The sequence below is a fragment of the Rattus rattus genome, chromosome 8, assembly GCF_011064425.1.
Source record: "Rattus rattus isolate New Zealand chromosome 8, Rrattus_CSIRO_v1, whole genome shotgun sequence".
NCBI classification, from domain to species: Eukaryota; Metazoa; Chordata; class Mammalia; order Rodentia; family Muridae; genus Rattus; species Rattus rattus.
This window is the reverse complement of record NC_046161.1, coordinates 111108494-111240778: the sequence shown is the minus strand read 5'-3', so window position 1 is coordinate 111240778 and position 132285 is coordinate 111108494. Positions and strand designations below refer to the sequence as shown.

General features: G+C 49.7%; 7 protein-coding genes across 7 annotated transcripts; 4 read left to right on the top strand and 3 right to left on the bottom strand.

The window, feature by feature from the left end:
- Window positions 1-13578: 13578 nt before the first annotated feature.
- Csrnp1 (cysteine and serine rich nuclear protein 1) lies at window positions 13579-25274 on the top strand. The gene is made up of 5 exons (XM_032911141.1): window positions 13579-13718; window positions 20148-20383; window positions 22946-23205; window positions 23624-23938; window positions 24131-25274. The coding sequence occupies exons 2-5, from the start codon at window positions 20188-20190 to the stop codon at window positions 25103-25105; spliced, it is 1746 nt and encodes a 581-aa protein (XP_032767032.1). The 5' UTR covers window positions 13579-13718; window positions 20148-20187; the 3' UTR covers window positions 25106-25274.
- Window positions 25275-28884: 3610 nt separating this feature from the next.
- Window positions 28885-63753, bottom strand: Ttc21a (tetratricopeptide repeat domain 21A). The gene is given in 30 exon segments (XM_032911140.1): window positions 28885-30077; window positions 30159-30226; window positions 30354-30474; window positions 31114-31338; window positions 31431-31623; window positions 31760-31921; window positions 32128-32278; window positions 33417-33498; window positions 33995-34105; window positions 35183-35371; window positions 38126-38176; window positions 38178-38233; window positions 38329-38467; window positions 38795-38905; window positions 39007-39079; window positions 39952-40190; window positions 42403-42618; window positions 42833-42990; window positions 45450-45579; window positions 46177-46377; window positions 46549-46646; window positions 50783-50975; window positions 51713-51811; window positions 54674-54758; window positions 56224-56381; window positions 57583-57705; window positions 59774-59940; window positions 60693-60803; window positions 62013-62142; window positions 63632-63753. Coding segments are annotated over 30 exon segments (3945 nt in total). The 5' UTR covers window positions 63659-63753; the 3' UTR covers window positions 28885-29999.
- A 43-nt stretch (window positions 63754-63796) lies between these two features.
- Window positions 63797-75321, top strand: Gorasp1 (golgi reassembly stacking protein 1). The gene is made up of 8 exons (XM_032911137.1): window positions 63797-63926; window positions 68691-68771; window positions 69236-69439; window positions 71779-71865; window positions 71980-72110; window positions 72324-72534; window positions 73081-73231; window positions 73588-75321. The coding sequence occupies exons 1-8, from the start codon at window positions 63867-63869 to the stop codon at window positions 73746-73748; spliced, it is 1086 nt and encodes a 361-aa protein (XP_032767028.1). The 5' UTR covers window positions 63797-63866; the 3' UTR covers window positions 73749-75321.
- Window positions 75322-75323: 2 nt separating this feature from the next.
- Window positions 75324-107933, bottom strand: Wdr48 (WD repeat domain 48). Its single transcript, XM_032911136.1, has 19 exons — window positions 107861-107933; window positions 99325-99465; window positions 97436-97514; window positions 96547-96629; window positions 96335-96464; window positions 94674-94762; window positions 94019-94120; window positions 91862-92086; window positions 90460-90534; window positions 89058-89160; window positions 87908-88005; window positions 85336-85443; window positions 84968-85064; window positions 83368-83463; window positions 82145-82250; window positions 81305-81392; window positions 79203-79279; window positions 77696-77885; window positions 75324-77176 (listed from the first exon to the last, which is right to left on the bottom strand). Exons 1-19 carry the CDS (start codon window positions 107906-107908, stop codon window positions 77081-77083), a joined length of 2031 nt encoding a protein of 676 aa, XP_032767027.1. The 5' UTR covers window positions 107909-107933; the 3' UTR covers window positions 75324-77080.
- On the top strand, window positions 107511-112149 carry LOC116907926 (atherin-like). Its single transcript, XM_032911138.1, has 2 exons — window positions 107511-107992; window positions 112055-112149. Exons 1-2 carry the CDS (start codon window positions 107596-107598, stop codon window positions 112102-112104), a joined length of 447 nt encoding a protein of 148 aa, XP_032767029.1. The 5' UTR covers window positions 107511-107595; the 3' UTR covers window positions 112105-112149.
- Window positions 112150-118909: 6760 nt separating this feature from the next.
- On the bottom strand, window positions 118910-119865 carry LOC116906936 (high mobility group nucleosome-binding domain-containing protein 5-like). The gene is given in 2 exon segments (XM_032909860.1): window positions 118910-119149; window positions 119187-119865. Coding segments are annotated over 2 exon segments (843 nt in total). The 5' UTR covers window positions 119790-119865.
- Window positions 119866-124469: 4604 nt separating this feature from the next.
- On the top strand, window positions 124470-126063 carry LOC116908270 (prohibitin-like). Its single transcript, XM_032911519.1, is given in 3 exon segments — window positions 124470-124575; window positions 125326-125381; window positions 125383-126063. Coding segments are annotated over 3 exon segments (843 nt in total).
- The last annotated feature ends 6222 nt before the right edge of the window (window positions 126064-132285 follow it).

The window sequence follows — 132285 nt, the reverse complement described above, 5'->3', positions numbered from 1 at the left end:
CAAACGCAAGGCCCTGGGTTCGGTCCCCAGCTCCGAAAAAAAAAGAAAAGGAAAAAAAAAAGAACACCAGCTCCAGCCCCAACTTCAGGGCCAATTGACTTCCCTAGCCTGCTTGGATATGTGTTCGCTCACACATGTATGTATATACACCATAGATACACTGAAAATAAAGAAGTATATCTTAAAAAATAAAAACAGAATGGGACCAGATTATAAATTAGGGAAAGAGTACGTGCCTAGCACACAGGCCCTAAGAATTGAGGAGTTGTGATGGTTTTGTTTTTGCTTGACCCAGGGAGTGGCACTGTTCGGAGGTATGGCCTTGTTGGAGTAGGTGTGTCACTGTGGGTGTGGACTTTAAGACCCTCATCCTAGCTGCCTGGAAGCCAGTCTTCTCCTAGCAGCCTTCAGATGAAGATGTAGAACTCTCAGCTCCTCCTGCACCATGCCTGCCTGGATGCCGCCATGCTCCTGCTTGGATAATGGACTGAACCTATGAACCTGTGAGCCAGCCCCAATTAAATGTTGTCCTTAGAAGAGTTGCCTTGGTCATGGTGTCTGTTCACAGCAGTAAAGCCCTAAGACAGGAATGTACCCTGATCTTCTGTTTCTATTGTGGGTCCTGAGAATGAAGACTCTAGGGAGGTTTCCACTGCAACCACCGTCTCAGGAGCCACAGGACAACTTCGGGAGGCTCCTTTTACCCACAGGCAGAATGGGCAGTGAGAAAGGGGATTGTGGTGGATTGGGTGACTTTCCTAGGCTGCCTCCTTGGGTTGGGAAGGGGATTTCCTGTCTAACAGACTCCATGCTTTCCCTACAAAGGGTTTCCCAAGAGAGCAGGGTCAGAAGGGGAGAGGGAGCCACTGGACTACCCTTTCTCTTAGACTCGATGTGCTAAGATTAGTGTGGACCCACTTCCTTCTCCCTCAGTCACCTGAGAATGATTCAAGCAGCTCCATGTACCGAGGCCCAGCATCTTTCTACCAAAAGAATACTTTAAGATGGGAGGTGTCGCATGCCTTTAATCCCAGCATTTGGGAAGCAGAGGCAGGCAGATCTCTAAATTCAAGGCCAGCCTGGTTTACATAGTGAGTTCCAGGATAGCCAGGGCTACATAAAGAAACCCTGTCACAAGAAACAGAAAAGAAACAACAAAACACTTACAAGAGCAGTCAGCCTAGCAGTTATGGACCACTGATATACCAAATGAATGTAAGCCTGGAACAGTTCAGTAAGAAGGATGGATGGAGGGGTTGGGGAGTTAGCTCAGTGGTAGAGCGCTTGCCTAGCAAGCTCAAGGCCCCGGGTTCAGTCCCCAGCCCCGGGGGGGAAAAAAAAAAAAAGGATGGATGGATGGATGATGGGTGGAGGATGGGTAGATGGGTGAATGAGTGGATGGATGGGTGGATGATAGATGGATGGATGGATGATGGATGAAGGGATGGATGATGGATGGATAGATGGGTGGATGGATGAGTGGATGGATGAGTGAATGGGTGGATGATGGGTGGAGGGATGGGTGGATGGGTGGATGGTGGGTGGACGGGTGGATGGATGTGTAGGAAAGTGTGTGGGCCAGACAAGCTCTGCCTCTGAGCTACACCTTCAGCTATTTTTTTTTTTAAAGATTTATTTTTATTTATTCCATGTATGTAAGTACACTGTTGCTGTCTTCAGACACACCTGAAGGGGACATCGGATCCCATTATGGATGGTTGTGAGCCACCATGTGGTTGCTGGGATTTGAACTCAGAACCTCCGGAAGAGCAGTCGGTGCTCTTAACCACTGAGCCATCTCTCCAGCCCCACTGAGCCATCTCTCCAGCCCCAGCTATTTTTTAAAAAAGTATTTTATCAATCAATTAATTATTTTGAGTGAAGTTCCCTTGTAGCTAGGATGACCTTTAATTCTTCCACCCAAGCACCGAGGTTTTAGCCATTGGCCACCTCAAACCAGTCAGGCTTTTTATTTTGAGCCAATATCTTACTAAATTGACCAAGCAGAATTTGAACCTTTCTTTTTTTAACCTTGAGCTACTATGCCTGTTTTAGGACTTGAACTGTTGTTTTTTTGTTTGTTTGTTTTTTAAACAGAGTTTCTCTGTATAGCTCTGGCTGTCCTAGAACTTGCTCTGTAGATCTGCCTGCCTGGGCCTCCTAAGTCCTGGGAACAAAATTCTTTATCACCATGCCCAGAAGGCCTTGAATTTGTAATGCTCCTGTGTCAGCCTCTGCAGTAGCTAGGATTGTAACCCCGTGCTACCCGTGTAGCTTCAAAACATATTTCTTCTTCAAAGATTTAGTGTGTGTGTGTGTGTGTGTGTGTGTGTGTGTGTGTGTGTGTGTGTGTGTGTGTGTGTGTGTGCAGGTTTCTCAGAGAATGCCACCCTACCCGCTGGGGGAGAAGAGGTGCATTCAAGGACGCTTCCAGCCTGCCCTGTGGGTAAATTGAACTGAGTTCAGAGGACTGAAAGATTGCCCCAGGCTGAGTCAGCCATTTGCGATGATAAGTTAGGCACGCGTGAGGCCCGTGACCCTGCAGGGCTGGGGCAGGGATTGCTACTCGGACAGAGATCAATGATACTGTCGCAGACATCCCTGTCCTGTGCCTGGGTGCCGCCAGATGGGAGTTGGCCAGTGTGAGATGGAGCTCAACTCATTAAAAACACGGCCATCCACGGTAATGCAACTGGTTAAAGTAGGCTCACACCAACCTCACATTCCTGCTACGATGGTGAGGTTTATCGTTGTCCGGTTGCCGTAACGTGGCAGCGTGGCTTTGAACCTTGAAGACGCGAGGGATAAAGAGTGGTGTGAGCATGTTTAATCTCAGCGCTCAGGGAGACAGGCAGGTGAACCCCTGTGAGTCTGAAGCCAGCCTGACCCATGTAGTGCGTACCCTGTGTCAAGCGGGGTGGGGGGGGGTGGGGTGAGGGGGGTGGGGGTGGGGGGGGGTGGGTAGGGGGTTGGGGATTTAGCTCAGTGGAAGAGCGCTTGCCTAGCAAGCGCAAGGCCCTGGGTTCGGTCCCCAGCTCCGAAAAAAAAAGAACAAAAAAAAAAAAAAAAAAAAAAGCGGGGCAGGGGCAGAGAAACGACAGACTTAGACAGGAGCGCCTGATCACGTGTTTGTTGTTGAGAAGGGTCTCCAGCAGCCCAGGTTGATCTTGAACTCACTCTATAGTGACTCAAGTTCCCAATCCTCTGGCCTTTCTTTACCCCCAAGTGCTGGAATTCTAGGTATGTATTCCCTAGCATAGTTTTATGTAGTGCTTGAGGGTGGGACGAGGGAATGTGTGCACACGGAGCAAGCGTTGTCCCAACTGAACTCCATTCCCAGCCCAGTATTGTGAAATCTTGGGAAATGGTATGGATCCCACTGGGGCCCTGTTAGCAGTTAGAAAACCAAGTTAGTTTGTTCCCAGGATGTGGGTAAAATTAAGACGCGTGTGTGTTCATGAGGTTTTCTTCAAAGTGAAAGGGAATAAAGCCCTCGCAGCCTCAGTGAAACTGTCCAACGTGCATCGGAAACCACACAGTTCACTCGGGTGGGGCTTATATAAACCGAGCTATGGGGCTGCCGAGAGACGTTATGACCAGAGAAAAAACCAACAAGCTCTCAGAAAATTAGTTGGTCAAACAACCCGTTTGAATGGCACACAGAATCAGTGGCACACGCTGAAATCGAGCCCCCAGTGTATGCCAGCAGATAAGAGGCCACACTTACAAAACACTGGAAGCAAGCGAGCCTCCCACCATGTCAGGGGGAATCCATTCGTCCCTTCTTTCTTGAAAACAGACCTTTCGTTTAGACCCATGCACACACGCTCTCCAGGCTCAGGTGGAAGAGAATAAAAGTGTTTTAAGTCCATCGTGACCGTTCCACTTCCCCTTGGTTAATTTCCCTTGCTGCTAGAGATGGAGTCTTAGCCAATTAAACAGGATGAGATCCCTGCTGAGGGGCCTCTTGTGGCAATTTTTATTTTCATTTATTTTTTTCAAGACAACCCGTAAACTGGGCTGTGGTGGTGCACAGCCTCAATCCCAGTGCTTGGGATGCAGGGGCAGGCAGATCTATGAGTTGGAGTCCAGACTTCTCTATAAAGTGAGTTCCAGAATACCCAAGGCTGTACAGAGAAACTCTATCTCAGGAAAAGAAGAGGAGGAGGAAGAGGAGAAAGGGGGAGGAGGAGGGGAGTGGGAAGGGATGGGAAAGGGAGGGGAGGAAGAGGAGAAAAGACTAGAAAGAAAGAAAAAAGAAAAAAGAAGATATTGGCTCAAGTAACCCTGGCTGGGCTTCACTTTACTATGTAGGTAAGGGTGACCTTTACTATGGACTATATACCTTACCTCCAAAATGGCAGAGCTGGGATTACAGATGTGTGCTTAGTATCAAACCCAGGGCTTTCTGCATGCACCATATAGGTATTATATTGCTTAATAGTGTATGGGTTCCTGAACATTGTGCTTTCACCCACCACACCACACACACACACACACACACACACACACACACACACACACACACACACAGAGGCACATACGCACACACACACACAGACACACACACACATACACACACACACACACACACACACACACACACAAAAACACACACACTCACACACACACACACACAAATACACACATACACACACACACACACACACCCCAAACTGGAGGGAAATGTACTTGATGACATTTTGTTCTATTCATCCCTGGATTCCTTTTCGAGGTCAGCGATGGGCCTCAGTGGGTAAATGCTTGTCACCCAAGCAATGAGGATCTGAGTTCAGACCTCAATGCCGGAATAAAAACTGAACTTGGAGGGATGTATCTGTAATTTCAGCCCTGGGAGCTATGGGGTGGAGCTTGTGGGGATTGAGACAGATCTCCAGCCAGTAAGCCTAGCCAAAACGTGAGTCCCGTTCAGTCAGAGACCCTGTCTCAAAAAATAAGGTGGACAACAATACTCCTCTATTGACTAGAGGATGTACCTGACATAGGTCTGAAATGTGCGTGCACACAAGAGTGCTCACACCCGCATATACAGCACACACACAACAATTAGAGTCACTCTGGGGGTCTTGACACATACTTTTAGTCCTAACACCTAGGGTGCAGGGGCAGAGTGATCACTGAGTTCAAGACCAGCTTGGTCTACGTAGTGAATTCCAGGGCAGTCAGAGCTACGTTATCAAATCCTGTCCAAAAATCAAACCCAAACAAACCGAAACCAAACCCAGGAAAATATCAGAGTCATACTCTACTTTTCTGCTTCTGCCATAAGTACACCCAGAAGGAAATAGAGACTGGAGATCCCTTCCTGTCAGTCACTACAAATTATATAGCACCCCTGCCAAGAGAACTCTATAGGGTCTCTCCCTTCTGGTAAAGTCCCTGGTCCCCTCTTCTTTCTCCCAGACCTATCTTTATAACCATGCTATCTTAAGGGGTTTATTATTTTTTGGCACACTAACTAGTCTCACAGATTTAGAACAAAACAAACCCTGCATCTGAGTGTAAGTGCACACTCTGCTATCTTAACATCCATCGGCTGTCAGGTGACAGTCTGGTGTCTCATTTCCAGCAAGAAAAGCCAATGGTCTCCATTCATGGCCTCTGGGTATTTTCAGAGCTCTGTGTGCAGAAGTGGATGGTGTCTGCTGAGGGAAAGAGACTCCCAGGAGGGTGGGTTGTTAACTCTTGTTTTTGGTCATCCTGAGAACCTCTTACTTACTAGGCAAGTGTTCCACTAAATACCCCATCATTTTTATACTTAATATTTTTATTAAAATATACATACACATACATTGTGTGTGTGTGTGTGTAAAATTGTACAACACCCTGGAGGAGGCTCTATGTACGCTTGACTGACTGGAGCTCAGTCTACCTGCTTCTGCTTCTGCCTTCCCAGTGCTAAAGCTGTACACCTTCATGCCCAATCTGTGCTTTTAATTTTTGAGACAAGATCTCACTAAGTTCCCCAGACTGGCATTGAACTTTTGATCCTCCTGCCTCAGCAGCTAAGAACACCTGTTTTGTGGTGGATTTTGTTTTGCATTTTGATGTTGTTGTTGAACCCAGGCTGTGCCAGACAAGTGGCCTACAACCAAGTCACACCCCTGCCCACAGTCAGTATCATTTTTATATTTTTAGATTTATTTTCATTGTATCTGTATGAATATTTGCCTGAATGTTTGTAACTGCGCCATGCATGTGCCTGGTGCCTTGGATGTTAGAAGGCATCCTCAGATCTCCTGGAATGGGAGGAACAAGACAGCGTGAGCCACTCGGGAGCTGTCTTGCCTGCCCACATTTTTGTCTGGTGCCTATGTGGAAGCTTCAGCTCAATGCTTCCTTATGCCCTTCAGGTTGCTCTTTTCACCTGAGATACTGAGGTAACAGTATATCCTCAGGAGGTAACAATGTGTTCTCATGTGCCAAACAGAGCCGGGCATCCTCTCCCATATCAGCCAGTGTGAACAACTTTTGGTCGTGAGGGTTTACATTTGCCGTATAACCACACGTTAACCTCAGTTGTCATCCTCCGCTCTGCCTCCTGTTACAGTGCTGCCACTTTTAGTCCCTCCCACCCCCCGGTTTGTTTACTGTGATAAGCATGAATGTGCACGTGCTGGTATTTTCGTTCAGTGATTTGGAAGCTTAGAATTGTTCCCTTCCCCCACCCTGTGGTTGTTTTTACCTAGCTATTTCTGCTAAGACATGAACAAAGAGCTCGACTCTCCAAGGCTAAAGTTTGGTGTCACGGTTTTGTCTTCGAAAACTCAGTGTCTCTTCCTCAACAGGAAAAATCGTAGTAACCTCTCCTTAAGGCCAAGGAACCAGAGTGATCCAGATACTGAGCCCAAAGGCAGGAAAGAGGACCAGTAGTCCCCAACACTTGCTGCTCAGTCACCACGACCTGGATCCCAGGACCCATGGGATAAACCAGGGGTCTCATTCACCCTGACACCCTAACCCCAAGATGGACAGAGACAGGAGTACTGATAACTCCCTTGCTTCCAGTCTAGCCTAGAAAGTGTGAGCCCCAGCTTCAAGGAGACATCCTGCCTCAAAGACATAAATGGAGACAGACAAAGAGGACCCAACACTTTACTAGTGTGGTGTGCACAGGGGCATTCCTTCATACGGGTTTTCACATACTCACAGACACATGCGTGCACATAAATAGGTAAACACATAAACAATGCACATGAGAACTCAGTTTGTTTAAAGTACATCTTAAACTAGTAGTAAACCAAAGACCCTAAATGGAACATCCATATCAATCCCCTCCCCCACCTGTCCCCAGATCTCAGGGAAAGGTGGAGAAGTGGTCGTGGAAAGGACACAGACGGCAGAGGATGCATGTTTAATGCTCTCTGGGCCGTGAACCGTTACACTGAACTCTTGCACTAGATCAAGCCAGTCAAAAACCCCAGGGAGGGGCTTAGACAGCTCTGCTCCTATCTGAGCTTTTGGCTGTTGACCACTGCTGGAGAGGAAGAGTCAGTTTTCTTAGAGGTGTGGCCACTGGTAGATTGCTGGCGCTGCAGGGGAGGCCTCACACCTATTTGCATATTGGCAGAACTAACCGGACTCAACCGGTTTTTTTGTTTTGTTTTGTTTTGTTTTTTAAGAATATCTTGAAGTTGTGAAGGGGAACTTGTGCTATCAGGAGTGGGACTAGGGAGAGTTGGAAAGGGGAGTAGTGGGTGGATAAAATAAAAATAAATTGTATGGGGTCAGGGATTTAACTCAGTGGTAGAGCGCTCCCTGGGTTCGGTCCTCAGTTCCAAATAAATAAATAAATAAATAAATAAATAGTGTATCTGTGTCAATTTTTCAAATAATAAATGAAAATATCACACACATACACACTAAAAACAAAGTCGTGGTGAGATGGTTTCATGTGTAAAGACACTTGCTGCAAAGAACCTGCTTTCAAGCCGCAGGTACCATGAGCTAGGAGAGAACCAGCTTCCAAATGCTGTCCTCCCACCTCCTCAGGGGTGTCCTATGGCACGTGCATACTCCCCCAACACACATAAATAATTAATGAAAATAAAAACAAAAAATGCAAAGGAAAAGGTAAATGAAAAAGATGACAGTAAAATTAACGATTAGGAAGAAAAAAATGCAGTAGGAATTCTATTCCATTTCTCTACCTAAATTGCTGAATTCAAGATGGCTAGAAAAGCCAACTTTCTGTGGAGGCTTCTGCCTTTAATCCCAACTTTCAGTGGCAAACAGAACTCTGAGTTCCAAGCCTGCCTGGTTATATGGACTGGTTATGGACCAGCTATGGCTACAGTGAGACCCTGTCTTAAAACAAAACATAGCTACAGAAGTAACATCTTTTTTCATTTTTCATTGTTACTTTGTTTTGTTTTCAGAGACAGGGTTTCTCTGTGTAGCCCTGGCTGTCCTGTGTAGACCAGGCTGGCTTTGATCTCAGAGATCCACCTGCCTCTGACTCCCAGATGCTGGGATTAAAAGTGTGTGCCACCATCATCCGGCTATCCATCTTTCACATATATGCATCAACATAATAAAGCCTTAAAGAAAATGATGACTTTATACTATAATGGAGAACAGAGCCTTTGCCACTCAGGCTCTCTAAGGTAAACATGGCAGCAGTACATGGTATTACATCCCTGTAGTCCCAGCATTTGAGAGGTGGAGGTAGGAAGTCAGTTGTTCACGCTCATCCCCAAGTATCTATCCAGTTCGATGTCATTTTAAGCCACCAGAGTTAAAACAAAAAGGGAGATAAATAAGATTGTCAAACTCCTTGTCTTTCCAGCAGATGAGCAGAGCCAGTAAGTGTGATGACCCCAGATCCAGGGAGGATCTTGGGAAATAACCACCCCAAGACATTGCTTGGGAGTGAAATTGGTGGATTTGGGGGGAAGGCAATTTGGTAGTATCTACAGAAAACCTTCCATCCAGAAAATCCAGAAACCAATTGGTAAGGTTGTTTTGTTTTGTGAGGCAGGATTTCCCTGAAGACTAGGGTGGCCTTGAACTCACAGAGATCTGAATGCCACCTGACTGGGGGCTTTTTTGTTTTTTTAACTTTTGAAGACTGGGTTTCTCTGTGTACCCATTGCTGTCCTAGAACTCAGTTTGCAAACCAGACTGGCCTTGAACTCACAGTTCTGTCTGCTTCTGCCTCCCCAGTGTTGGGATTAAAGGCATGCACCACTGCCCAGGGGGTTTTAATTGACAAGATGTATACAGAAAGTCTTCCCAGTTTTAAAGCTGAGCTACAGCTGGACAGTGGTGGGTCACATCTTTAATCCCAGCACTTCGAGGCAGAGGCAGGTAGCTTGCCAAGTTCAAGACCAGCCTGGTCTACAGATTGAATTCCAGGACAGCCAGGGCTACATAGAGAAACCTTGTCTCAAAAAGCTAATGTGGGGTTGGGGATTTAGCTCAGTGGTAGAGTACTTGCCTAGCAAGTGCAAGGCCCTGGGTTCGGTCCCCAGCTCTGAAAAAAAAGAAAAAAAAAGAAAAGCTAATGAATGCATAAGAGAGAAAGAAAGAAAGAAAGGAAGGAAGGAAGAAAGAAGGAAAGAAAGAAAGAAGGAAAGAAAGAAAGAAAGAAAGAAAGAAAGAAAGAAAGAAGCAAGCAGGGCTATGCCCAGAAAAGTGAGACATGACTAGGTTGCACAGTAGACTCTGTCTTAAAATAAAACAGCCTTTTCCTTTTTCAACCTCAAACTTGCTATGTAGCTGAGGTTGACCCTGATGGTCCTGGTTCCACCTCCCCAGTACTGAGATCCAGGCCTGTAGATAGGATATTCACCTAAACCTTCCTCTTATTCTGAAAGGAGCCTCCCTAATAATTTTTCTTTCTCTGCCTTAGCACAGTGGGTCTTAAAGTTGATGGGCAATGGATCATGTAGAGTCCTTGATGTGCCCAGCGTTACCGACTCAGCCAGTCTAGAGAGTCTAAGAATCAATCAGCTCCACCAAGCTTTCAAAGGACACTGAGGGGCTGAGTGTTCAGGCCCAGTCTCCAGCTGTTCAGCCTTAGGCTGCAGAGAGTCCCAAGGGGGTGGAGGGATTGAGGAGTGGGGGATCCCCTTTAATTAAAGGAGGCAAAGAGGCAGCATGGAGCTGGTCAGAATTTGTTCCAGGGATGATGAGGTCACTGGGCTGAGCTCTCCTGAAGAGAATGTCTGAGGCTCCTAAGACATCCCACTGTGGCTCAGGGGTACTAGGGTCCCCCAGGTACTTCTCTCAGCAAAGTGTGCCCGTGGAGGTACAAGATGGCATCTTTGCCATGAACAGAGCTTGGGCTGTGCTCCTGCAGAGACCACATATTACATTGTATCTAGACCTTCGCTAACTTGTTACAGTCAGGGAACCCACTAAGCCCAGAGACCTCCACCTTAACTCAGACGTCTTACCTGTAAAGTCTCTAACAGTAAGAATTGTATCTCCTTAACCAGCGTCCCCAGCTCATAGTGGCTGCTGTTCTTGGGGTTATTTCACCCTAAATGCCACTCAGTGCATTCAAAAGAATATTACTTTAAGTCAGGCAGTGGTGGTGCACACCTTTAATAGCAGCATTTGGAGACTGAGGCAGGCAGATCCCAGAGTTTGAAGACAACCTGGTCTACAGGTTGAATTCCAGGATAGCTAGGGTTACAATGAACCCCCTTCCCCCCCCAAAAAAACCCCTCAAAACTTGTAATTTTAATTCGCCTAAGTAAGGGGATGGGTCGGTGGTCCTTAGTACTTACAGGTCTCTAAGTATTCAGAAATTTCCTGAGGATTGAAGATATGTGGGTGCTTTTGCCTGAGAGTGTGTGTGCGCATGCACACACACATTGTATAGTGTGTGTGTGTGTGTGTGTGCGCACACACACACACGTGCGTGCACGCTCGCACTCCATATTTTCAGATGAACGCTCCAAACCCGGCTCTGCCTGCCTTGGAATAGATACTTCATTCCCCACCAACAGGAAGAGTTCAGATGAGATCCCTGAGGGAGATGTTTCCCATCACCAGCAACATCTGGGCAACATCTGGTGAGCCATCCCAGGACGGGGAGACGCTTTTCTGCAGAAATACATCACTTATTTGATTATATTTTTCCCTTTAATCTCCTCCTCCTCCCGCTCGCCAGACTCCCTCACCCACCAGGTTCCCCGCTCTAAGCCCCCAGTACAGTCCTTGCCAACTCCCTGCCCTGGTTTTCAGCCTTGTCTGGTTTCCTGGATACAGAGCCTAGCAGGATGCAAACCTAGGTAGCTCCAGAGAACCTCATTAACTCTAGAGTCCAGCCCTGCCCAGCTCCCTCATCAGCATCTTGCAGAATCGGAGGCAAAGAATGTTGCAGCTGGCTGGGCTCACTGGTCCAACGCTCCCATTTTATGCACTGGAAGCAGGAGCTAGAAAAACAGCACTTGTAGGCCTCATCAAAACCCTCTTTCTGGGCTAGAGAGGTTGCTCATTCTGTAGAGTGCTTGTCTAACATACACAAAGTGCTATATAAAATCTTGAGTGGCAGTACCTGCCTGCAGTTCCAGCCCTCAGGAGTTGGAGGCCAGAGAACCAGGAACCCAAAGCCATTCTCAACTGCACAAGGAGCTGAAGGCCAGTCTGGGGTACAGAAGACCTATCTCCAAAACAATGAACCCCTCTGCTGGTGACAAAGAGGAGGACTGGTGGGGCCAAGATTGTTGGGTCACCAAAAACTGCAAACCTGCAGGCACAGGGAGAGACCAGCTGAATCTGGTGATGAGGAAATGTGGGGCCTCGAGGGACAGCCCTGAAACCTGTGTTACCTCTGCAGACTGACATGCAGTTCTCTCTGGTGTGTGTGGTGTCTTATTGTTGTCGTTTTTTTTTTTTTTTTTTTTTTTTTTTTTTTTTTTTTTTTTGACTCATAGCTCTGGCTTTCCTGCAAGTCACTGTGTAGACCTGGCTGGCCTTGAACTCATAGAGATCCCCCTGTCTCTGCTTCTTGAGTGCTGGGATGAAAAGGGTGCACCATCACACCAGGACATGTTTTGTTTTAGAGCTTCTCTGTGTAGCCCTGGCCCTCCTGGAACTTGCTCTGTAGACCAGGCTGGCCCTGAACTCAGATTCCCCAGCGTCTGCCTCCTGAATGCCTCCTGATTAAAGGCCTGCGCCACCACTCATCTGCCATGTTTTGTTCTCAAAATGGGGGTTGAACCTAGGGCTTTCGACATGCGGGGAAAGTGCCCTACCATTGGGCTACATACATCTTCGGCTAGCCCTGTAGAATATTTCCTGAGCAGACTCAGCAACTTCAGTGTACCAAAGCTGTGTGCTGGGGATCTCATCTGGCCCCCAGAACCCAGATTACCACAGATAAAGGGCAGGCTGACCTCTCCCACCCCCACTCGGCTTGTCCTCTGTACGTGTACATCCAGGACTGAAGACCGAAGAAAGGACCCGCCACCCTCCCCACCCTCGGTGCCATTTAGGCAGGACAGAAGGTCACCTCCCTACTGCACCCGGGGGAGGGGAGAATGGAATCCTGAGGGTTGGACTAACCACTGACAGCATTCATCTAGGACAGTCAGAAGAACCCAGAATGCAGCGGGAGCAGGGCTGAGAGGGGGAGGGTCGAGCTTCCACGAAGGCTTCCCGGAGGAGGCAGTACATTCTGAGTTATCCTAGGCGTCGTCGGGATTCCCTCAGGTGAGCAGAGAGAGGGTGAAACATTCCAGGCGGTGCAGTGAGAACGGGAGAGAACAGCGCTCTAGGTACTGGGTCGGACTGGCCCTGCTGTGGGCAGACGAGCACTCGGGTGGGCTCCCAAGAGAGGAGTTGACTGCTAGAACACACTTTCCTCTGCCTAGTAGTACAGGGAGTTGGCTGCGAGCCTAGGGAAGGTCTTGGCGGGAGCAGAGAAGGCAGCAGGCCGCTGTAAGTAGCCAGGGTTTGGCCTAGGAGAAAGCAGATTCTTCTTCGTCTTTTTTTTTTTTTTTTTTTTTAAAGGGGGGATGGGGGGGGGGGTGCTGGTTCCAGCAATCTCTACTTTAGGTATTGTTCGGGAGTAAGTGCTCTGGCCGGAGGGCAGAGGTGAAGGCTAGGCCCTGGGATGACCTTTTCTTCTCTCCTCATCCCTGGCTGGTCTCCAGTCTGAGCTAACTTTCTGCGGGATCTGGGAATGAGACCTAGGGTGAGGGCCCTGGAAGGGTCCTCAGATTGGATTGATAATAACTGCCCTGAAGTAGTGGAGGCAGAGGGAGGAGCTCCCATCACTCGCAGCCTCAGTCTACCCAGTCTGCAGCTCGGGACTGCTGGGCATGAAAAGGCGGGCATCTCTAGGACCCGGCTATGCACGAAGCTCAGCTCGGCGATCGCAGTAGCCGAGCGCGGAGCAGCGGCGCCACGGCCCGGTCAGAGTCCGCGGGGAGGCTAGAGGCTGGGGGAGGGGGCGGAGCCTCCGGGGCGGGGCCGGGAGCTGCGGGCTGCGGGGCGGCCTGGCGGGAGGCCCGGCGTGCGTCAGCGCCGTGAGCCCCGGAGTTTTCCACTGACGAGGAGGGCGGAGCTGCGGGCGGGGCCGGGGCTGAGCCACTCTCTCCCGCCGCCGCCGGACGCGCAGACCTGGGCAGGCTGCACCGACGGCCGCCTGGCCCAGCGCACTGCAGGTCGCTGCGCGCGCTGCGACCCCGGGGCCCGGACGCGAGTGGCTGCGGTGTCCTGGGCGAGCACTGCTAGTTTAGGTGAGTGCGGGGGACCCTGAACGCGGCCGGATGGGAATTGGGGCAGGGGGCGTCTCGGGTGAGTGGCGCTGTCACTCCAGCTCCCCGCTGATCTCCCTTGGGTCCTCCGGAAGGGACGCCGGGATCCGGCCTCCCAGCCCGACTGGAGATTGCGCGCCCGGGGAAGCCCACGGCTGCGAGGTGGGGGGAGACGAGGCTTCCCCTCCCCCGCTTCGCTGTGGTTACCCCGAGATGTCCAGGCGTCCCAAAGCTGGGCGCAGGTGGCAGAGGGACGGGGCGCGCGTGCCCGCGGGTGAGTTTCCTTTTGACCTAGTTGCCTGAGAACTTTTCAGAAGTTACTCGCGTGGCCCGGGCAGGTGACATTGGTCGCCTTCCTCCTCCGGCTTCCCAAGGGGAGGGTGCCGGAGCTGCGGCGTGTGCCGGGAGCCCCCGGCAGGCGGGGGGTCAGGGAGGGTGTGGAGGGATGAGTGAGGAATGAGTGAGGCTTGGTGAGTCACGGACCCTTGGAGGGAGGGAGGGAGGGGGGAGGAGGATTGTGTCGTATGTTCACCTGTCACCGTCACACGCAGAGGCCACTACCGTGAGTCACCGGGCGCAGCTACCCCGGCCACCCGCGGGCACACGTAGGCTCTCTCCCACGCACCTCTACTCCTTCTGCACACATTTCCTCTCCTTCCTCAGTTTACCCTTCCCGGAGGTCCTTTCGCCTTCACGTAGAAATGCCTACACCACAGCAACGGCCACACACTAGTCACTCGTGTTGCCGGTACAGTCACTCGTAGACATAGCCCACCCCCTGACAACAGAGAACCCCTCCCTGCTCTCTAGCTGCCCACCCAACACCGAAGTCTCAGGCTTTTGCCCAGAGTAAGTCAAAACTCCCTGCCCCCAAATCTTTGACAGCCCCGCCCACATCTCGCCGGCTGTCACCAAATCCACCCCCTTTTCTCCTCTGCGCTTGTCCTGTCGGTTCACCTGGCCCTGCCCTGCCCGGTGTGTCCTACGGGTCACACCCTCTCTCGCCCAGGCGCTGAGCCATCTTTCAACCATGCAAATCTAGAATTGTCAGTCTCTACTTACACCCTTTGGCTTCCTGTGCCCTCGGGCTAACACAGGCCCTCTTAACCGTATCGCCACCAGAAGGCGCACTGGCTGTCCTTGCTCCAGGCCCTGAACCGTGCTGTGACCCCCTCTGGAACTCTGCCAAGTCCTTCAGAGGAACCTGCCTCGTCCCCAGTTGTACCCTTCTTGCCTATCTCCTGTTAACTCCAACTTGAGAGATGTTGGTTGTAGGTCCTTTTCCTGTGTGCCCAGTGTCTGCCATAGTGCTTAGGATCTTTTGGAAGCTTAGCCAGAATTTGATTGATGAATGAATGAATGAATGAATGAATGAACGAACGATTGTGAAAAAACTGACTTAAGGCAGAGGAAGGGGTAACTGTCAAATGCAGTTTTCCCTGGGTAGAACCAAGCATTTCATATAGTCGGCAAACATTTGGCACTTACCCAGGGCAGGGCCCTGGAGGCTGAATCGAAGGAACTGTCCCCTCCCCCCCATCACTTTCTGAAGCATGGATGGGGGAGGGGTACGTCGGTGCTTCCTGTCTGCTGTCTCTTGAGCTGCCCAGCACTTGGTTTCCGTGAGGTCCAGAACTGCTTGGAGGTGATTTTCCGCACCCCAGGAAGCCCTTCAGGAGGGTCCGGGGTCCTGTGACCCTAGGTGTTGGGGGTGGGGGCATGACTGATCAAGACCTGGGGTTCTGAGGTCAAAGGACACATTCTTCAGATTCCTGGAAGGGGGGTCGAGGCAGCTAGGGGGCTGGGGACTGGAGCACACTGGCGGGTTGAGGCTTCCTGTAGGTGCCCCTTATTGCTTGGGTGGACCAACCTTTGCTGGTTCAGTGTACTAGATATCTGTGGTCACTAGACTGGGGTGACATTCCGTTCTCTGGGCTGTCAGTGTCTGTGTGTGGTGGCAGGAAGGGGGCGGCCCCAGATTCTCAAGCTGCTACCATCCCGGAAGGAGCCTGGTTCTCTTTGATTCCGGGGCCTGCCTCTGGGGCTCCTGGGGAGGGGGGGTGTTTCTGTCAGAGCCAGCTCCTGGGAATGGCTTTTCCTTCCTCCAGGACCCCAGGACAGGACTGTGTTCACCCTGGGAACAGGAATCTTGATTCCTGAGTAGCTGTTGCAGCCCTTCCCCCACCCCCTGACTCACTGTCTGGCACTGTTCAGCTATCTTTCATTCCGTTTTCTGACTTGGCCTCCTCTCCTCTGCTGCACAGCCTTTCTGTCTCTGCCTTCTTTCAGCCTCTGGATCCCAGGTGGCACCCTCCCTCCTTCCCCTCCCTCCCTCCCTCCCTCCCTCTCCTCAGACCCAGCCAGGGGTCCAGCACTCATGCCTGAAACAGCCTGGTCTTTCCAGAAGTCTGCCTGCAACTTTGAATGCTAACCCTCTTCGGCCTTAGCTCTTATCTTGGGTACACTTGGCTGGATCTCTATCCAATCCACGCCTACCTCCCTGACATCTGTTTACTCTTGGGGAACCCGGAGCCTCTGAGATGCCACCTCACACTTGCAACCGAGCGGGCAAGCAGGCGAGCGAGTGTGCAAGAGTCCCTTCCCTGTCCTCAAAGCCACCTTTGAACACTGTTCTTGCTCAGCCAGCATTGACCCCGGCTGGGGATGGGCATGTGTTTCCTCCTTAGATTAGCTTTCAGGGGCATCAAAAAGTCACACTAAGACCCCTGGGCCAAAGCACTGTCTGTGTGGCTGTCTCTCCCCCCCTCCTCCCACCCTCCACTCTTCTGGGCCCCTCTCTTCCAGGCTTATTATGGTCATGCAGAGATAGCCTATAGCCTAACCTTGTGTGAGGAGAGGTCGTCGTTACACTGTGGTCACTTACAGCTCTTAAAGAGTTGAGCCCAGGGTTTCATGCGAGCCAGACAACTGAGCTATGCCCCTGGCACATATGGAGGCATATGTCTGTCATCCCAGCACATGGGAGGCGGACACTGGAGGATCAGGATTGAGGCCATCGTGGGCTACACAGACCCTCTCTCAACCAAGATCTAGTATTTCCTGAAGCACTTGCTTCCAAGGTCATGGCGTTGGAGATTAATCTTTGATTCGGGACTGTTTTTGTTGGAAAGTGTTCTGTCAATAGCAGTACCCCAAAAGGGCAGACGTGGGGCGGGACTTTTGGGGTCCTTTTGGAAATGCCTTTTGAGTGGAGAAGGTTTTTCTCTGTAAATCAGGTTGGCTTAAAACTCCAGGCAATTGGGGTTGGGGATTTAGCTCAGTGGTAGAGCACTTGCCTAGCAAGCGCAAGGCCCTGGGTTCAGTCCCCAGCTCCGGGGGGAAAAAAAAAAAAAGAAAGAAAGAAAAAAGAGAAAACTCCAGGCAATTCTCCTGCCTTGTTTGAGATTGGATAAATGTGAGCTGTGATACTCGGTTCAGAAATGACTTCAGTGAGGGTGTAAGACTAGGTGGGCTGCTCCAGACTGTGAAGAAGCCAGGGAGGGTTGCAGGGACATGACCTTGTGGGAAACTGCAAACAGTGGTGCTCATCATGGGGACTGCAAACAGTGGGACTGCAAACAGTGGTGCTCAGCATGGGGACTGCAAACAGTGGTGCTCAGCATGGGGACTGCAAACAGTGGTGCTCAGCATGGGGACTGCAAACAGTGGTGCTCAGCATGGGGGACTGTGAGGTGGTGTTTTCTTTCTGTCATTTGGCTGTGGAGTACAGGGTGGCTCAGAAGGGTGGTAGCAGGTGGGGGCAGAGACACAAAACAGGTGATAAGCTCTTGTGTGTGCTGAGAAGCCACCTCAGGGCTTTGCTGGAGCACTACAGGGAGCTACACCATCAGGTGACCTACATAGAATATGCACAGTATAGGAATGTCACCTGTGCGGTAGAGGAATTGTTAAGGCATTTAACACCCCAGCAAGCTACCATCCAGGCTAACCTCTAACCACCATCTTCCCCCAACCCCCAGGAAATCCCCTCACAACTGTCCCCGGGTCACACACACCCCCTCCTGGAAGCCTGTCCCGTCCTCTAGCTTGGCTGTGGAGAGGGCGGGTACAGTACCCCTCTGATTGGTTTTCCCCTTTGTCAATCTCCGTTTGCATTTTCTGGCGGTTCACTCCTGTGTTTCCGCTCATTTGTTCTAGGGCTTACTATTTTTTGCACACTCAACTGCACACACGGTTCACTGACAGAGAACTTGACATGTGTTGATTCCTGTATTCTTTCCAGCCCTGTGAGGTTCTAACGTGCATTTATTTCCTTCAAGATCCAGTCTGCCTTAGCCGAGGCTGATTTTGAACTCTTGATTCTCCTGCACCTTCCAAGTGCTGGGATAGATATCAAGTGTGCACCACCCTGTCTGGCCTTCTGGGGCCTTCAGACAACTGGAGACCATGATGTTAAAAAACCAGCCAAGCCAAAGTCTAAATTCAAGCAGCTGATTTGGGCCTCTAGGACACCTCCCAAGTCTGTGCCTAGCCTGTAGGTGAACTTCCAGGACTAAAGCTGCCCGGGTGTGGGTGCCGAAGAGGGGAAGGAGGAGCTGAGGGTGGCTGTAGGCTGCAGGTTTCTGGCTTGAGCAACTGGGTGGGCGGCAGCAGTTACTAAGACAGGGAACACAGGAAGAGGAACAGATGGCAGGAGGGGGGGGGCAGAGAGGTTCAATTTGGGGCCTGTGGAATTGTGTATTTCCAGCAGTGGGTCCTTGGTTTGGGGGTCTCAGACTTGTGCCTTCCTTTTGTCTCATGGGAAGCAACCGGAATTAGAGAGGGAGGTGTCTTTTTTTTTTTCCTCCATCTCTCCCACCCCCCATGCATTAGGCTGCAGTGGTGACAGGATGTTTAGGGGCTACCTGTCAACTTGTGTGTAAGAGTGTGTCTGTGGTAAGAGTGCTTGTGCACGTGTGTGTGGTGCCTGGTTCACGACCAAACACCCTCATCCTGGGAGAGTCTACAGGTTAACTGGGCTGTTTGTGTTTGTGGTTTGACGCTGGGAAGCCTGGTAACCTAGCCTGAGAAACTGCCCCGGAAACACCTGCTTGGCCTCCTTCCCCCCCCGGGGGGCTGGCCTGGTAGTAAGATTTTTCTTAAGCCTCTCCCAAGTCTGCCTGGAGGAGATGGCTGTCACTCTCCCATGAGTGCTTTTATCCAGGGAGTTGTAGCTGGTGCCTTCGGATTTAGGACCTGCCAGAGGCTTGGACTAGGAGAGGGGACCACAGGCTACCTCAGTGGAGGAGACCCAGACAGCTTTCTGCTTGGTTTCCCTGCCTCTTTCACTTCCTGTGATGATGGTGGGGGAAGGGTCCCAGCTGTGGGCATTCAGCCCTGAATGAGTGAGTACCACAGACTCAAGCCAGCCTCGCGGCAGGTAGCTGCACTCAGCCACCATCCCTGAACCCTCTGAGGGTCCCCAAGTCCTGGAAAGACTGTTACTTGTCCAAGCACTGGAAGGTTAGGGAAGGAGCTTTAGTCCCTCCAGCCTGACTGGTGAGTGATTGCATCCTGGGGGGGTGTCCAGAGAAGCTACAAACGAGCAAGGGAAACAGGAGAGTGGAGAGCCACCTTCCTAGTCAGTTTCACTCTGAGGTTCTGCTTTGTTCTAAGGAGAATTAACCGTAGAGGTTAGATATTGGAGGTGAGTTTAAGATCAAAGTCAAGTCTTCCCACAGTCCAGCCTAGAGCAGGGGACTTTTCTCCTGTGGCATGGGGGTTTCTGAGGGAAAATCTAAGCTCCATCTAGGGGGGAGGAGCTTGGGAAAGTCCTTCTGCTGGGAATGGAGCCAACATCAAAACTAGCGCCCATTCTCAGAGCTCCTGCCCAGCCTGGCCCAGGAGTGTGGACCCGAAGCTGTCAGTCAGCAAGGCGGTGGACTTGTGTGGTCAGAGAGGAGCGCTGCCCTTAGAGGGGGCCTCTGGAGATTGCAGAAGGCCCTGCACAGGCAAGTGCACAAAGATCTGAGCGCCTGTGAGTCAGCCTCCAGGGTTCCTGTGAAGATGAGCCAGGCCAGAGTTCTGTCAGTCCATCTGTTGGTCTGTCTGCCTGCTGGCGTGTGTGTGCGTGTGCGTGTGCGTGTGCGTGTGCGTGTGCGTGTGTGTGTGTGTGTGTGTGTGTGTGTGTGTGTGTGTGTGTGTGTGTGTGTGTAGGTGGCAATGGGGAAGGTACCTGGCAGGTCTTGGGAGGCCAAAGTCTCTGGGATTTGGATTTGCATGTTAGACTCATTTGAGGGAGGAAGGAGGTACTGTGTCGTTTGGGACTGGAGACTGTACTGGAGTCACTACCATGAACCCGGGCTGGAGGGTTCAGAGTCTGGGAGATACCCTGGAAGGTAAGTTGCGGGTGGAGAAAACATGGCTAGGCTGGGAGCCTACCACTGAACAGTTCCATCTTCTTTATTCCAGGCCGTCTGTCCTCAGCTGCTTGGAACCCCTACATCCCACCATGGCTGGGCTACAGAAGAGGAAGTTTGACCAGCTGGAAGAGGACGACTGCAGCTCCTCCTCCTTGTCCTCTGGCGATCTCTCTCTCTCTCCTCCCAGCTCTTCTGCCTCCCCTGCCTGGACCTCTGAGGAGGAGGGACTGGGTGATCAGGCACCCCAGCCTGATCAGGACTCCTGTGGCATCCAGAGTTTAATGCGTGAGTCTCCTGTCCTGGGCACCCCCTACCACGCACCCCCCACCCCCTGCTTCTTCCTTCCCTAACTGTAGTTGGCCTTTTTGGCCTCCATAGCCCCCTCAGGGTACCTCCTTCTGTGAAGTCTTATGACTGTCCCACTCTGCAGAGGCACCTTGACTTCCTGTTGACTGTGGGGTTGTGCTATCGGAGATGTTGTTCCCTGAGTGGCTCTGGGGCCTTTCCAGGGGTGTTGCATCTTTGTTTCCCAACACACCTGCCCCTTCCAGGAAGCCCGCCGGGGCTCATCCTTCTCCTCACACACCCCAGGAACACTGTACACTGGCCTGCTCGGCCACTTCCCTCTTCCTTGCTTTTTAGCTTTTTTTCCCCCCGAATGTCTCCAAAAGGGTTTTTCCTGAATAGTTTTCTTTTTCCCCCTTTAGCTTATCTTATTTTAAATTTAAAAAAAAAAAAAAAAAAGACTCTCTCTTCCAACCGCATGGCATCTGCCTCCGGAGTACAGGGGTTATGGATGCGCTCCGCTCCATCATGGCAGCCTTCCTGGTTATCTTTCAAGCTTGTATAATTTTGATTTCAACTGAAAGTGATTCTCTTAAAAAAAAAAAAGGGTTTTTTTTATTTTTGAAATTATAATTACACCATTTCCCCTATCCTTCCCTCTAAACCTTCCCATATATCTGTCCTTACCCTCTTTCCAACTCACGGTCTTTTTTTTATTATTGTTACATAAATATATAGAAATATACCTCTAAATATTGTACAAACCTGCCTTGTCTTTATAATGTAAAAACAGCCTTTGGGGCTGGAGAGATGGCTCAATGGTTAAGAGCACTGGCTGCTCTTCCAGAGGTCCTGAGTTCAAATCCCAGCAACCACATGGTGGCTCACAACCATCTGTAATGGGATCCGATGCCCTCTTCTGGTGTTTCTGAAGACAGCAACAGAGTACTCAACATACATAAAATAATAAATCTTAAAAAAAAAAAAAAGACAGCCTTTGATTTTCAACAAGCTCTTTCTACTTCAAGAACCATTTTAGACAGTTTTCCCCTACAAGGAGAATGTTTTTAAGCACATCTCCCTGTGAAGTTTTGAAACCATAACTGTTCTGTTCATGTCTTGTATGCATACCTGTGTGTTACACATTTTTTTTTTGAAACAAGTGTGATTTTGTTAATGCCTGGAACCTAATATTACAAACAGAAAACCTTGTAGAAGGAATTTTCTCAGGTAGTTGAGTACAAAGTTAATATGTTAACTTGAAGTCACTCAGCATAGTGGCAAACACCTATATTCCCAGTATTGGGGAAGGGCTAGGGACTCAATGTCTCCTGCTATAGAACCAGTCCTAGCCATCTTGAGATAAATGATGATGTATGCCTTTAATTCCAGTTCTTGAGAGACAAAGCCTGGTGGATCAAGGCCAACCTGGTCTACGTATCAAGTTCTAGGAAAGTCTGTGTTATACAGTGAGACCCTGTCTCAAGAGAACATAAACACGGGCCAAGATGGCACCGGAGTTAAGAGAATCCTGCTCTTGCAGAGGACCTGAGTTTGGTCCTTCTCACCCACATCAAATCACTGACAACCACCTGTAGCTCCTAGTACTTGGGATCTGGCACTTTCTGAACTTCAAGAGCACCCACACCCAGGTGACATACACTCGAACATGCACTTAGTAAATTTGAGCTGGGCAGTGGTGGCACAGGCCTTTAATCCCAGCACTCGGGAGGCAGAGGTGGGCAGATCTCTGAGTTCAAGGCCAGCCTGGTCTACAGAGTTAGTTCCAGAACAGCAGAGGCTACACAGAGAAACCCTGTCTTGGGGGGAAAAATCATGTACAAAAATAAATAAGTTTGGAAACAACAACAACAATTAATGCCAGTGGGGTGGCTCAACATGTAAAGGTGCTCTCGGCCAAGCCTGATGTTGGGTTCCTGAGTTCAAACCCACATGGTGGGAGAACCAGCTCCTACAACTTGTTATCCATATGTAATCAATAATTTCAGAGAGGGAGACAGACAGACAGATAGACAGACACATTCTGGGTCTGTTGCGGAACATTTAAAGTATAAAGGAAAAGGTCTATAATATACATACTTATTTTTTATGTGTATGAGTATTTTGTCTGTATATCCATGTACCACATGCATGTTATACCTGAGCAGGCCAGAAGAGGGCGTTAGATCTCCTGAAACTGAGTTCCTTGGCTGCGACCTCTCCTATGGGCACCAGGGCTCTTAACTGCCAGTCATTTCTCCAGTTCTTTGTTATACATTTAAACAAGGGATTATATTGTCTTTGCTACATGTAAAGAATTAAAATGAAAGAAAACTGTACAAAGGATTTATAAATTCATGGTCATGATAGCAAGATGCTTCCTCTTTGAATGCAGTTCTCTGGTCTGGTAGATGATAAGCCCGGGTTGGCTTGGGCTTGTTCTCCAGATCCAAGACTTTTACGCTCAGATCCAAGGTGGGTGGAGAAAGTGAACGGGTCCGAATCTTCCTAGAGATCACACCGGGTCGGGGAGGACTCAGTGCCCTTTCTTGTCCCTTTCAGCCCCGTCCATCCTGAAGCGGGCTCCTCGGGAGCGTCCGGGTCACGTGGCCTTCGATGGCATCACTGTCTACTATTTCCCGCGGTGCCAGGGATTCACCAGTGTGCCCAGCCATGGTGGCTGTACCCTGGGCATGGCTTCTCGTCATAGCACCTGCCGCCTCTTCTCCTTAGCCGAGTTTAAACAGGAGCAGTTCCGGGCTCGGCGTGAGAAGCTCCGTCGGCGTTTAAAGGAGGAGAAACTGGAGATGCTGAAATGGAAGGTACGAGGCCCTGGTGCCGTTTGTGCATTACAAGTGCAGAGAAAGGGGCCTGTGTTGGTGCTGGGAGGTTCAATGGCTGGAGCTATAGCTCAGGCAGGAAGAGTGTCTGCCTAGTGGAAAGGAGGTCCTAGTGCTCAGCAAGCAGCACTGGGTAAACCAGGCATCCTGGAACTTGGGTGGTGAAGGAATCAGGGGTTCAAGGTCATCCTCAGCAAGCTTGAGGCCACGGACCATTCTCAAAAGAAAAGTAGCCGGCTTCAGACAAAAGGGCAAGGGCCCAGGCATCTAGTTAGAGTAGGGGTTTTGTATCTGAGCTAAGGTGACGTAAGAAATCCTTGTAGATGCTGAAGACATTGTACCTCACACTCGGGGAGAGCTAAATCTCTGTGTCTCTCACACCCCTTTCCTACCCTTGCAGCTTTCAATGTCCGGAGTTCCCGAGGCAGGGGCAGACGTGCCGCTCACAGTGGACGCCATCGATGACGCTTCTGTAGAGGAGGACTTGGCAGTGGCCGTGGCAGGTGGCCGCCTGGAGGAAGCGAATTTCCTACAGCCCTATCCACCTCGGCAGCGACGGGCCCTACTTCGCGCTTCCGGTGTTCGAAGGATTGACCGAGAGGAGAAGCGCGAGCTGCAGGCGCTACGCCAATCCCGGGAGGATTGTGGTTGTCACTGTGATGGCGTCTGTGACCCTGAAACCTGCAGTTGCATCCTGGCCGGCATTAAATGCCAGGTGTGTGGTTGTATTGGGAAGGATAAGGGGGTGTGCCTATAATCTCAGCACTCAGGAGGGTGTCGGAGGCTGGTGGATTTCTGAGTTCCACAACAGCCAGGGTTACATAGGGAAACCCTGTTGGTGGGGAGCTGGGCCTGCTGGCTTCTTGCATCCTCGAAGTCCTCACTTTCGCATTGTCTTTCTCTGCAGATGGATCACACGTCCTTCCCCTGTGGCTGCTGCAGCGAGGGCTGTGAGAACCCCCATGGTCGAGTGGAATTCAATCAGGCAAGAGTTCAGACACACTTCATCCACACGCTCACTCGCCTGCAGATGGAGCAGGGTGCGGAGAGTTTGGGGGATCCGGAGTCCCCCATGGAGGACGTTCCTGTTGAACAAACCGTGGTTTCCCCCTTTCCTCCTTCCAAACCCACTGTGAGCAATGACCTGGGGGACAGCAGCTGTGGCAGTGACATGACAGACTCTTCCACGACCTACTCCTCTGGCGGCAGTGGCAGCCGCAGCGAGGCTCCGAACCATCTTGTCCACCCCAGCCTGCCAGGTTCCAGCTTCCGGTCTGGCATAGATGAAGACAGCCTGGAACAGATCCTGAATTTCAGTGACTCTGACCTCGGTATTGAGGAAGAAGAGGAGGAGGGAGGGAGTGTGGGCAACTTGGATAACCTCAGCTGTTTTCATTTGGCTGACATCTTTGGTACGGGTGACCCCGGCAGCCTGGCTAGCTGGACACACAGCCAGTTTGGCTCTAGCCTTCCGTCGGGCATCCTAGATGAGAATGCCAACCTGGACGCCAGCTGCTTCCTAAGCAGCGGACTTGAAGGGTTGAGAGAAGGTAGCCTCCCCAGCAGTTCTGGGTCCCCTGAGGGGGAAGCCGTCCAGAGCAGCTCCTTGGACCTCAGTTTATCCTCCTGTGACTCCTTTGAGCTTCTCCAGTCTTTGCCAGATTATAGTCTGGGGCCTCATTATACTTCCCGAAGGGTATCTGGCAGCCTGGATAGCCTTGAGACCTTCCACCCTTCGCCCAGCTTCTCTCCACCGAGGGATGCCAGCTTCCTGGATTCTCTCATAGGCCTGTCTGAGCCGGTTACAGATGTCCTGGCGCCCCTTCTGGAGAGCCAGTTTGAGGACACTGCTGTGGTGCCTTTGGACCCTGTGCCCGTGTAAGGATTGAGATGACTTTTTCCTGCCCTGAGACCCTGTTGCTGCTTTTTATGTGATCTTGGTGTCCCCCAAGGTCTGTGTATGTAACGGTCTCCCGTGGGCTGGTTCTGCCCCCCCCCCCATGCCATGTGGGCAATCCTCTATTTTTACAGTAACACTCTGGATTTATTTATTTTTTTATGATTTTCTGTACTGAAGGGAGGGTGGGGAGGGTATCCCTCTTTCAATGCCTGGCCTCTATGTCCAAACAGAGGTCTTCCACCTCCTGTATGCCTGGAGGAGGAAGGGGCGGGGTTCACATCCCCTCTTTCTGTACTGTAAAATGCTCCTTGGTCCAAAGACAGCTGAAAAGCAGGCCTTAGGGTTTCCTGCGGACCGTGGGAGCTAGGTCTTCTGGACTGTGAAGATGTAATTTATTTCTGTAATTTATTTGGGGACCAAGACAGCGGTGGTTGGGCCTCTCTGGCAGGTGGGCGGTGTTGAGGCAAAGTCTTCGGTGTCCCCCGCCGCCGGTCTGGGCTTTGGTGTGGCGTGTAGGTTCGAGCTTTTATGATCTCTTATCAAACATCGGCCTGGCTCAGCTGAGCAGACGGAGGCTGTGCTTGACCATCGGTGATCAAAACTCCCTCTGCCCCCTGCCCTCTGTCCATTTCCCTCTCCCCAAGGCCATGGGTTATAAAGGCCCTGTGTAGGGTGGGGAGCCAGAGGCCCTAAGACATGAAGCACACCCCAGATCACTGTCTCTAGCCTTTCTGGGCACTGAATCCATCCTGACCCACCACACACCCCCGGCCAGTTGGCAAGAAAGAGGTGGCTCTTGGGGGCTTTTATGCCCTTCATTAGCTGATGTTGGATTTTATATGCATTTTTATATTGTCTCTAAGTGTCAGAACTATAATTTATTCATTTCTCTGTGTGTGTGTGTGTGTGCCAAGAAACGCAGGCTCTGGGCCTGCCTCCTTGCCCAGGAGGCCTCGCCAGCCTGTGTGCTTGTGAGAACACATTGTACCTGAGCTGACAGGTACCAATAAAGACTCTCTATTTTTAAGTGTGGTCTCCTTGGTGGGGTGGGGAGCATGGTGCAGCCCCAGGAAGCATGTGGGGTAGGGCACCTCGGTGTGGCATGGACAGAAGCTGTACCGAGGCAGGGCAACAGCACGATGGGCTTTCTTCCAGGCGGGCCAGTCAGGCTGTGGGCAGGGAGCCAGCTGAGAGGTTGGCTGGGCAAGTGGAACAGTTTTCCCCTCTGGATTAACCCCTTCTTCCCCGGTGCCATCTGGAGTTGTAAGGGAGCAGAGTGGTCTTTCAGGGCTGGGTGAGGGCACCCTCCTTTGCACACACACACCCTGGCTGGGTCCAGAAAGGGCAGGCTAGTGGAGGCCTGGCCCCCCGGCTGCTCAGGCAGCTGTAGTCTCTGGGGACTTGAGCTCCGGAAGTGTCTCTACCAGCCAGACCTGCCAGACCTGTCCCGAGGCAGCCAGAATGGGGCTCAGGTCAGGGGTGCAGAGCAGGCTGCTGCATCCCGTTCTGGGGAACCCCCGTCTGGAGCCTGACTGCCAGTGATTTCCATAGGACCTCCAGGAAAACGGCTGCAGGAGAGAGCCTTCCTATGCTGTAGCCTCTCTGCTGTTTTCTACCCAGAAGAATGGACTCAGTCCCGGCTCTCACTACCTAGTGTAGATTACCCGCCTACAGCCTGGGTTTCTCCAGCCCTGTGCAAATGATCACCGTTCCCCTCAAACTGGCTTGGTTTGTGAGCATTGCCCCACCTTGAATGCCGATACCTGGGGCGTGATTCTGTTTTTGTGTGTGACCTCCTCTTGCTTTGGACAGTCAGGGACAGGACCTCATGGCAACACCAGAGGGCTGAGGGCTTGGAGCGCTGCCTGTAGTGGGGCCATGTGTACCTGTGACTGGCTTAGTTTATTTAATTGACCTGTCAGGATGAAGTGTCCTGGAACATCCTGCTGTCCTGTCATCTCCCTCACTGGGGCTGGGAAATGCTGGTGAGGAGATGGAGCGGGTGTGGAGCATCTGCGTCTCTTCCAGAGGTTCTCAGAGGTTTCTCTGGTGATTCGTAGCACCTGGTGGGAGCTTCATCACCCCTGCAGACTCCCACGCAGACTCTGTCCCTGATCAGATTGAGGCCTTCCCAACTCCCATCTAGGGTGGTAAGGTCAAGTCCTGGGCAGTCTCATTTGTGGAGGTCAAGCAGAGACAGACAAAACATGACTAACATGAAGTCTCTTTACAGCAAAGCTCTCCCACAGCAGACCTATCTCCTAAACCTGTCTCAACAAAACAGTTGTAAAACAGATCATGGGAAAAGGGACCTAGTGTCCCTATAGGAAAGGGCAGGAACCTGGGGCAAGTGACATCAGCAGCGGTGTTGCAGAAAGTAGGACAGGGCTGGGGTCGAAGTAGCAGCCAGGCATCATCTAGAACTTTGGTTCTAGCCCCAGCCCTAGAAGAAAAACTTAGCAGCCCTCCAGAGGGCAACTCAACTTCTTTTAATTTGTTTTATGTATATTAGTACACTGTCACTGTCTTCAGACACACCAGAAGAGGGCGTCGGATCCCATTACAGATGGTTGTGAAAGTTGAACTCAGGACCTCTGGAAGAGCAGTCAGTGCTCTTAACCACTGAGCCCTCAACTTCTTTCTAAAACTCTTGCTGAGTAGCTGAGGGTGACCTTGAACTCCTGACCCTCCTGCTTCTATCTCCCAAGTGCTGGGATTATGGCGGGTTCTTCCAACACACACACACACACACACTCACACATACACACACACGTGCACACACACATGCACACGTGCACACACATACGTGCACACACACACACACTTTCTGAGACAAGGTCTTGTACAGCTCAAGCTGTACTTGCTTTGTTTTGGAGGGGTCACCTTCACCCTCCTTCCCGACCCTCCTGTCTGAGGAAGCAAGTGATTGCACCGAGATGGCTTTGCGAAAGCCACATCTACATTCTACCCGCACTAAATTGCTTGTTTTGAGGCTGCTTTCTTTACTCATTAATTCGGTCATCATTACACTTTTATTTTGTGTATCCACGTGAGTTTACACAATGCTACAGTTCCTGTGTGGAGGTCAGAGGGTGACTTGCAGGAGTTGGTTCTCTCCTTCCACCATGTGGGACCCAGGGACAGAACTCAGGCCATCAGGGTTGAGACAGGAGCCTTTATCTGGGCTCCTCACCCCTTCTTTGCTTTGAGACTGCACCTGGCTACAGAGCCAGCCCTGGATGGCCTGGAACTCACTGTGCAAGCCAGGCTGGGCTTCAGGCCCTCCCTGTGCCCCCAAAATGCTGGGATTGTAGCTGTAGGACTATACCATGCCTGCTTGTAGTTTTATTTTTTTTAAGATTTATTTATTATATACGAGTACACTGTAGCTGTCTTCAGACACACCAGAAGAGGGTATTGGATCCCATTACAGCTGGTTGTGAGCCACCATGTGGTTGCTGGGAATTGAACTTAGGACCTCTGGAAGAGCAGTCAGTGCTCTTAACCACTGAGCCATCTCTCCAGTCCCTGTTGTTTTCTTTAAATAGAGTATATCAGTAGCCTTAAAGGTGAGAGAACAGGGCCTAAGAATTCCTAAATATGTTGTGCTAGCTATTACACGAACATGGACAAGCACAGAGTTGTTCAATTTAAAGGGGTGAAACCTGTAGTTAAGGGGTATAAAATGTACTCTTCATTTCAACCCCAGGGCCATAAATAAAACATTTTCTAGACATTACTGGCAAAGCATGATACAATGATTTGGGAAATGGGGTCTTTTTTTTTCTTTTGAGACATGGTCTGGTGTACCCCAAGACTACCTCAGACACTTAAGTTAGATGACTCTGACCTGATGACTTTACTGCTCACACCTCCAATATGCCGGGGTTCCAGGTGTGCTGGGGGTTGAACCCAGGGCTTCGTGCATGCTAGGCACGTGCACCACTGAGTGAGCACACCCTGCCCAGGTCTAGTCTAATTTCTTGCTGAAGAGTAGGGCACTGAGACCCAGAGAGGGCAAGCACTTGGGAAGAGCCCATGTTGAGAACTCAGGCCTCCAGATACCCAGTTCAGAGTTCAGAGTTCCTTCCCCTGAGGCTGGGATGACCCCATAATGCCATTCTGAGAAACAGTAGCCACTGTGTCTGCCCCCCTAGGCATTTAGTGGGATCCAGGAAGGTGAGCTGGTTGGCTAATATCTTTTACAAAAGCCAAAGTGTGGTTGCATGTAGGGGGAGGATGGGGCTCCGTGGTAATCTGGCTTGTCCCAAATGGGTGTGGTCTAGCTTGGGGGAGGTGCATAGGAACAGAATGTGGGGACAGAGAAGCGCAGTGAATGGGCCTTGAAAATCTGTTCCCTCTTACACAGGGCCCTAGCTCTGGGGTCCTTCCGAGGCTGGTCCTCCTGTCTGAGCTCACTGCTGTGCTGGGCAGACCTGGTGGGCAACGTGGCAAGGAGGGGCCATGCTTCTCTAGTTCTGAGATGCTGGGGACAAGACTGGGGGAGGGGTGCACTTTGAAGCAGCTATAGGGTACTTTCCTAGCCATCACTCTGCTGGGCGGGGATCTCTGGTCCATGTCTTCAAGAGTCCGGAGCAAATGTGGGGTCCTTGAGTAAGGCCCAGGAATCCCCGGCACAGGCTAAGCCAGTTGTCTTCCTTCTCCAGGCAAAATTACTTCTTAGGCCTTAAAAAAGCATAAAGCTTCCAGACGCCCTCGGGCCCCAGGAGGCATGAATCCAAATGAAGCACAAGCGATACGGAAATGGAGAGAGTATGCATTTCTCACTTGCTTCTCCACTGATTCACTTCCTACTCTCCCCATGAATTGTCCATAGACTGATGCTTCTACTGTCCGGAGCCCCTTGCAGCCACAGCTAGGGCCTCAAGGACCCTTGGGCTTTCTCCAAAATCTCCTCCCTGATCTTGGGGTAGTTGGGGTACTCCGTCAGGACCTGGTACAGAGAAGGATCAGAAGTGTGGAATCAGGCAGGGGGCCCACCGCAGCACCCTCCCTGCCTGTGCTGGTGACTTACGCTGTGACAGACTTCAATGGCATCTACGAACTTCTTGTCTTTCAGGTAGTTGAAAGCCAGTTTGAAACCTGTCCAGAGGGTAGGGGGGACACTCTGGTGACTGAGGAGCCCTCTGGCTCCCTGAACTGCCAGGATGCAGGACTTGGGTTCTAGGATCAGGGCAGTAGCCCCTGTGTAACTCGGCCTGTGCCTTACCAATGGCAGGGTTGGCCTGGTGGCTGTACTTCCAAGCCAGCTCGTAGTTAGTGGCTGCGTCCTTGTATGACTGCTCTTTCTCCATGATGAAGCCCATGTACTCATAGGCCCTGCAGCAAGACTGCGGGGGAGGGAGGGCAGTTAGTATTTCTGCCCAGCAGCAGTCACCATGGTCCTTGGGGTGGGACCAGGAGGGGGCAAGTGAATGGTGGTGAGCATCAGGAACCCAAAGTGCATTAGGGACCCCCACAAGCATCTTTAGCTTTTTGAAGGGTTAACTGTGTACCCATTCTTTACTCAGAAGCTGGTTTACTCAAAACCCTCTCAAATAAAGCCCCTCTAGGGCTGTGGAGATGGCTCAGTGGTTAAGAGTATCGACTGCTCTTCCAGAGGTCCTAAGTTCAAATCCCAGTAACCACATGGTGGCTCACAACCATCTGTAATGGGATCTGATGTTTTCTTCTAGTGTGTCTGAAGACAGCTGCAGTGTACTCATATAAATAAAAATAAATAAATCATAAAAAAATAAAGTCACTCTAACCAATGATTCTACCTCACAGAAGCTAATCCTTGCATATGGCTCAAGCCCACCGACTTCCCGGCTATGCCTGATCCTCATAAGCATGGCCCTTGGGCCCTTCTTTGGCCCGTGGGTCCTGGTTCCAGCCTCCTGATTCCGGCCCCCTCCGGCTCTACCTCCCCTTCCCCCCTCCCACCCCCGCTCACCCCTCCCTTATTCTCCCGTGCCAGTGATCTTTGCCTTGTTGTACTGCAAGCAGCGGCGCAGCAGCTCCAAGGACAGGTCGAATTTGCCGCCTTGGCAGTAGATGTCTGCCAACAGAAGCCAGCTCTTTTCCAGGTCTTCGGCCTCGTCCAGCATCCATGGGACTTTGGCCAGGCGCTTCAGCTGCGTTCGGGCCTTGGGGACTTGCTTCAGGAGGACGTAGGCCTGCGCCATGGCCAGCAGTGCAGGGATGTTGTCCTTCTGCACACCCGTGGGGAGCAGACATTGGGGCACTTTGGCAGTCACCTCCATCTTGACCCCTGCCCACCGAAACCAGTCCCTAGCCCTCACACCTCAGCCTGGGCCATCTCGATGAAGGCCCCCAGAGCCACCTCTATGTTCGCCTTCTCCCTGGTGGCTAGCAGGCAGAGGCTCTGCAGCAGCCGCAGCTGGGTCTGCCCGGATTCCGAGTGCGGGTAAAATTCCCGAAGTAGCTTCTCTGCAGTGCGCACCCCGTGCTGCTGAGACTCTTTCCTACTGGCAGAGCTGTGGGCACAGGACTCATGCTGACAGCCTGCTTGTGGGTCACTCACCTGGCCTCCGCCCAGAAACTGAAGCCTCATCCCGCCCCTTCGCCCCGCCCCTTCGCCCCGCCCCTCATCCCGCCTCCTAGTCCTCTTACTTGCTGTCACCCACCAGACTCTCAAAAGCCTCTCCACCGACAATCTCGTTGTCAGGGTTCAGACAGATCTGTACCATGTAACAGGTGGCAAGCTGGCCCCAAGTGCTGTCCTTTCGGGCTTTGTTCAGAAACCTCAAGGCTTCATTGGGCTGTCCAATGTGCCTGCAGTGAGTGAAAGAAATGCCAAGAGCCCTGAGCCGGTGAACCGTGAGGCCAGGGGGCATGGCATGGCTACCAGGTCTGTGGACTTGTGGTCCTGGAGGCTGCTCTGTCTCTCTTCTACTGAGCATAAAACACTAGCTACCTGCTATGTGTGGGGGTGTCTCTTATTCCACCACTGCCCCTCTGTCTCCTCCAGCCTAACTCACCAGCAGTAAATGCCTTGGCAGTAGTTAAACCCTGGTTCCAAAGGCACCCGGCTAGACACCTTCTTGGCCAGTTCAAAGAAAGCAGGGGCCTCTTCAAGCTTGCCGCTCCGTCGTAGCAGGTCGATCAGTTTATTCAGTACCAAAAAATTGTCTGAAAGGAAAGGGCAGAAATCTGCAGCATGTGGTGGCCAATAACTGCATCAGGCTGGTGTGACGGGGTCTGATGGGGGAGGGGTGCTGGACCTTGAGGAGGGACTAGGAGACACTACTTGTTTAGGCCGAGCACAGATGAGTCCGTATGCAAGCGTGAGTAAATTATATAGTGCTTGAAATAGCTACAGCAGGGGCCTGGGAGACGCTTCCGTCAGCAAAGCACTTGCCGGACAAACATGAGGACTTGAGTTCAAATTCCCAGTGCCCATCTAAAAAGCAAGGTGTGGGCTGTGAGCGTCTCTGAACCTCAGGCTCTGGAGGTCACAGGCAGGAGGATGTCTGAGGCTTGCTGGCTCCAGGCCAAGTACAAGTTCAGCTAGAGATCTTGTTCCAAGGGAAGGAGGATAAAGGTGGTAGGGCAGGATCACCCACTGCTGTCCCCTGACCTCTAGCCACTCTGTGTGTGTGTGTGTGTGTGTGTGTGTGTGTGTGTGTGTGTGCTGTAGCTTAGCTATAGGTAAATAATCTTTCTGTCCCCATTTGACAGACGAGGACAAAGAACATGGAGGAATGAAGTAGTTTTTCAAAGGTCACACAGCTAAGTGACATGAGGGTTCAGACCCAGGTACCTTGACTCTAAGGCTATATACCTAACCACAGTTGCTGGGCCCGTGGTGACTACCGTGGAATGGCTAGGCCCATGGCTTGGTTTTCAGGTTTGACCGCTGGAGCAGCTATTTCATTCGGTAGCAAGTAGGGGTGCAGCTACAACCAAGAAAGAACATCTAGTGTCTTTCTTTCTGTTTTTTTCTGCCCCACCCCACCCCAGTCCAGTGCCTTCCAAGTGGGTGTGACGGTAGAGGAGACAGTTCACTCCCAGTGGCTGCAGTGATATGGGGACAGATGGGCTGTCCTGGCTCCAGTGCCAAGTGCCTGGGTCCAGGAACTGGCCCCTTTGACTCAGGAAGGGCTGCCACGTTCTGGGTCTTTATCTGTTTCCTGCCTCTCTGGGAACAATTGGGAAGAAAGGAGCTTCCTCTGAGCATGCAGGAAGGAGGGGAGAAGGCCCACCCTTCTCTGGGGTAGCCTTCTCTGGTGCGGGCTGGGTGGGGAAGCAGCGTGCTGGGTGGAGTTACCTGGAGCTTTCTCCAGCACTTGGCGGTAGAGATTGATGGCGGTTTCATAGTTTTGTTTTCTAAACATCAGGTCAGCCAGCACCTATCAGAAGACACACAAGCTGTGTATTCCTGACAGCGGCCTGCATGAGGGCTGGCAGAGAGGAAAGGCAGAAAAGACTTTCCCCGAAGATAGCCTCCCTGGTCCAGAGAGCCTGTGGGATCCCGGGACACCCTACCGGAAGGTGGAAATCGCAGGCTCTCCAGAGCCTGGGGTGGCCCTGGAGAAGGTGTGAGTAACAGACAAGCTAGAAGGCCTGACACCAGGGAGGGTTATTTCACAGGCTTCCAGTCACCTGACCTTCACCTTCGCCCCATAGTGGGTGTGGTCCCCCCCAAGTCTGTTCAACCACGCCCCTCCCCCACAGCCTGGTGCAGAGGTTGCTGCTGCCCTCTGCTGGCCTGCTCATCCCTCCCTTATAAAGGGCAGAGCAGGAGACTGGGGCTGGGTCCCAAAGCCAGTGAAGGCATCCGAGGGTCGGCAATTAGGAAGCAGCCCACAGGGCCCCCGGGGCGGTGTGCAGCATGGTATCTCCTACCACGGCAGCTCTCTCGTGGGTCTGCTCCATCTCTAAGAGGGGGGCACAGCGCTGTTCACACAAGTCCAGCTGCCCCTGAAGCAGGTAGAGCTGCGCCAGCTCCAGCACCACCTAGGACAAGACCAGACAGAGCAAACGAGCCTGCGCCACAGGCCCGGGAAAACCTGCACTCACCTTAGCTCTGACCTCCCTCCCAGCCGGCCTATCAGCTGGCTTCTAAAGCAGGCCCCTTGCCACAGGCAGAGGATGGCTCTTGTCCTCCGATCCCACCAGGTTTCCCTGCCGTTCGGTTTTAGCAGTGGGAGTAAGATGGGGCCTGGCTAACCCACTAATCTTATCCGTTGGCCTCTGCTCCTTCCTCTGGGGATTCCTCTGTGCCCTAGGGACTCTGGGACAAAGGGGACTCTGGGACTACCCACATGCTTCACTTTCCTCTTGCCTGAGGGTAATATGTAGGCAAGACTCACGCACTGGCCTACTGTCTCCAGCCTATAGCAGTCCCTGGTATAAACCAGCCCGGGGTCTGTCAAAGGGTGAACAGCTATTTGTTCTCACACAATATACGTCGTAGGTATATTTTTGAGACAGGCTGGCCTCCACCTCCCAAGTGCAGAGATGAAAGGTTTGATGTGGTGCTGGAGACTGAACCCAGGGCTTTGTGCATGCTAAGCAATCACTCTTCCATTGCTGGGCTCTTCCCTGAACTTAGCGAACTGGTTCCTCATCTGGAACCACGCCCCTCCGGCAACTCTCAGCTGGCTTTAAACTCAGCCGGTTCGGGTCACGCAGCTTGGCAGTTACAGCTCTTACCATGCCCCTCAGTCCAGTGGCAGGAACCCGCAATGGCCCGGTGGCTTTCAGAGCTATCTTTCCCTTTCTTGCATCCATAAATGGTCTAAAGATGGTCATCCTAGCCTTCCTCTAAGAACTGTAGTAGGTGAGGGCCCGGAGTCAACTGGAGCCACTTCCCACCCCAGAGGCCTCCCTCCCCCTTTACACCTGCAGCTCCTCAGAGAAGAGAGGCCTCACTCAGCAAGGAGCCCCAGATCCTGCCTCCGCCTTCCAAGGGCTGAGGTGCATACCATCTTACTTGGTTTGTAAGCTACTGGGGACCGAACTTTGTGCGTGCTAGGCAAATACTTTATCAACTGAGCCACATTCCCCAGGCCCCAGGGTGTTACTCCACACCTTATTGTCTGTAGGTGAGTAGGCCAGGGCGTCCTTATAGGATTTCATAGCGCTGTCGTAATCTTTGTCCGTGAGATGATGCTCTCCAATCTGGACGCAGATGGAGGCTGCCACCTGGTTCTGGAAGGGGATCATTTCTGGCTGCTCCAGAGGAACCCGTTTCAGTATGCGGGACTGGAGGTCCAAGGCCTTGGGGGAACGGATGAGGTTGGGTTCAGAAACCCTGAACCCATGTGCCAGAGCACAGGATTTCCAGTGTTCCACGGCTGGCAGGGCCAGAAAGGGCACCTCGAGGAACTCATAGCCACGCCCTCTGCTGGTGGTGCTTTATTTTTGAGACAGGGCCTCCCTTTGTAGCCCTCACTGGCTGATATGGAACTTGGTAGACCAGGCTGGCCTCAAACTCACAGAGCTCTATCTGCCTGCCTCTGCCTCTAGAGTGCTGGGATCAAAGGCGCGGGTCACCACACCTTGCTCAGACTAGGTCTTTGTTGTTTGAGAAGGGCTGACCTGGAAACCGTTATATAATCAAGGATGGCTTTGACCCTCTGACCCCACGTGCCACCAGGCCTGGTTTATGTGGTACTGGAGACAGAACCGAGGGCTTTGTGTGTGTGTGTCTGTGGGCTGTGCTTTGATGGGTACCTTTGCTCTGTTCCACCCTCCTTTCTAGAACTGGAGGCACTTCTCACACATCTAACACATGAGTGGATGAGGTGAGGAGCATGGAAGACAGGCAGGCTTCAGAAGGCGTACGGACTAGCACTGGGCTCCTCAGTGGCAGAGAGAGGAGTGGGTCCTGGGGCAGTAAGTAAGAGAAGTCACCTCAAGTGGTGGCACTGGCGGTGCCTCCTTCTAGAACCACACATAGTGCAATGCATTCTGGGAACAAGTGGGAGCCTGCACTTGTGGGTAGAGAGGCAAGGCAGGAATGGGAATGGCCAGGGGTGCCTGGATCAGGGATGGCTCGGTATGGAGAGAAGACGGTTGGTCCAGGCAGACGTCAGATCTCAGCTTCACCTCCCTTGACTTAAGGTGAACCCATTGTAAGGGGGATACAAGCAAAGGACACACTGTGCTGGCACACTCCTCTAACCCTCGCACTTGGGAGGCAGACGCAGAGGGATCTTTGAGTTCAAGCCCAGCTTAGTCTATTTCAGGGCTTCCCAACCTTCCTAATGCTGCGGGACCCTTTAATGCAGTTCCTCATGTCATGGTGGCCCCAACCATAAATTTATTTTCATTGCTACTTCATAAGTGTAATTTTGCTACTGCTATGAAGTGTAATGTAGATATTGGTATTTTCCAATGGCCTTAAGGTGACCCCTGTGAAAGAGTCATTCAACCCCTATAGGGGTTGAAACCCAAAGGTTGAGAACTGTTCGTCTATACAGCAAGTACTAGACCGTCCAAGACTACACGATGAGATCCTGTCTCAAAAAAAAAAAAAAAAAAAATCAAAATCCTTGGGCTGGAGACATGGCTCAGCAGTTTCCAGCACCCATACAGGGCATCTCACAACCTCCTCTAACTCCAGTTCCGAGGGATCTAAGGCCCTGGTCTGGTTTCCGCAGGCATAAGGCACACAGGTGGTGCACATACATGTGGGTAGATAAACAGACAGATAAAATACAAAGCACATTGGACGTCCCTAGCCCACTGGGCATCATAGCTCAGCAACGGTCACACTGCAGAACGTCACACAGCCTGAGAGGGAGCGGCCAATCGGAAGCTGTGGCTCACAGCCGCTGGCATCCGAGGCAGCATCATGGACCTCCAGCCCGGGAAAAGTAAAGACTCAGAGCAGTTTCTATCGAGTGCACACCGATTTCACACTATTAAAAATCCTAGAACTCCGAGTTAAACCACCATAAGCCCTAGACATCTGTACTTGGCTTTGGGTTTAAGCCTTCTTGCTTTTGGGCTTTATCTATCAGATGGGGGTGTTTAGCCTGGAGGGCTGCTGTGGAATTTTAAAAAGAGAGTGGAGAAGTCAGACATAGGTAGTAATGCTCACCTGGGGTACTACCGTTCAGTAGGATGACTACCTGAAGGCTAGCCTGGGCTACATAGTGAACTCAAGACCAGCCTCGTAAACATACTAAGACCCTGTCTCAAAACAAAACAAAACAAAACAACAAAAACAAAAACAAAAACAAAAAACAAAAAACAACAAAAAAAAAACTAAACAAAACTAGCTAGACTAGGGCTGGAGAAATGGCTCAGTGGTTAACAGCACTGGCTGTACTTCCACGGTTTCTGATCAATTCCCAGCACCCATACGGGCAGCTCACAATTCAATATGGTCTGGCGCCCTCTTCTGGAGTGCAGATGGACATGCAGACAAAACACCCACATGCATTAGAAAATATTGGGGGGGGGGAATGGCCAGAGCCAGGCGTGGTCATTTATGCTTTTAACCCAGCATAGTCTACATAGTGAGTCCTAGATCAGCTCGGGCTACATAGAGTTCTAGGCCAGCTAGCTCTACATAGTGAAATCTTTCAGTAAAGCAGGGTGTGGTGGAGAAACTGCAGAAATCCCAGCATTCGAGAGAGAATCGGGAATATCAGAAGTTCAAGGTGATCTTCAGCTAGGTAGGTGAGCCTGGGATACCCCTTTCTCAAAAGGAAGGAAGGGAGGGAGGGAGGGAGGGCAGGAGGAAGGACTGCGGGAGCAGAGAGGGGCAAACAGCTAGCACAGAGCTTTCGATGCAGACAGCTGCTGTAACACCTCAGATCACATCACCCTCTCTTGCTTCTGGCCCAGCCCAGCCCAGCCCAGCCCAGCCCAGCCCAGTATTCTCAGATTCACCATCATTGATGGTGGCCCCGTCGCCCTGATCGACCGTGGGCCCTGTCGCCCTGGCAGGCCCCTGACCGACTGTGGGCCGAGCCCCTTTCCTTCCGCAGCCCTCAGGAAATAAAGACCTTGGCCAGTTACCTGGTTCAGCGTTTCCATCACGTCTTCCTTCTTATGGCTCTTGTAAACTTTTTCCCAACAAAAGCAAGCACTTGACCTCATCCATCAGGGTCGGGATGTCCTTGACCCCTAGAAGGAGCCACCAGTCAGTGTAGTCTGGCTCATGGGCTGATGGGGAGGGCCCTGGGGTACGGGGCTGGGACTGAATTCCAAGGCCACCTCACCGGAGTCTCGCTCCAAGGCCTGCTTCAGCACCTTCTCTGCCTTGTGGTATTTCTTCAGCTTCAGGAGCAGCTCGGCCAGCTCGCAGCACAGGAAGTCCTGCCCGCTGATCTTCTGGGCAGCCTCGTAGTAATTAATGGCCTTAGTGCAAACAGGACATATGGGCCTCGGTTTGGCTCTGCATGGGGTGGCTAATACCATGTCCCTTCAGCAGCCATTGCATTAGACTGTCCCTTTGCACACAGATGCCCAAGATAAATGCCCCACCCTTGCCCCAACCCTCAACGGGGCTCAGGCCTCAGTGGAGCCTGCTGCAGTGTAGACCGACTGAGCTCACCCCTGGTCACAACCTCAGCAGGTAGCTGCTGGAGTGGAAATACTCTGTCCCTTCCCATCTACAGCCCCAACGAATGGAATGGGCTCTCCTTCCTTCCCTGCCTGGCTGGCCCTTCCCCAGGGCAGCCTCACCTTGGCATACTGGTGGGTCTTCACGTAGGCTTGTCCAATCCTGCTGACCAAGGAGGCGTCGTGAGGGTTCTTTCTGTAGGCCTCGTCATACACCTCCAGGGCCTTCTCAGGCTGGTGGGGAAAGTATGGAGGGGGGTGTCCTTTTCTTCCCTCTCCCCCACTGGAAGAGTGATCCTGGGAGCTAGTTAGCAAGGCTAGGTTCCCGCACTTACCTCCTGGATGTTCATGAAAGCGTCACCCAGTAGCAGGCTGCTGTGGGGGCCGGGCAGATGTTCACAAAGCTCCCTACAGGAGAAATCAACTGCGACTCTCAGGCCTGGGCTTGCTTAATGGGCACCGTCCACCATTCTTGAGTCATGGAGATCCCCGGGAGCCCTGAGAGTCTCTTAGCCATGGCTGGGGGCCACCCCAGCCCTCCAGCCCTTCTCCATGAGCCACACTGCTTTCCATGTTTCTTTGTTTGGGTTTGGTCAGATTTTAAGACAGGTATGAAAGAACCCCATAACCGAGCCTCACCCCCAATGCTCACCCTTTTCCTGAGGTGTGAAGATGGAAGCCAGTACACGCCTGGCAAGCACACGGTCACAGACCCCCACCCCAGGCCCACACTGCTCCCATGGACGTCCACTAACATGGTGCGCTATGACTCAGTTTCCACACTCCCAGTTCTCCAACCTCCAACTAGCTTTTATCAGAGGAAGAGGCTGGGAAGGCCCCCCGAGGTCACAACACCAGCTCCTGGGAGACAGAGGGTTGGGGCCGCCACCTTGCACTCCACTCTCTCCTCACCCAGCCCACACTGGTCATCCCCAAGGCCCTGCACCACGGCTCTTCAAGGCAGCATGAGGGGCCAAAGTGTGAATGTGTTCTTGTGATGTCTTTGCACGAGTGCTGGGGTCCAGGCCTAGATCCTCTTGCTGAATGTAAGCCATGCAGGGCAGAGACGCAGGGGAGGGGCTGGCAGCAGGTCCTCAGAACTCACCCACAGCCACAGGCAGGGAGACCTACGAGGTGCTCATACCTTGGTCTAATGCAGTCCGGGGCTACACTCTGGAGGGAGACCCAGTGGAAGGTATGCGACCTGAGGGAACCCTGGCAGCCGGGGTGGGGGGTTGGGGGGATGGGGAGAGGTGCCGCCTGCTATAGGCAGAGCTTACATGTAGCAGCCGATGTAGAGGCGCACGTCCTTGCGAGTGTGAAGGTAGATGCTGGCCATCTTCTCCTTGGCTTCTGTGTAGCAGGGTTGCTTGGGCGTGATGCCTCTTAGCATGTTCAGTGCCAGGTCTACGTTGCCCTTGCTCAGGGCCAGGTCCACGTTGGCGACCGTGATGCGCATCTCCTCTGGTGTGCCACTGAACTCGTTGATGGCATCCTGCATGATCTTGGTGGCCTCGTGCTACAACGTGTGGGGGACCAGATAGACCCCCTCTTCGGTATTAACTATTACAGGTGACCCAAGGAGATTTATGCCACATCCCCACCCCTGGGTTCAGCTCGTGGCCTGGTGTTTCTGAGCCAGTCTGGCTCTCGACCATCTGTAGGGCAGCCGCAGAGGCGAGGATTATTCCTTAGAACCTACAGATTCTGTTCTCCTCATTGTGTCTCCTTTAATGGGGACAGCTCACCCGACCCGACCCTTTCCCCAGGAGCTTAGCTGGGAGACCAGTCATGGTAATGGACACCTGCAATCCTAACACTTGTGAGGTTGAGGCAGGAGGACCGTAATTTCATGCCAATCTGGACTACAAAGTTTAAAAACAAACAAACAAACAAACCAAGGGGTGATAAAAGGGATCAGGGGGTTAAGGCGTCTGCTGCTAAAGCTGGCAATGTGAGTTCAATCCCCAGGACTAATATGGCAGAGGGAGGGAGGCAACTCCCACAATTTGTCCTCTGATCTTGCTGTGACACATGTATAACAGCATGTGTACACGTGTACACACGCAATAATAAACTAATGGTAAATCTTCAAAGTTAGAAAAGCAAAAACCAAACAAAAACCAAGTTGAACAATCAAATACTGTCCAGCTTTCCACACCCCCCTGGAGCTGAGGACCGAACTTAGGGCCTTGCGCTGGGTGCTGGTGGCACATGCCTTTAATCCCAGTACTCGGGAGACAGAGGCAAGCAGGTTTCTGTGAGTTCAAGGCTCGAGGCCTGGTCTACAGAGTGAGTTCCAGGACAGCCAGGGCTACGCAGAGAAATCTTGTCTCAAAAAACCAAAAACAGAAAAAGAAGTAAATATTTATTTTTATTCCATGTGTGTGAGTACCTCCTCTCTCTCTTCTCTCCTCCCTCCCTCTCCCAGTCCTGCTCCCTCTCCCCTCCCCTTCTCCCCCCCCCCGGCCTCTGTATATATATGTGTGTGTGCATACATGCCTTGTGCCTTTAGAGGCCAGAAGAGGAAATTAGACCCTCTGGAAGTGGAGTTACAGATAGTTGTGAACCACCATGACGGTGTTAAGAGCTGAAACCAGATCCTCTGCAAGAGTAGCCAGTGCTCTTAACCACTGAGTCATCTCATATATATATATATATATATATATATATATATATATATATATGCTAAAACAACAAAATTATATATATATAAATAAAATAATAAAATATAAATAATACACACACATACATATATACACATATGTACAATATACACAATAAAATACGTATATATACATGTGTGTATATATATATGTGTACACACACATACACACACACATATATACACACTGTCTCCTTATGTAGCCCTGGTTGGCCTGAAACTCACTATGTAGACAAGCTAACCTCCATGCTGGCCCCACTCCTTTTCTCAGGGATCAAACCTATGTCCTCATGCTCGTGTGGGAAGCACTCTGCCAGCTGAGGCACCCTCACAGTCCCTGTATCTAGAAAGAGTGAGCAGCGGCTTCTTGCAGGCTAGTTTCCTGTCTTCCTGTCTTGTCAGCTCATCACAGGGGAGACTACAGACCCTGGCCACAGATGGAAACAAGACAGACCACAGCCTATGCGTTGGGAAGGCTACTGAGGCCTGGGCATCATGCAGACGCCAGCCTCTACGAGTCTTGCTCTTAATTCTTGCCAAGGCAGGGGGATCTCTGTGAGTTCAAGGCCAGCTTGGTCTACATGGTGAGTTCCAGGCCAGCCTATCACACATAGTGAGACCCTGTCTCATCCAAACCAAACCAAACCAAACCAAACCAAACCAAACCAAACCAAACCAACAGAAAGGGCTCAAATCTTAGCCCAAGTAACATCGGGCACAGTTTGAACTTGGCCCCAAGGCTGATCTCCTGGGGCCTCTACTGTGCTCCAGGGGAGCTTTCCTTCTTTGTTGTGTGTCTCTGTATGTGGTGTGCATACTGAGGGGTGAAGGCATGAGCGTGCTCACCCTGCTCATTCACGTCTGCATGAGGAGGGCAGAGCCTGACAGAACTGTCTCCTTCAATTGTTCCCCACTCTACTTCCTGAGGCAGGTCTCTCCCTGAGCTCAAAACTCTCTTTTGATGAATTGTGGGTGTTGGCAGTGTGAACTCTGGTCCTCAGGCCTTCACAGCCAGCTCTTTGTCCACTGAGCCCAATCCCCGGCCCCAAGCACTGGCGTTTCTTACCAGTTCCCCATTCAGTCGGAGGGCCTCTACTAGCTCCAGCAGGATGGATGCCCGCTCGCTGGGCCGCACGGAGGGGCCTCGAGACTTCCTGCCCTCTTCTGCCTTTGAGGTGGGCACCTTTATGATCATTTTTAAGGTCTTTATGGCCTCGGCGTAGTCGCCAGTCTTGTTGAGGGCCCTGGCTTTGATGAAGTGGTAGAGGGGGTGGTCTCGGACCTGGGAGAGGCAGAGCAGAGTGGGGTCTAGCTTATCTGCTGCTCACAAAGCAGCCTCGGGAACCTCTCCAGAGGAGCTGGTGAGCCAGCCCTTTCTGCGAGTTAGCACAGGGTCTGGGGGACGTTTCTGCCTTTATGTGGCTTTCCCCTCCCAGGCAACTGTCCAGAAAGGGGTACAAGAGTAGAGTGGGCCATGGTGTGTGGAGAGCTCCCACCTGGAAGTTATGGCTGACACCCAGCTCTAGACAGTGGGAGCACATGGCGAAGTTGCCCTGGGCCAGGTAGATCTGGGACATGAGGAGGTGAGCGTCCACGAAGGTGGGGTCCAGCTCCAGGCAGCGCTGCAGGGTGCCCTGCGCATTCTCCAGCTCTCCTAGGAACGCGAAACCAAAGTCTGCGGCCAGGGATCTTCAGGAGCCCCCCAAGGACCCGACAAGTCAAGGGAGGGCGACTGGAATTCACAGGTGCAGCAGCTCAGGAGCCTCAACACTGGTGTCTTAAGCAGTTCTAAAATTTTGAGTGTGGGTGGGTCTGTGTGTGCATGTGTGTGCGCGCGCACGTGCATCCACTAGAGGATAACACCTAGTGTCATTCTTCAGGAGCCATTCACCTTGTGTTGAGACAGGATCTTTCTCCCGGACCTGGAGCTCACCAAGTAGGCTAGGCTAGCCAACCAGCAAGCCCTCGGGTGGGGATTCCATTGTATCTTGCCTCTCTAGTACTAGTACTACAAGTGTGGGGTTAAACTCAGGTCCTCTGCTTGCAAGGAAAGCACTTTAATGACTGGGTTCTTTCCTCTGCCCTGCAAGACCTGTTAGAGAGTTTAACTTAAGCCGGGACGGGCGGTGTGTGCCTTTAATCTCAACACTCAGGAGGCAGAGGCAAGAGGATCTCTGTGAGTCGTAGGCCAGCCTGGTCTACAGAGTGAGTTCCAGAATAGCCAGGACTATGCATAGAAACTCCATCACAAAACAAAACAACAACAAAAAAGAAAAAAGAAAGGAGAGAAAGTCTGAAGGCTAGTATTCTGATCCTTGTGTTTTATCTTTACTTTTGGGTGCTGGGAATTGAACCCAGGACCTCAAGCATGCTAATTCTGCTTGGGCCTTGACACACTGTCTTTTGGATGTGGGACCAGGGATGTAGTCATACAGGGCATTCAGCTGGGCAGACAAAGTCTTTGTTTAAGAAGACCTCTCTTCATGGAGGGCAGGCAAAGTCTTTGTTTTAAGAAGACCTCTCTTCATGGAAGTCTGAACCTCTCTTCATGGAAGTCTGAACTCCAGACATTGAGAGACAGGGAGGCCTCTTTTAAGCCAGGCTGCAGCTCTGTTTGAGAGTGGCAGCTTAGTACCAGGGTGCTGTGGGCCAGGAGGTGCCTTTCCTCCCTTGGTAGCCAGGCCTCTCCATAGCTGCTGCCTGGAGCCCTCACCTGGAGGTTGGGCTACATCTTTTTTGGGTCCCAAACTCCCTCATCTCTTCTTGTGTGCTGTGGAAGAAGTCACCGTGGCAACCTAAGCACTTGGAGACTTAGCTTTGGTCCCAAACCTGTTGGTAGCTGCCAGTGCCTCTGGGGACAGTCCTTCATGGCCCTCAACCCAGGAGACCTTAAAGCTAAGAGTAAACCTGGCAGAGACCTTGAGGATGAAGACTTAGGAGCCCTCAGAAAAGCAAAATCACTCAACATAGAGCCGACTGGAGACCAGGGAAAGTCTGAGTGTCAGAGAAACAACTGGGCATTCATGGAGCCTGCTTCCCTTTTTTCTCTGGTGCCTGAGCTGTGACAAGGGAGGATCTGGCAGACTGGGCAGTGGCCTCAGTGACCCTCTGAAAGCTCCACACCTCAGGGCCTGTGATGTATGTATGTATGTATGTATGTATGTATGTATGTATGTATGTACATAGCATGTACAATGTGTGTATGCATGTACTGCACATGTATGTACACATGTGTGTATGTATGCACACACATGTACGCACGTATGTGCATATGTATGTATGCATGTGAAGGATAATGTCCTTTTATGCAGCAAGGGGGGTTCAGGATAAGGCAAAGCCTATCACTGGATGAGAAGGAAGGGTAGGTGGGGAAAAGTCTAGGGAGGAGAGAAGAGGAGCCAAGAAAGGAAGGTGGAGACAGAGGAGGAGGATTCCCATCCAGGCGGTCTAGGTCAGTTTTATCTTGTCTAGGTGGGCAATTTCTATATTTATTAATTGGCAGTGAATTTATTGTGTGGATGTATTGTAGATTGAGAATTTAACATATAAATCTAATTGTTAAACTACAAGTTTCTAGAGCTTTGATTTTACTGGGCTACAGGGGATGTGAGCAAAGTTCTCAGCAGGCAGAGAGAAAACCTGTCTCAGTTCTGGAAGCCGTGTTAGGCTGTAGGATGCCTGGGACTAGCGTGGCGTGGTGCCACGATAGAATGGCCCGCTGAACGCGACGTGTGTGTCAGGCGTGGTAACAATCTGCTAAGGGGACAGTGTGTGAAAGCGGCTGACAGGGAGACAGCTGGAGCACTTGTGGGAACTGGTAGCAGCCACTCATCTATTTTTTATTTTTCCTGCAACATGCATGTATGTATGCATACATGTGTGTACACATATGTATGTATGCATACAAGTGTATACATATGTATGAATGTGTATGTGTGTATACATATATGTACGTACATATATATGTACATACGTATGTATGCATGCATGTGCACATGTATGCAAGTGTGTATGTATGTCACATATAGGAAAAGTATCCTAGGCAAGGTTATTTCCCAGGATATAACCCTAGGGCAGAAGCCCTGTCAGTGTCTGCTGGGACTCACTGCTTACCTGAGAGGAACTTGACCTGAGCTGTCACAAACAGTGGCTCCATCATGGCCGGGGCCACCTTTACTACAGGGCTCAAGATCATGGCGACTTGTTTAAGAAGTGGAGACACGAGCTGGCCGGGTGACCGGGGCTGTGGGAACACCAGGAGATTAATGTGTGATTTGCCTTATTCTCTCTCCTACTTCCTCTTCTTTCTAAAAAATTTTCCCCTGAAAGGGTCTCACATAACCCACAATGACCTCAAACTCCCTACGCAACAATGGACAAACTTAAGCTCTTTCTTTTTTTAGATTTACTTATTTGTGTTGTGCACACATATACGCAATATATTTGTTGTGTTTTGTCTGCATGTCCATCTGCACACCTGAAGAGGAAACTGGATCCCATACAGGTATAGACAGTGCTGGGGATCGAACCCTTGACCTGTGGAAGAGAAGCCAGTGCTCTCAACCACTGAGCCATCTCTCCAGCACCAACATTCTTGAACTTCTGATCTTCCGTCTTCTACCTCCCCAGTGCTGGGATTATAGATTCTGTCAGGGTATAGACAGGCCCATGGCCAGTGTACCAACCCACCCAAGCATGGTCCCTGCACCACACCTTCTCTAAGGCCTGGGAGCTCACATGGGACATCCAACTCTGTACTAGAACAGCCTCTGAGGTCATCTGGCTTCAACTCACCCACGCCTGTACTTTAGGCCCTTGCCATGAAAATGGGTCCCCTAACCTGCTTCGGGCAGAAATGCAGATACTCCTTGGCAATGCAGACCAGAAAGAGGGGGTCCAGCTTTTCAAAATACTCGGGGCTCAGGGCCAGGCCCTGCATGTTGGAGAAATGCAGTTCCACTGCCTCCTTCAGGAGCGACGTGGCCTCTTGCTCCAGCTTTTGCTTCTTAGCTGCTACAAGGGCTTGCAGGAAAACCAGCACCTGTGTGAGAGAGGCTAGGGCTCAGGGTGAGGCTGGCCCGGGAACCGAGGCTGGCCCGGGAACCGAGGCTGGCCCGGGAACCGAGGCTGGCCCAAGCTGTAAGGTGGGCCACCTTGATCGCCCTCTGCTGGAGAACCCTTCTCCCAGCCATCCCTGCCCATTAGCTCTGACCTCAGACTTCCCAAGTGACAGCTGCACCTCCTTGAGGAACTCCAGCTGGTGAGCAGCCTCCTCCAGCTGGCCCTGTAGGATCTGGCACCAGATGCTCCCTATAGATGGACAAGAACAAAGCTGGGCCGGCAGGGTAGCCAGGCGGGCAGGCGGGCAGGCGGGCAGGCGGGCAGGCGGCAGCAGCAGCAGGCAGCAGGCAGCAGGCAGCAGGCAGCAGGCAGCAGGCAGCAGGCAGCAGGCAGCAGGCAGCAGGCAGCAGGCAGCAGGCAGCAGGCAGCAGGCAGCAGGCAGCAGGCAGCAGGCAGCAGAGCCAGCGCCTCTCCAGAGCCAGCGCCCTGCAGAGCCAGGGCGGGACTGAGGAGGGAGGAGGGAGCTCAGGCCGGCAGGCATTCTCAACATCTTTACAAACTGAAGGAGTCAACCATGTGCGGGGCAGGGAGCCGAAGCAGAAAGACAACAAAGATCCCTCACTCATATGTTGGCTTTAACAACGGCTCTAGTGATAGCCGTCATTAAGAACTTGGGGTTTAATCCGTCAAGCACTTTTCTAAGTATTTGTTATTAATGTATACACAGCTACCCAAGGATCTACATTTGGGGGATTCAGGGTATAGCATGCACGAAGGCCTGGGTATATGCGCATGCGCACAAGCGTGTCTGCCATGCTGCCCTTGTGAGGGTTAGAAGGCGACCAGTGGGAGTCAGTTCTGTCCTTTGTGGGCCCTGCGTTGGGCTTTCAGGAGGCCACTTCATCCATGCAGCCATCTTGCCTTCCCTGCTAAGAACTTAAACATATCCTTTCTTACAATCTCAGACACATTCCTATCTTTACCAATCTAATGTGACAGGAGGGGCGGGAGGTAGACTCAGCTGTTAAGAGCGCTGGTGGTTCCTGCGGGGGACCTGAGTTAGGATCCTAGCACTCAAAACAGAGGGCTCACAACTGCCTGCAACTCCAGCTCCAGAGGATCTGACACCCTCTTCTGATCTCTGTCCGCACCTGTTCCCCCTCCCTCCCTCCCTCCCTCCTCCCCTCCCCTCCCTCCCTCCCTCCCACAGTTTGAGTTCTAATCCATATCCTTTTTGATTATTAGGGGAACGAGCATTTTATATTTTTAGTGACTTTTTAACTAGATTATAAATTTCCTATTTGTGGCCCCCCCTTTTGTTTGGGGTGATTTGTTTTTTTATGGTGTTGGTAATAGACACTCTACTAGGCTATGTCCGCCTGTTTCTTTTTATATACTACATAAATTAACTTGTTTTTAATCATTACTATTTTCGAGACTGTGTCTCGGCAGCCTGGGCTGGCCTCAAACTCTACAGAGCTGGGGACGATCTTGAACTCATGATTCTCCTGCCTCTACTCCTGCCTGCTGGGGTGACAGGCGTGCACCAGTATACCCAGCTGATGGTATCCTTTACAGCAGTCATAGGGAAGTCCCAGGCTCTTTGGGGCTTGACTCTGCTCTTCAGAGGCCCCCCGATTTGCATGACCCACTGGACAACCCCTGTCCTGAACACTGCATGCAGATCTAGAAGTACAGGACTCAGCCTGGGACAGCTGGTAGAACTTCTAAGTCCAGGCTGACACTTCCCCCTGACTCGCCCCTCTGGGTTAGCTGGGGTCCTGGGTAGGATTTGTGTGAGACAGACTTCCCTCTGGCTGCCTACTGGGGCTTTCCCTGAAATGAGGAAACTGAGGAGGATTCAGCCTGGTGGACGCTTCAGGAAATTTGCCTGTGTGCTGAGCAGTGCTGAGACTTTCACATGGCGGTGATGGGGGTCCTCTGGGGTGACACTCTCCTCCCTCCAGTTTTCCGTAAGGTCTCTTTGAATGTTCTGGCAATCCGCTTCCTGGGTGGCGGTCCCACTGTGAGCTTTTGCTCTCTGCCTCTGATAGATATCCTTGGGCCCGTGTTTCTAACTTTCCCTGGGGTTCTTGGAGAAAGCTGGTCTGCTCATTCTGTTGTTTTCATACAGGGTCTCTGTGTGAGGCCTCTGCCTCAGTCTTCAGGGGACAGGGACAGCAGGCCTGGACCACCATGCCTGGCTTTGATCCTTACCTGGGCTCATCTCTGCCTGTGTTGGCTCACAGTTCTAGTCATGCTTGGAATTCCCATCATGACACTGTTTGCCTTTGAGGGTCTTGAGATTTCGGGTCTGCTAAAGGCACTTTTCTCTTTTCATATGCTTGAAATCAAGTCTTCTTTTACATTTGCTTGTTTGCTTGCTTGCTTGCTTGTTTGTTTGTTGTGGCCTTGGCTGTTCTGGAGTTCTCTATGTAGACCAGGCTGGCCTCAAACTCAGAGATCTATCTGTCCCTGACTCCTGGGGGCTGGGATTAAAGTCACGTGTCACTGCATCTAGCTTGGAGTCATCTGTGAAGAATGTCATTGGGGCTGGCCAGAGTGGTCAGCAGATAAAGGTGCTTGCTGGGCAAGCCTGGTGGCCTGAGTCTGATTCCCTGGGACTGACATAAAGGTGGCAGAATCAAAGATGTCCTCTGATCTCCATATTTGTGCCATGGCTTGCACTCATGTACACATACACACACACTAAAATAAAATAAAAGCCTTCATGGTGTCTGTCTATAATGCCAGCACTTAGGAGCAGAGGCAGGAGAACTGGTTCAAGGCCACTTTTAGCAGTACTAAATTTGAAGTCAGTCTGTGCTACATAAGATCTTCCCTCTAGAGATAGATAGATAGACAGACAGACAGACAGACAGACAGACAGACAGACAGATGACAGATAGAAGTTTTCCCAGGATTCCAGATGGAGGAGAGGTGTTGGTGTGAGGGCCAGCCTAACATGCTGACTAGAAAGTTATAACTGCTCTGATAACTACACTATCTCTCAGGGAGACTGGAGCTTAGAACACGGGGCCTAGCCAAGAACAGCTGCTCCGAGCACTGAGCCCGCTTACTCCGCCCCATGCACTCCAGTGCCTCAAGAGTGTGCTTCCACATCCAGATTAGAGTTGAGCTGTTTAAATGGATGCCAGTTGAAAATAAAGAAGGAGGTGATGCTGCCTAGTTTGTAGAGAGCTTCTTCTTCACTACATATAAAACCCTGGGTTCAAAACACAGCACCAGTCAGGTGTGGTGGTGCACGCCTTTAATCCCAGCATTTAAGAGGCAGAGGCAATTGGATCTCTGAGTTCAAGGCCATGCTGGTCTACAGTGTGAGTTCCAGGACAGCCAAGGCTACACAGAGAAACCCTGTCTCAAAAACCAAACCAAACCACACCAAAAAAAAAAAAAAAAAACAACAACAACAACAAAAAAAAACCCCAAAAAACCCACAAAACAAACAAACAAACAAAAAAACCAACCGCTAAGCATCATGTAAACAGGGCTTGGCACACACCTGTGATCCTAACACTTGGAGGTAGAGGCAAGGAGATCAGAAGTTCAGCGTGAGCCTTGGCAACACAGTGAATTCCAGACCAGCCTGGGCTACAGGAGACCCTGTCTCAAAAACTAAAATAAACACAAGAACCCTGGGTGTGTTGGCACGTGCCTGTAAGCCCAACATTTAGAAGGCTGGAGCAGAAGGAGCACCAGTTCAAGGCTAGCCTGGGTGGTATGGTCAGACTCAGTCTCAACAAACAAACTAACAATAAAACCAAACCAAACCAACCAAACAAACAAAAAACCCACTGAAAAATGGCGCTTCTCCTGTGAAGGGGCCTGAGTAAGATTCACTGTTAGGAATGGTCAGTATGCGCTAATTTAAAAGTAAAAAGTGGGACCTTTGGTAAGGTCGTTTGACATACAACGGACAACTTATCAGACAGTAAAGAAACACTGTAGAGAGCTCTCCTGGTGGATTTTCAACTCCAGGATCTGCAGAGGGAAGTCAGGATGTACACATACAGGTAGGTGTGTGTGTGTGTGTGTGTGTGTGTGTGTGTGTGTGTGTGTGTGCGCTCTCGCGTGCGCCTTAGGGGGAGGGAACATCTCCACTTCTGGCCTATGGGGACCGAGAAGGGGCAGGGCCGCCAGAATGAGCATCAGACTACTGGTGCCACAGCTATGACATGGGTCAGTGTGGGTAGGATGGTGGTCCTAATTGGTCCTGAACCTTACATCTATCTGTATTGGTGTGTTCACGGGAAGACCCCATGGTACAGTAACCCCCGAGCTCATACACAGTCTGGAGAGAATGTTCCCAGGTACACACCCTACTGGGCTATCACCCTGCCCTGCCCTGCCCAGCCTCCAGAGACCTGCCAAGGCAGCCAGCCTGTTCTCCTCCAGCTTCATGGCCTCCTTGTACCACAGAGAGGCTTCCTTCACTTGTTGCTGTAGGATGAAGAGGTAGCCCAGCTCTGTGGCCACAAGGGTACAGGAAGGTGTGGCCATGAAGGTGCGCTCCAGGAAGCCGCTCACAAGCCGATGGACCACCTGGTGCCTCCCACACTGCCAAGAGTGGACATATGGGAACAGAGAGTCTGTCAGCTCAGCCTGTCTGGGTGAAGGCATGTCAGACCTGTGTGTGTGGGGGTGGGGGTGGGGTCTGCGCACTCGCGAATTTCAGCACATTTTGGGAGGTCCCAAAGAACCCAAGAGGTATCTGGGATCTCTATCTAGGAAACTGGGTGTGTCCAGCTAGTTATCCATTTCCTGAGGAAACTCCGGTGCCACGGGGTCTTCTGGACATGCCCTTGGCTGGCCACAGTAACTGGTCTTGACCGACAGTCCACTTGGGTCTCTGACATCAAAGGTCCAAACTGACCAAGTTGCCAGAGTTTGCCGTTTGTAAAACCTTCTCACTCCCAAGCAAGGTTTACAGTGAAAACTAAGAATCAGGCCAACCCAGGGCTGCAGGAACCAGACAGGGGTGGCTAGGTGCTACTGGGTGACTGTCATCCTCCGTGTATATCTGTAGTGGTACCTTCCCTCCCTAGTAGGGCCACCACAGTGAAAGCCCTTCAGACCCCAACTCCTTGGTCACTATGGCGCCTCCTAGTGGCCGCATCATGTCACTGTTTACAGCCAGAGAAGGGCAGTGGCCATAGGGATGTGCTACCCAAGAAGGTCCAGGCTCGAGCTGGAAGGGGAAGGCGAAGGGTTGGGTGCTCGGAGCATAAAGGGGGAATCCAAGGTCATCTCTTGGAACTGAGGGGTAGGTCAGAAACAGGATGCCACCTACTTACCAGCCTGCTGACTGCAAGGATCTTCTTAAGGTGTAGGTTTGGATTTTGGGGCTCTCCAGTCTCTAGCGCCTTGATTAGGTTTCTGACACGGTCGGCAGCCTGCGGGGGACAACAGGCAATGTTGGGAGCACAGCTTAGTTGGTGGAGGAGTGCTTGCTTAGCATCCTTGAAGTCCTGTATGGTTTATACGGGTCCCGCATCCACTCTGCCACAGGACTCGCTCTGGGAGGCAGGATCCGCGAAGTTGGACCATGCTTATCCCACGCCGCCGCCAGGTGGATGTCGGGCTGTGGGAAGCCGCGGGACACCGCTCTGGGAGTGGGGAAGCAGTCTGTGGCACGGGACACAGCCTCAGCTGGCTCAGGGGTCCCCGGGCCTGCAAGGAGGCCGTGGCCGTCGGGTTCTCAGGCTCTTGGGCATCCAAGCACCGCTGGGATGCCTCGGAAGAGCTGAGAACAGAGTGGGGCCCCGCGGTCTGGATCTAGGCGGGGGCCGAGCGGGAAAGAGGGGGAAGCTCTGGCTGGTTCCCCGCCACAGAGCTCCACAGAATAAAACCAAGTTTGGCGGTGCATGCCTATAATCCCGGCCCGCACTCAGGTGGTGCAGGAGGGGGGTTGGGAGGGGGGAGATCAAGGTCATCCTCACTAGCAGGAAGTTCCAGGCCCTGCCTGTAAGTGGAACGAACCCCAAAACACAGAACGGTGTTGGATGGGGCTTTTTAATCCTGGCTGTGGGTTTTACCCTCTCCTCTCTTTGCTCTGATGCTCCCCTCAGCTTTGCTCCTTATCTATGGCCCAGGCATCAGAACTGTTTCAAAACCCCACGGGTTGGGGCTGGAGAGATGGCTCAGCGGTTAAGAGCACTGACCCCTCTTCCAGGGTCCTGAGTTCAATTTCCAGCAACCACGTGGTGGCTCACAACCATCTGTTATGGGATCTGATGCCCCCTTCTGGTGGGTCTGAAGACAGGGACAGTGTACTCACGTAAAACCAATAAAAACAAAACCCCCCACGGGTGGAGCTCAGAGGACTATTATTTTCCCCAGGGATGATGCTTTCCCTTGCCCTTAGCGTGTGAGGAAGACGCCCTGCCAAGACCTATCCAGGCAGCGGCCATTGCTAGAGGAAGCCTCGTTTGGATCACAGCGTCACCCTTAAGCCCCTGCCTTCAGCCTGTGGCAGCCAAGTCCTCCGCTCTGATCTGACATGTGCTCCCCACCCACGGGCACCTGCCATTCTAGGGGATCTCCTACAATCCTGTGAGTGAAGGCGGCCATCCAGACTCCTGGCTGACTAGACAACCGGTTCTGAAAATTCAGTCATGCGCTTGACGCTGCTGCTCACACCCGGGCTGGGGGCAGCAAAGCTGGAGTTCTCAGTTGCAAAGCTTTGTCAAAAGAGAAGCCCAGGGGCCAGTGAGAGGGCCCAGTGGGTAAGCCTGACATCTTGAGTTCTATCCTTGGGACGGGACCCACATGGTGGAAGAGAAGGTTGAGCGTCCTGCAGGTTGTTCTTTGACCTCTACACATTTGTACTCTCTCATCTCTTTCTCCTCTCCTTCCTCTGCCCTCCCTCCCTCTCCCTCTCTCTCTCTCTCTCTCTCTCTCTCTCTCTCACACACACACACACACACACACACACACACACACACACACACACATCAAGAGAGCAAAAGAAAGGGAGAGAAAGGGAAGGGGGCGGGGCAGCTGGGTCTGCTCTCCTCAGTGAGACAGAATTAGAGCTCTTGGGAGGTCCCACAGCTTTAGGAGACCGAGACAGGGCACGGGATGCTGACCCTGCCTTTCTGGTCTGGAGAAGGCCTGTTGAGGAGTGGAAACAGACCTGTGTTTTTCCCCCCAGAGATGTTGCCAGGGCCCTTTCCAAGGGGTTTCCCCCGGTACCGGCTGTTTCCCTATGCTGCTCCAACTCAGAAGCCCACATCTCAGAGCTCTGTAGATGGAAAGAACCAGAACTTCCCTCTTCCTCCTGCTGTGACCCCTTAGATTCTGCACCACTGGGCTCATCAAAGGATGGTGGACTTCCCATTACTCAAAGCCTGGACTAGGTCTGGGGTGGGGGGGGGTGGAGGTGGGTCTGGGGTAGGGGGGGGTGGAGGGGGTCTGGGGTAGGGGGGGGTGGAGGTGGGTCTGGGGTGGGGGTGGGGTGGAGGTGGGTCTGGGGTAGGGGTGGGGTGGAGGTGGGTCTGGGGTAGGGGTGGGGGTGGAGGGGTCTGGGGGGTAGGGGGGGGGTGGAGGTGGGTCTGGGGTAGGGGGGGGGGTGGAGGGGGGTCTGGGGGGGGGTGGGGTGGAGGTGGGTCTGGGGGGGGGGGGGGTGGAGGTGGGTCTGGGGTAGGGGAGGGGTGGAGGTGGGTCTGGGGTAGGGGAGGGGGTGGAGGTGGGTCTGGGGTAGGGGGGGGGTGGAGGTGGGTCTGGGGTAGGGGTGGGGGTGGAGGTGGGTCTGGGGTAGGGGGGGGGGTGGAGGTGGGTCTGGGGTAGGGGTGGGGGTGGAGGTGGGTCTGGGGTAGGGGAGGGGTGGAGGTGGGTCTGGGGTAGGGGGGGGTGGGGTGGAGGTGGGGTCTGGGGTAGGGGTGGGGTAGGGGGAGGTGGGTCTGGGGTAGGGGTGGGGGTGGAGGTGGGTCTGGGGTAGGGGGTGGGGTGGAGGTGGGTCTGGGGTAGGGGGTGGGGTGGAGGTGGGTCTGGGGTAGGGGAGGGGGTGGAGGTGGGTCTGGGGTAGGGTGGGGTGGAGGTGGGTCTGGGGTAGGGGTGGGGGTGGAGGTAGGTCTGGGGTACAGGGGGTTCCTCTTTGTATCTTACATGTTCATTGCTCAACCCAGTCATGTCCTCCTCCCTCTGTCTCTCTGTCTCTGTCTCTTTGTTGGGCAGACAGGATCTTGACCTGAACTCACATCTGACCGCCCGCCTCTGCCTCCCTGGCTGAGCTGCTGAGTCTTGAGGCGACTTACTCTGTCTGTGTTTCCTTCTTTCACGAGCTCATGCACCGCTAGGATTTGCCAGGCATCGATATTGTTCTCATCTCTTTCAAGGATTCTGAGATGGAAAGAGAAGTCACGTATGACCGACTGTATTCACAGTGCAGCCAGGATGGACACTGGAGATATCTAATTACCTTGTAACCCACTCCTGCTTTTTACTTGTGGATTTATCTTTTTAAAATAATTTGTTAATGTTTACATTATGAGCATTGGTTTTGCCTGCCTGTTTGTCTGTGTGAGGGCGTCAGGTCCCCTGGAGCTGGAGTTACAGACAGCAGTGAGCTGCCATGTGTGTGCTGGGAATTGAACCCGGGTCCTCTGGAAGGGCAGCAAGAGTTCTTAACTGCTGAGCCTTCTCTCTGGTTTCTCTTGTGTTCTCTCTCTCTCTCTCTCTCTCTCTCTCTCTCTCTCTCTCTCTCTCTCTCTCCCCGCCCCCCTCCATCTCTCCTCTCCTTGAGACCAGGTTTCAGGTTTCATGTTCCCCAGGCTGAGGCTGGCCTTGAACTTGTGATGTAACTCATGCTTGCCTCAAAATCCTCCTGTTTCCAGCCTGAGAGACTTGGGATTACAGGTATATAAACACACCTGTGCACGAGAGAAGAGAGAGAGAGAGAGAGAGAGAGAAGAGAGAGAGAGAGAGAGAGAGAGAGAGAGAGAGAGAGAGAGAAGAGATCATGCACGAGCAGTCTCCTGCCCCTCATCTCATAGATTTAAAAAATGAAGTTGAAGGGCTGGGGAGGTAGCTTGGTGGTCAAGGCCCTGCAGAGGACCCACACTGATTCCCAGCACCCACACGGTGGCTCATAACCATTTGTAACTCTAGTTCCATGGGATCTAATGCACTCTTTTGACTCTTCTGGGAGCAGAGATACCTAGTTCTAGTACAATCTGGGCTTCATAGTGATACCTTACTCAAAATACAAGACCCTGAGTCTAGTGTGGGGCTCAGCCGGAGGCCGCATTTAGGCAACCCTTGAACTCATCCCTGGGACCCAGGTAGGGGAAGGGGAAGAACCGACTGCTAAAAGCTGTCCCCTGACCTCTGCACACATTAATTAATGATGGGTAAGAAAAACAAAACTAAGGAAAACCAGACAAGCCAGGTGTGGAGGCTCACCCATGTAGTTCCAGCACTCGGTAGGCTAAGGCAGGGGGATTGTCATAGGTTTGTGGCCAGCCTGTGCTACACAGTGAGTTCCAGGACAACCTAGAGCACGGTGAGGTATCTTCTCAAACCCATACCGATCCAAACCAAACCACCCTGGAAAACAGGCCAGTCCCGGTGGCTTAAGTCTATAATCACGGTCACCTGGGAGGCTGAATCAGGTGGGTCACAGCTAACCTGGGCTACAGGATGAGCTCAAGGCCAGCCTGGGCTACTTAACGAGAACCCAAAATAAAATGTAAAGGGCTGAGGCTATGGCTCGGTGGTAGAGCTTATACACAAGGCCCTGTGCTCCGGCCCCAGCACCCCCAACTATCTAAGAGGAAGGCTACCTGGCAGGGGACGCTTCCCTCACCTCTGTCCGGTTTCTATCGTCTGCTCCCAATCCTGCCGAGCCAGGAACAGTTTCATCTTCAGGACTAAGGCCGGCAGGAAGTTGCTGTAGGCCAAGGTGACCTGGTTCACCACCTCCAGGGCCCCGGAGAAGTTCTGTTGTGTCATGAAGTACTTTGCCTGGGGGAGCCCGAGAAAAGACCTTCCATGTGATGCTGGGTTCTGCTCACTTGTTAGGGGTTGGGGGTCCCAATGGGCAGTGCAGATTCTTTTCGGCTGGGCCCGTAGCCGTAAGGCCCAGAGTTTAACTGTGGGGCCTATCTGCCAGCTGGGCTCAGAGCTGTTTGTTGTGTGTGACTGGGGATCATGGCCTCAGCAGCCCAGTGATGGTTACTGTTCCCCTGGGGTGTTCTACCAGAAGTCTTCAGGGTCACAGCAGGACTTCCAAAAAGGCATGAGGGCCAGGGCCAGGGCCAGGGCCAGGGCCAGGGCCAGGGCCAGGGCCAGGGCCAGGGCCAGGGCCAGGGATGTGGCTCAGTTGGTAGAGCTCTTGCATGTGGTGTCCCCACCCCTCTCCTTTCCCTCTCCTGTGGCTTAAGGATTTCTTTTTTTTTTTTTTTTTTTTGGTTCTTTTTTTCGGAGCTGGGGACCGAACCCAGGGCCTTGCGCTTCCTAGGCAAGCGCTCTACCACTGAGCTAAATCCCCAACCCCGGCTTAAGGATTTCTTAAGGACAGACAGACACATAGAAGATAGTAAGAGAACGGTTTTCCTCTCTCAGAGATTGAGTCAATGAGGGTCATAAAAGGAAGAAAAAAAAGATTTTCATCCACATTGAGATCAGAAATTCAAATCGGGTGGCAAAGTGTGTTCCTTCCTTTTCTCGAGGCCACTGAGTAACTTTGGCAAGTGGGGAGAGGTTGGGGGGGATGGGGGAGTAAAAGTCAGAGGTGCAGAAAAGGGTAAGAGGTCACCAAGGGGGAGGAGGGTCAGAGATCACAGCCCTTGGCAGAACCTAGGGGGTCTGCCGGGTCACTCCCCCTCTTGTCCCACCAACATTTAGGAGGTGGAGGCAGGAGGATTGGAAGCTCAGGGCTAGCCTTAGCTATGTAGTGAGCACAAGGCCAGCCTTGGATATGGGGGTCCGTCTCAAAACAGGAGCTGGGGGTGTAGCTCAGTGGCCGAGTGCATGCAAAGCCCTGGGGTCAACTCCCTAGCACTCAACAGTGTGATGCACACCAACAAGGATGGTAACACAAAGCAGGAAAGGGCGGGCCCTGGATTGGCATGACCCTGGGTAGCTATCGTCCACCTGGGAGACTTGGACTCCCCACACCCCAGCCCCCTACTCCCCCATCCCCATCCCCCCACCTGCCGCCCACCTTGCCCATGAGGCCCAGCACATCTTTGGTGTCTTGCGTTCCTTGTTCCAGGTACTTGATGGATTTCTTCATGACGTGGGGTTTATTGGAGGTGAGGTCCACCCAGCCTTTGAGCACGTAGCCCTGGGACGAGAACAAGGGCACAGGTAAAGTTCTGTGTCCTGCCCAGCCTCTACTCCAGCTGGCTGGTATCCTGCACTTTGCCATCTCCACATCTTTCCATCATCCCATGCAGATCGTAGGGGGAGGCTCCTCTGCCAGGCGGTGTCCCCAGCCTGAGGTGCCTCCGACACCACCCTGACACCTCTTTCCTTCCAGATCGGGCCTCATACATCTGGTAGAGGACTTGGTTACGCCCTAGCCCCGGAGCCCCCGACCCCTATCCCAGCTCTCCATCACTCCTTACCGAGGCCCTCTCCCCCTCTCCCCATGGACTGGTCACGGCAGTCAGGTTAACAATACTGGGGCTTGGGAGGGGCCGCGATTGCCCTGCATGCCCACCTCCAGTTACAGGGGGTGCTCGGCTTGGGGAGTGCACGCCACCGTATGGGTCCCGGAGATCAAACTCAGGTCATCGGGCTTGGTAGCAAACGCCTTGGCTCAGCAGATGCCTGAGCTATCTTGCTGGCCAAATCGCCTGGTTTTCTACATGTCGGCAACGGATTCAGATGTCTAAGGAATGCGGTGGAAGAAGCCCTCGGAAGATGGCCTCAGGGGTCAGAGCGTTGTTTCCAGTACCCACACAGAAGCTTACAGCTGCCTGCCGTGCACGTGGTGCAGTCATATTTGCAGACGAAACACCCACACACATAAACGATAGGTTCAAAACAAAAATGTTAAAAAATTTGTACCGGGATGGGTGTGTATGGTAAGAGTATGGCGAGCCCTGGGTTCCATCCCCGGGGTATGCTTAGAATCTCAGTATGCTGGGGTTAGAGGCAGGAGGATCAGAGGTTTAAGGCCACTTTTGCTACAGTGTGATCTGAGACCTTGTCAGTCCGACATCTTGTTGCAGAACCAGTGCCTTGAATCCAACAGCTGCTACCACCATTATCAGGAGCAGCTGTGGCCACTCACAGGCTGGTCTCCTTGCTGTCTATCACTGGAGGAGGAGTTGGGAGGGACATTTAGACCTGCCTGAGCCTCACTGCACCTCACTGCTAGGTGTATGTTTTTACCCCTCCCCCAGACCCCCAGACAGCGTTTCTCTGTATAGTCCTGCCTGGCCTTGGAACTCTATGTAGGCTGGCCTCGAACTCAGAGATCTGCCTACCTCTGCCTCTGGAATGCTGGGACCAAAGGCGTGTGTCACCACCACCTCTTGGCTGTAATTTTGCCTTGATTGCACTTGGTCTCGAGGTCATGGGAGGTGCTAAGGTACATTTGGGGTGAGGTGGGGTGTGAGGGGTTCTGTTCTTGAGAGACCATTTCTATGCAGTTATGGAGAGATGGTCATTCAGGCTGAGGTGAGGTTGTTTTGTTTGTGTGGCTGCTTTGGGGTCAAGCCCAACAGATTTATTGTTCTACCAAATTGAACTTTAGAGGAATGTATACACTTTGGTCTGTCTGTCTGTCCTTGATGCCCTCTTTGGGGTGAGTGTGTGCTTGCTCTATCTCTCAGGAAAAGTTTATGCAATAGACCTTGTCAGAAAGGGGGGGTTGGGGATTTAGCTCAGTGGTAGAGCGCTTGCCCAGCAAATGAAGACCCTGGGTTCGGTCAGAAAAAAAACGAACCAAAAAAAAAAAAAAAAAAAAAAAAAAAAAAAGAAAGGGGGGGGGCTGAGAGATGGCTCAAAGATTAAGAGCACTGTCTGCTCTTCCAGAGGTCCTGAGTTCAAATCCCACAACCCCATGGTGGCTCACAGCCATCTGTAATCACATCTAGTGCCCTCTTCTGGCCTGCAGGTGTACATGCAGGCAGAAAGCTGCAGGTGTACATGCAGGCAGAAAGCTGCATGTATACATAATAAATAAATACATAAATAATTATTTTTTTTAAAGGGAAGGAAGGAAGAAAGAAGCAAAGAAAGAAAGAGGTGGGTCATGGAAAAGCAGTCTAGATTCAGGATGCTATGATGCAGGAATAATGATGGGTCTGATGCCTGGGATAGGCCCTTGGCTCCTGGGCTCTCTGGAAGTGGGCCCCACTATTACGCTGCTTCGCTTGGCCATGGCTGACGTGTTCCTGTACCTCTTTGGAGCCACCGGAGACCTTTAACATGTGGTCGACGTACTCCCTGGCCTTGTCGTGGTGGCCCATGAACCAGAGGAAGAGGCTGGCGTAGTACAGCGCCATGCCGCTGGCCGTCCTGCGAATTTCCTTCAAGCTGCTGTCCAGCTCCTGAATTGCTTCTGCGTCTAAATCCAATGGGGGAGGAGGCCACTGAGTGAGGACCACAGCATGTTCCCTTTTGATGCCACATGCCCTCTCTGCACCAGGGCAACTGCCCACCTCCATGGGAGCTGTGTACACCTGGGAGCAGTTTACTGTCTGGGGGGCCCCACCCCATGTCTGCCAGGGTGTCGAGCGGATGGACTAACCCTGAATTCCTGACTGAGGCCCACAGTCCATCCTGAGTGAGGGATGGGGAGTCTCCACTAGCACCTCTCTCTGACTCCCTAGAGACCTCAGATTGGGGGCACAATTTCACAATTTTAAAAAAATATCTTGGGGGCCGGAGAGAGATGGCTCAGCAGTTAAGAGCACTGACTGCTCTTCCAGAGAGGCCGAGTTTAATTCCCAGCAACCATATGGTGGCTCAGAACCATCTGTAATGGGATCTGATGCCCTCCCTCTTCTGAAAACAAGCGACAGTGTACTCATATAAATAAAATAAATAAACCTTTAAAAAAACATCTTGGTGAAGAATGAAGATGTCTTCAAGGCTCTTAGTCTGGGGGGATGACCCCTTTTGTCATGCCTTCTGTCTGCTCCCTCTCAGTTGGTTTCAGACATTAGGAGTTCTCTGAGGCCTTTGGGTTGAGAGCGAGGGTCTTGGCTGGCTGACAGCAGATCTAAGTTGCCTGTGCACGGTGCCTTCTCCAAGCCTGTCTCTGTAGTGGCTTTTTCTCCTATCGGGGCCCAGTCTACCAAACATAGCTCCACTCACCAATGGTGTCACAGCATTTGTGAGCATAAAGCAGAGCGATGACCGCGCACAGGGACGTGTCTGGGTGGCTTTGGAGGCTCTCCAGCTCACTGATGGCATCATGGATACGGTCTGCAGAAAGAGTATACATAGGTTGGCTCTGGGGCTCTAGACACACGACACAGGGACATAGGATTCCTGTTGATCACTGCCTGCTTTCACACTCTAAATCCAGAAAAGGCCTGATGGGAGAGCTCCTCGGAGAGCCTTCGTTTCCTGGAGGGTGAAGGTCTCTGAAGGCCAGCAAGGGGAGGTCTGCGTGTGTACCTGTGTGTGTCGGTCAGAGGACAAACTTAACTGGGTTTCTTTAGGCACCTTCTACCCAGTATGATAAATAATGAACTTATTAGTTTATGTGTATGTAGGCCAGCAGAGGGCGCAAAATCCATTGGAACCGGAGTTATAGACGGCTGTGAGCTGCCGCGTGGGTTCTGGGAACTGAACCTGAGGCCTCTCTCTGTAAGAGCAGCAAGCGCTCTTAACTGTTGGGCCACCTGTCCAGCCCCTACTTTCTAATTTGTTTTTGAGAAAGGTTCTCGGGTATATCAGGCGGCTTGAAACTTGATATGCAGTCTAAGATAACGTTGAACTTCCGGGTCCTCCCGCTTCTAACTCCCAAGTGCACCACTACCTCTGACCGAGCAACTTGAAACCTAGAGAGGTGCCTGAGACTGTGCCTGAGCACCTTAGAGAGATGGAGTCGGTTCTGAGGAGGGACAGGGCCACGCCCAGCCAGTTCCTCAAGGCCCACCAATTACATTTACCCCACAGGTCCCTAACATTGGCTACACACTGCTGGGACAGTTCTTAGCACCCTGGCTCTGTTTAAGCCCCACCCCCTCATGTCTAACCCCTACCCTCCTGTGCTTGCACCTCCCACTGTTTAAGCCCCACCCTATCACGTCTATACCCCACCCTCCTGTGCTCGCACCGCCCACTGTTTAAGCCCCACCCCCTCACGTCTATACCCTACCTTCCTGTGCTCACACCTCCCACTTCTCCCTTCCCTCAGATCCAATTCTCAGCTTCCAGGCCCCAGAAGAGTTCAACTGTCATAGCCCTCCCTCTAACGACTCATTTTACGGATAGGGATACTGAAGCTCACAGCAAAGGCAGTGAGCCAAGATCTCAAAAGCTAACCTGATATAGACTCTTCAGGTTTCTGTTTATCAATGGTGGTGGGGGAGGGGGGTTCCATGGGAACATAGCTAGAAGTAGGCATCCGGATGCTGCCAGAGAATAAAAGCTAGGGTGGTACTTGGGGTGAGAACAATGCCTTACCTTCCCCAAGGATCCCATAAGCTCTGAAGAACTGCAGCACAGGGTCGCAGCTGTACCTCTCTAGGCCCACATTGGCAGCCTGCAGCACGTGGTGGAAGTACTTTTCCTGGCAGTAGTAAATGATCGAAGCCTGCATGGGAAAAAAAAAGAAGCCAGAGTTGTCATAGTCCCTGTGCCTCCATCTCTGATCCAGATAGAGTGAGCCCCGCTCCTGTTGAGGTGACCCATTCCTTCTCAGTTCTACAAACAGGAAGGAAAGGGCAACATTCAGGCCTTGCCTTCTCCTTCCGCAGCCCTGGGAAGCAGCTCCGGGTAGCTTTGCTATGACAGAGTTTTTAGGTGATTGGGGGGATGGTCAAAAGATTCATCACGTTAATATGCGACTTAAACGTCAACTCAGGCTTGTCCTAGGCTGGGAAGGAAGAGGACTAAGGAGCAGTCATCAGAACAATTTAAACCGACAGAGTGGGAACCATTCTCAGGGGCTCCCATGTCCAACACCGCACACATCTTGGTATCTTTCACAGTTAAAGAAGCGGAAGCCCAGGGAGACACAGCCCTCGGAGATCACACAGTAACTGGGGCTGAGATTTCAAAGCAGGGGTTCACTCACTTCCTTTAAGGTTTGTGGGTGTTGAGTTGGGGATAGATGTGGTTCAGCCGTAAAAGCCCATGGACCATTTGAAGGAGCCCAGACATCATTACAGGGTAGTAAACAGGAAGCAGTAGCAACGGGTTTAAGTAGGGGAGTGAAGTTTTCAGATTTTTTAAAACTTTTGGCAGAGCCTCATGTTCGTGTATCCCAGGCTAGCCTCAAATTCAACTACCTTGGATTTCTGACCCTCCTTCCTCACCTCTCTGGTGCTAAGATTGAAGACATCTACCACCATACCTGTTTTATGGCCAGCAGGGCTTGGTGCATTCCCTAGGAACTGAGTCAGATCCCCAGTTACCTCAAATGCATATATTCTAAAGAAACGACTCGGGCTGCTGAGTGCAGTCACGTGTGGGTGGCTGCAGGTGGTTCGTGGGTAATGTTAGTCAGATGCAAAGAGCCCCGGTACAGAAACCAGGCCGGAGGTGTCTAGGGCAGACATGGTGGCTCTGGCTTTGGTAAACCTTGTGGACATTTGGAAGCTGACCCTTCTCATTGGATTAGGACCAGGCTTAGGAGGCGGGCATAGACCTCATAGCATCTACTTCCGTGGGGACACAGAAGAGGCTTAGGTGGGAGGCAGATGTGATAAACTGACAGACATGGGCTTGATCTGGGGGATAGAATCAGGTCTGGGGGCTACTTTGAGGCTGGGGTGCAGAGGACACTGGGAGGAATGTATTGGTTAGGGAGTTGGGGAAGATGGAAGGACTTCTGGAAGCTGTCAGAGCAGTGGACAGAGGGGTGGAGGTGGTTGGGGGTGGAAGTGGCCCAAGAGTAGAGACGGCCTGAGGGCAGGCAGCGGGGTGGATAATGTGGCAGAGGTGGCCCAAGGGCGGAGGGCCGGAGAAAGCAGAGAGGTAACCCAGAGAAGAAATGGCCAGAGAGCAGAGAGGTAGCCTAGAGTAGAGCTGTTCCGACTGCAGAAGTAGCCCGGGGCACAGGCGGCCCAGCGCTCACGCACCATGAGGGAGGAGTCATCGCTGCTCATGGCTGCGGCCCGGCTTCAGGTGATGCCCGGCTGAGCGGGATTCCCAGCTCTGGCCGCCCAATTCGCAGCCTAGCTCACAGCCGGAAGTTCAAGGCGCGCGCGTCCTTGGCAACCTGGCTGCCGGCCTGTTGCTAAGAACTGTGACATCCGGGAGGGCGTGGCCCGGCCCCCACGTGACCAGGCCACGCAGCAGAGGGAGAGGACGGCCATGGGGCTAGGGGCAAGCAGCGAGCAGCCGGCGGGCGGCGAGGGCTTCCATCTGCACGGGGTGAGCCGGGGCGGTGGGAGGTCACCAGGGAGGGTTGCACAGCCCCAAGGCCTGCAGTGACCTCCCTGCATGCCTTCCGAGGCCCAGCGCGTCCAAGATCCGAGGCCCCCTCTGTAAGGCGCATTGCAAGGGGCTGGGAGAGCTCGTGGGCTTTGCTGCTGCAGAGGGGTGAGATGGCCAGAATGACTGGAGCCAGGGTGGGCATTGTGACTCCGGAGTGAAACACCCGGAGACTTGGATGAGGCCCTACGTGTCACTTGTAGGGAGGTACGAGCGAACAGGCTTCTGGGAAGTATAGTCTGGTTATAAAGAGAGCGATATGGAATTGGGCTAGGAAGATCTTTGAACTCAGCTCCCCTATTTTGCCCCCTTGACAAGCAGGTAGATGCAGACCTGTGCGGGGGCGGGCAGGTTTATCAGGTTGTCTGACTGTTGGGTCAGCCTGCCTGCCTTCATTCCTTCTGACAGGATCTTAGTACTTAGCTCAAACTTAGTTCTCAAACTCTCAGCTGCTCTTTCTTGTCCTCTCTTAAATTTAAAGTTTCTGGGGGGTTCCATTGTGTAGCCCTGAGTGGCCTGGAACTTGCTGTGTAGACTAGGCTGGTCTGGAACCAACAGCAGTCAATCTGCGTCTGCCTACTGGGCTTCTCTGCTCTATGTCAAAGGGAGGCTGCGTTCCTAGCTGGAGAGCCACAGACCAGAAGTGACAAGATTTGTTTGTGCTTGGGGATTGACATTGGAATGCATCCAGCCAGGGGTGTTTTAGAGCAGGCTCGTGGAGAGACAGGAGTTCAGGATCGCCGCACAAGGGCTGTGGGAGGGGAGATGGAGGTGGTGGAGCGGGTGAAGGCAAGAGGGTCTTGTTGAAGGGGGAACAGGTTGAGGTCAGAGGATGAGAACCTGGTACAGAGAGGTATTTTTAGTGTGTGTGTTGTTTTTGTTTTTGCACACGAGTGTACGAACCAGAGGTTTCAGATGCCTTTGAGTTAGTGTTCCAGGCGTTTGGGAGCTGACACACTTGCAGGCTGGGAACTGAACCTAGGTCATCCGACAGAGCAATAGGCTCTTTTAACTGCTGACCTATCTTTCCGGCCTGTTTGTTTTGATATACGCTCCTCCCCCCACCCCCACCAGAGGATTCTTTTGAGGTCCTTGTACTCACACAGCGCTAGGAGAAGCAGGAATGTTTTTGTTGTTGTTGTTGTTTCAAAGATTCACCTATTTTATTTATAAGAGTACACTGTCGCTGTCTTTACACACACCAGAAGAGGGCATCGGATCCCATCACAGATGGTTGTGAGCCACCATGTGGTTGCTGAGGATTGAACTCAGGACCTCTGGAAGAGCAGTCGGTGCTCTTAACCTCTGAACCTTCTCTCTAGTTCCTTGATATAGGATCTTATGTAGCCAAGGATGGCCTTTAACTCCTGATCCTCTTCTTCCTGAGTACCAGGATTACAGGGTGCACAGTATACCTAGCTGTAGACATGTTTTTGAACATACACTCTGTGGCAGGCAGAGCTTTGGGCACTAGTGATAACAAGGTAGAAAAGTACTTAGATTTGGAAGTCAAACCGGAGAGAAGAAAGACCATGAAGAGCTATGTGGAATAGGGTATTTAGAGGTAAAGGCAAGGGGACTCCAAATTTGAGGTCAGTTTATGTTACACATCATGTCTCTTATCTCAAAACCATAACAGTGAGCTGAAGAGATGGCTCAACACTTACCGACACTTACCTTCCAGGCAGCCCAGGTTTAGTTCCTGGTGTTACGTGTGCGTGCACAAAGGTCACGACATTGGGTTGTTCACGCCTGCCTGTAACTCCAGCTCCCGGGGATCCAGAGGCCTCCTCTGACCTCTGTAAGCACACCCTGGCATACATGCACACAAAATCTTTTGGTATTTTAAGATAAGGTTTCTGGGGTTGGGGATTTAGCTCAGTGGTAGAGCGCTTGCCTAGGAAGCGCAAGGCCCTGGGTTCGGTCCCCAGCTCTGAAAAAAAAAAAAAAAAAAAAAAAAAAAAAAAAAAAGGTTTTTTTGAGAGCCTCGGCTGTCTTGGAACTAGCCCAGAGATCCACCCACAGCCACACCACATAAATCTTAAACATATAATAATCCTACTGAGCTACTTCCCGGGGTCCTGAGACTTGGCACTTTATTTAGTGTTTATTATATGGAACCGTAGAGGATTTTTGTTGTTTTCGATTTGTTTTATTTTTACTTTATGTTTAAGAATGTTTGTCCGCAGGCTGGACAGATGGCTCAGCAGTTAAGAGCACTGACTGCTCTTCCAGAGGTCCTGAGTTCAATTCCCAGCAACCACATGGTGGCTCACAACCATCTGTAATGGGATCTGATGCCCTCTTCTGGTGTGTCTGAAGACAGTAACAGTGCACTCATATAAATAAATCTTAAAAAAAAAAAAAATGTTCACATGTATCTATGTGCACGTATGTGCCTGGAGCCTGCACAGGTCAGATGGGGGAGTCAGGTCATGGATGGTTGTGAGCCACCGTGTGGGTGCTGGGAACTGAACCCAGGTTCTCTACAAAAGCAGTCCAGCCTCTGGTGGGAGAGATTATAAGTAGAGGGACGGCATGCTACACACACACACACACACACACACACACACACACACACACACACACACTTTTATGCATGTGTGAAATGGCATGCGTGTGTGGAGGTCAGTGGAACTTGGGTTTGAATGACCCTTTCACATGGGTTGCACGGAAAATGGTGTGTGTGTGTGTGTGTGTGTGTGTGTGTGTGTGTGTAAACGAAATTTCAAGTGTTTGATTTTACCAGTGAAAACAGATGCTGGGGTGAAAGGCTGCTAGCTCAGAGAGGCAGAAAAAGCTGACCTTCCTCTCAGCCTATGTCCCAGCAGCAATGCCCTCTTCTCACAGTCCCAAAAATCCTCTTTCAAGTTGAATGACCCTTCTATTTCGTGTGCGTGTCTCTATCCATCCTCCGGACTCCTTCTTACTCTCTATGGTCTTTTTTTTTTTTTTAGATTTATTTTATTTTAATTTTTTAATGTATTTTATGTATGGGTCCACTGTAGCTGTCAGACACACCAGAAGAGGGCGTAAGACCCCATTACAGATGGCTGTGAGCCACCATGTGGTTGCTGGGAATCGAACTCAGGACCTCTGGAAAGAGCAGTCAGCGCTCTTAACTGCTGAGCCATCTCTCTAGCCCGGTTTTTTTCTTAATAGCCCTATGTCCACGTCCTGTGACACCTGTTTGCTTGCTCTGCCTCTTGATCTATGGTTGACTGCATTTAATCCTGTTTACAGTATTCAAGCAGAAAGCCCTTGGATTGAAGGTGTATGCTAAGGCTAAGCCACACCACAACTAAAAGCAGGTTTCCCAGTAAAAGTCTCCGGGGTTCACAGTGTGTTAGGTATCCTGCCTCAGGAAGCCACAGACATTTACATTATGATTCATAACAGTAGCAAAAGTAGTTATGAAGCAGCAACATGATTTTATGGTTGGGGTGAGCACGATACGGAATGAAAGGGCCACAGCATTAGGAAGGTTGAGAACCACTGCTCAAGAGGAACAGAGGGCGGGTCTCAGAGGCCTTGAAGCAGGGCCCCCAGAGGGATGGAGCAGGACTTGGAGTCCCCATACAGGCCAGGAATGGCTGGCCCTTGGGCCTGGGCTAACCCCCACTAGGGGCCACTCCCGCTGGAGGCTGTGGCATCTCTAGCAGGTGTCCCTCCGGACTCAGTTGCTGCTGCTGTTCAGGGGTTTTTATGCCAGGGCAAACTGGCCTTGAACTAGAGGCACCTACAACACTCGGTTCTCTCCAGGCTCCTGAAGAGTTGTTCAGCTTGGGGAATCTAGTGTAGGTATCAAGGATCTGAGGTCACCTGCGCCCTGGGCCCTGTCACCTGGACTGTTTACCTTGGGCCTGGTGGACGCCTGGCCCAAGACGTCATCAACTGTTCACAGTAAAATACTTGAGCCAAAGGCCTAGGTGCAACTCTGGAGTTCAGGACCTGGGGGAGAAGGTTGAGCAAGGCACTGTAGGTAGGGCTTGGAGGTGTGTTCCTGGTACAGCTTGTGATGGGGGAGCTGGCTGTACTTTGGAGAGAGCAGTAAGTAATTGAGAGGGGCAGGGAGCACCCACCCAGAGGGGCGGGGAGCACCGAGAGCAGAACTGTGGCTGGGTCAGCTGAGCGCATGTAGAGGCCAGTCCTGACCCTGGGATCTGCCCTCCTTCACTGTCAGACTGTCCCTGCCTGCTTGACTGGAGCTAGGCAGCCAGTCAGGGTCTAGGCGCTTTAGGATCTGGCCACAGGCTGCCTTGCCCATAGTTCCCTTCCTTATCACAAGGCCTGGCTACATTTCTCCTGCACCTCTGGGCTTTCCTGCCCAATCCCTCCAAACTCCTAGCTGTCTCCAGCCCCGTTTTGGGGTAGGTAGGTAGTATTCACTAGGTGCCCCTTACTCCCAGGGCTATTTGAATCCTTTCTGGAAGCATTTGTGTATCACAATCAGGAAAAGTCCTTTCTCCAGAGGAGACTTGTGTCTGGGAAGGAGGTGAATGGGGAGGTGGGTGAGCAGAGTGGTCTTTGCAGATGTGCAGATGTGAGTCCTCTCCTCTGCAGGTCCAGGTGTCCAGGGCCTGTGTGTGTGTGTGTGTGTGTGTGTGTGTGTGTGTGTGTGTGTGTGCGCGCGCGCGCGAGCGCGCGAGCTCGCTAGGTTCCTAGTGCCTGTGTGAGTCACGTCTGGCCTCTGCCCTGTAACAGGTACAAGAGAACTCGCCGGCCCAGCAGGCAGGCCTGGAGCCCTACTTTGACTTCATCATCACCATCGGGCACTCGAGGCTGGTGAGGTCCCCACTACCCTGTCCCCAAAGGCTGCCCCTGTTTGCTTCTGCCTCTTTTTCTCTTCCTGGGTGGACCAGGGCCACAGAGGGATATTTGGAGGTGGCCACCAGGCCTAAGAAGGCTGCCTTTCAAGGCATATGAGGCCTTAGGATGTGCTTGCTTTGTTCGTTTTCTGGAAGGCTTGGGGACCAAAGCTTGGTGTGCCTGAACTGGGTGGTGCTGGTGCTGCCTGGAGCTGGGTGGTGGCTGTGGTGGCCGTGGTGGCTGCAGGCCCAAACCCAGCCTGTGAAGCAGGGCCCAGCAACTGACTGTTTCAGCTTACCCTCATACCAGGCCCCGATGCCTCTCAGGCCCTGACCTGTCCAAGGTTCTGGCCTTGGGGTAGGGGGTATGGGGGGTGGTGTTTCTGGCCTGGGTGTGGGGGGAGGTCTCAGGCTGAGCCAAGCTCCTCCCTTTCCCTGCAGAACAAGGAGAATGACACGCTGAAGGCACTGCTGAAGGCCAATGTGGAGAAGCCGGTGAAGCTGGAGGTGTTCAACATGAAGACCATGAGGGTGCGAGAGGTGGAGGTGGTGCCCAGCAACATGTGGGGCGGCCAGGGCCTGCTGGGAGCTAGCGTGCGCTTCTGCAGCTTCCGCAGGGCCAGTGAGCACGTGTGGCATGTGCTGGTGAGTCCTGGCAGGGCGTGTGGCGCGGGCAGGACAGGGATCAGAGGGCGTTGCTGTGGAATATGGTTTTGTTCCAGTGCCTTCAGAGGACTGCGGATTGTGTGACCTCGGGCATACTTATTTTCATGTTATTGCTGTCTTGGGACAGGGTCTCACTGTGACTAGCCTGGAATTCACTGTGTAGCCAGACTGGCCATGAATCTGCAGAGACCCACTAACTTCTGTCTCCTGAGTGCTGGGATTAAAAGCGCGTGCCAGCACACCTGGCAACCCTCAGCACCCTTAACTCCCAGACCTTAGTTTTCCTTTTAAATCTTATTATTTTGTGCATATGGCCATTTTATCTGCCTGTATGTCTGTGCACATGGCGTGCGGTGCCCCTGGAGGCTACAACAAGAGGACCTTGGGTCCCCTGGGATGGGAGTTGCAGATGGTTGTGAGCTGCCGTGTGGGTTCTGGGGATCGAACTAGAGTCTCCTGCCGGAGCAGCCAGTGCTTGACCTCCAAGCTGCCTGTTCAGCCTCCATGGCTCTGCCCCTTATTTGAAGGGCGGGCCAGCATGAAGTGCCAGAAGCCTGCTGCAGGGTTTAGTGCTGTTCCAGGCGGGACCGATAAAGATGACATAGTGCTTTCTCTGGCCTGCTGCTCCATAACGGGTACACGAGTGAACGAGTGGCTGAGCTGCCCCAGATGTTATACACACATGCACACTCCACCTCGTGTGCATCGGTGGCACACCGGAGTTCTTCCATGCTCAGTCTCCTGCTTCGGTGGAGGGAGGGTGCCCCTCCTGGAAGGATTGCTGGTTGGGCTGCCTCTGTCGAATCTTTGCGGTCTGCATGCAAAGGTGCACCCTCGCACAAAGGGCCGACGAGGCCAACTCCAAAGCACTCGAGAGCAGTGTGGTTGCAACAGGGCTGTCCGGCCTCTGGCTTGGGGTGGCCACTTTTTTGGGTCACATGTTCCGGGGGTCTGGACTTGTGGGTTTCAGGAGCACGTCTCTTTACTCTGTGCGGTGGTGTAGTAAGCGTGATGTTGTCGTCTACGAAGCTCGTGTTACAGAACCACACAGCCTCGTTACAAAACACATCTCAGGATTAGTGCTTTGTTCTTATTTCCAAACACTACATTTATCTTGTGTGGGTGCACGTACGTGCGTGCTGGCACACGTGGAGGTCAGAGGACAACTGTCCTTCCACTCTGTGGGTTCCTGGGGACTGAACTTAGGTCTGACTGACTATTTATATGTATATGTATATTTATATGTATTTATATGTATATATGTGCTCGTGTTGTATATGCCTGTGGACACGTGCTCATTCTGTGTGTGCCTGTGGACACGTGTTTATTCTGTGTGTGCACGTGGGGGCCAAGATATCTTTGGGTATCATCACTGGGAATCTCGTTCACCTCCTTTGAGACAGTCTCTTCGGCCTAAGCTCAGCAATTAGACTACATGCCTGGCAGTGCGTCCCCGGGAGCTGCCTGTCTCCCCTGTCTTCCCCCGTCTCCCCTCTCCCCCTCCCTATCAAGTCCCAAGTGCACACCAGCTGGGTTCCAGAGCTTGAACTCAGATAGAGGTGAACACTCAGTTGGTTGAGCCACCCCCAAGGCCCCATCGATGGCCACATGCAGGGCACCTGTGCTTTGACAGAGCTTTCCAGGGAAATGGGGGAGCCTCCTGCTTAGCTCCCCCCTCACAGCCCCAGTCTATCAGAGGCGCGCCTGGGCATAGGCAAGTGCCTGCTGAGCTAACCTGGTACACCCCGCCCCCAATTTTGTGTATGTGCAAGGGTGGCGGCCAGGCGTTAACCCTGGTATCCTCTCTCTTTCTACACCGTATTTATGAGACAGCATCGCTCATTTCACCTCCTGCCGCTGCCCTGGCTTTTCCACAGCTGCTGGGGATTTGAACCCAGGACCTTGGGCTTACACTTCATTCTGCCATAGGCTGTCTTGGTTTTAAGTTTTATGAAACAGGGTCTCACTATGTAGCTTTGGCTGACCTGGAACTCTGTAGATCCGGCCAGTCTTGAATTCAGAAAGATCCACTTGCCCCTGCCTCCTGAGTTCTGGGATCTGGAGGGGTTCAGCAGTGCTTTTCCCGCACCGGCCTGTGGCCAGTGTGGCAGTGCAGCCTACGGTTAGATTTGGACTGTTTGCAGCTGCTGCTGTCTGCTTGCCAGGCTGTAACTTGGGGGAGGGAAGAAACTCGGGCCCAGTGAAGAAGTCGTCTTGCTCTAGGCCCTGCTGGGCAGTAGAGGACAAGTGTCTTCCTCCCTAGAGAAGTCTCTTCTCTCTGCCTAGCAACAAGTCTTAGTTTATCATTCTCACCTCAGGATGTGGAGCCCTCTTCACCCGCTGCCTTGGCCGGCCTGTGCCCTTACACAGACTACATCGTTGGCTCTGACCAGATCCTCCAGGAGGTAAAGAACCCATGGTGGGCCTGTTTCTGGGTCCCCTGAAGGGCCATGGGCAGACATGGGTTGTGCACGTGTCTCAAGGCCGGGAACACCCCTCCAACACTGTGTCTCTCCTAGTCGGAAGACTTCTTCACTCTCATTGAGTCCCATGAGGGAAAGCCCCTGAAGCTGATGGTTTATAACTCTGAATCCGACTCCTGCCGGGAGGTGACTGTGACCCCCAATGCAGCCTGGGGTGGAGAGGGCAGGTACTTCCTGGGGTCAGAGGGATACAGGGCTAGGTGGGTGGGCAGACCCAGAGGGCATGGGCTTCTGGCATCCCTTGGAGGAAACAACCTGGACCCCAGAACCCTGAGGTTCATTCTTACACAGTCACTGTTGCCAGTTGTGGTTGGGGGCGGTATAGGTGGGGAGGGCTGAGGTGTGGACCGCCCTGACTGAACACATCTGGTCTTCCACAGTCTGGGGTGTGGTATTGGTTACGGGTACCTGCACCGGATCCCAACGCAGCCCTCCAGCCAGTACAAGAAGCCACCCAGTGCCTCATCACCTGGCACTCCAGCTAAGACCCCACAACCTAATGCCTTTCCTCTTGGTGCCCCACCACCTTGGCCCATCCCTCAGGACTCTTCTGGCCCAGAGCTGGGTTCCAGGCAGAGTGACTCCATGGAGGTATGTGGGAGCACCTGTCAGGCCAGGGGAGAGAGGAGTGTCTGAGGCATTGGGTCTGCTACCTGGAGGCTATCTAGGGCCCAGAGACACTGTGTTGGCCTGTGAGGGCCTTGACTTTAGGGGCCCATCTGCTTCCGGCACGTAGAAGCGGAGAGGCTCTGCTTGGGTAAAACATGCCTTTGGTTCATTTGCCCTCGAGTGGAGGTGAGGCACAGGTGGTCATCTGTGAGTGGGAAACTGAGACCCAGAAATGGGTAGAACCTTGTGCCACAGTGAGGTAGGGGGCGGCCAGGCCAGTGCTGGACATGGACGTGGTGTGCTGCATGGTCCCCATTTGCACCTGGATTCGAGGGAGGGTCAGAGAACAGGGTAGTATCTGTGGGTACCTGGGAATCCCCTCAGGGAGCATCACAAAGCCTCCCCAGTGTGTCTTTGTAGAGGATCTGGCTGACCTCCCATCTCTTGTGGGGAGGAAGGGTGGGCTGCAGTCAGTGGCTGTTTCTCGGTCTGGCCTAACCTTGATTTCTCCTTTCCTGGTACCTCTAGGCCTTACCACAGGTCCCTGGTAGCTTTATGGAGGAGCAGCTCCCTGGGCCTGGGAGTCCTGGCCATGGCACTGCTGACTATGGGGGATGCCTGCATTCCATGGAGATCCCGCTTCAGCCTCCACCTCCAGTCCAGCGGGTCATGGACCCAGGTATGGGATATGTCCTGGATGAGCCCTGATGCTAAAGTGGGCTTCAGGCTCGCAGCTGGACTTCACAGCAGTCCCAGCGTTCCTCAGGACCTGCTAACCTGTCAGTCCAGTCCAGAGTCGAGAAGGCCCACTCGAGGTGACTTGGCAGATCTGGGCCCATTGGCATGATGCTCAGCTCTGGGCTCTTTGTCTCTCAGGGACATGCGATCGCAGCCTCGATGGGGTTAGAGGAGGGTATCTGTGGTGTGGAGGGCAAGTTAGGTACTCCAGGAATATGGTAGAGGGGAAGACAGGCTCCCACATTCCCAGTAGTTAGGGTTTTATGCAAGCAAAGAACTGTTTGCTTTTCTCTGCAGGCTTCCTGGATGTGTCAGGCATGTCCCTCCTGGACAGCAGCAATACAAGTGTGTGCCCCAGCCTGTCATCTTCCTCATTGCTGACCCCTACAGCTGTCTCAGCCTTAGGACCAGAGGACATTGGTTCCAGCAGCAGTTCTCATGAGCGGGGTGGTGAGTGACCTTCAGTGACCCTCTGAGAAATCCTGTGTTTGGGGAGGGCTGCCCCGAGCTCCTCAGGTGGGTTAGAGGTTGGCTGTGCCAAGGGATTCACATGACTGACCTCTAACTCCCCACCAAAGCCTAGGCTGCAGTCACTGAGGGTGGGTCTCCTCAGCCTCACCTTATGTTTCAGGTGAAGCCACGTGGTCAGGGTCAGAGTTCGAGGTCTCCTTCCCCGACAGTCCAGGCTCCCAGGCCCAGGTGGACCACCTGCCCCGGCTGACTCTCCCCGATGGCCTCACGTCTGCAGCTTCACCAGAAGAAGGGCTGTCTGCAGAACTGCTGGAGGCACAGACCGAGGAACCAGCAGACACAGCCAGCCTGGAATGCATGGCAGAGACTGAGGGGCCAGCCGGCCAAGCCCAGGCTGCCCCAGATCCAGAGCCTGGGTTGTGAGAAGGCCCCTGGTGACATTTGGTGTTCCTTAGCTGTGTAGCTCTCTAGGCTGCAGCCTCTAACGAGGCATGGGCTTTGCTAGAGTTCACACGTAGTCCTGGATTGAAAGGAACAGAACACTGGAGCAATGTCCGGCTTCTATAGAGGCAGGAGATGGATCTAGATGTGTCTGTGAAGCACTGGCACCTTCCGGGGAGGGAGAGGCTGCAGGCCCGATCACAGTGTCCATGTGAAGATGGGGTGGGGGACGAAAGGCTGTGTCCACAAGCGGCCACACTGGTACTGAGGAGCACCCTGAATCCCAATGCCCTTCCTCATTCTAATCCTTACACTGGATGAGAGAGGCAGTATACTTGGCCACTTGATTTCTAGGATGGAAGATTCTGGGCCCTTCAGAGGGACCTACCTCTGCTAGCTGTACACTAGCCTCAGGGGAGGTGGAAGGGAGCAGACACTCCAGTTCTTCTCTCCTGTGATCTCTCAGCCCTCTCTCACGTGTGGACAGCAGGCTCCGAGTACACAAGGTACAGTGGTTCTGGTGGTAAACAGGTCAGACTTTGCTTACCATCAACCCCCCCTACTCAGCCCTTCTCGTCCGGACTTCTGGGTAAAGCCCCCTCCCATTTGTCCTCAGAGTAAGGGAAAGGGGCCTTGAGAGGCTCAGGCTCTGAGAGGACATCTGCGCTGCTGCCTTACTGCAGATGGCACCAGCCATGTCTTCTGCAGCTCTAGTCCTGTGTCCTTGCTAATCGTCTCCCATCTCCACAGACCATGGAGCTGCCTAGGTTGTTAAGCCAAGGATTCTGTTTAGGAAGCACAGGGCAAGTAGTACAGTGGGCCAGGCTCTGGAGGTGGACACAACCCCAAGCACTAGGAATACATTTATAGCCAGGCCCGTGAGGCCCCCAGAGCCACTGAGAGGCCTGCAGTTGTACAGCATGGGTTACCACAGGGCTGCTCTGTGGTGAGCACTCTGACCCCCAGCTGTCCTCGCTGGAGGGGTCTGCTCCCTGGGACCCTGTAAGTGGGGTGAGATGGATGCTGATGCTGTTTCAAGAGTGAACCCCAGATGTTTCTTTCCCTGTAATCTGCTGTGGGAAGTGACAAGTGACCGAATAAACAAGTCCAGCACACTGAGATGTTTGTAACTAAAGCTTTATTCTATACGACTTGAAATACAGACTCTGACCCTTTTGGCATTGCAGACTGTCCAATTTTCTGGAAACTTATTACTGATTTTTGACAAGAGGGGAAAGAAGTACAACCATGCTGGGGGTAAACTCTCCACAGGGGCACAACTGCCTGTGGATCAGTACTGCCTGAGCCAACCAGCAAAACCTACTCTTAGTGCAGAGGCCCCTCCTGCAAACACCCCACCCACCCCTGGCTTTTCGCTTACAGCTATCACTAAAAAATATGCACCAAAAGTGCACTGTTGTCCAACACAGATAGAAAGAACTTCTGTAAAAAAAAGAAGCTGGCTGCTCTGGGGAGGGAGAACGGTTTAACCCCTGGGATGTCCTTGCTCACTGGAGGGTGTGGAAGCCATGGCATGTGTGTTCCCACAGTTATCGTGAGGGGCCCTGCTCTGTAGTTGTACGGATTAGTGCCTTGGTTTGTAAGGGATGGATCTGGGCCCTTCAGCTGTCTCCAGTAGAACCTGTGAAGATGTAGAGACGAGGAAAAACCCTTCCCCAGGCCCCCTCACCCTGCTCCTGCGGGGACAGACCACACACAAGGCACGGACAGCTGGACGGTGTACGCTGCCCTCCCAAGGCACGTGTGCTTCCGCTGTGCTCAAAGTTTCATCTGCAGTTTCATCTGTCTGGATGTAAATGACCAAGGGAAGAATCCAAAGGATCTTTTGCCAAAAGTTGAAGTGTTTATCCCCAATAAGTTAAATATTCTGTACAAGATCCAAGTGAGTCTATGAAAGCTTTTGACTGTTAGAAAGACAGCGGAAAGACCTGGACGAAGGCGTAACAAAAGCCCGTGTATAAAACTGGAAAAACAAACATGGACCACAATATAAATATCAAACCAGCTCACTGTGAGATCTTTTTACTCTAGTAACACAAAACTTCAGCATTTGAATGAAACTCAAACTTCAGCATGGTCTTAAGTCCTGACAGTCGGCAGGCTGCTCACCCAGAGCAGGAAGCTGTGGTTCTCGCTGGCTCTGCCTGTGAGGAAGGCGGTGCTGGCGGAAGGAAGGAGTGGCCACAGCGGCTTGGGCTATCTTGGGCTATCGTACAGCCAGGGCACTATGGGGCAGCACTGCGCAACACACACCGGCTGTTACTGCCTGCAGGTCCAAGGTCCCTGGAGTTGCGGAAGGTCTTCCTACGAGAGTGTGGCTGAGATGCGGTATTTCAGAAGTAGCCCAGCGTGGTCATTTTTTAGGAAATAGGCTGGCTCTTGGATTGTGCAACAGTGATTTCCATTAAAAATAACTCTCATATGGTGAAAACAACTTAATTTTTGTAATGACAAATTTGGAAAAAGCCTTCATAGGTACTGCATGAGTGGAATGTACTTGGAAAAGCTGCAGAACTTGTGGGTTTGAAACGGAACCAGGGCGAACAGATGTGGCCCCGCTGATGTTCTCTAACAAGTGCTAAGAGACAAAGGTGGGTCCTTCACAAGGAGTCAGCGAAGTCTGCACTGCCTGTTGTAGATTCTCTGCATCTCCCAGAACAGTGCCAGGGCTTTTCTGTCTTTGCACTCGAGTCCCTGGGGACACCTTAATCTATGCGTGGAGCCTGGTTTCTATATTACATCTCCATTGGCCGGTTGGAGGTCTTGTTCCCGTAGGACGTGGTGGGCTTCCTAGGACTACTCTTGGGGCCACAGAGGAAGGTGGTTGGTAAAGAACCCAGGAGCATGGGCCCACTCTTCACGTGGACTTCTGACGGTAATGGAGGGTGAGGTCCCCACCACTCTTCCATATGAAGTGCTTTACTGTCCGAAGGTCCATATTGGGGTCCAAAACCTGAAGAGCCGAAGTGCATTGAGAAGTCAACATCACTGATAGCCAAAGACGTCCTTAACCAGAGACTGCCAGGGGCCCAGCTGGCCCCCACTGTGCCCAGAGCCTGATGTTTGCTTCCACACATGGAGTCTGAAACGCTCTGCTCACCAGCAGCACCCGCTCAGCCCTGCCTGACCACAGTGCGCGTGTGCTGGCCCTAATCCATCTCTTCTCCACCCACCTCCACTCAAATTCTTTACTGTGACAGATACCGCCCTGTAAGTCAAGGTGACCCTGCCCCATTTACTCGCACAGCCCTACTGTGGGCACCTGGAAATCTGTGTCCTCTTCCTGAGCGCCTCCCCCAGGTGAAGAGGAGCTTCAGGTGTGCTGAAGGACCTTTCCAAGAGACACAGACCTCTTCCCAGCCTCGGACGCAGACGCCTCAGAGGCCACCAGCTTGAGACTGCTAAGCGCACAGGCTGTGACTTTACGGTGCCTCTGCAGGGGGACCAAGTCATGCTCTTCAGGTCCACTCACCTGGTCCTGGCACAGAAGCTCAATTTTCTCCTCTGCCAACACAGCAATGTCCTCCTCCTTCTCCTGCTCTGGTTTTTCATTATTAGAAGAGCTGGTGGTTTGGGACTCGTTATCCAGGTTGATAATCTTCTCGTAGACGTGTTCCATCACCTTCCGGACCTGCAGCATGTCACTGGCAGACAGTCTGTCTCTAGAAAAGATGAAATGTTTTGACATCATGAAAAATCTATATTTTTCATTTGTGTCAACATCTCAAGATAAACATCGCACAGACATCTGAAATCAATCAATCATTGCTCCGATTCACTTGAGAGCTGTCAGGAGAGTTACTGTGGTACCATTGAGGGCTTATGCACACACAACAGCCGCTTGCATTGTACCTCCAAGTCCTCTCCTGAAGCCTGGGCAGACCCACCAATTAACTACCAAGGGCCCAGTGTTATCTCCTACTGCTGTGCCTTCAACTAGGAGACAACGCCTCAGGCTAGACATTAAGCCACAGCGTGCTCCAGACCACACACCCCGCATTATACAACTGAAGTCCCTCACTTCCAAGCCCTTGTCTCTGATATCAGTAAACTACCATCTCATAGCAACAGCTTAAACTCTTCACGGATCTGAAAGTGGAGTCGTAAAATCCACTGGGAGTGGTGTCTGTGGCTTGCAGAGGGATCCAGTGCGTGCATGTGGAAGTGGTGGTGGGGCAGGCAGAGGTGCGTGCGGGTGGAGCACTGCACTTCAGTCGCACAGAGGTCACTCCACGTGTTTGCTGGGCCAGTGGGAACTCGTCCTCTGTGTGAACTTGGGAATCCCTGTGACAGTTTTAACAGGCTTGTTGATTTCACTCGCTAGCCATATATACTGATCATGTTTCAGACTCCAAATTCTCTGCTGTAAGCTTCTCTTTGAAGCACGTCTACCTATCAGGAATTTCTAGTGGTTACTGCATGCTCTGTGACCTGGCATTGAATCCCGGGACACGAAGCCCCTGACTCCCATGTGTCTTGAGCAAGCGCCTGTCTGGGAAGTCTGTCTTTGGGCACTCTACCCACTCATGTGTTTCAGGTGAGATCCTTGTCCTTATCCTTCTAGAAGGCTCTGTTCAGAGCTGGTCAGCTCCCACTCTCGTCCTTTCCTAAGTGTCTATAAAATCAGCCACTATACACAGGTTTTGTCCTCAATGGAACGGTTTGGTTTAAAGATTCCAGATCCTCCTCTATTCACCTCGTAAGAACTGGGATTTGAGGTGTGTACCATCTCACTTGGCTACTTGGTCTTGCTATGGAGTCTTGGCTGGCCTCGGCCTCCCTCTGCCTCAGCCTCTGCCTCTGCCTCCAGAGATGTAAAAGGCATGTGCCAGCAACTGTGGGTTAAACTAAATTTTGACAGGAGACAAAGTCCATAGCAATCAGCCTTCAACCTAGCACCTGCCTCCCATATTATGAAGCGAGCTAAAGGGCAGAGGACTCCGAGGCGACCCGAGTAAGGAAGCCCAATAGGTACTTACTTTTTTAAAGTTTTTGCTCCTGAAGATGCATGAGGTTGGAGGTAGAAAGGAATTTTGTTGAATTTGGGCATATTTTTCTGAAATATTAAAAGTTTAAGAGGTATAATAGTTTCTGTTAGCTGATAAAACTAAAATGCTGTCAACAGGAGAACAATTTACAAATAACCATTTTAACAATAAAAATGACTTTTAATGCAATTTATAGTAAGTTACCAATAGAAGTATGCCTTAAGAGAAAATTTCTCAGCAAGTATGATGTTTAGTTTATAATAAAAATAGATGAAGACAAACTATATGTAGTATTAGTGTCAGAAACAGTGGCATGGCTCTTCTGAAAATATCATTCAAGGCATTACAGGAAAACACATTTTTAAAGCTCCATATATCAAAATATCAGGGCTATGACTAACGGCCCCAACATAAGTTTAAGTGTTTTGAGAAAGCCCCAGAACATTCACTTCTGAGCAGACACTTGGGTACTGGTGGGCCCATCATCCAGTGGAGAGGCCACCGGCCTTCTGCCATCTGTCTCGTCCTCTGATAGGGGGAGTCTACCCTGAAAACATTACCCATTCTCAACTGATGGCTGAAATGGTCCAGCCAGCTTTTCTTGGAGCATAGCCCAAGTCATTGGGTCACTCACTAATGCACCAGATGAGTTCTACACTCAAAAGAAGCAGTGGATTATGGGAGTCTGCACAGGAAGACCACAGGAAGACCAACAAGTGTCAGTCACACTGGTTCTAAGTTCTTGGGGTGTATCTGGGGTAGAAAACACATTTTCTAAAGTTTCAGGAAATTAAATCCTTTTTCTATGGCTTTAGGGGTATACGAACAGTCAAGAAAGTCCTGTCTGCAGGAATGCACTATACAGACAGTGTAGAATTCAAATAGTAGACAGGATAGACCCCTACAGACTACACTGGTACACAGCTTAGTTCTCTGGGAAAAGTTAGAATGTCATCTCACAGCCAACAGAAGACTGAATAACAGTTACGAGGCGGACAGTAAACGACAAGGTGCAGAGCGTAGCGAGGACACTCTGAATTGGGAGATATCCAACAAAACATGGAACCAGAGCTACAAAACCTCAATCTGATTATACAAAAGTTAAGGTTTCCCCTGGGAGAGAACCTTGAACAAAGTAAACGTTTAATGAAGGCAGAGAGGAGTCAGGTTAATTGGCAACAGAAGATCACCTGTGAGTGAGTGAGTGCGATGATGACCCAGTTAGAGAAGTGGCAAAGGACACAGACAGGCAGGTCACAGAGAGAAACGGTCAGTGTGAAAAGACTCCTGACCTCACCATGAATAAGGACACATCCACACTGAAACACCGCACAGTATTTGCTGACGGCTCAGCAAAGGGCAAGTGTCTGGTGTCGGTATGGCTGTGACAATCAGGTGTCCATACACTGTTGGTGCAGAGCACACTGCCTTTGTGAAAGGGCAATTCGCATATCTATCCAGATTTAAAATGTCAGACCCTTTGATCCAGCAATTTCACTGTAAGAATTTACCCTAAAAAGTACACAGAGACACATGTACAAAGACGTTCAGGAAGCACTGTTTGCAAATGCAAACACTGGAAACTACCTGGGCCCATTAAGAAGGGGCTGATCATTTACACAACGGAATAAGGTGTAGTCCTTAAAAGGGAACAGTCCCTGAGCACAGGTCTGAACAGATGTCCAAGACATATTTTTAAGTAAAAAAAAAAAAAAGAGGTTGCAGAACACCGTAAGAGATTTTGTGCAAAATTAAATGAACTCCACACTTATATCTGCACACAATAGTAAGTGCTCGTGTAGGTGACCTCCTATTGGGTTCCCCCTCTGAGAAGAGGGCTGGGAAGGGTGAAGAGGGTGGATGGGAAGAGGTGGGCACTGATTACGTTATAGAATAAGCATACATTATTGTTCTGACTGAAACCAGACAAAGATAAAAGTTGATATGTAAATAACTATCAGATGTGTCTACAACTTTGGAACTTCAGGAACGCAGAGAGGATTCTACTTAGCCGGTGACTTTTGTCACAGTGTAAGACTTAATGTCATGGTCCAGGGAAAGCAAAGGGCAAAGCGGGAGTGAAGGACACTTACATCCACAGTGATATCGATCACCCATTGTGGCACGGTCTCATTGAGAAGCATTGCCTCGGTCTCGCCCCCGGAGTCCCGGCAGAGCAGCCTAGACACAATCCATCAGGTGGTCAGTGTCATGACAAGCAGGGGGACAGCAGAGGAGCCCTCACAGCGCTCACTGAGGACAGCAGAGGTGATGGGGGAGTAGGGAGACTTGGGCCCGATCAAGCTGCTTCTGAGTCCTGGGTCACTACAAGAAACACTCAGCCAAGGGCCTAGCCAGGGCCAGGCATGGCCCAGACTTCAGCTGCAGTGAGGGCTGCAGTTTGGTTACCTCGCTCCGAAGATCACAACAGAAGAAAGTCTGTGCTCAGGGGAAAGGCAGGCATCACCCTCACTTCCCACACCCAGTGATGCTGCAACACTTCCCTGCTCCTTCAGGGCTTGCCTGAAGCCTTCCCTTCCCTGGAGGGCCAGAGAGCATCTCCCTCACTCCAGGCTGAGCCAGTATAGAGCACAACAGTTTGCAGGAGCAGCCTCACCCTCTTGCCTGGCCCAGTCTCCCATGACCAGGGACTGCTCTGATGCCATTTGATTCCTGCCTCTGGCAGTTAGCCACACTGGCAAAGTAAGAGAGGCAGGCATCTGGGATGGGGCAGGGTATCTGTGTGCGTGCGCACGTGTGTGTGCGTGTGCGTGTGAATCTCACCTTGGCCCTTCGTTACTAACATTCACTGCACCAGGCATTAAGTATCTCAAGGAGATGACGTGTCTGTCTGGGCAGCATTTCCTATCAAGAGGGTTGGTTTATTAAGCAAGGCCTTTCTTAGGCAGGGTTCTAGTCTTTCTTATCCATACCTGAAAAGTGTGCGACCTCCAGCTTCTCCAAAGATCACGGGGGTGTGGGGGGGCACCTGGAAATAGCCATTTCCTTTCTGGACTCGGCTCTCCTGTTCCCCACTCACTGGAAAGATAGGCAGGCTGTTAATGTTGGGACCAAAGCTTCTGAATACTGACCACAAAGGCTGTAAACATTCCAACATTTTAAAAATAAAAAATCCTGGGGCTGGACTGATGGTTCAGTGGTTAGAGCACTGGCTGCTCTTCTAGAGGACCAAGGTTTAGTTCCCAGTACTACAAAGTGGCTTACAACCATCTCTAACCCTAGTTCCAGGGTATCCAACACCCTTTCCAGCCTCCATGGGCACTAGGCCCCTAAGTGTTGCCCTTATATACACACAGGAAAACTGATATACATCAAATAAAAATGAACAAATCTAAAGAAACATTTAAATCAAAACCCTGCTCCTTGGTCAGCATTAGAAAGCTGGGTGGAGGGATTGGGGATTTAGCTCAGTGGTAGAGCGCTTGCCTAGCAAGGGCAAGGCCCTGGGGTCGGTCCCCAGCTCCGAAAAAAAGAAAAAAAAAAAAGAGAAAAAAAAAAAAAAAAAAAAAGAAAGCTGGGTGGAGGAAGCCGGAACGGAGGACTGAGGGCTCTTCAGAGGACCCGAGTTCAGTCCAGGAGATCTGATGTCCCTGTCTGGCTTTCACATGCACCCCACTTAACTGGCATAAACATAAAATGTTTTAATATTAAAAAATAATAACGGTTTAGAACAAGTAAGAATTCTTGAAAAAAGAATGGTATTTAATATGTAAGAGCAGAGAGTCTCATCAGAAGTCCAGTGCACTGCTCACAGTGAGACACAGCCCCCAAAAGAGCCCCCAAAGGAGGGCTTTAGTACAAGAAATAAATGTAGTTGACCCAGTGCCTGAGCTGACACACAGCCCCTCCCAGTCCTCAGCTCCCTGAACCTGAGCACAATGGGGCCACCTAGCCCTTGGGAGGATCTATGACCACCCATAAACAGGTGACTTTTGAATATCACACATGGGGCTTCTTTTATCTGAGAGCCACATCCAAAGTGGCCTCATCCTTTGCAATACTGGATACCCTCATTCAGATGCAGGAAAGAACAATTAACTGGGCACACCACAGCTGTGTCAGACTTCTGCACACTACAGTAAGTACCCCTTGGCCCACACAACTGTCACTTTTCTGAACAAACACACATACTAACCATGGTTCACTTCATTCTCCTCCTCGTCCATGGGAGTCACATGTGTTCTGGGCCAGTACTCCAGGAGGGCCTGTAGTAGAAGTCCTCCTAAGTTCACTGTGGGTGAGAGGAGAAACGGAGACAGTTTGTTAGCTCTAACCTAAGACAGAAGCTGTCAATGTTCTCATGCTGCATCTTTTCTTGAGAAGCAAAATTATCCAGCAGGGCAGGGTACAAACAGGGCAGTTATGGACACTTGAAGGCAGAGGTGTGGGCTGGAGAGATGGCTCAGAGGTTAAGAGCACCGGCTGCTCTTCCAGAGGTCCTGAGTCCAAATCCCAGCAACCACATGGTGGCTCACAACCATCTGTAATAAGATCTGATGCCCTCTTCTGGTGTGTCTGAAGAGAGCTACAGAGTACTCATCTATAATAAATAAATCTTTAAAAAAAAAAAAAGAAGGCAGAGGTGCTTCTCAGGATGGGGATTACGTGTGAGCACCTTACAGAAGCTACATACACAGGTTTGGTGGCTTTTGAATCAGCACTTTTCAAACTGTTATGACTTTCTTTTTTCTTTGTGATTCAGCCTGGTCTTTGATTCATCTTCTTTCTTCCTACTCCCAAGTACAGGGATTAGAGGCATGTGCTACCATGCTGGGGTACACATGCTGTGGTGATTTGAATAGGAATCCCCCCACCATGTATTTGAACACCGGCCAATAGTGTGGCACTAGTAGGAGGTGTGGCTTGTTAGAAGAAGTACATCACTGTAGAGGTAGGCTTTGACACTTCCTATGCAAAAGCTACACCCAGTGTGACACACACGGTCTCTCCTTGCTGCCTGTGGATGAAGATGTAGAACTCTCCATTCCTCTAGTACCGTGCCTGCCTGCACGCTGGCATCCTTCCTGATACGATAATGGACGAAGCCTCTGAAACTGTAAGCCTGACCCAATTGTAAGAGCTGATGTGGTCTCTTCACCTCAATGAAACCCTAACTAAGACACATCCTTAGGCTTCAACCCCAAGACCAGAGACAAGCAGGTCTCAGTGCTTGATCTCAGAATCGAAGTTGCAGAGAAAACACTACCCTGCTATTCAGCAGTCACCCTTCTCTGTCCTTTTTGTGGAGACGGGGGGGTTTACATCGCAGCAAGGCTGCCCTGGACCTCAAGGCCGCTATCCAACCTAAGCCTCCTAAGGGCTGGGATCAGAAGCCTGAGCCGCCATGTCTGGTTGAAGCTATTCTTTAAACCAAAAACAGTTTGCTATTGATATAGGTACTCTCCCCAAAGCCAGCAACCTTGTATTTGTACGTGTTGGATTGTTACACACCAAGTTCTCAGAAGCGTGCTGAGTGACATGCAGTGTCACGATGTGCTTGGGCAGTGGAGATGCATGTCTGTAATCTCAGCACTAGAGGCAGAGGCAGGCGGATCTCTGAGTTCCAGGCCAGCTGGTTTACAGAGTGAGTTCCAGGATAGCTAGGGCTACACAGCTACACAGAGAAACCCTGTCTTGAAGCAAAACAAACAAACAAATGACAGTAAGAGTCATGGTGTGGGGGACGCTTACAAAGATGACCAGCCACCTTCTTCAATCGAAGACACTTAACTCACGTTTTGGGTCTGACCCATCGGGACTGCTGAAGCCAGCATCTTTCGCAGAAACCCAGGCAGCGAAGCAGTCGCTTTCATCCAGAGTAATGGTCAGCATCTGTTGGGGGGAGGGACACGCAGTGCTAGCAGCTTGCTCTCCCTCCCTCCTCTCCAGCACCTGACCCGGCAGCATCCATGTAAGGCTAAGCCTCTTGGGATTCAGCTTCGGCTTGCTCTACTCGAGAATCAGGCTTACATGACAGCATATTAAGACAGACGGGGCAAGCAAATGCACACATTTTAAAACAGCAAACTCCTTAAGAATAATTAGGACATTGAGGGAATCTTCAATTATCCAAAATCACATAAATACTGATTGCCTAACTCACCCCTGTTTTTAGGTCTACTGAGAACCAATTTGGAACATACACCATTTTAAATCTTTTCTTAATTTCATCTTCGAAGTCCACTTTGCCCAAATCTTCCACTTTGCATGCCTGCATAAGAAAAGAAAGCATAATGGTTAGGATGAAGTAGGGGACCGACTGGCTGTCACTGCATTCTTCCAAATTTCACATTTGCTTAAATAATTCTATAGTATACTTCAAAAAGAACATAGCCAACTTTTATTCTAAGGCTTTTAAATAACTACCTGCTAGTAAACGTTTAAATTAGTGAGTTAGAGGATGGCTCGTGGTTAAGAGCACTTGCTGCTCCTGTAGAGAAAATGGGTGCAGGTGCCAGCGGCCATCAGTCTCACGGGCATCCACTTACCCAGGTCCAGGGTCTGGTGCCTCTTCTTATCTCCCTGGCAAAGGCACAGACACGGTGCAGGCAATGCTCATACATGTAAAACTTCATCTTTTTTTAAACTGAAAATAATCTTTTCTAGAGGTGTGGCTATAATTGAACTTTCCTGATACCGAGCTCCCCTGACACACCTGGAAGCACCATCAAAACAAGGGGAGAGCAGCCAGGAAGCACGTTAGAAGAGCTTGCTTAACAAGCTGAGCCTCTTTAGACAGCAGCTGGCTCACAGAACGACTCAGAGCTTCCCTCTCCTGGCCGCCTTAATACTTCTAGGCTGGAAGGGTGGCTCAGTGGTTAAGAACACTTATTCTTGCAGAAGACCCAAGTTCAATTCCCAGCACCTAGACGGTGGCTCAGAACCATCCATAATTTCAGTTCCGTGGCATCTGATTACCTCTTCTGACCTCTGTAGGTACCAGACACACAAATTCATGAAGGCAAAACACTCATGCATACACAATTTAAACAATCTTAAAAAACAAAAAACAAAAAACAAAAAAACTTCTGAACACCTCTCATTCTAAAAATGTAGTTCTTCCCCAAAGCCCTAAACATCTTCAGTGGTAGGGTCGTTTCCAGTTATAGTTCTCTTTAGTGCTGAAACTCAACACCACGTGTCTGCTGACTGCTCAGCTCAACATTAGCATGACTGTGAGTACCCCAGTAATCTCCTCACAGGCAGACATGGACTCTCCATCCTGTCCCAGGGAAAGCACACGCCACTGTAACATACCCAGATCACAGGACACATCTGTTTCCCAGAAGCCCATGTCATTTGCCGCACTGCACACATATTCCGTGGTCCTAGCTGGCACCCCCCAGACCATTCTCCCTTAACTCTCTGGAAACCCAAGCCCTGCTCCATTCAAATGCAGTCCCAGATGGTAGGTTGCCCTCAGACCTCCATCCGATCTGTCACTAAAGTCACTGTCTCCCACCACAACTGGACTGCTACTGCTGTCTGCAAATGTATGTGTGTGTACGTGTGTATACGTGTATGTGCACTCGCACGCACGCACAGTACACAAGCAAGCCTGGACAGAAGCTCCTTTTGTCCTCCTCCCAAAGCAAAAAAAAAAAAAAAAAAAAAAAAACCAAAATAATAAAATAATTATTAAAAGTCTTAAAAAACTTAAAAGGAAAAGACAAAAAAAATCAAAGATAAACAAAATTAAAAAAAAAAAAACAAAAAAAACAAAAAACGCAGTGCCCTGTCCGTGCGGTTAGCACTTTGGACTTTGAATCCAGTGATCCGAGTTCAAATCTCGGAGGGACCTCCATTTGTCAGTGTGGGCATGGGGCACCGACAGTGTCCTCTGGCTGTTCTGTGCTCTGGTCTTCCTATCATTGACAGTTCCCAGCCCCAATGGATTCTGTGGGACAATGAAAGACACCTGGTTCCCGGTTGAGGCGGCTCAAACCCTGGAGACCTTGAGGGATGCATGGTTCTGAAATATGCCCTTAATATTGCCAGAAAACGGGTTCCCCTCATTTCTGGGTGGAGGCCGCAGGTTCTGATAAGTCCAGCAGGTCATGTGATTGGTCACTGGCTACAGACTAGAACACAGCTCTGCCTTCTCCTTCATGTCCCCAGACTTCCTTGACTACTTTCCAGATCATGTGACCTCAGGACTTTCCATATTCATACCCAGACATGGGAAGCTGTTGCCTGCAGAGATGACAACCATGACACATAACTTGGAGGTCTACAAATGAGAACTCTATCCCACCCAGACAGGCTGTACTGAGAGCAGCTGACAGTCCAGGAACAGGACCACAGGAACCACACTGCTAGGTGGTCAGGAAGAATCAAGCAGTTTTGCTGATTCTCTGCTGATTGGGGCTTTTCTGGATCCTCCCAGTTATCCTGGGACCCTTTTGTAAAAGAAAGGACAGGATAGAGCTTCTCTCTTTACACTCAGTGAATGATTCAGTCTAAATGCCAATAGTGTAACAATGAGAACCTTCCAGAGTAAAGCAGCGCTGGATATGAGTGGAAGTACAGTGACCAGGGAAAGGGTTAAATACCACCATACCATCCAATATCCAAAAATATCCACCTCCAAATAAAGTATTACTGCAAATTAATGTTGATTATCACGTACAGAGGAGGAAAACCAAGGGAAATAGACCAGGGCAACAGGCACTCACCTTCAACACGTCCCAGTAGGCCACATTGTTATTCGTATCTTTGGTCAATATGTGTCGCTTATCATTTAGGATGTGGCACTGGATGATACTAGCGCCCCCTAAAGGAGGAAAAGAAACAACGGGCAAACCACAGAAGGACCAGTACTCATGGCCTTTGAGTGGTACCATGTGCAGGTCTGGTGACAGCCCTACAGTTAGTTCTCCCCTTCTATCTTTCCACGGGTTTTGGGGAGAGCCGCCAGGCTGTGAGGACTGAGCAGCGAGTGCTGAGTCAGCCTGCCAGCCTCTCCTCTGCGCCTCCTCAGAAGCGTTCTTTCCCGGGTAGCTAAGAGCTCCCGATCAATGTGCCAGACAGGATTCTAATCCTAAGTGCAAACATTAAACCAACCCCCCCCACCCCCCAAAAACTCACATCTGATCATCTCTGGTTTGTGCCCAAAGACAAGATATTTTACACTGGCTACTGTGTTGTAGGGTAAAACATGAACAAGAGAATAGTGTCACGACACACATTATAAAGGCAGCCCTTTTGTATACTGCAAGCAAAAGGTGTCATGTGCTGTTTGCAGCAAGCAGAGCTGGAAGACACTGCATCAGACAATCAGACACAACTCAGATACAGAGAGCACCACGGTTCTCACACAGATCCAAACACACAAAGTCATCTTCAGGTCTGGGAGAATGGATCTCATCGCACGTACTGAAGCACCCCATACAAGCCCTCATCTGTACCACCAACAGCCATTAATACATTCAATCAAAAATTCATGTCTTGTGGCTGCTGGTAGGTAGCCCATGGGCCCTACACCCTTGTGCATATGGGCAGCACTGATGGGACCCAGTTGTTATTTAAAAATCACTCCTGAAGGTAGGAAGGGATGTGTGGAGGAGGTTTGGACCAGAAGAGATGACCTGGGAGTGGTTATGACAAAGACACGTGATACACATGGCAGGAACAGTCAAAGAATACATCAAACACATTCTTAAAAACCCCACTCATCTCTTACCATCACTTTCTTGTGCTAAAAGCAAGCCCACGTTACCGGGCTTTTGTTTGTAGCAGCACTGCATTTAAAGGCCGCCACTTTGGCTGTGTCACGCTATTAACTATAACCTCATTAAAAGAATGCTTGCCCCGCGGCCTTCTTACCTTTAATAACTTGGTCCGGCTGTGTGCAGAGGGGCGTTATGGGGTTTGTACAATCATTGTCATAATCACCAGAGGCTCGGAAATTATGAATTCCCTTCAGTGTCTAAAGGAACAGAATTAATAATTTCACCATTTTATGTTCTCCAGGCTTGCCAAGTGTTGAGAATGCTATCGTTGTAGAACTAGTAAATGCTGAGCTATCTGTCATGGATACAGAAGACACACCTAGTCATAGCAGGGAGTCATGGGGTCAACCAGCAAGAAATTCCCAACAAATATTAAGGAGAGAATATTGAGTTTTCTAAAACAACAATAACAACAACAACAAAACCAAAACAAAACAAAAAACCCAAAAACCCAAAAACCTTAAAACCAAAAACCAGTGCTCCCAAACAAACAACAAACCCACAAGACTCTGTGGTGGTTTGAATGAGATGGCTCCCATAGGCTCATGTGTTTGAATGCTTGAGGGATTAGAAGGTATGGTCTTGTTGGAGCAGAAGTGTCCCTAAGGGTATGTCTTGTGGTTTATGCCAGGCCCACTCTGTCTGCCGCCACACTCCCCACAACGATGGTCATGGAGCTTAGTTCCCAGTTAGATGCTGTCTGTTGTAAGGTGCCTTCACGTTAATTCATCACAGCGACAGAACAGTGGCTAAGACAGCTCCAAAGCAGAGCACTACTCCAGCTAAGATTTTAGGTGACACGCACAGGGGCCCTCATAGTTCTGCAGCTGACCTGCACACAAACCCTTCCCAGAGCTCCCAGAGTCAGCTATGCAAGAAAGCTCAGTGCTGTAAGTAAAGAGCTCGTGCCATGTGGACCTACCTGCCCATCGGTCTCTATAACCCTGCCATGTGGACCTACCTGCCCATCTGTCTCTACTAACCCTGCTTTCCACGCCTCAGAGAAAAATGGGAAGTCAGAAGCCAACCTCTTGTTCTGTTACCTTTAGAAAAACAGGTATGTGGACTGACTGCCTCATTCTTTTTGTGTGTTTAGCTGAAACAGTGTCTTGCTATGTATAGCTCAGGCTGGTCTTGAACATGCAGCACAGCCATTTGTCAGTCTCCCAGGTAGGAGTCCAGCCGTGCGCCACACACATGGCTGGACTCCTACTCTCAGGTGCAGTTTTAAAGTCAGAAGCTGTCTAACATTGACTGGTTTAATCAGGCAACACTCTGTTCTAGGTACATCAAGCACATATCCTAGCTGGTAATAAAGAAAAAGAAGGTCCATTTTGCCCATGAATGTCAGGGTTACTGTCACTCAGGGTCACACCTGAATTCACAGCAGCATGTGGCTAGGGCTACACTCAGCCTCTGCTGCTGGCCTGGCATATCTGAGATAGCAAGCCAACCACACGTCTACAGCCTTGTCACAAGCACAGTCATTTACTTACCCACTTATTTACTGTGGACTTTGTTGTTGCAACCCAGATTGCAGGAGGGGGATCTGCTGATCTGTCAAGTTCCATCTAAAAACCAAACACAAGAGTCTTCTTTGTCAAGGGCTGATAACTGAGCTATTAGCCAAGATGAGCCACTGGCATGTGACAGTACTCAGGGAAGACCACTCCTCTGGTCACACCTGCACGCCACCATGCCAGGTAAGACCTGCGGTGGGAAGCTGTAGACGCACAGGGAGAGGAAGCGGAAGGGCCACATGGCAGGCGAGTCCCGCCCACCAGAGAGCTACAGGCAGCTGCTCCTGTGCATGTGCATGCGCACTTATACTCTTAGGGTCTCACTAAGTCAGCCAGGCAGGTGTGAATGCATGGTTCTCCTGTGTGAGCACAGGCACTGCTGTGGCCAGGCTCACGGCTTTAAATGAGGTAACTATTGAGACCCAAGCAGACACAGTCCAAAGGACAAGGACTTTCTGAAACAAAGCAACATTATGCTTCTGCTATTCTAGTTTTTATATTCTCTGAGTGTCTGTGCACTTTTCTGAGACAGGTTCTTGCTATGCCTTCAAAGTTAGCCTCTGGGGGCTGCCATGCTTAGCTTACATTCTTCCTGAAAGCGCAAATAAATGTCTCCCCTTTTTTGAGAATGGTTACCTCACCTGGGGACAGGGTCCCCAGGATCACATCACTACGTGCCCTCTGGTCCTTTCAGAGTGTGGACATGTAAGATGTTATTCATTCTCAAATGGAACCACTCTTCTTCCAACATCAGGAGGCTGCAGCTGGAGTGGTGGGAAGCATTTCTCGACTCTTGGCTACCAGGAATTCTCAGTGCTTGTCTTCAACATATAGGTGCCCTGGGCTACCTTCTTTAGCTTGCCACCCCCAGCCAAGAGCTGCCAGCACCTCCAGTGCTCACACGGCCAGCTGAGTCCCTCCCATGGTTGCTTCCTCTGCTTCCCAGGCAGATGCTTCCCATCTGGACCGTCTCCACCAGGGCTGCTGGGAGGCAGTGCATTTGCAGTCTGAAGCAACTGGCTTTCCTCCTTCAGGAGACCTTCCTCTCTTCAGTGCTAGGCCTGAGGCTTAACACTCAGACCTTTTTGCCTTTCTGTCTGTTCAGACACCCCTAATTGCTCATGTTCTTCTGTTTAAGGCAGGGCAGGAGAGCCAGGCAAACTCTACAGCACACCTGACACAGCATCACTAGGATTTACTGTAGGAAAGTCATCCATGCCCCAGAGATGTACTTCAGACATCACAACTGTGTACACTGAGGCTCTTCCTACCCTATGGAGGGTCTTCTCAACCCCATCTCTGGTCCATGTTTAATGCAGAGTCTGCTGCACACACCAAAGCTCACAACCTCAGCTGGGAACTCAGAATCTCAACCCACCTTGAGAACTGGTGCTTTTTCTTCACAAATCAGCACCCGAATGTCAGGGTTCCTTAGGTCTGTGCAGTAGATCTTCCTGTCCCGTCCTCCAGAATAGACATGTGTGAAGGCATCATTGACCTGTAGGGCCCAAACGCCTTCATCATGGACTCGGTATGTTGCTATACATCTCTGCTGGCCAAGGGACCACAGGCGAATCGTCCCATCAGAACTCCCAGAGAGGCACTGTGAATAAAGGAAACAAGGTGAGGGTGCTTCTAGGAGCAAGCCAGTCTGAAATGACCAAACCCAACATGCATCCTCCAGCAAGGGACACCAGAGCAAATGCGTCCTCTCTATCCGGCTGCCTGCTGGTCCTGTAAATAATAATGGTGAGTTAGGTTTGGAAGATCCGTTTCTGAGGCAGGCAGTCTGAAAGCAACCGAATATAGGTGGTAGTGATCTCAGAACAATCATCTTCTCTAGGAACTTAGTAAAAACTCTTGGGCCCCATCCAGACCTAAGGAGGCAAAAGTACAGCAGGGTCGCCAACGGATGCCCAGCAGGCTTCCCAGGTAACTCCCATGTTCTAAGTCTGATGGCACTGATCTGGGCCAATGAGCCTGAGACACTGGAGAGAGGTTTAATGAAATAAGTAGACCAAAAGACTTCCTTGCTAACTGTTAGGAGCACTGGGAATTTAATCCCCTCTTTTAACTAGCTCACATGGGAAGGACTGATCCAACCTGGGTGTGGGAGAGCTGGGACATGGGAAAGGCCCAAGGAGGGGCTCCCACAGGTGGCAATACTCTAAGGAAAGCCCCAACTCTTCATCTTGGGACATATGTCTACAGAGAGCAAGTCTGGAAAAGTTCGTGTTTGGTAAGTGCATATAACTTAATCCTGTGTAACAGCTAAGGACTAGATGCAGACTGCACAGCTAGAAACAAGGAGAAAGCACAGACATTGTAGCAAATGAACACATAACACAGAAAGAGCTCAACAGCTGCCACCGCTCTACTGCTATGAAAGCAAGCCACAGTGAGAACAGAACAACTGCTTTTAAAGAGCCATTGCCACACAGCACAGCATGAGGCTGTGTGCAACAGCGTCCTGTTACTGTACGCAGCCCTCCCTACCCAAGGGTCCTCCTAGGTCCTGCTATCTTGTAGGAGCCAGCAGAACCAACAAAACATTTCTCACCCTCCACTCTCGCCTCTCTTCTTGCTTTGGCTAAAAATGTGAGCTGTCCAACAAGAGATGGTTTCAGAGACAACGCAAAGCCCCACGCTGTTTGCTAAACCACATTTACTCGGACTGATCCATCATCATCACTTGTCTGCCAATGACAGCAGTAGGGTACCTGTATGTAGGGACCAGGTGACTTTTGGAGAAGTTGCCTGATGCTGTGATCCCAGACCCCTAAGATAGGTTTGGGACTTGAATAAACAGAAACTGTGGGTGGCAGATAACTGCATCTTAAGATCCAACCGGCAGCTTTTAGAACCGAGCCCTGTTGCCATCCTGGCTTAGAGCAAATACAGTTGACTTTGAGGGCTCCGCATCTGACAGTTAAATCACCTCACACAGAAGCACATTACAACTCATACAGAAGAGCATTGGGCTTTTGAGGTCACTGCTAGAAACCTAACCCTCAAGTACCATAGCAACAACTAAACTGCCTGCCGGGGCTGAGCAGGAGCCTCTGCAAATGCAGGTGTTTGATCAGGAAGTCCACAGACACGAGTGTCTGAGCGGATGGCCCATAGGCAGTGGCACTGTGAGGAGGTGTGGCCTTGTTGGAGGCAGTGTGCCACTTGAGGAGGCAGGCTTTGAGGTCTTCTATGCAGTGGAGCAGTCTCCTTCGGCTGCTGCAGATCAGGATGTAGCACTTTCAGTTCCTTCTCCAGCAACAGGTCTGCCTGCACAGAGGCCAGAAGAGGGAACTGGATGCTCCTGGAGCTGGAGTTACAGAAGACGGTTCTGAACTGCCAGACCTGCATGTGGGTAACGGACTCCAGTTCTCTGCAAGTGTAGCACGTGCTCTTAACTACTGAGCCACAGTTTAGTATTATAACACTGAAAATCAGGATGTAAGTCACATATGTAGCTTACGGTTCAAATCAATCTCCCCAGCCATGCCTAGAGTGGGAAGCCGAGTGTGCACACGGCCCTTACCTGTGTGCCGTCCCTGTGCAGCAGCAGGGCCTTCACATTGTCTGTGTGTCCTTTCAGCTTCATGAGTTTTGCACAGGTTCTCGGATCCCACACTCTTAGAACCTGCCAGTTTTTACAGAGTATTAGATAAACCAGACTGAACACACCCAGCTTTTGAAAGCACCCAACTTTCCTACTAAACACCATCTATGACATTCTGGAGAGGAAACACTGCTGCAGCCAGTGTCCATGGCTGCTAAGCTTAAGAACACTTCTCTTTCTTGTTTTTAAGATTTATTTTCTTATTGTATATGAACACACTATTGCAGAAGAGGGCAGTGGATCCCGTTACAGATGGTTGTGAGCCACCATGTGGTTGCTGGGATTTGAACTCAGGACCTTTGGAAGAGCAGTTGGTGCTCTTAACCGCTGAGCCATCTCTCCAGCCCTACTGGTGTTTTATTATTTTTATTTTTTGATTTGTTTTGAGACAGGAATTTGGCTGTGTTGCCCAGGCTGGTCTTGAACTGGACTAACACAATCGTCCTGCCTCAGCCTCCTGAGTGTTGAGACTATGCAGGCTACCTCACTGAGCCCTGTGTATGTGTTTAAGAACTGAACTGATACAATGACTCCATTTTCTTGGGTTCTGAGATACTGGCCAGGCCTCTCTTACCTTCTCAGTGGACCCAGATACAATGATTGTTCCCAGTTGGTTCATGGCCAGGCTATAAATGGAATCTTTGTTCCCACTTAAAGAAGAAGCTATTGAGGACAAAGGGAGTTCAATGTTAACAAAATCTCCAGGTGTTTAGCAACTTGTCAAAGCAAAAACCACAAGCTCCCCCATTTGACTTAAAAAAACTTATCTTTAAACACATACTTTAAGGAAATGAAATCTATAACAGAGATAATTCCAAATAACAGTATCATCAAAATTAGTGTTTTTTTCTAGATTTGAGTATGTGCAAGTGCTTAATCTGTTAAATTTGAACTGACCTGCAGAAGCAGTGTATTTCTAAAGATGGGCTTGCACCCATTTTGAACCCACCAAAGTCATTATATTATTCAAAGCAAATACAAAATAAAAACAACATTTCATATACAAATCAGGTTTAAGAAACAACCCAAACCCCAAACAAAAATCCAAGGCAACGCTTTCAGCAGAACCATGGCCATGCCCTTTGACTTGGAGGGCAAAGTAGAGCTCTTTTCCTCTGGGACTGACCGACAAAGCCACACGAGTAGGGGAGTCGGCACAGGTGAGGAGCCTACAAATGCCTGCCTCAAGTAGTCAGCAAACGTTAGCTATGATTACTGTGGTTTCTATGCTCATAAACCTCTGAGTAAGCCCAGCTGGGGCAGAATCTATGTCACTAAGTCCGTATTTCAGAGGCAGCCTTGGGTGTGTGTGTGTGTGTGTGTGTGCGTGTGCGTGTGTGTGTGTGTATGATACAGCAGACTGGGCATACCTGATTGATCCCTGAAAAACAAAACAATCTCCAAGGGGACAGGGAAAGACACTCTTTACATCTGTGCATACTTCTGGGCAAAATAACACTGAAGATGCTGTAAACACCGGTTTTCCATCTGCTCTTCTTGGAGCAGAGTCAGTCACATTCTAACTCTGTAGCCAGGCCACAGGAGCACCTGAGTCACAGACTCGAGTACAGCCACTGTCTTAAACACCTCCTCTGGCCAGATTCTGCTCCTACAAGAAGTCCTCAGAGCCTCAGCCTGAAGGCTCCCACAGGCTGGCCTAGTGCGGCGCTGATGAACTTCAAGTTTAGATGCGTGTAAGCCTGACCCAACGTTTATCAAGCAGCCATACTCAATGTCTCTACACTTCCTCTAGCAGCAGCCTACCCACCCTGGCTTTTCCAGAATTGCTGGATTCTTTCCATTACTGAAAGCCTTTCTCAACTGTTACTGGAAACATTCTCTCCCTGGGTATTTCTCATCGTGGCCATTAACTCAAAAGCTTGTATATACAGTAAGACTTTGAAGTCAGAAAAGAGCTTGTATTGCCAGATATCACCTTTTTAAAAACATCAGTTATGTGTATCTGGGGAAGGGACATGCCATGTATTCTGTGGGAGATAGAGTATGGTAAGACGGATTGACACTTCTTATCTGCCATGCAGCCAACATAAACACACGCACATGGGTTAGACAGGCTCCACTGAGAAGGTCTACATCTACAGAGCAGTGACGAGCTAGCTCTAGTACGCAGAAGCTGTACGAAGAAGTCTCTCAAAATGTCTCCATGCAATCCTATCGCTCATGTTGTACAAACCGTTTTTTATGTCAACTAAATGGCTGTTGCAAATGCCTTACTTGTGACAGTGTTGTTTGAGGCAGTCAGTGCTGTCAAAGTGTTCACATCCCAAAGGAATATCTGTCTGTCCAGCCCCGCCGATGCTACCAGCTCTTTATCCTTGGCATACGCCAAGGCCTTGACATAGTCCTGTAACAGAACAGATGCACTATGATCTGTGTTGTAAGAACTGAGCTCCCAACATGACAGGAAGACTGAGTGTGGACATTACCTTATGCGTCCTGAGGGTGGACATGCAGAACCCTTTATGTGCATTCCAGACTTTTACTGTTGTGTCTGAAGAAGCAGATATTACTAGAAGAGACAAAGAGAATGTCTTTCAGCAAACTGATGCTATTTCAAACAATAGTTTACACATGCATGCTCAAAAGCTCTTTCCAGAATTTACTTAGCGATGCCTCAGAGAGATATGTGAATGCACATACACACTATTGGTTTTTAATTAGTCAGGATGAACTATTCTAATCGCCCAGGTAAAAAGTCCTCAATTTACCTAAGAATAGTTACTCAGACTGCAGAACCAAGAAATGAAGCTTACCAAAATAAGAAAAAGGTCATACTAAAGACGCACAGGTATGTACACACATACACGCGGGCACTGTGTGGGGGTCTATCTACAGTTAGAATTTATGTAAACCTAATTGTAGCGATCATGTGGAATGACTGAATGGAAGGCACCCGGTAACTGATGCTGTTCTATTTTACTGTGGTTTCAGCGAGTGTGCATTTTTCTGCATCTATTTTGTGCTTTAATAAAAGTCTTACAAGCATGGCTCACTGAGTGCCTCCTGAGTGCCTCCCATTTCAGCCTCAGGTGTCTCCAGCACCCACATAAGAAGCTGGGTGTAGAAGCACACACCTGTGCCTACTCTAACTCCAGTGAAGCTGACCTGAGTGCTCAGGACTTAGCCAATCTAGCAAACTAATGAACGTAGTGAGCGCTGTTGTCTCAAGCACTACAGTGTAGCATGATAGAAGACACAAGATACTGACCTCTAGCTTCCACACATCCAAATGTGCACACACAAATGACTTACATAAAAAAATGAAAAAGCTATCAAACAGAATTTTAAAATGTAAGAAGCCAAAGAAGAACTTACGTGTTTTCCCATTGCAACAGAGTACAACATCGTTCACCCAGTCTGTGTGGTGCTCCATAGACGCTATGTATGGATCTTGCTGAAATGGAAAATCATAGCATTTACGACAGAGCAAAACCCACAACAGAGTGCTGCCATGCCCAGATTCCTCACTAATATGGCACACTGTCACACTTAAATTAACTCCAGAGTAACACCTCCCCAGACAGAAGACACTTCTGGAGAGCTGATACAGAAAAAAGTGTGTTTCAGGATAGTGTCCATAATGAAGGCCCAGGTTCCCACAGTTGTCTTACACATGGTAGTGGCAAAGACCATATGCTCTGGGCTGGGCCTTGTATGGGGAACAGAGTGCGGGAAGACAGAAAGGACCCAGGGAACCTGAGGCAGGGAGAGCTAACCTCGGTGCCTGTGGTTCACTAGTGTGGCCTAAGGGCAAACAGACAAGCACCGGCTCTTAGCTTCCAGCTGCTGTAACTCCAGTGAGTCCTACACTGCCTGTCCTTCAGAGATGACGAGGTTTGAGACAATGCTCGCAGCAGCACCCCAATCCAACCAGACTCCGACCGGCTGACTCAACCACGAGCCAGCCTTTTATAGTTTCAGGTTCCATCCCACACCCAGACAGACACATTTATATACTTCATAGGCAAGAGAATAGCTCTGCCTGTCTAAGAACCAAGGCCATGCGACTTTGTCATAAAAACCAGTGAAAAGATGTTTGAGGGCAGGACAGGCAGATTCTTCTAGGCAAGGTCTTTTAATTTTCTCTTGATTTGTTAAAAATACTGCAAACTCTCAAAAACTCAATAGTCTAATTCAAACATGAGTCCCCACGGGTACAAAGGCAAACACAAAACTCACGTTCTTACTTTCATGCTTTTGACACTGCCTTCACCTGCTCAAGAACTCAACGCCTGCTGGATCGAATCCACTGTCGAAACCTTACCGGCAGCTATGCCAAGTACCCTCTTTCTGCACTGAACACTGGTTTGTAGAGCAGGCTAAAAGGCAGACTTAAACAGGTTCTGGCATCAGGGGTCTGAAGTGAGTCTAAGCTCCAATTCACTGCCACACTAGCCATTTAGCCATCGGGATTCTAAGTGCTAACAGTCTTGAGAGGGACTGTGGAAATTCAGAGAGTGGTGAGCAGGGGTGGACTAGGTGCACAGATAAGAGGTCAGTAAATGTCCCCTCCCCAATTTTTCTACATCATTCACAGTGTAACCTTCACAAACCCCAAGAGCTTCTTCCCATTCGTGCAACTCTCCTTCCCCACACATGTGAGTGTCCTCCCTGCTTACGCAGGAGCCCTTCAGAACTGAGGCGTAGGCCAGTGGTGGAAGGGTGCTTGTCCAGCATGCACAAGGCCCAGAACTTGATGTTCAGCACTGCAAAAGCAGCAGTAAAGCCTCAGGAAGCCCTGAGGAGTAGGAGAGAGTAGCCCTTGCTGCTTCATACCTACCACATTAGCCAATAAGACCCTAGCGTGTCAGGAGGTCCTTAATCGCTTTTGTAAAAGTACACAAACTCAACATTTTGTTTTTCTATTTTCAGCACTGTTATCCAGAGACTTTTTGGATTCATAACTAAGCCAGAATTCCATGGAGAGTCTCACGTCGCAGCAGCCGAGTACTCTCAGTCCTCTGTGCGGGGAACCCCTACAGCAAACTAACTTATGGCGCCCGAGTCTGAGTTAAGTAAAAACACTTGTGAAACTTCCCTGGAGGTGTTTTCTCACAGGCTTACAGGACTATGGTGATGTCTTTATACAATATATTAAGGAGCTCAGTGCTGAGATTAAAGCCAGGACTGAGGAGAGGCGCTCCATCAGACAGAGCCACTGGTCCAAGATGAGAGTTAACCCAAATGCACGACTCCTGCCTTACCTTGTGCTGATTGACACTCCATATTCTTATGATGGAGTCTCGACCTGCTGTGAAGAGTCTGTTGAGTGCTGGGTCCAGTTGCAGGGCATTCACTCCGTTCCGATTGTACTTCTCCACTTCATCTCGAATTACATAGGAAACCTGACGAGCCAACAAAAGCCAAGCCATGGTGAGGCGTGGCCTAGCAGTGCCAAACTAACTTCAAGCTCATGTAGTTTGTTTTTATCTTACTTCAGGAGGACCGAAGTGCTGTGAGAACAGCGTTACTGAGCCCAGCTCGAGACAAGCAGAGGTCTTCTTGCTGCTAATGACCCAGACACCTAAGTCTCCAAGCCTCCTCTCTGCCCTGATTTGTCTAATCCATTTTCACCAACCTTTCAACAGTGTATACTGGAATATATCCAATATCCCATTGACAGTCAGTCAGAAAACAAAGGAAACATGGGAAGAAGCCACCCCCACCAACCCTCCTCTGCCTCTCGCTGGCTGACAGACACCAGGACAAGATCTGTAGACCCTTACAAGTAAGCATGTGAAATGGCTGGTGTCCTGTGCTGTGCATCTGAACACTTTACCCCAGCACATCCTCCTCCAATGGCATGCATGACTGCAGTGCACATAAAGCCCACGGGCGACAGAACACTCGAGCAAGCTTTCCCTCAAGCCCAGAGCAGATGGAGAAGCTTGCCTCACTCACTGCTGAAGAGTAGAAATGCACAGGAGAAGTCCCTGCATGACTGGAAAGCTCTCTCTTCTACCCTCACATTTAAAGAAGTTTAGATTAGAGGGGGGACTGAAGAGTGCTTGGCAGGTGCAAGGCCCGGACTGTCTCAAGTGGAACAAACATCTGTGTACAAAGCTCCTTTAGTGTAGCACCTACTGTCACCAGCAAACTCCACACCCTCACTGTCCATCAACAAGGCCTCATCTGTCTTCTCTCCCGGACACCTTAGCCTACCCCGGGCTTTTAGAATCTTCTTGTGTTTTGACATTTCTGGATTTTTGTTCTTGGCTGTGCATTTGGAAAGCACTTTCAATCTAAAGTTGTGGTGCTTCATGTCTGCAGACCAGGCCTGTGTGGATGCTGCTGTGTCTGTTTTCTCTGTTCTTCTTGAGTCCATCTTTGGAAAGTGGAATTTAATAACTGAACCTCTCTCTTTTTTTTTTTTTAACATTTATTTATTATGTATATATACATCATACAGCTTTCTGCCTGCATCTATGTGCCTGCAGGCCAGAAGAGGGCACCAGACCTGATTATAGATGGTTGTGAGCCACCATGTGGTTGCTGGGATTTGAACTCAGGACCTCTGGAAGAGCAGACAGTGCTCTTAACTGCTGAGCCATCTCTCCAGCCCTGAACCTCTGTCTTTTATACAATCCATATTATCTCTATTTACTTTTGAAAGGACTTTTTTTTTTTATTATTTTATAACTTTTACTATGATTCACCATGTAGCCAGGCTGGCCTGGAACTTTCTATATAGCTCAGGATGGTCTTGAGTTCCTAATCCTCCCACCTCAGCTGTTCAAGTGTTGGACTACAAGTATGTGCTACCGTACCCAGCTTCTACTATTGTATTTTTTCAATAAATTATAGGACAATGAAAAATAGAAACAATATCTTTAATAAGGAAAAGTTACACTACCATACATTAGGCTGGCAAGATGTGGCTTATCAGGTAAAGGTGCTTGCCACACAAGTCTGGGGACCTGAATGTGACCCTTGGAATCTATGTAAGGTGGAAGCAGAGAGCCCACTCACCAAGTTGTCCTCTGACCTCTGCATGTACCACGGCATGTGATCCCCACTCCAATGATAATAAAGATTTAGAAGATGTACTCTACTGACATTTCTATGTGGTCATTAAAGAGAGAAATAGAATTTATATATGGATTGGTTCTTAAGACATTTCACATAAATTTTATTCAAGTCTTGCAGGACAAAATGTGCCTCTTGTTTCACAAGAACAGGAGAAATCCAAGGGCCTGGTGCAGAGCCCCAGTTCCTGCTGTGAGATGTCCAGGACACTATAAACCCCAGGCTGTTAGCCACGAACAAATGCTAGTCTTGTGTGTTGGCCTCCACCGTTTTCTGCCAGCCTGTGGAAGAGGAAGCAGGGCTTCAGGAGGGGCTTCTCAGGAGAGGGGAAGAAACAAAACCCCTGAATCCAGGTAAGTGGTTATTTAAAACTCATTGTGGTTATTTAAAAAAGAAAAAAATGTCTAGACACAGACAGGAACAAACAAGCCCAGAGCTTAATATGTGATTTATTTTTATTTTAATTATGGGTATATATATATATATATATATATATATATATATATATATATATATATATATGCATTTGTGCATGTGATGAACTGCCTATTGAGGCTAGAAGAGGCTGCCAGGAGCTGGGAGTTACAGGTGGTTGTGAACCACCTGACATGGGTCCTAGGAACCAAGTGGAGTCTTCTGCAAGAGCACTATGTGCTTAACTGCTGAGCCATCTTCCAGTCCTCGGATTTAATACTCTAAACAATTACTAAGTACCCACCAGCTGCCAGGTACAGTTTTAAATGCAAAGGATTGTGGGTGGAGCAAAGAAGTCCTCCTGGGGTAGTGTTCTAGGGCAAGAGGTTAACTGGAAGGAATGGCAAGCCAAGAGAAACATGGGCAGAAGCATCTAAGTGAACAGTTACTTCCTTATAATTTCACTGTGACAGTTGGAAGGCAGAGTTGAGAACTCCTATGACTATACTCAACCGCCTGCAAAAAGGGGCAGGCACAATGTGAGCTTTGTAAGGTAACAGGAAGCCAGGCCGTTAGTAAGAAACCACTTTTATAAGAGCCAACTAAAGGGACTCAGACAGGAGAAAAATAACAGGGTAGCCCCCACCAACAAGCCCCAATGCAAGCCCTATCTGACTCAGTTATGTGGGAGAGACAGACCCTCCTTCAGCATCTGGAACCTAAATATCCTCAGGGTCACTGGTAGTCACTGCAGAGACAATCAGAGAGGAACATTTCTTTCTCTGATCACTTAAAATTACTTTCGTGGTTTGCATATGAAGTAATGGCTTTCCTAACCAAACTTCGTCTCGGTACCATCCTCTTCAAGGGGACCAGGCAGGGCTTCCCTCACAGTCATTACAAATGGCTGCACGTGTAACTGCCTAAGGCATTCTCTACTTTCCTCTGTAAAGGCTGGAGTCCAAGCTGGGCTCTGGTGTACCCTCTGCCAAGGGTCTCACAGGCTCTAGCCGGCCAGTCGCCAGGTTGGTATTCTTTAGTAGAGACTAGGAAAGAGCATGCTTCCCCACTCACGGCAGTTGCTGTGGCTGTGGCCTTATAGCCCTCCTTTCACGACTGCCTGTCAGTCAAACTTCCTTCCATCTTTGCTCCCAACAACTGCCTGCTCTTTAAAAAAAAAATTTTTTTTTAAATTTACTTTATATATGTGAGCACACTGTTGCTGTCTTCAGACACACCAGAAGAGGGCATCGGATCCCATTACAGATGGTTATGAGCCACCATGTGGTTGATAGGAATTGAACTCAGGTCCTCTGGAAGAGCAGTCAGTGCTCTTAATGGCAGCGCCATCTCTTCAGCCTAGCTGCCTGCTTTCTTTCTCAGACTTTTCCCATGGCAGCCCCTTCTCCACACCACAACCACACAATAATTTTCATATAGAAATGGCCTTGGGTATTTTATACAAAAGAGAGGACTAGACAAGGTGGTGCATGCCTTTATACCTAGCTCTTGGGAGACAGGGGCAGGAGGATTTCTAGGCCAGCTTGGTCTACAGTGAGCTCTAAGACAGGGTGTGTAGAGAGACTGAATTTTAAAAAACAAGGCAAACAAAAGAGGGAAGGGGGTGGGCTGATGCGTAGAGGTGCGTGGTACCAAACCTGGTGACCTACATGGAGGAAGGAGTGAACAAACTCCTACAAGCTCTTCTTGAAGTGTTCCCCACACTCCCAAGAGAAACTCCAAAGCATTCTAACATCACAAAGGGAACACAGGGCAAACTCAGTTCTTCAAGGCTGAACACTAATTCATTTCTATCTGGGTATCTAAAAGACACCAGAATAAGAGCACCTCCAAAACCAATGACCTCCATGTTTCCTCTGTAGTCTTCTCACCTCAGCTGATGGCTACACTTCTTTCTCTAAACCCAGTCAGTCTCTTTTCTGCTCCACATTTCTGCTCCAACAGGCCTCATTCCCACCTCAGGACATTTGCATCAGATCTTCTCACTGGACCGTTCTCAATCTAGATGGCTTTGTGATTGTCGCCAAAGCCTTTTCAGTCACCTCAAGCTAGGCCTTCTCCCCAGAACAGAAGTTTTGCTTCTGCTTAGCAGGTGGCACAGGCCCTCAAGCCCAGCATGGCAGGCAGAGGAAGGCCAGTCTCTGTGAGTCTCAGGCAGACCGGGCTACATTCGGAGTCTAGTCTCCAACCACCAGTACCACCACTTCTGCGTTTTCTACTGCTGACTATGACCAGTTTTTAACCTTTAGAGTCTATTTGCTGTTTCAAAGAATTATATAATTAGACAGCACATACCTATTGTACATACATTTCAGTTTACACTGTCAACATTTACTTTATTGAATCCATTCATTCATTTGATTCATCTTATTCTCTTACCTTTCAAAACAAGCAACACATCAATGACACTTCTCTTGTAGGCATGTGTGTCACCGTCTAGTTGTTTCTTTACTATTTATATACATTGATTTAAGATAAAATTTACAGTGAAATACACCATAGATACTCATGACAAATCAGTTCACCCATGCAATACAAACCCTTACAAAGACAGAACATCATCACACCTTACAAAGTTCCTTTCTCTCCCAAATGTGCACATTCTATCCTCAGATAACCTAACTCAAATTTTGTCACCAAAATATCCTGTTAATAGGGACATACAGCTCCTGAACAAGGCTACTTCCAGACAGCAGGTTAGTCTAATCTAGTCCAGGAAAACCAAATATAACCATTATCCTACATCTACCCCTCCTGTCCTGATCCATAAGCTATGACTTTCTGTTTGTAACTCTGTCAGCTGATTCTTTTTTTTTCTTTTCTTTTTTTCGGAGCTGGGGACCGAACCCAGGGCCTTGTGCTTGCTAGGCAAGCGCTCTACCACTGAGCTAAATCCCCAACCCCCTGTCAGCTGATTCTTAAACAGTATTTCAGCTCGGTGGGTAAGAAGCTTCACTTGTTCTGTTAAGCACAAGCAGGAGACAGAAGTCCCAGAAACCACGCAACACCAGCTGAAGCAGCACACATCTGGAACCCAAGTGCTTACATAGTATGATGGGAGGTGGGGATGGCAGAGGTCCTGGAAGCTCATGCCCTGGTGAATGACTGTCTCAAACAAGATGCAAAGTGAGTATGGACAGTAGATGTTATTCTGATCTCATGTGTGCTGTGGTATACCCATGTCTACAATCACATACATGGTAGGACACACTAACTTCTTAGGATACACTACAGTTTGCCTTCTTCTAAACCAGGGGTTAGCAACACGTACCTGAAGGACAAACCTGACCTAAACTTTGTTTCTGTGAACTAGTCTTGCTGGATTATTGCCAAGTAACCCACTACATGAATATATTATATTTTGTACATAGAAATTTCCAAAGATGGGTATTTAATATTTTATTTCCCACAATAGCAACATTCCTACAATAAATACTCTGGAGAAGTAGAGACAGATTACAGACATATATGTGACTTTGTGGAAAATTTCTTTTAAAGACAAGTGCCTTACTATGTAGCCCTAGGTGACCTAGAGTGCAGTGTATACATCAGGCCTGCCTTTGCTTCTTGAGTGCTGGCATTAAAGGAGTATGCTACCATGAAAGGTTAGAACACATTTTTATAGTAAGGAACTGTGGGCTCAAGGGGCTGCTTCTAAGTTTGGTAAAGCAAGATACAAAGTGGTAAATGCTATGGCTCTGTAAAAAGTCAGGTCAGGTAGCAAACTGGAAAAGCGCAGGCATAGCTCTCAACCCTGCCCTTAAAGGAAACTTTTATCTGGAGAGGGTCTGGTTGCTACAGCTTGGGAGGTACTATTACATCTAGTGGCAGAAGTCAGAGGATCTTAACTTAAAACACACAGGGCAGGATCCTCACCTCCTGCAGGAGCGCCAAGCTACTGAATGAGTAAAGACTGAGCAGGCTGAGAAGTGACACAGGACACTCCACATCGCTGCCGTTCTTGAGAAAGTGAAGGACAACTACAACTTATAGTTTGGTACCATTTGTGGGTTCTTCTTGCAACCTGCATGCGTGCATCCCTTCTGTGCAATAGGAGATGCAATCAGTCTTGGAGGCTTCTAACTTTGCATTGTACCTAGTGGACAAATTCTGAGCATTCTCTTTAGCAGGCTAATTTTGGCTTTTGATAGGAAACAGTGCCAATCACAATTGGCTTGTTGTTGAACAAAGGGCTCAACACCAGATTCTAGCTTCCTCCTCTGGCCAGCTATAATCCCCATAAGTCCTGGCCAATACCTGGCTATTTAAACACTTCTGTTTTGGTACCTGCTGTGACTCATTTTCTTCTCCACTTTTCTCTGTTGTGTGTGTTGTCTTAAAAATTTTTTTTAAAAGATGCTAAGGACAGAAGTCAAGGGCCTTGTGAAAGGCAGGCATGTGCTCTACACTGAGGTATACTCCCCTAGAGCCAAAGGATAACTTGGAGCTAGTTCTCACAGGGACCCTGTGGGTCCCAGGAATCAAACTCAAGTCTTCAGGCTTGGCAGCAAGCACTTTGCCCCTCCAAGTCATCTTGCCAGCTGTTGTCTTTTAAGTCTTTGCTCCCAAACTGAAAGAACTGATAATCCTTACTTTATTAAGAGCCACCGTCCTCGTGTGTAGAACATGGCAAAGTTATAACTCAGTTGGACTCAGTTCTCACCCCCTGGCCTGGAGGCTGGGTTATTTCAGTGCCATCAGGAATCATGCCCCTTTAAAGAAAAGTGGCATCTACTCAGGGAAAGCTAAAAGAATTTTAGATTCTTGTCACTTCACTCATCCTTAAAACATTATTTTTGAGTGTGCATGTACATGCGTGTGCTTGTGCTTGTGCATGTGCACACGTGCAGGGGCATAAGGACACGTATGTGCACATGCATGTGGAGGCTAGAGGTTGAGCTGGTGCGTTTCCTCATTGCTCACTCTCCTTCCACCTGGTTTTTTCACAGGACCTGGGGCTTACTGATCAGCAGGACTAGCTAGCCATCAAGCTTCAGGGACACTCAGCTTCTGCCTCCCTAGAGCTGAGATTCCAAGTGCCAACCAACATGCCAGACTTCTTTTCAAGTGAGAGGATAGAGATATTTAAGTGGGGACAGAAATTCAGATCCTCATGTCTGTGCTACAGGCCTTTTACCAGACTGTGCCATCTCCCTAGCCCAATTTTAACATTTAACAACCATCTAGTGAGTCCACAGGGCCAACAAACAGAGATCAGTAGTATAAAGAGGACACTTATCCAGAAAATGTCACATCTTTACAGCCTTATGCTGGGGTTACTCACCTTTGGCCCTCACTTCTGAACACTGAGCTCAATCTATGGAGTGTTTACTGATTGCTAAACCCTTTCAGCCTCTTCCCCTCTTTGAAGCCAGTCTATGCACTTAGTCTACGTTTAATGACTGAATGCATTTTCTTGAGGCGGTGTGTCTCATGTTGCCCAGATTGATTGATCTCAAACTTGGTAGGTAACTGGATGATGACCTTGGATTTCTGATTTCCCTGGCTTCCCTACACAAACACACAGCAGGGCTGGAGGTACAGGCAGTACTAAGCAGGCCTGGTTTGATGTGGTGCAAGAGGTTTGAACCTTGCTCAGGACTGGAAGAAAAATGCCAAATGAGCTTCACCCCCATCCCAAAAGGCAGCAAGCAAAACTCAAACGTACACCAAACCAAAGTGATTTGGGGAAACCCAAAGCACCCATGGTGTGGGTAATCGAACTCATCACTGGAGATTCCGACGTTAGGGAGACTAGGACTTAAAAGGAAGACTGGAAAATGCATAGTGAGGACGGTGGAGGTCGGAGGCAAAGCCTACTGCAAAGGAAGGGAAACTGTCATTTCCTCCAGCGCAGAGCTCCCACGTGCGACCCGGCCCCGCCACGCCCCCGCAAGGCCCCTCGCTTCCCAGCCTCACCCACCCGCGGGCGCCGCGCGGCCTCCGCCGCCGGGTCGCGGCTGTTCCGGAGGAAAGCGGCCGAGAGCAGAGGCAGGTGAGCGGGCAGTAGGCCCATGGCGCCGCCGCAGGCCCGGTTCCCCGGGACGGCGGTTCCCCGGGACGGCGGTTCCCCGCGACCGCTCGCGAGGCCCGCGCGCCCAGTCCGCCCGCCACCACCTCAGGCCGTTGGCGCCGCGGCCCCACCCCTCGCGCCGCTGCGCCCGCCCCGCCATCCTCCGGCCGTCGAACCCCGCCGGTCGCGGCCTGAGGCGTCCGCCCGCCGCGGGGGCCCCGACCGGACGGCAGCGTCGCCAAGGCCGCGGAGCCGGGCCGCCATACCTGCACTTTCCTCCGCCCGGCTGTGTTCTGCCGGTGATGGGCCGCCATCTTGCATGTTGACACTCCGACGTCACTTCCGGGAGAGTCGCGGCACCGGCGGATGTCCCGTCCTATTCTTTGGTTGGGTAGAAGGTAGGTTGGGCGTAGGCTTTCCGGGCTGGTTGCGAGGGGAAACGCTGGCGGAGAAATAGCAGAGGGCGGGCGGTAACGCTAATGGAACCGGAGCCGAAGGGCCGGTCCTGGTCATCCTCAGTGTGACTGAGCCTCAGAGCCGCCCAGCTCCTGCATGCAGAGGGAAGCACTCAAGAGAGGGGGTACTCCAACCACTTAAGCCAGTGCTTAACCGCTGAACTTACTCCATATTTATAGGTTTTTAAAATAATAAAAATATTGTTGTTTCTTTAGTTATTTGAGGCATGGCTCGCTGTGTAGTCTTGGCTGGCCTCAAACTCTGTGGAGGTCAGAGGACAACTTTTGGTAGTCAGTCCTCTTCTTCCATTATGGGGGCCTTGAGATTCTAACTCAGGCTGGGCACCTTTATCCAGTGAGTCATCTCACCAGTCCTCCAGCCCCCTCAGGATCTTAGCCTAGAATTACAGACTCGTGCCTGTAATATGGATCTTAGGCTGTTAAGTGAGATAATGTTAGCATATATAGAAGACAATATATTTTAAATGATCTGTTTGGCAAAAACATGACCAAAGTAGCATAACCCCTGTGGAAACCCACTACCTTTGTAAACTAATTAAAAAATACAAAGGGGCTGGAGATGTGGCTGAGAAGTTCAGAGCACTTGCAGAGGACCTGGGTTTGGTTCTTAGCATCCACATGGGAACTCATGAACTGCTATAAAAACGCCAGTCCACACGCCCCCTTCTGGCCTCCACAGGTACAGCATGAAGGCAGCACACCCACACAGGCAGGCAGAACACTTATACACGTTAAAATAGAAATCTAAAATACAGAATTTCAAACATAGATACACTGGCATGAATGGAAAATGATTGCCCCTAAAACAATACAAGCTATAGCTGTTGCTCTTGGTTGCCCATTGTAACTAAGTAGTAGGACACTGTGGCTGAAGACACTGTATACTTTGGTAGCTGGACATCAAGGTGGAATTGACCCAAACACTTCTCTCTGATGACCAGCTTTCATAGTGGCCAGAGGTGCTATGCAGCCTGTTAGGGAAGAGGAAGTATTCACGATACACCAGCAGACAGCCCTGCCAGGCAAAATGTGCCCACTGCTGTAGTAGTGGCGTGTCGGTTATGAGGGCAACCAACTACTTTTGGGCTTGAGGGAGCTTGTCGCTGTAAACCTGACTCTGTAAACGTCAAGGCTCAGGGCATCATGGCCACAGGGAGGAACCTATTACTGCTGTTTCGCTACACGTTATCAAACTTCTTTCTAGAAATTTAGGTGTATTTCCATAAATCCATACCGTCCTCAGCCATGCCCAGAGGGGTTTTGCAGCGAGCAACATTTGATACAGAGCCTTAAGATGCAGAGAATAAGAGGCTGAGCCCTAGATAGGCATCTGTATCAACCCCACCCTAAGGCTCAGGGAACTTTTTTTTTTTTTTTTTAGATTTATTTATTTATTATATATGAGTACACTGCAGCTGTCTTCAGGCACACCAGAAGAGGGCACCAGATCTCATTACAGATGGTTGTGAGCCACCATGCAGCTGCTGGGATTTGAACTCAGGACCTCTGGAAGAGCAGTCGGTGCTCTTAACTACTGAGTCATCTCTCCAGCCCCTGGAACTCTTTAAAAACAAACAAACAAACAAAAAACCAACAAAAAAAAAACAACCCAAAAAACGGTAGAAAGGATGTAAGAGGTGGGGGAGGGGCGGCGCCCGTGGAATGCTGTCTTTTGGACGATGTGGCCTTTGCACCGGGAACTTGCTGCCATTGTGGTTATCTGCAGAAGACCAGTAAACATTCCAACCCGCAGCCCTGAATGAACTCTGAGTTCTGAACACTGGAAAGGAGAGGACAGCAGGGTAAGATGTATCGAGGGTTCCTAGAGGAGTTAGGGGAGGACGTAGGGTTTCCTGGAGGGAGTAGGAGGGGTTCCTTGGGCTAAGAGAAGAGCTGAGTTGGGGGTGCCTATGATCAAGACGATCAAGGCGTATTGTTCACACATATGAAACTGCCGAAGGGTAAACGAAAGGCACCATATTAAAATGGTCATCTGGTGCTTAACATGCTTGATGCACAATAAAAATTACTGCCTCTCAAAATGAAATTGGGCTGATGATGTAGCTCAGTGGTAACTAGTTGTATGCTCCAGGCCCAGGTTCATAATAAATAAACACGTAATAAAAGAAAAGCACACAACCATGCAGAACCTTGGTTTAAAGCAACCAATTTCTATTAGCGATTACTGTATAATTTAGATTTTAAAAAATGGTGTGTTAGGGAGCTGGAGAGATGGCTCAGAGGTTAGCAGCAGTGGCTCCTCTTCCTAGCATGCTCATGGCAGCTCACAGCTGTCTATACCTTCAGTCCCTGGGGCTCCAACACCCTCTTCTGACATGCTCAGCTACTGCACACATGTGATTCACAGACATATAGGCAGGCAAAATACCTATACACATAAAAAAAAAGGAAAAAATGATGTGGTTTGAATGAGCAGTGTCCTCCAAAGCCTCAGGCATTTGAACACTTGGTCCTGGATGGAAGCACTGTTAGGGGAAATGGCATGGCCTTGCCAAAGACTGTACATTACCTGTTACCATGCATCACGTGATCCCTGCCACGACAGGCTCGTAGTCCTCTGGAACCACAAGCAAAAATAGCTTCTTTCAGAATAGAGAAGTCACCAACACTGGTGGGGTTTGTTATTTTTTTGTTTGTTTGTTTGTTTAGAATAGCACTTCACTACCCATTTAGCCAAATAGTTTAGTATAAGCTCATCTTGGCTATCAGATTCACAGAGAAACAAAAGACTGTATAATTTCCTTATAGCACAGCCGTCTAGTAAGTAAGGTACAATGATGTATGATAGGCATAAGGTGACTGCCACTGGAGAGTGATGTGCAGGCTAGGAGGTGGTGGCACAAGGCCTTTAATCCCAGCACTCGGGAGGCAGAGGCAGGTGGGACTCTGAGTTTGAGGCCAGCCTAGACTACAGAGTGAGTTGCAGGACAGCCAGAGAAACCCTGTGTCAAAAAACAAAACAAAACCAAACAAAGCAAAAGTGATATACAGTCCAAGGTTGTATAACCAATCTCAGTAGTGGAGTAGGAACCAAAAGGAGACTTCAGAGTTTCTGAGGTTGAGTGATAAAATCTACACCCACTACAGTCTGGTTTTTGACCAGTATTTGTGGGAGCCTCAGCCAGCTCAGCTTCTGTACACTACATAAAAGGCACATTTGTGGTATCGCTTTAATCTGATTTAACTTATTTTGTTTGTGTGTGTACGTATGAATGCGCGTGTGAGTGTGTGTGTGTGTGTGTGTGTGTGTGTGTGTGTGTGTGTCCAAGGATGCCAGAAGAAACCACCTGTCTTACTGTGAAGAGACACTATGACCAAGGCAACTCTAACAGCAAGTGTCTGATTGGGGCTGGCTTCAAGTTTCAGAGGTTTGGTCCCTTAACCTCATGGCAAGGAACGTGGTGGCACACCAGCAGACATGACGCTGGAGAAGGAGCTGGGAGTTTTACATCCAGATACACAGGCAGCAGGAAGAGAGAACCACTGGGCCTGGCTTGAGCTTTGGAAAACCCAGAGCTCACTCACAGTGACACACTTCCTCCAGCAAGGCCACACCTACTATCCTTCCTAAAGAGTGCCACTCCTTATTACTAAGCATTCAAATATATGAGCCTGTGGAGGCCATTTTTATTCAAACCATCACAACACCCGATCTCCTAGAGGTGGAGTTACGAGCTGCCTATCATCAGTGCTGGGAACTGAGCCCTGATCGTCTGCAAGAGCAGCAAAAGCTTTTAATCACCAAGACATCTCTCCATCCTTGCGATACATCTCATCTTTCTGATTGTTATTTTGCCCACTTGATAAATGCAGTTCCCCAGCACCGCAATCTCTATGGGCAGTTGGTTCTCCTACACAGAAAGTCTAACAAGATGCTGGAGATGTTTAGGTCAAAAATTGTATGATGTTTCATCTTGTCAGAGAGACCTGTTGTAAAGGCTCTCTTGGAAATTTCTCTTCCAGGTGAAAAGAAGTCGAAGAAGTCAAGGCGTTTAGCAGCCGTTCCTCTCTAATAAGCTGAGGAAGAAAACAGCCTCTTCTACCTCTTTACATGGGCGCATCAGTAGCGAGGAGAATTTCCAGGTCTAGAAATGCTCAGTCTGGCTCTTCCACTGGAGGGCAGTAGAGACCCATTTACACTGCCCCTATTTGGGAAGTCGCTGGCTGGCTGTGACCCCACTTAGAACGTTCCATAATCACTTCCCCACTGATGCAAAGTCACAATCAAGACACCTTTACAAGAAACACGTTTCCCCGTGAAAATGATAGAATCATGGCGCCAGGCTGTGTGAGAGTAAAGCACACTCTGTGTGTCTGTGAGGTCAGTGTGTCCCATAGCCGCGGATCCAAACTACCCCAGATTAACAGCGTTTGAAAAAAGACAACTACTCATCTGCCAAACTACTTGTTAATCCAGTTTCTGGTTTGTTTCGTTTCTGGGTAGCCCTGGCTCTCCAGGAACTCACCCAGGCTGGCTTCAAACTCCCATGTGCCTCCCATGTGCTGGGATTAAAGGCGTTATGCCACCACCAGCTGGCAAACAGTTTTTACCTAGCGTTTACATTTTGTTAGGATGCTCGAGGAGTCACCTAGTGATGGTTTAGAATGTATAGATGCTGTGCATCCGTTCCTTGGAAATTCCACACACTTTTATACAAGACCCTTGAATACCCCAGAATTTTGATACCCAAGACTCTTGAAACTAGTCACTATGGACATGAGGGATAACTTGATAATTTATCAGGTAACCAAAATGAAAACAATATAACTGTGCCACAAATGTTTCCTTTTTTGGAAGTATGGTTTTTACACAGGACTTGAATGGGCTGAGGTTTTCTGAAGTTTAGTACAAAAAAGTGTCTTGGGTATGAATTTTACCCCGCATACTTGAATGTGTCCAAGCAGGTGAAGTGTAATTCTGGACCATCAAAATAGCTTAGCAGGTGATGGCACTTGCCACCAAGCCTGATGACGGGAAGTCATGTTGGAAGGAAAGGAGGGACTCCTATAAGCTATCCTTTGACCTACACACTCGTGCCTCTGCTCTAGAAGTCAGAAGAAAGTTTTAAAAACTAATTAAGTTTACTTTTGAGCTCCCACCTAATAAAGGATGGCGAGCTCATGCTCAATCACAGTTTATAGACCCGTGGCTACGGCAATCATAAGCCACACATCAATCTTAGGATCACAGTTGGAGCACCCGAAATCCAGCAGCAACAGTGTTTAGAACCCAGCGTCTCAGAAATGTGGTCCCTTGAAAGTGACAGGTCAGTGGCTTTTTCTTCCATCTGGAGTAGGGCATCGTCAGGGCTGGGAATCCCAGAGCCCATGGTCTAAGAGCACTGCCCCTCCTCTGTCTGGATTCGGTCTTAGGTGGTCGTGGTTTTCACTTCTATCAGAACCTCTCTTCTTCCACTAACTCCTTTTCTGGCCTCTAATGGGAGCTGAGTTCTTTTCTGATTCCCCACCCCACCCAACTTTCTAATGCAAAGTCTTCAGTGATTTGGGTTTTGACCGAAGTCCAGAGGAGAACCTATCCTTAGGAGCTCCTGCCTTTTGCTCCACCTTTGTCTGAGACCAGCATGCTCTGTGAATTAACAGCCATCACGGGAAGATGAGGAAGGAAGAAAATTACAAGCAGGACTGAGACACTCTAATGCCTCAACAAATCACCCTTCCATAGATCCCGTTCCTAGTAATCTCCCAGCAGAAACCACAGGCATTCTTTATGCCTCTAAGCACCTTCAAACTGCATTCAAAACCTGGATTTCAAGTCTGGAAATCGCTCTTTGCTAATTTGTTGTACATGAATGCCAAAGAAGCCTTTGAATGGTAAATGTGGTGGGAGGGGCAGTTTCCATGGCAACAGTCCAACGCACCCCCCCCCCACAAACCAATTAGATCTTCATTGCAGAGCTGCTGTGAATGAGGTGAGGACAGGGTTCCTGTGCAGGGAGGAGGGGCTGTAAGAGTGGAAGGTCAGAGCATCTGGAGCTACATCCTGAACCCACTGAGCAGTGCTACCCGAGCTTTGGCCTCCTTGGGTTGCTTGCCCTGGACGGCTTGGAGAAAATACACTCATGACAAAGAAACAGTTTCTTTAATAACAAAGAATGGTTCCAAGCTAACACAGAACACGTTAAACACAATAGAAAAAACAAGCAAAGGTACAAATAGGTATCTGATAGGAGAAGAGAAGAAATGGGGGAATTTGTATGGAAATGTCCGGAGTCTCATTCATAATGCAGAAAATACACGTTGAAGGGAACATCACTTTTCTCCTACAGCTTGGGAAAGACCTGAACGTTTCATTAGACACCGTGTTGAAGTGTTTTTTATACACTTGGAGTGCGAAGGTAAATCAATATAATTGCCCAGGAAAGCAACTTAGCAGTTCCTTTTCTAGCAATTCATCCTCCGGCTGTACTTACAGTTAATGCGGGAAAGGGTATTTATTGAAGCTTTGTTGGAGGAAATCCTGGGGACAGATTAAAGGACTGATTGATAGGTCCATCAAGATGCATGCAGACAGCCAGTGCTACTGCCCTGCATCCTCGGTGCCTCTGAAGGGAGTGGTATTGGATGGACTGTCTCCTGCCTCAGTTTGACCTGAGGTCGAAGTGGGATTAGTCACTCTTCTGACAGGACCTGGGCATGGTGGTGTGTGCCTTTTATCTCAGCAGTTGGTAGGAGGAAGCTGGCAGATGGTGAGCTTTGAGAGTTTTGGGACAGGGCAACAAGGAGAGACTGGAATGCTTCACTTTGGCTCACCATCATGGTGTATAAATCAGCGATGGAAGCCTGAGGGCGCAGCTGACATACTGGGTCAGCAGGCACGCTGCAGCTGGCTTTCTCTGTCATTCAAGACCCAACCCCTCATTTGGGGGTCTACCCATCCAAATTAACCAAATCTGGGTGCTTCTTCACTAGCTCACCGGGAGCAGATTGTGTGTCACAGTTTTGGTATCCTGGCTAGTTTTACTTCAACTTGATATAAGATAGAGTCATCAGAGAAGAAGGAGACTCAGTTGAGAAAATGTGTCTTTGAGATCAGGCTCTAAGGCATTTTCTTAGAGATCGTGTGATCTGTGGGCTGGAGGTCCTCATTTCTCTAAGAAAGCAGGCTCAGCAAGCCATGGGAACCAAGCCAATAAGCAGCACCCCTCCATGGCCTCTGCATCAGCTCCTGCCTCCAGGTTCCTGCCCTGTTTGAGTTCCTATCCTGACTTCTTCCATGATGGACAACTCTGTGGAAGTTTAAATAGGTAAGCCCTTTCCTCTCCAATATGCTTTTTGTTCATGATGACTCGTCACAGCAATAGAGACCCTGACTGAGACATTTGGTGAGGCTTTTCCATAGACTAAATGTGTGGGAAGTACCTGGGGAGGGAGAGAGGCAGCCTCCAACTGTGCCAGGTCTCACAGAGAGGAGCATTTGGAACCTGCAGCTGTTCCGCGTCTCCTGGAGCGGAGCGTTTGGGGAGATGGCTCAGTTGGATGTGCCTTGCAGGCATGAAGATCCGAATTTGATTCCCAGAACCTCTTTTCAAAAGGCCACACATCTGGGGCCCCTGATGGCTCAGCAGGTTGGAACACTTGACACCAGGCCTGACGAACAGGTGGATTCCCAAGACACACCAGGTAAAGGGAAAGATCCAATGTCTACAGGTTGCCTCTTGCCTCTTTCTCAACCCCCACCATATGTGTGGAACACTCATGGCAGAAAGGACTGACTGCCACATGTTGTCCTCTGTCCTTCATACACACTCCATTGCAACACACACACACACACACACACACACACACACACACACACACACACACTGAGAGTGAGAGCCAGAGATAGAGTGAGAGTGAGATGAGCCAGGTGTGGCTTCCCACACGTACAATTCTAACACTTGGTAGGTACAGGTAGAGTCAGAGGCTGGAAGATCAGGAGTTTAAGGTCATCCTTGGCTACAATGTAATTTCAAGGACAGCCTGGGTAGGACCCATGACCCTCTCTCAAAAGAAAAGCAAACAAAGGAACACAACTTGAAAAGCCAGACCCAAAAGGAACCAGAGCCCTTTCCAAGGTGTTCCAGAGCAATGCCCAGGGGTTCCGGAGCACAGAGAGGTTCCCGAGCACAGAGGCATTCAGTCTCGTGCCCTCAAGTACATCCCACAGCTGCCGCCTGCCTCTGTGAAGTTGCCAGGCAAATAAAGAGGGAGGAAAATAGGATCCACAGTGAGGGTACAAATGATTCAGCTGAAACCCAGACTGGACACAGATACTATAATTAAACGGAGATGCTAAAATAGTTACATTGTGAAAAGAGAGCTGTGGAACACACAAGAAGTCGGAGCAGAAAGACAGCTGAACAAACCTGAGGAAGAGCATAGGGCAACACAGCAGGGGCTCCCACTGACAGGGATGAATGGAGAGAAGGGAGGGAGGGACTGGAGAGCCAGCTCAGCAGGTAGAGCTCTTGCTGCTCCTGCACAGGACCCAAATCACCCCCAGTAATACTTAGGGTGGTTCATAGCCACCTGCAACTCCAGCTCTGGAGGACCCGTGACCCTTTCCCAGTCTCTACGGCCATTACACTCACACACACACACTTCTGCTTCCCTGCGCATAGCATTAAAAAGAAAAACCTTAAAAAAAAAAAAAAAGCCGGAGATGGGGTGCTGAGGCAGGAGGATTGCAGGTTCCAGGCCAGTATGGGCCATGCAGTGAGACCCTGTGTGAAAAAGCTAAAGAAATAATTCAAATTTGGTGGAAATGAGAACTTTATGCATTCAAGATCCTCCGGAAATAGCCAAGTGTGCGCACGCGCGCACACAGACACACACACACACACACACACACAGACACACACACATGCACACACACACAATGGGAACATACCATAATTAAAACCAGTGATAAAGAGAGAAATCTTAAAAGCAGATATAAGTTTCAGCTCTCTCGTTTTTAAAGGTCATTTTCTGCATTAGAATAATGTATGGCTGTGCTTGTGCACTCGCGTGTGAGTGAAGCTGTGCACCTGTTGTAGCGTGGATGTCCAGATCGAGGCTGACATCCTGATCTGATGCCTAAGAGGAGAAGGGTGACGGACCTCTAGGACATGAGTCTGCTGCTGTGGTAGTGAACACCGATTGTCACTGCGATGGGACCTACAGTCAGCCAGGGACAAATCTTCATGTATGTTTTAAAGGACGTTTCTAGACTGCATTTATTGAGGTAGAAAGAGCCACCCTACGTGTGAGCAGGATCACTCCAGGGGCTGCTGCTTCAGAATGGGCGTGGAGAGAAAGAGCAGAGCACAGCACCAGGCCATCGTCTCCCTCAGCTTCCTGCCTGCGTTTGCACTGTGACCAGCCACCTGCCACTGTGACTCCCAGGCTTAATGGATTGTACCCCAAAAACTGAGCTCAAGTAAACCTGCTTTTGCTGGATATTTTACCACAGCGAGAAGGAAAGCAGCGGTGCAGCTGCCATCTAGGACTCTGGCTTTCTGAATACGTCAAGGCTCAGAGATTCAATTCCTCTTCAGATCTGGGCTCTGAGGAACCCCTCGAGTCTGCAGATCTCTGTATCATCACAAGGGAGATGGGAGGGAGAGAAAAAACAAGCTTGTACGAGCTTTTATTTAAGTATCGATCTCATTTTTAACTGTGTGTATGCACACGTGTGCATGGCGTAGTTTCCTTCCAAACACAGAAGAGGACGGCAGATGCCCAGAGTTGGAGTTACAGGTGGTTGTGACCCATCTGATGTGGGTGCTGGGAACTGAGCTCAGGTTCTAAGAACAGTACCCACTCCCCACTGCTCGCCTCTCTCCAGCCCCTCCACTGGGATTTTAAGAACACCCGTCCTATTCACAGTGGCTCCTCACTTACGTCCTAATTGCTTCCTCCAAAGCCCCACCACCTCACCTCCTGCCATCGAATCGATGTTCGTTATGAATTCAAAATTTAAACAGGGGAGACAAAAACTCCAGTCCCGTGGATGTGGCTCACTTGTAGAGCTCTTGCTTTGCATAAAAAAAACCTATTTCAGATATAAAAGCCAGACCAACTTAGCCTCATTACCTGACAGAGTAGACAGAACACAGAGGGATACCCACCGGGCAGAAAGCAAACCTGGATTTGGATTAACACAAGAAGCAAAGAGCACCAGGGAAGAGGTTCGTCAGTTCCTTTCTCCCTTCGGTTTAAGATTTATTTATTTATTTATTTATTTATTTATTTATTTATTTATTTATTTATATTTGTGGAACTTTTATTATGATAAATCCAGCAAAACTTTGTGCATACACATATAATCAAAACTGCCCTCCTGAAATAAACATTCAAATTTCTTCAAAAATGAAATTAAAATTTTATATTCTTTCCAAGCTACTAATACAGTTATATTTGGTAATGGCAATCCTAACTCTTGGCATTACCTGAAAATAGTTGACCTTCTTTATAAAAGCAACCTAGAGAACTACAGCAAAGTTGTGCCAAACTCTTTCTTTTGGAATTCTCTTACTCTGCAAAATTACCACGTATAAGAATAAAATTGAAACTCAAAGATTTAATACATAACTTACACACAATGAAATTTACAAAGTTGCAAGTATACATTTCCTATTTTGCACTACTGTAATCATAAAATGTATAAAGGTGTCATGTTAGGTATTTTGCAACTAATAACTGGTATGATGATCTGAGATTGAATGATGCTAAAGAAAAGCACTGTTTATAAAATATCTGATAAAAATATTTATCTCTATTAACATTACAACAGGAAGGTACGTGTTACCAAATGATGATCTCACAGAGGGCAGTTTAGACAATGCTCAGAGGCTCCTCTTTCTCTCCATCTTGTTTGAAGTCTTTGTTTTCATCATTCCCTTCACCTGCAGCAACCTCTTGCTCTTCTTCTTCCTTTCTATCCTCGTTTCCGTCAGCCTTCTTTTTTCCATCTTCCTCATGCAGATCTTCCTTTCTGTCTTCTTCATGCTGACCTTCCTTTCCACCTTCCTTGTTTTCCTCTACTTTACCTTTCCCATCATCCCCCTGTTTCCTCTTTCTGTTGTTCTTTTACTTCTTCCTCTGTTTCAGCTTCCCCCTCGTCATCTTTCTCTTCTTCCTTCTTCCCATCACCTCCTTTGTCATCTTCTTTTTCATTGTCTCCCTTCTCTTCATCATCTTTGGCCTCCTTTGCATCTTCGATTTCAGCTACATCTGGTTTCTCTTTTAGGCCTTCTCCCCTTTTCCCATCTTCTCCCTCCTCACCTGTATCTTCGTGCTCTTTTCCATCTTCATCTTTCTCCACATCTTGAATGTTTGCTTCTAGCTCATCATTTTTGCCTTCTGTTACCACTGCTTCTTTCTTTTCTCCTCCATCTCCTTCAGTGTCTTCATTTATCTGTTCTTTTACTTCCTCAGTTTCCATTTTAGAAATGGGTGCCTCAATAATTTTGGCTTCTCCATTTTCAGCATTTTCCAGGTTGCATTATTCTTTAACGACTTCTGGCTTGGTTTCAGGAATTGTTGTGGCACCTGCATCTTTGTTTTCTTCCACAACATTTGTGGTCTTCGTTTTCCTTGAAGTTGATGCTCTTTTAGGTTTCAACTCTGGTGTAAAGGGCACAGGCATAGCAGACAGTCGAGCCGATCTCTTTGGCTCCTGGCTCGCATCACCTGCAGCCTTTCTTTTGGGCATTGTTGCAGCTCTCCGTAGGAGATCCTTAGGCAGGAGGGAAAAAAGCCGAGAGGAGTCTCTGCCTGACTGCTCCTCGAGCGACTGAGTTTTCCAAGATTTATTTTTATGTACATTGGTGTTTTACCTGCATTTGTGCCTGTGTGAGGGCACCAGGGTTCCCTGGAACTGGAGTTACAGTCAGCTGTGAGCTGCCATATGCGTGCTGGAAATTGAACCCGGGTCCTCAGAAAGAGCAGCCAGTGCTCTTAAACCATTGAGCCGTCTCTCCTGCCCAAACAGGAGCTTTCTAGTGCTTCTCCTGTGGACAGAGTCCCGAGCTGAAGCAAGGGCTTCAGGCTGCACCTTATCCTTCACCTTTCTTTAGGGATTGCCCTCAAATGGCTGACGATGTCTGTTGATAAGACCCGGAGACTACGAGTTGGCAGCTCAGGAGCAATGACTGAGTTGGAAGGAAAGCCCTTTCCTTGTCTAGGAGGTTGCATGTTACAAGCTTCCCCTTGGATTTCCCTGTGGGATTAAGGTGAAGACAGGCTCCACCAGGATCACATTACATTACAGGCAGGATCAAATGCCTGAAAGGGAGAGCATGGGGTCTTCCTCATTCTTCTGTGTCCCACCATTATCCCCAGCACAGGCTGGGGTTCCCCACAACTGTAGTGTTGGAACACAAATTCCTCACATGGGGAAGCTTCGTGTGCCCTATAGCTACCTTTGAAATGCCCTCTGGACCACGCTTCAGCTGCTCTTCCTGCCAAGGCAGTGGATCAGTAGCCCCTAATGATGTCGTCCATTAAAGACAGTTATCTCTAAGTGGCAGAATTACTGATGAATTCCCTTCATTTTGGTCCTTTGTTAAAAGGAAGACAATGTGCCCCCTCACCCCTTTCTCCTGCTCCTCGATGCGCAGTGCTAACCGTCACCTGGGATTTATTTTCAGGAACCCCTAATTGCAGCTCATCAAGCGTTTATCTCTCATTTACAAGTTCTCCCTGCAGGTACATTTTTAGCTATCCTCAGTAAGGCAACATAATTGCAGGAGAGTCTATAGAAGAGAGCCAAAGAGAAAGTAACAAGCAACATCAAGGCGTTCATCACTTAAGCACAGAGACCACCACAGAGACGGGCAAGAGAGGACATCTCCAGTGGGACACAGACCCAGGGAAGGAGCTCAGGCAGAAACCCACCCAGCATGCCGATTTCATATTTAATTTGTGCCTCAGAGCCCAACTGAGGCCTGTTTTCCTTTTCCAAAATGTATTTATTTCGATTTTGAGGATGAAAAAGTGTGTGTGGATCAGCTTACCCTGCTTTTGCTATTCAGAATATGAGCAGTTAAAATAATAAATTTTGGGGGTTGGGGATTTAGCTCAGTGGTTAGAGCGCTTGCCTAGGAAGTGCAAGGCCCTGGGTTCGGTCCCCAGCTCCGAAAAAAAGAACCAAAATAAATAAATAAATAAATAAATAAATTTTGGACTTATAATTCTAGGACAGCCACTCCCAGTTCTCCTGGCCCCCAGAGAAGCAGAGACTGAGGTTAGTTAGGGAAATAATGCCACTCTACAGAACCTGCTGTCCCTGCTAACCATGGGCATGAGAGTTCCTACCTGAACAGTAGGGTTTTCCTTATTTCATGTTCGACCACACACCCCCCTGCTGAAGACTCCCTCATGCTCCACGTATTATCCCCTTCCCCCTGTCAAGTACGATCCAAAATCCCACTTGCCCTGTGATGGTAGTCTGCACATGAAAAATTAAGCTATCATTTATAAAAAGTGTCTTGGAAAAACTGAAAGTTATTAAGCATATATGTGCATGTATGTATATATGGGGAGGGGTCTGTGGTAGTATGAAGACTGAGGTCCAAAACTGTGGGGCATGGAATCATGGAATCCCCTGGAGCTGGAGTTACAGGTGGCCGTGAACCTTCTGAAGTGTGCGCTGGAACTGAACTTGGGTCTTCTGCCAAGAGCAAGTCTCTCGACCTCTGAGCCACTCCCAGGCCCAGCCCTGTGTAATCTCTGAGCCACCCCATGGTGGAATGTCTTGCCATCACCTTCGGTGTAGTGTTGGGGGATAGGGACCAGAACCTTGTGCATGTGAGATGGGCGTTCTGCCACTAGGCCAGGTTGCTAGCCCACTTTATTCTATTCTGTTCGTTGGGTTTGGTGTGGAGCCTAGAAAAAATAAGTCACTTCAGACACAGAAGCTTAAAAATGAAAGCTTTATTTTCTGAACACATAGGAAGGCAGGAAATTCAGGATCTGAACCCCATCCCCAAATGGAGATTTTATAACATTTTTAATAACATTTTTTATAGGGTGGGAACAAAAAGCAAAGGGAGCAGGTAGGCTGTTGCATTGAATACTTAACGTTGGTGACTGGGTCTTATCTGGGTCACCTGGTTTTGAGATCCTTGAATTAGCTTTTGCAGCCACATCCCTCCTGGTCTCTGCTCTGGAATTTGGGAATAAGGGAACAAAGCCGTGGCCAAGCTGCACACAGTCAATTAAGTCAGGACAGGCAGCACATTCAAGACTCATGTGCCTTAGGTTAGATGACAGGATAATAGCATCCTCTCTTTCCTCCCCTTCCTGGTTAACAGACAAACCTGAAACATCTGAGGAAGCAGGATAGGAGTGGGTTCTGGGGCCTGGGAACGTGAGGTATGTTTCAACCCTGCCAGCAAGGTGGAACTCCTTTCTGAGGTGGCTGAACTCGGGAAACTCCTAACACCCCCAGCCCCGGCTTTATGTACCTGAATCAAATCTTTGATGTTCTGCCTCTTTTAACTTAGCATTTCAGCCTGTTAGGTGGGACAAGGGACGAAGTACTCTCTTCTGTAACTACTTCCTGCTGACATTAGGACGCTGTTCTTGGGGGCCCGGGAAGGCTGAAAGGCTAGTCAAAGGCTGCAGTGAGGGGGTTGGGGATTTAGCTCAGTGGTAGAGCACTTGCCTAGCAAGCGCAAGGCCCTGGGGTTCTGTCCCCAGCTCCAGGGAAAAAAAAAAAAAAAAAGCCTGCAGTGAGGCATCCATCAGAAGCAGCTGATTGGCTGATCCAGCTGGATGACAGAGCAGTCACATCAGCAGGACTGGTGACAGTGGCTCTCAGTCCAGAGCTCGGCAGTGTGCAGTCCACAGAAGATCCCTGGATGGTGGCGTCTGTCAGCCAGGAGAAAATCTGCTGAGATGATATAGACTTAACGTTTTAGAAAAAGACTTTAGAAAAAGATTTAGGGGTGTCTGGAAGACAACAGGAATAAATTTATGCCTTTGAGATCTAATACAACATATAGATTTGGATTAAAAAGCGTGAACGTTCTCCTCAGTCCAGAGGGCTAGATCCACAGATGAACAGAGATGTTTTTAGCATGGGAAGCACCTTTAAGTCTATATCCAGAAGGCAACCAAAGGGAATTTAAAACCAAATTCTCAGCAGCCAGCACTCCAGCTTCTCGGAACTCCATTGTTCAATGTTAAAATTCTGAAATTTGAAAGTTTTCTAACCCTAGCATGGTCGGGGGAGAAATAGGAAACATTTTCCATTTCTCATGGACCTTAAATCATTTTCTTATGTCTCCACAACTTGTGTTTACTTTTTCCCCCCATCTTTATTAACTTGAGTATTTCTTATTTACATTTCAATTGTTATTCCCTTTCCCGGTTTCCAGGCCAACATCCCCCTAACCCCTCCCCCCTTCTTTATGGGTGTTCCCCTCCCCATCCTCCCATTGCCGCCCTCCCCTGTTCACTGGGGGTTCAGTCTTGGCAGGACCAAGGGCTTCCCCTTCCACTGGTGCCCCTACTAGTCTATTCATTGCTACCTATGCAGTTGGAGTTCAGGGTGAGTCCATGTATAGTCTTTGGGTAGTGGCTTAGTCCTGGAAGCTCTGGTTGCTTGGCATTGTTCATATGGGGTCTCGAGCGCCTTCAAGCTCTTTCAGGCCTTTCTCTGATTCCTTCAACGGGTGTCCCATTCTCAGTTCAGTGGTTTGCTGCTGGCATTCACCTATGTATTTGCCGTATTCTGGCTGTGTCTCTCAGGAGAGATCTACATCTGGTTCCTGTCAGCCTGCACTTCTTTGTTTCATCCATCTTATCTAGTTTGGTGGCTGTATATGTATGGACCACATGTTGTATTTACATTTTTAAATAATTATTTTAGCCCCGCCAACTTTTACAAGCTCCATTACCAACCTTGGAGCACTTTCTTAGACATTCCAACTTTCATAACTTACTTACCAACCATAAAATGCTGCAGTAGATTTAAATCCTCATAACTTAAGCTCATGTCCTCAGAGCTCACAGCTCTTATCTTTGTTCCTATGCAGTCATTCATCACGAGACACGAGTGGTCAATCACAGGGAGCAGTCGTTAAAATGATCTTTTAACACGGAGCCGAGAGCAAGGCGAGCCTGTCTGCCTATTTTTTAGTATAGGAGACCTAGTAGTTTTCAAACTAATGAACTGACTAATGAACTAGCACACTGCTAGATTACCTTGGGGTAAGGCGTTAGTTATTGTTCTGAAGCTGTCAAGTTACAATTATAGTTTAGCCATCAATATAATCAGAGACCTGAGAAGAGTAAAGTGTGATCCAAATGGCCTATGTATCAATTAAAATGACAGACTGGTCCACTTTCCATTACCTAGACAGTTGCCCCAGGCTCCTGTGTCTCCATGGCACCACGGCAGAGGCAGTCTTTGGCCTCAGACCCTGAAGATGAAGGGACTTTTCCTGTGGAGGAGGAACATGGGAAGACTGACCTCACTTTGTCCATGCACCGTGTGGCAATCAATTCTCCAGTGTCCTGTGTCCACAGCCGAGGCCAGGCCAAGGACAGCAGGACAGTTTAGCTCAGTGGTTATCATACCACAGTCCAGGTGATGACCTTTGTGGCTGTGCCCTTCTCTTCTTGGAGACTTTGGGGAGTCACTGAGGATTTGGGAGTCTCTGTCCATCATGGTAAGTTTAAACATTAAATGCCACATTCAGCAGATCTGATAGGTTTGATGCCTACTTACTACCTAGCATATCAGAGTTACACCATCTATGTTTTAGTTCTGTTCTAAACTGTACCTTGCAAACATAAGGCAGGAGACCAAGTAAAGCTTGTCTTGTAATTAGTTACATTGGTATTTAGCATGGATATAGTCAAATACATTTCTGAACATGTTTAAGGCTTTGATCATTTTTAAGGTTACTATCAGCTTGTATTTTTTTAATTATAGAGGTTTTCATGAGACTAGGATTTTGGTTCCATAGTTTTGAGCTGAAGCTCTTATATCAAACATAAAACTTTCTCACCGATAATCACTGTTCATAGAGAGTCCAGGGACTTTCCTGATCTTTTTATGTGCATATCTTCATAAAACATAGGTTTTCTGTAGGATTAAATTCATAAAAAAGCTACAGCTTATAAACACGTAAAGTGATTATTAAAAGACAAGGCTAGGGGGAATTCATATGGAGGTCAGAGTGGAAACAGGCGTGAGTGGAAGCAACAGAGGGAGTCATGGCTGCCAAAGTGAAAAGTTCGGCGTGACGTGGATGCTAGACACAGAGCTGCCATCTTTGACCGATTCCGTGGCCCGTGGCGTACAGGACATTGTGGTAGGGGAAGGGACTCACGTTCTCATCCCTTGGGTACAGAAGCCAATTATCTTTGACTGCAGCTCTCGACCACGGAATGTACCAGTCATCACTGGTGGCAAAGACTCGCAGAACGTCAACATCGCACTTCACATCCTCTTCCGGCCGGTGGCCAGCCAGCTTCCTCGTATCTACACCAGCATTGGCAAGGACTACGATGAGCGGGCACTGCCGTCTATCACCACAGAGATCCTCAAGTCGGTGGTGGCTCGATTTGATGCTGGAGAATTGATTACCCAGCGAGCGCTGGTCTCCAGGCAGGCGAGCAATGACCTCACAGAGCGAGCGGCAACCTTTGGGCTCATCCTGGATGACGGGACACATCTGACCTTCGGGAAGGAGTTCACAGAGGCGGTGGAAGCCAACCAGGTGGCTCAGCAGGAAGCAGAGAGAGCCCGATTTGTGGTGGAAAAGGCTGAGCAGAAGGCGGCAGCCATCATCTCTGGTGAGGGTGACTGCAAGGCAGCTGAGCTGCTTGCCAACTCGCTGGCCACAGCTGGTGATGGCTTGATGGAGCTGCGAAAGCTGGAGGCTGCTGAGGACATTGCTTACCAGCTGTCCCACTCTCAGAACATCACCCACCTGCCAGCAGGGCAGTCCGTGCTCCTCCAGCTCCCCTAGTGAGGCCAACCAGGCCATGGCCTCCATCACACTGAATGACGCCTTCCTTCTGCCCCACCCCAGAAATCACCATGAAATTTAATGATTGGCTCAATGTGAAGGAAATAAAGGTAAAATCACTTCAGATCTAAAAAAAAAAAAAAAAAAAAAAAAAAAAAAAAAGACAAGGCTAGACATTTTTATAGCTATTGTGGCGATTTTTAACCTTTTTCATTTTGCAAGTCTCCAAAATTTTAAAAAGTTTAAAATCTCTCAATTGTGTTTTTATATTAAAATAGAGTACCTAAGTAAAGAGACAGAACCTAATTATAATTTTCTGAAGGCAAAACCAGGTTCTGACATGTAAACATTTTAGTGTTTCTAAAATGAACACCAAGTGGGATATTTTTGAAAGATCCCACGCAGAGAGACCCTTACTCAAGTCTTGGGAAATCGCGGACCCCAGACACAGACCATTTTGGATGTAATTAAGCAAAGGCGAGGTTTATTACGGAGACCCTATTACAGAGATCTCCGGGCCGACATGTATCCCACGCAGGAGACAGAGGTGTCGGCCCCGAGAGGCTGGGAGAAAGAGCATTTAAAGGCAGAGGCTGTGAGCGCCAGGGGATGGGGGGATGTCAAAGGGGATGCACCACAAGTTACAGGATTGTTTTATGGCTCCAGGAGATAAGGGGACGCCAGAAGGTTTTATGGCCCCCTGGTTCCTGGAACAGAGCTATTAAATCAGGAGAAGGGTAGGGTCTTCAGGTCCTCATTATTTTTAAAAGTTTGTCAAAATTGATGAAGCATTTGTATTTGAAACACCTCTGGTTAGGCTTGGGCTGCCCGGTTTCCTGGAATGCTCTCTGCAGGACACAATGGCTGAAAAGCACAAGTAGGGGCTTATCAGGGTCTGGAGGACATCTGGTTAAAGTATGACTCTGAGTAAGCTGGGGGGATGTCTTTGGATGGTTTATGGGTCAGTCCTCGATAGCCTGAGCTGGTTTTTGCATTCCTTTTCTTTATCTTTATGGCCTGCTATTCCTGGCGGCAGGGCTTAGCCCTGAGTTTGTGGCTTTTTGGAGTTTATTTTTTTAATTTTGTATCTCCAAACCTAGAATTCGTATAATTCTCCTTTCATTCCCTCTTCTTCTACTAAATAATTCTAATCTTAGAATTTTGATATCAAGTCTTGTATTTGGTCTCACCAGTTGTCCTGACTGGTACTGTTGTCTCAGAACCATCAAAAAACCGCACAGCACCCACTCGATTTTTAACAAAAGTAATTAACCTGTTTGTCACGCAGGGGCCAAAAACTAAAACCAAGAAAATTATTAATAATGGCCCAGCTGTAGCAGAGAGTAGGGTAGTCATCTAGGGAGACCGAGTGAACTAAGACTCAAACCAACCTTGTTAAGTGTCTCTATCTTTTTTGTGTCTTATTAAGTCTTTAGCATCAGGATTCTAATCTGGACACTATCTGAACCTATACACCAAGGTCATGACTGTCTTTCAGAACTTCTAAACTTATACAGGTTGTGATCCGTGAGGCACAGTCCCAAGAAGTGTTAGGAGTACTAACATACATCATTTGTAATAAAATCAAGTTTATTTTACACCTATCCCATGGAACCCAGGACAAACATGACTGAATTTCCTTCTAGGTCAGAGCTCTCAGCCCCCAACAGCTAGTACAGGCTGATGAGGGCTGAGAATTGACAGCTGTCAGGGTGGTCAGCAGCACCAGGTACAGTCTTTTTTTCCAGCGAGGCTGAGTGTCTGGGCTCAGTGTAGCTGCAGTCTCCTGAACTGATGACTGAGAGATGTCTCAGGGTCTCGGAGCATAGGCTGCTGTCAGCTGTGAGCAGATTTCTTTCTGTATCACCTGTAGGTCTTTTAGCCTGGCACACAAATCATTATTACTATGGCACTATGACATGTTGGTTCAGTAACATCATCTAATACAGTCAGAGGAGCTGAGGCCCCATATAAGATCTCAAAGGGGGTAAGGCTGAATCTGGAAGGGGTATTTCTTGCTCTGAAGAGAGCAAGAGGGAAGGAGTGTCACCCAGTCTGTGCCAGTCTCCATGGTCAATTTGTTTAGGGTCTCTTTTAGAGTTTTATTTATTTACTCTATCTGTCCTGAACTTTGAGGTCTGTAAATATAATGTAATTTTTAATCGACCTCTAAATACTTGGCCACACCCTGGCTTACCTTGGCAACGAAAGTAGGGCCGTTTTCTGACCAGATTACCTTGGGCATTCCAGACCGGGGGAAGATTTCTTCTAGTATCTTCTTGATGACTACGGAGGCCGTCTCATTTGGTGAGGAAAACTTTTATCTATTCCTGAAAAAGTATCTACAAGCACTAGGAGATATTTGTGATCATATTTTTTTGGTCGACTTTTTTTTTTTTTTTTTTTTTTTTTTTTTTTTTTTCCGGGGCTGGGGAGATTCCTTAGGGGCCTTGGGGCAAGCCTTTTTGAGCCAAACCAAACTTTTTTTATTAAACTCTAGGTCTCTTTTTGTCCTGTTTGTTTGTTAAGCATTCACTTATTGACATATCTTATACTTTTTATTGTCTCTCTGGCTAAAATCTTAAAGTCTATTATATATACTTAACTACTTGGATAAACTGTTTATCTCTTAAATGAGTCCATTTCTGTATTTGGCAAAGTGAGTCTTTTTTTGTTCTCTGGGGATTATAGCTTTCCCCTCAAGGGCTCATTGTCTTTTTTTTTTTTTTTTTTTCCTGAACTTTGAGGTTTTTAAGTGAGGCCATCCTTAGTCGGATCCTAGTTCTCAGTGGCTGTCCCTTGTAGGCCTGCAACCAGGATAGGCTCCTGTAGATTTCCTGAGCCACTTTATCTGTTTTGTTACTGTCCCATGTCACTGAATCTTTCTCTCCTGATATCCTGAACAATGAATAGTACTTTGTCACAGTTGTTGGCTTCACCAGGGCATCTAAGAGATGGTAAAGGCATCTGAAGTGCTGATGTGCTGGGGGGGTAGAAGTTGAGCCATCCCGGATGACATCATGTTGTCCACCATGGCAGCACCCACTTGTCTCTGACCTTCATTCATGAAGAGAACTGTTCCCGTCTGTGGACAAGGTCCTCGGCTTTCAGCAGGGGTCAATCAGCCAGTCGCAGAGGTCTTTCCTCCACCCATGGGCTTCTGTCAGTGTTTGACACTCGTGTTGTGGTGGCTCCAGGTCAGGATTGGGCAGCAAGGTGACCAGATTGTCCCCAACCAGTGGAGAATCTAGACCAGTGGTCCCATCCTCTGGGACAATTTATTTAAAGGCAAAACATCAGCCACTCTATCACAGTTTAAGTCCTGGATTGGGTGATAATTGTTAGTGCCTGGCTGGCAGGAGTGATGTGTTCTAGGCAGAGCAGCACTAAGCTATATATCTCTCAGCATCAGGTACTGGTGTACCGAGACAGGTCTTAAGCTCTACATACACAGTCTGTAGATATGCATACACATGGCCTCACCCAGCCATTTTAGCCCACGCAAGCCATTTTGGAGAGCAATTTTCTCATGAGCAAGGGATAGGGGCATTCAGGGATGACCATGAACTAGTGGGTGGGTTACCCGGCCCACGCCAAGCTCCACTGTTCTTCGGGTAGTCCATAAATATTGTTCGTTGCCAGTAGCCCCTTGCACTCAAGTCTTTGGATATTGGCCCACTGGGGGGCATAGGAGCACAGAGCATTGGGTCCCTGTATCCACAAAACAACTGGGCAGGCTTCCCTTCTATCTCTGTGTATAGCCAGCACTCTAGGACCGAGAGGCTCTCCAGTGGCTCCTCTTGTTCTTTTTGGGGCAGTCCCTGACCCAATGTCCTTTTTCTTTGTATTAGGCACACTGATCTTTAGCCAGGAATTCTCTTCTGTTGCCAGGTACTATCTTCCTAGGTTCTCTAACTACTGTGGCCAGTATATGTTCCTCTCTTGTCTTTAGCTCTCTAGTCTTTAGTATATGTTCCTCTCTCTTTAGCTCTCTAGCTTCCTTTTTTGTCTCTTTTCTTCTCTAGTTTCTTGTTTTTATCTCTTTTTTTTTAACCTTACTTTCTCTGTAACTTATATTAACTCTCAGCAACTTAGCTTAACCCTTTAAATTTCTGTAACTTTCTCTTTATATCCTTTTTTACTTTAGCCAAATTAGTGGGGCATTTTTTAGCCCCTCGGAGACCCACCCTTGGAGCCTGGCAGCAGACCTGGAGCACTCCCTACCTTCAGGCGTCTGAAGAGAGCAGGCAGAAGTGAGGGTCTTCCATCCATGTCTGGAACTTTTTTTTTTTTTTTGGCCTCTAGTAGGATTCCGTCTTTCCTCGGTGGTAAAGAAGACCTGTAACAGTTACTAACAAGCATCTCAAATGGGATGGTAAGAAAACAAGAGAATCTTGAGAATAGAGGTCCACTGAAGAGGGCAAATAGCATTTAGTCACACAGCTAAGCCAGGAGGCTTTCTTGGGACAAAAAGGCCTTGTGTCTGTGAAACAGAAAAGTGAGCAGAGGGGCAGCCTATCTGTTACCAGCTGTCTCTCTGGACTTAGATTTTTCCTTAAGGAGAACCTCCCTTCAGTGAGTGTCAGCTCCGTGGCTTTATCGCTCAAGAGACCCATCCTCTAAATGGCACTAGGCTTCTAGTAAGACCTAATAACAAAAGGATGGAGAGACGTTAGAACCTGGGTGTTAGATACTGAGCAGCTGACAAAAGAATTGTAACCAGTTCACCTGGGGTTTCTTGTCTCTTATATCTAATAAAGAGATTGTTAATATTATAGTACCAACCTTTAATAAAAAAAACTATAGCTCTCTCCATGTCTCTGAATATCAGGACTGTAGTAGTAGTCCTTTCACCAAACTGTCTCAGTGGGCTAAGGGCCCATGGAAAAGAAAACATTAATCCTGACCTTGGCCACAGCCAAAGCCTGAATTTTAAATTTTGACTGGCAAAACAAAGTTCTTCACAGTTTGTTGTAGATTTTTTGAAACTATTTTAGGGGCTTCTCTGCCCCCCCCAACCTGGGACATTTCGACCACAGGGGCAGGAACTGGCTGCTGTGGGGATAGGATCAAAGACATTCTCTATGTTAATGATGACCAGTGAGAAAAGTAATTTAATGCTGGAGACTGACTCCTCTCTTGGAATAGGGCCAGCAGATAAGGCAAGCTCCCTAAAGAACTTCTCTTAATGAGCACTCTCTTTCTGTGAGCAAGAGTTGAAGGTCTGGTCACTAAAAGCAGAAATTTCTTTCTTGTTCTTATTTTCTTTAGAGTCCTCCCCCACCTCACTCTCAGCCTTTTTAGATCATTTTTCCTGTAGCATTTCTAACACAGCCTGTCCCTTTTTTATAGCCTGTTGACAGCATTTCTGATCTTTTAGGCAGCTACGCACTAAGTGCCACACTGGCTGAAACTCTGCCTTTAAGATTTTTTTCTCAAGCAAAATTTAAATCTTTTTCTCAGCTTTATCTCAGCTGTCCACCTTGAGATTCCCAGAGATCAAAACCAAGGTGTAGCAATTCACTAAGAAATCTCTCTGTAGTGTTTCTTTTATCCTAAGCCTTTTTCTTTTAAACAGCTCCTGAAGAGCCAGAAAAATTGGGTGAGACTTGAGAAGTCCCCATGCTCACTGTAGCAGCTCCGCAGCTAGTTTCGCTCCCCCCCTACTGTGTGCTGCGAGCACAAGCACAGATAAAACACTATGTTTTAAAATTAACATTGGCTATCAACCAACACACCTCCACTAGAGCGGGGTCCATAAATTAAGTTTTTTTACTCACTATACTTGTTTCATACCGGAGGCCTTATCTGGGGGAATTTTTTTATTTACGAGCGGTTTCTTCCTCAAGGTTTTTGTTAATGTCTGTTTACACAACTGTTAACAGCAGCTAGGTTGGTCAAAGGGAGCAAAGGGAGGGGCCTCTCTCCTTGGAGAGGAGGCTCAAGAGAGAAAGACAAACTCCCTGGCAGAAAACAATTTTTCTCAAGCAAATTATTTTTAACTTTTAACTTAAGCACCAGGAGGACCAAGTAAAACTCTTTGACGAACAAAGCAAACAGTTTCATGATTTCAAACACAGTTGTCAGTCCAAGATTTTAAACACAGTCGTCGGTCCAAGATCAAGAGTCAGGGAAAGGGGGGTTGTCACCGTCTGTCCCATTTCGTCTACAAAGTCTGACAAACACTCAACACAGAAGACTAACACAACAAGAGGGACAAGA

Coding starts and splice junctions, on each gene's coding strand:
- Csrnp1 (XM_032911141.1), top strand. CDS start 20,188: ATGGCTGGGCTACAGAAGAGGAAGTTTGACCAGCTGGAAGAGGACGAC. Junction 20,384..22,945: donor TGGCATCCAGAGTTTAATGC/GTGAGTCTCCTG, acceptor TGTCCCTTTCAG/CCCCGTCCATCCTGAAGCGG. Junction 23,206..23,623: donor TGGAGATGCTGAAATGGAAG/GTACGAGGCCCT, acceptor CTACCCTTGCAG/CTTTCAATGTCCGGAGTTCC.
- Gorasp1 (XM_032911137.1), top strand. CDS start 63,867: ATGGGGCTAGGGGCAAGCAGCGAGCAGCCGGCGGGCGGCGAGGGCTTC. Junction 72,111..72,323: donor GCCTGGGGTGGAGAGGGCAG/GTACTTCCTGGG, acceptor GGTCTTCCACAG/TCTGGGGTGTGGTATTGGTT. Junction 73,232..73,587: donor CCAGCGGGTCATGGACCCAG/GTATGGGATATG, acceptor TTTTCTCTGCAG/GCTTCCTGGATGTGTCAGGC.
- LOC116907926 (XM_032911138.1), top strand. CDS start 107,596: ATGGCGCCGCCGCAGGCCCGGTTCCCCGGGACGGCGGTTCCCCGGGAC. Junction 107,993..112,054: donor ATTCTTTGGTTGGGTAGAAG/GTAGGTTGGGCG, acceptor TTTCTCTTCCAG/GTGAAAAGAAGTCGAAGAAG.
- Wdr48 (XM_032911136.1), bottom strand. CDS start 107,908: ATGGCGGCCCATCACCGGCAGAACACAGCCGGGCGGAGGAAAGTGCAG. Junction 99,466..107,860: donor CCGGGCGGAGGAAAGTGCAG/GTATGGCGGCCC, acceptor TTGGCTCGTCAG/GTTTCCTATGTAATTCGAGA. Junction 82,251..83,367: donor GGAGAATGAAGTGAACCATG/GTTAGTATGTGT, acceptor CTATCTTTCCAG/TGAGTGGGGAACAGGAGAGC.